This window comes from Mus caroli, unplaced genomic scaffold, assembly GCF_978045245.1.
Source record: "Mus caroli unplaced genomic scaffold, Mus_caroli_1 scaffold_11, whole genome shotgun sequence".
Classification (NCBI taxonomy): Eukaryota; Metazoa; Chordata; class Mammalia; order Rodentia; family Muridae; genus Mus; species Mus caroli.
Window position 1 is genome coordinate 102,053,745 of NW_028227266.1, and position 143,112 is coordinate 102,196,856.

General features: G+C 44.0%; 3 protein-coding genes, 1 long non-coding RNA gene and 1 pseudogene across 25 annotated transcripts in view; 3 read left to right on the plus strand and 2 right to left on the minus strand.

Annotated features, from left to right (window-relative positions):
- Positions 1 to 10,795: 10,795 nt before the first annotated feature.
- On the plus strand, positions 10,796 to 60,684 carry Topbp1 (DNA topoisomerase II binding protein 1). 2 transcript variants are annotated; one of them, XM_085827954.1, is made up of 28 exons: positions 10,796 to 10,990; positions 11,728 to 11,818; positions 14,486 to 14,620; positions 15,584 to 15,727; positions 17,236 to 17,417; positions 18,511 to 18,707; positions 20,774 to 20,950; positions 23,983 to 24,149; positions 26,167 to 26,330; positions 26,479 to 26,726; positions 29,281 to 29,639; positions 30,568 to 30,740; positions 31,822 to 32,033; positions 34,569 to 34,855; positions 38,949 to 39,119; positions 39,208 to 39,317; positions 41,401 to 41,524; positions 43,129 to 43,275; positions 43,381 to 43,483; positions 45,490 to 45,682; positions 50,777 to 50,997; positions 52,383 to 52,531; positions 52,761 to 52,872; positions 53,629 to 53,792; positions 54,580 to 54,717; positions 57,249 to 57,338; positions 57,486 to 57,647; positions 60,051 to 60,684. In XM_085827954.1, exons 2-28 carry the CDS (start codon positions 11,735 to 11,737, stop codon positions 60,183 to 60,185), a joined length of 4,548 nt encoding a protein of 1,515 aa, XP_085684080.1. In that variant the 5' UTR covers positions 10,796 to 10,990; positions 11,728 to 11,734; the 3' UTR covers positions 60,186 to 60,684. The 2 variants fall into 2 exon arrangements, with proteins under 2 accessions (XP_085684080.1, XP_085684079.1); XM_085827953.1 differs by lacking the exon at positions 20,774 to 20,950 and having other exon boundaries at positions 10,807 to 10,990.
- LOC110301697 (large ribosomal subunit protein uL10 pseudogene) lies at positions 40,130 to 41,379 on the plus strand (annotated as a pseudogene).
- Positions 60,685 to 63,415: 2,731 nt separating the features above from the next.
- Positions 63,416 to 76,193, minus strand: Cdv3 (CDV3 homolog). Of its 6 annotated transcripts, none has more exons than XM_085827958.1 (5): positions 75,474 to 76,193; positions 74,436 to 74,512; positions 70,248 to 70,390; positions 66,557 to 66,716; positions 63,416 to 66,298 (listed from the first exon to the last, which is right to left on the minus strand). In XM_085827958.1, the coding sequence occupies exons 1-5, from the start codon at positions 75,786 to 75,788 to the stop codon at positions 66,286 to 66,288; spliced, it is 708 nt and encodes a 235-aa protein (XP_085684084.1). In that variant the 5' UTR covers positions 75,789 to 76,193; the 3' UTR covers positions 63,416 to 66,285. The 6 variants fall into 6 exon arrangements, with proteins under 6 accessions (XP_085684084.1, XP_085684082.1, XP_085684081.1 ...); XM_085827956.1 differs by having other exon boundaries at positions 63,416 to 65,593; positions 66,557 to 66,710; positions 75,474 to 76,191; XM_085827955.1 differs by having other exon boundaries at positions 63,416 to 65,593; positions 75,474 to 76,190.
- A 61,867-nt stretch (positions 76,194 to 138,060) lies between these two features.
- The window catches only part of Bfsp2 (beaded filament structural protein 2), a 57,790-nt gene continuing 52,738 nt past the window's right edge, over positions 138,061 to 143,112 (minus strand). Inside the window, exons 6-7 of the mRNA XM_021172981.2 lie at positions 139,704 to 139,924; positions 138,061 to 138,279 (exon numbers count right to left, since the gene is read on the minus strand). Of these exons, the coding sequence (XP_021028640.1) occupies positions 138,276 to 138,279; positions 139,704 to 139,924 (225 nt within the window). The 3' untranslated portion in view covers positions 138,061 to 138,275. The remainder of the gene's footprint in view (positions 138,280 to 139,703; positions 139,925 to 143,112) is intronic.
- The window catches only part of LOC110302175 (uncharacterized), a 12,194-nt gene continuing 8,802 nt past the window's right edge, over positions 139,721 to 143,112 (plus strand). For 13 of the 16 annotated variants that reach the window (XR_015044479.1, XR_015044489.1, XR_015044482.1 and 10 more), the window contains exons 1-3: positions 139,721 to 139,962; positions 140,288 to 140,523; positions 141,523 to 141,631. This is a non-coding gene — a long non-coding RNA (uncharacterized LOC110302175). Of the gene's footprint in view, positions 139,963 to 140,287; positions 140,524 to 140,816; positions 140,912 to 141,522; positions 141,632 to 143,112 lie in introns of all 16 variants that reach the window. The other 3 variants (XR_015044481.1, XR_015044487.1, XR_015044494.1) reach the window with 3 other exon arrangements.

Below are 143,112 nucleotides of genomic sequence, written 5' to 3' on the forward strand. Positions count from 1 at the left end.
AGTACCTATTCCGTCCTTACAGACAGTGCCGCTAGGAACAGAAATTTCATTTCATTTTATATACATTACTAGGATCTAAAACTAAATAAAAAAAAGCAGGGCCTGGTATGGAAGTACAGGCCTGAGACCCCAGCATTTGGGAAGTGGGGACAGTGGGATTAGGAGTTCGAGGTTTCAACTACGTGCCCTATTGGAGACTTCCCTAGGCTAGAGACCTTGTCTCGAAAACCAAGCACGTAGGGCTGGAGAGATGGCTCAGTGGTTAAGAGCATGTGCTGCTCTTCCAGAGGACAAGAGTTCAATTCCAGCACCCATGTTGGACGGCTCACAACTAATTACCTGTAACTCCAGCGACAGGGGGACCTGACACCCCTGGACTCCAGCTACAGGTCATCTGGCTTCTGTGGGGGCTCACATTCCTTTGTATACACAAAAAGCAAAAACAAAACTTAAAGAAAGAAATAGAAGACACAATCAGGAAAACGCCACAATTTTTGCACATTGAACTTGAACACAGTGTCTTTCTTGAGTTATTTTGTTAAATCTGTTTCTTTCCAGTGTTCTGTTTGCGTTCTTACATCTTTTGTTGAATAATGCCGGTTTTTTTTTCTTTCTTTCTGATTTTTAGCATTCCTCCTTATCCCAGGTTTGGCTTGCTATAAACAGTTAGTTTGGGAATAGTCTAGTGCATGCCTTTGAGTGCAAATAGACAGGCATTTCTGCAGCAGACTTTTCTAGGAGAACAACTGTTTGGTCCAGAAGTAGGTGGAGGCCTGGTTTCATAGATCCGGGAAACTCTTAGGACTAAGTCAAGAAGCTCTGAAAAGGGTTATTACAGAAAAAAATGTCTTCTGCTTTTAGGTGTTACTGGCAATACTAAGGTTCTCTCTTTCTACATGAGTTGCTTACATCATAAAAACATAACTGGGATTGGATTTTTTTGTACTTATCAAAATAATGACATGATTTTCCTGCCTTGTCTGTGGGGAACAGCAGCAGAACATGAGTTTTCTTCTTTTGTTGTTATTTGTTTGTTTTTTTAAAAATGTTTTGTTTTGTTGCTTTTTGAGACAGGTAGGGTCTTGCTATAAACTAGGCTGGCCTCAAATTTGTGATCCTCCTACCCCAGCTTCCTAAGGGCTGGACATATGGGGGTGTATAACCACATGGAGTTTGAACCCCCGGTCTCACATTTGCTTTTCACCCCTGAATGGCATCTCTAACCTGCTAACTGGATTCTAGATTTATTTCACGTTATGAATTATAAGTGCTTTGCTTACACGCATGCCTTCTGCTTGTGAAAGTGAGAGCAGGGTGTCGAATCCCCTGGAGCTGGGGTTGCTACTGGTTGTAAGTCACCACATGGGTACTAAGAACAGAGCTCTAACCCTTTGTGAGAGCACCAAGTGCTCTTAGTCATGGGGGGGTCTCTGCAGCTCCCTGCTAACTGACCTTGAAGTATTGCCACTGTTAGATTTCTGCAATAAACCCCATTTGGTCATTATATGCAAGATTACCCATGTACTGTTGAGTTGGTAATATTTTCTTTAGTGTTTCTTTCTGTATCTATTCTCTTGAGAAAAATAAATCTGGGGGCTGGAGAGATGTCTCAACATGTTCCAAGAACCACAGTTTGATTTCCAGAACCCGTATGAGGTAGCTCACAGCTGCCAACTCCAGAAGGATCTGATGCCCTCTTCTTGCCTCCACAGACACCTGCACTCGTGTGTGTGTGTGTGTGTGTGTGTCTGTGTATATATGTATATATACAAGTGTAGTGGCTATTCCTGGTTGTCAACTTGACTATATTTGGAATGAACTACAATCCAGAATTGGAAGGCTCACCAGTGACCCTTATCTGGAGGCTTGGCGATAGAAGTTTCTGATCTGGATCTTGGTATGGAGATCTTGAGGCATAGTGGCTATGGATTAAAGGTGGAACACACCTTTAATCTGGGCTACACTTTCTGCTGGAGACAATATAAGGACATTGGAAGAAGGGAGTCTTGCTCTTGCTCCTTCGCCTTCTTGCCGTGTGGGACTGAGTAACTGCTAGATCCTTGGACTTCCATTCACAGCTACTACTGAACCATCATTGGGAATTGGGCTGCAGACTGTAAGTCATCAATAAATTCCTTTACTATTTAGAGACTATCCATAAGTTCTGTGACTCTAGAGAACCCTGACTAATACATACAAGTATATATACATATATACATACATATATGTGGGGATATATGCATACATGATAAAAATAAATACATCCTTTTTAAAAAGAGAAAAATAAAGAAAATTTTAAAAGAGAGAAATAATCTTACAGTTTCTCTTTATTCTAATTTCCATATATCTTTTGCTTTAACATTACAATGATTTTTGAACTAAGAAATGTCACCTCTTACTTTCTGAAAAAGGCTATGTAAGAATAACACTCCTAGCCGGGCATGGTGGCGCATGCCTGTAATCCCAGCACTTGGGAGGCAGAGGCAGGCAGATTTCTGAGTTCGAGGCCAGCCTGGTCTACAGAGTGAGTTCCAGGACAGCCAAGGCTACACAGAGAAACCCTGTCTCAGGGAAAAAGAAAAAGAGAATAACATTCCTTTTTCCTTAAATGTGCAGAAGACATCAGCAATGACGTCCCCTGAGTTTAGAGCTTCCCTTGTGGGAAAGTTTTCAACAACACACTAACCATTGTCTCCTCCCTCCTCTCTCTGGTACTAGGGATTAAACACAGGGCTTCATACATTCTAGGCAAGAACTGCGTGAAAGAGTTCAGCCCTTCACTTTTACTTTAGACATGATCTCACTATGAAGCCCAAGCTGGCCTACGATTCATAATCCTCCTGCCTCTATCCCAGTAGCTAAACTTAGAGATGTGCACACCTAGGAAATTAAGATTTATTTATATTGCTGGGCAGTGGTGGCACACACACTCTAGGACTCAGGAGGCAGAGGCAGGCAGATCTCTGAGTTCGAGTCCAGCCTGGTCTGCAAAGTGAATGCCAGGACAGCCAGGGCTACATAGAGAAACTTTGTTTGAAAACAACAACAAAAAAAACCCCAAAGAACAAAAAACAACCCCCCCCTTTTTTTGGTTTTTCGAGACAGGGTTTCTCTGTGTAGCCCTGGCTGTCCTGGAACTCACTCTGTATACCAGGCTGGCCTCGAACTCAGAAATCTGTCTGCCTCTGCCTCCCAAGTGCTGGGATTAAAGGCGTGCACCACCACACCCAGCTACAAACCCATTTTTATATCTATAGAACTATCCATAATTTCTAATATTTCAAACCAGAGTATAGGTAAATATTGTCTTTTACTTATTTGTATGTGTATGAGTATTTTGGCTGCCTGTATGTCTATGTACCACATGTGTGCCTGTGGAGACCATTGCCCCTGGAACAGGAATTACTAATGGCTGTTAGGATCTGTTTATGGATGCTAGGAATCAAACCTCAGTCCTCTTAAAGAGCACCAGTGTTCTTAATTTCTAAGCCATCACTTCAGCCAAAGTATTGTGAGAAACTTATCTAGAGGCTGAGGAGATGGCTCAGGCAGTTAACTGCTCCTTGTGCAAGCACGAGGCCCTGAGTTCAGATTCCTGACATACTACTTAAAAATCCAGGCAAAGGGGCTGGAAAGGTGGCTCTGAGGTTATGAATACTGGCTACTCCTCCAGAGGACTGAAGTTTGACTCCCAGCAACCTCATGGAAAATTGGAAATGGAGATTTGAAAGCACACAATTTTCTTTAGCTGGGCCTAGTGGCACACACCTTTAATCCCAGCATTTTGGGAGGCAGATCTCAGAGTCCAAGGACAGCCTGGTTTACAGAATCTCAAGACAGCCAAAGCTCCATAGAGAAACACTATCTTGAAAAAACAAAGCAACAAAACAACCAGGCATAGTGGAGGCTGCGAATCCAGAGATGGGGAGGCAGAGATCCCTGGCCAAGCTGAACCAGTGAACCCCTGGTTCAGTGAGAGACACTGCCTCAAGAAAAGGTGGAGAGTTTCTGAGAAAGACAGCCAGCCTTGATCTCTGTCCTCCAAGAGTACATGCATCTCACACATCTCATATCACATGCATATACATACATAAATCACACACACACACACACACACACCATCTACATTTCAAAGTTACTGAAGCAAAGTCACTCATCACATTACCTTGTAACTGCTATTTGGTGTTCTGTACTGGGGATTGGATCCAGGGCCTTGCACCTCGTAGGCTCCAGATCTGCCACTGGGTTAGGTCTTTAGTCCTTCTCCCTTTAAAAAAAGCAAAAACAAACACAAACAAACAAACCAAAAAAAAACACTTTGTATTCTAACACAGGGTCTCATTAAATCTCTCAGGCTGGACTGGAACTTATGACCTTCAGCCCCTTGAGGTGGCACAAACTGCCACCAGATCTTGTAGATGACATTTTTTTTTTTTTTTTTTTTTTTTTGGTTTTTCGAGACAGGGTTTCTCTGTGTAGCCCTGGCTGTCCTGGCACTCACTTTGTAGACCAGGCTGGCCTCGAACTCAGAAATCCGCCTGCCTCTGCCTCCCCAGTGCTGGGATTAAAGGCATGCGCCACCACGCCCGGCTTTTTTTTTTTTTTTTTTTTTTTTTTGTAGATGACATTTTAAATGTATGACGGATCCTTCCTATAATACCTTTTTCCATTGTTGACACTTGTAACTGTTGATTATTGTTGCCAAGGTTTTAGCTATTTTATTAATTTAAGAAAACACACAAACTTGGGTTGGAGAGATGGCTCAGTGGTTAAGAGTATTGACTGCTCCTGCAGAGGACCCAGGTCTGGTCCCTAGCATTCATTATCGAACAGCTCACAACTGCCTGTAACTCCAGGGCCTGTAACTCTAGGAAACCCAATGCTGTCTTCTGTCCTCCACAAGCATTTGCCAGCACTCTCACAGCATACACAGACTCGAACAGGCACGGACATACAAAAATCTTTAAAACAACATCCCCTACATACAAACTTTTGGCTTTGTTGATTTTTCTGTATTGTACACTCATTTTATTTCATTGATTTCTGCTTTCTTGACTATCTATGGATTTTATCCTTTCTCTAGTGGTTTTTGGTTTTGGTTTTTTTTGTTTTTGTTTTTTTTTTTTGAGACAGGGTCTTTGCTATGCCCTCAACCTCATCTGGAATTTCCTGATTGCCTGATTTAACTGCCGCGAAGAAGAAATATTCAATATTTTGGGGGGGGGGTAATTTTCGAGACAGGGTTTCTCTGTGTAGCCCTGGCAATCCTGGAACACACTCTGTAGACCAGGCTGGTCTTAAACTCAGAAATCGGTCTGCCCCTGCCTCTCAAGTGCTGGGATTAAAGGCATGTGCCACCACTGCCCACTAGAAATATTCAATATTCTAATCCTGGATTGGATCATGGTGTCTGATTATGATGCCTGCTGTAATATTCAAACATTTATAAAACAGATGAATAAATGCACATAAATGCACCAAGACTATGCAGGGCAGTCTCTTCTGCAGGCCTGTAAGCAAAGCCCACAGGGTCCAGGAGCAACCGTTTCTCCTAGAGTTAATGATCTATCTAAAGCTAACACATTCTAAATCCATAAGGACCAAAGTACCTGCTGACCTGAGTGGAGTATGCTCTGAAAATGTCTCATGTCCAAGGACAAACTCCTATAGCAAAGAAAGGACATCCAAAATGCTAGAGTCATCTTGTGGGTTCAGGCAAACAGACACAAACAGAGAAAAGATTAGAAAGATAGGACATGGTGGCTCCTGTCTGCAGTTGCAGCACTTGGGAGACCAGAGAACTAGGGGTTCAGAGGCAGCCTTAGCTACATAGTAAGTTTGAGGCTAGCGTGGGCTACATGAGACTCAAACAAAACAAACAAAGAAACAAACACACGCCAAATCAAACCAAACCAAAATTCAGAAGATTAAAAGAAGAAACAGTTTTCAGGACTTTGAGCCAAGAGTGATTTTTGGAAAACTGCAGATTTGGGCTACTCTTTACTAGACACTACACTAAGTGTTTTTGTAGCATTAATTTATGATGAGCTTATAAGTAGTATTTTACGTTTTTTTTTTTTTTTTTTTTTTTGCATTCAAGAAAAAAGGAAAGCAGAGAAGTTAAGAAATATGTCAAAGGTCCAATGAATATGTCAAAGTAAGCACCTGATACCACAGTTCATGGTTTTTGCACATGTTTTGTGCTCGTTGGTTGGTTTTAAAACAGGGTTTCTCTGTGTGGCCTTGGCTGTCCTGGAACTCACTCTGTAGACCAGGCTGGCCTCAAACTCAGAGATCAACCTACCTGCCTCCCAAGTGCTGGGATTAAAGGCGTGCACCATTACTAGATCTTTCTCTCTCTCTCTCTCTTCCTTCCTTTTTCTTCCTTCCTTCCTTCCTTTCTTTCTCTCTCTCTCTCTCTTTCTTTCTTTCTTTCTTTCTTTCAAGACTTATTTATTACATATAAGTAACACTGTAGCTGTCTTCAGACACACCAGAAGTGGGTATGAGATCTCATTTCGGATGGTTGTGAGCCACCATGTGGTTTCTGGGATTTGAACTCAGGACCTTCAGAAGAGCAATCAGTGCTCTTAACCTCTGAGCCTCCTCGCCAGCCCCCACAAGATATTTCTAATGCTTAATTTGATTAGCAAAGGCTCAACAAACGGGGAAATGAGACAGGAAGAGGAAAGGCATCCAAACAATGTGTTAACAAGTCAGTAACCACTGTCAAGACTGAGGCTTGATTCCACTGGGGAAATTCTACGAGCCAGAATAAGTAATCCTATTCAAGGGGCACAAAAATAAAGGCTTTATACACCTTCCTGTCAGTTCTTTTTCATCGGTCATATATCCACTAGAGACACCTGCTTTGTTATGTAGGCAGAACAGCAGACTCCTCATGCTCAGAAAATACCTGCATGCAAAGAAATACTTGCTAGTTGGTAACATTGTCCTGAGGTCTGTATGAGGGATGTGGTGGTTTGAGTCAGAAATACCCCCAAAGTCTTGGGCATTTGAACAATTTGTCGCCAGTTGATGGGGTGCAGGTGCTGGCTAGTTTTAGGTCAAGTTGAGACAAATCAGAGTTAATTGGGAACAAAGAACCTCAATTGAGATAATGCCTTCACCAGATTGGCCTGTGGTCCATGTTCTTGATTGATGATTGATATGGGAGGGCCCAATTCAATGGGGGATCCCTTGGGAAGGTGGTCCAGGGTGCTACAAGAGAACAGACTGTGTGAATCATAAGGACTAAGCAGTAAGTGGGACCTTTCCGTGGCTCCTGCATCAGTTCCTGCCTCCAGGTTCCTGCCTTGAATTCTTGCCCTGACTTCCATGAATGGGTTACAAGCTGTAGAGTTAAATAAATGTCTCTTCTTCAAGGTGCTTTTGGTCATGGTGTTTAACCACAAAAGTAGAAATCCTAAAACATCGGTGCTGTTTTGGGGAGATTTAGGTGGTGCTCTGTTGATGGTCAGATCAACGGAGTCTTTTCCTGAGGCTCTGATGTACGGAGAATGAACCTGCTTGGCAGACCCGGTAATGGCCCTGGGCCAGGGCTTTTGGGTGGGGATCTGTAGCTTCTGTTCCTGAGAACCCAACTCTTCCCAGCGTGTGGGGCTATGGTTATCAGTCCAAGGCCACTGTGTACCCGGTCTGTAATGTTCTTGAGATACCCCGTGTTCCCCTTGTGCAACACTGTTTGATTACCTTCCTGTTGACTTCGTCCTTTCGTAGGACAGTTTCTGCTGACTTAGCCCCATTTCTTCTCTCAAAATGGTGTCTGAGATGCTGTAGTTGCTTGTCCTAAGACATAGCTCGCATGAGACCTCCTGACCCCAGATTTTCTCTCTATCTTCTTATCTAATGTCCATCTCCCGCTTAGGACCATGTTACTGAAGAATGACTCTCCGACCCAAGTCAGTGCAGTTGCGCTTGGATAAAGCAGATCACTGGGGTTGGAGTTTAAGACTCAAATGAAACGACTTGCCTACTTGCAGTTTGCTCTGCCTTGTGTTTGTAGTTCAAGAGCTGAGGTAGCTGCCAGCTGCTATGCTGTTCCTACCATTGTGTACTCTGACCCTTTGGAGCCATTGTAAGTCTCCTTCAAGTAACAAGACAGTCATACACGAAAGAAGCATGGACCAGTCGTGATGACTCATTGCTACAATCCAAGCATTTGCTAGGCTGAGATAGGAGGAACAGCACGGGCTGTAGGCCAGTCTGGGCTACATAATGAGTTCCAACCCAGCCTGGCCATAGAGTGAAACGGAATCACAGAAAAACAAGAGAGAGGGAGAGAGAAAGGGAGAGAGAGAGGGAGAGAGAGAGAGAGAGAGAGAGAGAGAGAGAGAGAGAGAGAGAGAGAGAGAGAACGTTGTTGGTGGTAAGGATAAAGGTAGAATATTAAGGGTCTTCTCCATGGTCTCTGCCAGAATCCCGAAACAACAGACATTGAAGCCATTGTTTCTGGGATGGGGATATACCTCACTTGATGGCGCCTACTCAGCCCAGAAGAGTCCTATACTCCTCCATCTTTCTTACATACGTAGGCTCTCATGGCCATGACTCAAAAGCCTCTTAGGTTTCTCTTCTTTTTAGGACCTAGATGCAATTGGCTTTTCTAACAATGTAACCCCATACATTTTTTGGCAAGGAAGCCACTTTTTTCTGAGAGTGTCTCCTTACACAATCTACTTAAACACAGCTGGGAACAATCTACATGTGATGTTGGCATTCTACTTTAGAGCCCTCTCCCTGGAAGTTAGCTCACACTGTCGGTAGGCTGTACTTTCCAGCTAGCTGAAGCTATCAGCTTTCATAGCTGCTAGGCCACTTCAAGTTAGCTCTGTAGCAATAGAGGCTGTTTGCTAAGCTCTCTTGTATTTATACATATTCACTTGAAATGCTGGGAATTTAAACATAAAACCCTTTAAGTAAAACAAACCAGCCCTTTTCAACTAAAAAAAAGAAAAAAAAAAAAAACCATCAAGGTGGGTGACACCTGAGGAAAACAGATGGGGCTGGCACCTGACTGTCATATACTTGAGCACACATGTGTACCTGCACACATGTGAACATACATAACACACGCCTCAATAAAATGTATGTTGTGGTGGGGCTGCAGAGGTGCCTCAGTGGTGAAGAGAATTTGCTACTCTTCCAGAGGACCCAAGTTTTGTTTCCATGTTAGACAGCTCCCAACTGCCTGTAACTTCAGCTCTGGAGATCTGATGCCACCTCCTGGCTTCTATGGGCACTACATTCATAATACACATAAACACACATAACCAAAGTAAAAATATACTGTGTTAAATGCATAAACATATACCATGGTCATTTATCAGATCGCCTATAGACTGTTCTGAAGGGCATTTTCTTGATTAGTGATTGATGTGGGAGGGCCCAGACCATTGTGGGTGGTGCCACCCCAGGGGAGGTGATAGTAGGTGATCTAAGAAAGCAGGCTTGAGCAAGCAGTGGGTGTAAGCCTGGTTGTCTTTGGCCTCTGCTTCAGTTCTTGCCCTGACTCTCCTCAGTCCTTGGTGACCTATCAAGTATCCTACAGATATGATGACAGCTTCAGGACAGAAGTGCATTTTAGACATCAACTGTGGCTTCTTTTTCACAGCTCTAATAATTTCTTCGAGGCATGGCAGGGTCTCATGTATCCCAGGATACCTCCTGCTTAGTTAGGACGCAACCAGTGTAATATGGTGCTGGAGATGGAACCCAGGGACTTTTATGCTAGGCAAGTGCTCTACCAACTGAGCTACATCCTCAGGCCCTTACCTCCAATACTAAGTATTTCCCTCCTTTTCCCTAGTGGGCATTTACCTCTGAGCCTGTGTTATCGCTATCCATCTTTGTGAATGAAAAAAGTTAATGATACCTTTAAAGCAGGACCATTATAATCACTACAGTGACCAGCAACCCTAAATATATTGTACTTAAAAGAACAGTTTGTGTTGGGCGTGTTGGCATACCTTGAATCTCAGCATTCCGGGAGGCAAAGGCAAGATCTCTTGAGTTCAAGGCCAACCTGGTCTACACAGTGAGTTCCAGGAAAGCCAAGGCTATGTAGAAACTCTGTCTCAAAGTAAAATAAAATAAAATAGAGGTGGGGTGGCTAATAATTCAGCATTTTATCAATAATTTACCCTTAGCAACTTTTTTTTTTTTTTTTTGGTTTTTTTCGAGACAGGGTTTCTCTGTGTAGCCTAGGCTGTCCTGGAACTCATTTTGTAGACCAGGCTGGTCTTGAACTCAGAAATCCGCCTGCCTCTGTCTCTGCCTCCCAAGTGCTGGGATTAAAGGCGTGCTCTACCACTGCCCGGCTTAGAAATACATATTTTAAAAGTCTGAATGTGAATATAACCTAATCAATAATCTAGCGTGCCTTTCATCACCCAGTCTTCTTTCCGTTACTGTTTTTGGCTTTGGTAAGGAGTGATTGATTGTTCGCCCACTTTGGGGAGTCAGACCTTGACTTAATCTTAACATCCTCCCACCCACAAGCCGCTATTAGCTTCATGGACTGCCCAGCACCGTGGGCAGAACTCGCCCCTGGACCTCCCCGCCCCACTTCTGCACATTCTGGACTTAAGGCTGATCGGTCCGGCCGCCCGCAACCCCCCGCCATAAACGATGAGCTGCGCCGCGGCCGAAACTGTTGCCGCAAACCCAATCCACAGACGCCAGAGCATCTCGGGAAAGCGTGTCCAAGGACCGCCCTCTTCCGACCGCTGCGCTTCCCAGAGCGGGCCCCGATGACGCCACTTCCTCCGGAAGAGGTGTGGCGTCCGCTCGGTTGGCGCGAAAGTCGGTTCCCGGTCTTGGCCCTTCCGGGTTCTGCAGCGTTAGCTTCGGGTTGGGGGCGCCGCCGAGGGCGGGGGCTGCGCGCCGGGCTGGCGCCCGACCCCAGCCGCCGTCCTGCCGGCCGCGCGCCCCCCGACTTGGTGCCCGTGGGCCCTCGGGCTCCACCTAGGTGAGCGAGCTTCGGCTCCTCCCGGCCGGCGTGGCCGCCCGGCGCCTCTTGCGGCCTTCGCGCCTCTCCTAACCGGCGGGTGGGCCTCAGATCCCCGGGGAGCCGCGGCCTGGACTCTTCTTTCCCTGGGAGCTGGGCCCGTCGCATAGGCCTTTCGGACGAGCGTGCACGACCTTGCACGGTGGCTGCTTGCGTTCAGAGTTCGTTAACTTAGGAGCAAATCTTGCGGGCTGTGGGTACCCGTAGCCGCAGCGGCGCCCTGCGTCGTCTTTAAGCCCCGTGCAAGAGAACAGTGACTGAGGACCAAACCAAGGGACTCAGGGGATTCAATCAGGAACGTTCATTTTGTTCTCACGTTTGCAAGGATCCGTGTCCTTTTCTTTTCTTTTTTTTTTTTTTTTTCTTCTTCGACTTTGCCCACCTTCTGGGGCCCTTTGTAAACATCTTGAATGAATTGATGAACCGAGCCAGATAGCTATGTCTTAGGCACTCTTGTCTGCATAAGAAAATAGCTGATTTGCAGGCCGGGCGGTAGTGGCACACCCTTTTTTGCCAGCTTGAGTGAGGCAGAGGCCGAGGATCTCTTGAGTGCCAGGCAGACCTAGTCTACAGAGCGAATTCCAGGACCGCCAGGGCTTGTCTCAAAACTATATATATATATCCCTACAAAAATAGTTGACTTGAACATTTAATTCCCCGATTGACTTTTGTTCTTATTGACTGCCTTATTCTCACAGTTCAGCTATGTCCAGAATTGACCAAGAGCCGTTTCTTGTGAAGTTTTTAAAGTCTTCGGACAATTCAGAATGTTTTTTTAAAGCTCTTGAGGTAAGAATTAATGGATATGTCTTATTTGATACTTGAGCTCATTTTCATGTTTTAAATGTTTTTGCTTTGTTGGATTTTATGTCTTAGAAGTAGGTAATTTTAATGGAATTTTGCTGAAGCATGTGCTTAATACAGATAAATCACTGCTATATAATTTTTAGTTCATGCAAGTTAACCATTATGTTTTTTGGGAGGATTGAAATCTATTGTGACAATTGGATGTTGACCTACAGTTTGTGTCCATCGTCCCGTACCCCCCCCCCCCCCCCCCCCGTGTCCCGTCCCGTGCGTCGTCGTGTCCCCCCCCCCCCCCTCCCGGTCTGTGTCTGTTTGTGTGTGTGTCTGAGCCATCTTCCCAGTCCTCTGACTTGGAGTTCCTGAGTTGTTTTGTCTACTAACCCCATTGATCCTTTAAGCACTGGAAAACTGAGTCACAATGCAATAGTTTTGGTTCATTGCTTGCTCTGTCTCTCTCATACACACACACACACATTCATGAATGAATGAATGATGGGAGTAGTTTTGAGCTTTGCCATTCACAAACCCTAGTAATGTCCATTTAGCTTGGGAATCTATTAGAAATGCAGAGCCTTGGGGCCCCAGCCCACATTTGACAATTAGTATTCTAATTCTAATCCCAGTGCGTATTCAGGTTTGAGAAGTTAGCTGGTTTTTTTTTTTTTAAAGTTCTCTCATAGCCGGGAGTGGTGGCACACTCCTTTAATCCCAGCACTTGGGAGGCAGAGACAGGCGGATTTCTGAGTTCGAGGCCAGCCTGGTCTACAGAGTGAGTTCCAGGACAGCCAGAGCTACACAGAGAAACCCTGTCTAGAAAAACCAAAAAAAAAACAAAAAACAAAAAAAACCACTCACTTAGCAACCATCAATTGAGTGTCCATCATCTGACAGGTTTTCCTCTAGTATAATACTTGGGGTACACCAATGATCAGAACAAGCAAATATCTCTCCTCTTTCAGCATACATAGAACAGGAAATCGGTATTAATCAGGTGATAAGCAAGAAACTACATAGTATGGGCACAGTGAAAGAGTTGAGACTGAGTCTCACAATGTAGCCCAGACTGATCTGAAACTCTGTCCTTCTGCCTCAGTTTCCTGCATGCTGAGATTACAGGCGTGTGCCCCCACACCTAGTACCTATATAATGTGTTATAAGGGGTCTAGTACTGTGGGAAAATGAAAAAGAAAAAGCCAAAATAATTTAAGGTTTTCCAGAGGATGTTTGTTGGAGGAGAAAGACATGGAAGGGTTACAGCTTAAAACTGAATTTTTTTTAAAAAAAACTATTTCTCTTAAGATTATAGACTAGGGCCTTGTATAAGGTACTAGGTATCCGGATAGGCTTATAAACAAAATACATCATGGAATGTTCATTTGTGTTAGTGTGTGGGGATGGTATGCATGGGTGTTTATGTGGGTGCTCTTGTGCACATGCATTCGGAATAGTATCTGCATACTATGTACATGTGTAGATGTCACAGGACAACTTGAAGCAGTTGGTTCTCCTTTTACCCTGAGGTTCTCAGGCTGAATGGCAGGCACCTTTACCTAATGAGCCATCTAACAGACCCAACACATTCCTTCTCACAGGGAAGAAATAAAACTATGTACATTTACAAAAGAACCATTTTTTTTTCCTTCATAAAATGTAGTCAAGTGGTAGAGGGAGTGTAGTTAGAAAGCAGGATGACCATGGGAATATTGTTTAGAGGTAGTTGTATAGTGTGCATAAAAACATGGTTTTAGTTCCCAGTGCTGCAAAACAAACCGACCATAGTATCTAGAAAGGTATCTCTAGGAGGTGGCATTGAAGCAGATGTTATTGGAGTGAAGAATTGCTTCGAATGAACACTTAAGAAAAGAGTATCCCCCGTAGTAGGACCAGAAGCAGAACCGCTTAGTGAGGTCATTAGTTTCTTCCAGGTATAGGGTTTGGAGATGACTGGAATTAGCCAGGGAGGTGGATGTAAAAGATGAGACTTGAGAGATGAGTGAGGGCTAAATTTTATGATTTTGCAGTCTTGTTGTATGGTGGTGATGCATCGTTAATCCCAGCACTTGGGAGGCCATCCTGGACTATGGAGTTGAGTTCCAGGACAACCAAGGCTACACAAAGAAACCCTGTATGGGGGCGGGGGGGGGGGGTGGCGATTGGGACTGATCCATGTGCCCTTTCTTTTTGTCCAGTGGTTCATTTCTGCTATATTCTTCAGTTTCTCTCCATCTTATTTTTTGAGATAAATTTCTCACTGTTGTAGAGCCCACTGATTTGCTAGACTGGTTGGCCAGGGATCTGGTGGGCTCCCGTCTCTGGCACCCACCCCACCGCCCAGTGTTGGGATTATGAGTCCATGCCTCCACACTAGGCTTTTTACATGGGGCCAAACTCAGATGCCCATGCTTACACTACAGGCATGTTACCCACTGAACCCTCGGCGCAGCTCCTGGGTGGTTTCTTTAAAAGGATTGCTAACTTTGTGAAGAATAGAGAGGAGACCAGTTCAGAGGCTTCTGCATGGGTCTAGGTGAGAAGCAGTGCTTTATTTAATAAGGAAAGGGCTGGCTTTGAAATTAGCTCTTAGCACTTAGTAGGACTTAAATTTAGGGTACTAATTTCTACTACATTCTTACTTGCTTTTCCTTTCAGTCAATAAAGGAATTACAATCAGAAGATTATCTTCAGATTATTACAGATGAGGAAGCATTGAAGATAAAAGAGAATGACAAATCGCTTTATATCTGTGACCGTTTCAGTGGCACTGTTTTTGATCACCTTAAACAGGTTTGCTGTTTCTAGAATACTTATTTGCTCTTTCACCCCCTCTTTTAATCTGTGTGTACCTGTGCTTGTGTGTGATGTGTCTGTCTGTCTGTATCTGTGTGTGTACGTGCAGGTGTGTGTAGGGTCTCATTCTTCATGAAAACTATCATGAGTGCTACGAGTACCTTGGGATTCTTTGGGCTTGGGGTTCTTAGATATCTGAACTGCTTTATTGGCTGTTGCTTTTTTGAAAAGCATACTTGAATGTTTCTCAGTTGTTATAGCATAAGATTATTGCATTAAGATTGTATTTCTTGGGAAAGATGCCCTAGTGGTTCAGGGCATGTACTTCAAGGGATCTGAATTTGATTCACAGCACACATGTCAGGTGGCTCACGACTGCTTATAATGCCAGTTCCAGAGGGTTCCAGTACCTCCAACTCCAGGTTTATCTGTACAAAATGTGTGTATACCTACATAAGGATACATACATATATACATTCATATAATTAAAATAATAAAAAGTAAATCTTCAAAATACAGTTATTATTTTATGTTGTAAGAGTTTTTACCTGCATGCATGTTGGTGTACCATGTGCATACTTGATAACCTTGGAGGTCAGAAGAGGTCATTGGGTCCCTTAGAATTGAAGTTACAGGTTGTAAGCTACTGACTAAGGTACTGGGAAACAAACCTAGGTCCTTTGTAAGGGCAATAAGTGCTCTTAACTTTTTAAAATTAATAATAATAATAATAAGACGAGACGAAAGTTTGTTTTAAGTGATTGAATTTTGGAGGCAGTTATGAAAGCTCTGTGGTTTTGCTTTGGAGAGTGCATGTTTATTTAATGCTTGCTTGAGAAATTATGTGATAGTCTCTTTCTTCTAACATTTCATGGTTTTCTGCAGTAGCTGTTAGCTTCTGTGAGTAACTAATAAATGTCCCAAGTTTAATTTCGTGATTTTGTCCCAAACTTTTTACAGCTTGGCTGCAGGATTGTTGGTCCTCAAGTGGTCACGTTTTGTATGCGCCACCAGCAATGTGTCCCAAGAGCTGAGCATCCAGTCTACAACATGATAATGGCTGACATAACTGTGTCCTGTACAAGCCTGGATAAAGACAAACGGGTAAGCCCTGAAAGCAGCAGGGCTGCCCCACTGACTTACCCCAGGGCTCAGCAGCCAGCAGACCTCACATATGCGGTTCACGGCTGCACACCAACTTGTGCATGGCTCCCAGGGGTGTTTTTTTTTTTTTTTAAAGATTATTACATCATTTCCTCATTCCTTTTCTTCCCTCCAAATCCTCTCATACACCATTCCTTGCTTTTTTTTCAAGTTTTCAAATTTATAATCTTTTTTCATTGTTATATGCATAAATATATGCATGTAATCTTAGATAAATACAACCCGTTTAGTCTGCATAATGTTACTTATATGTATTGGTGTGCCTTTCCCTAGGGAAAGTGGAATATGATTGTAGAGACACTGGTTAAGTACTTTGTTTTGATTTAAAAGAAAAGTTACTTTTTTTCTACAGTCAGTGAGATTTGTTTTGAATCATTTAATTTTTGCAGAACAGAAAATCTTTAAAGAAAGGATTCTAATCTGGGTGTTGTAGTGCATGCCTTTAATCCCCAACTCTTGGAAGGTAGAGAAAGGCAGATTAGTGAATTCCAGATCAAATAGGGCTACATATTAGTAAGACCTGTCTCAAAGAAAAAAAAAAAAAGAAAAGGAAAGAAAAGAAAAAAGAAAAGCAGAGTGGCTGGCACCTTTAATCCCGGCACTGGAGAGACAGAGGCAAGTGTATCCAAGTCCAAGGGTGGCAAGTTCTAAGGCCAGGATAGCTAAGGCTACACAGAGATGCCCTGTCTCGGGGGAAAAAGTAATCAAGCAACATAGTTTTGAATTATGGAATTTAAAAGAATAAATAAGGTCCCTTATTAATGATAACAATTCTACCTGAAAGTGTTTCTGTAGGTGACTGTCGCTGGGGGTGCTTAAACTTAAGAAGGCTATGATGCCATTAGCAATATTAATCCACAGGACCACATTGGTATAAATGTGGTTGATTAGAAAGTATTGTTAAAAAGTATGTGACTGTTCAAGAAAACAGTTATTTTCAGGTTTTTTGTTTTTTTGTTTTTAGGGGGAAGGCTGTGGATTGAGCCCAGAGCCTTGTGCATGGTAGGCAAGCATTCTACTACTGAGCTACATCACCAGCCTACAAATAGTGATTTTTAAATTTAAAATTGATACACATCTTTCCAAAAGTAATTATTTTTTTTAGTAGTAAAAAAACATTTGTATGCTCAGTCTAGCAACAGTAAATGATACTTATGGGGGCTGGAGAGATGGCTCAGCAGTTAAGAGCACTTGTTGCTCTTAGAGAGGACCTGGGTTTGGTTCCCAGTACCTGCTAGATAGCTCACAACCATTTGAACCTTCAGTTTCAGGGGATCTATCTGATGCCCTCTTGTGATCTCCAAGGCATGCAAATAATGTATAGACATATACTCAGGCGAAAGAAACACTCATACACATACATTTTTTTAAAAAAATTATGTGATTTTTTAAAAATAGAAGAATTGTTGTTTTCTCCAGCATTAACATATTTTCTTTTGGGTCTATAGGAAGAAGTTCATAAATACGTACAAATGATGGGTGGACGAGTATACAGAGACCTTAATGTATCAGTCACTCACCTTATTGCAGGAGAAGTTGGGAGCAAGAAGTACTTAGTTGCTGCTAACCTGAAGAAGCCGATTTTGCTCCCTTCTTGGATACAAACCCTTTGGGAGAAGTCACAAGAAAAGTAAGGCACATTCATCGGCTTTGTGTGTTTGAAAAAATGATGCATTTGAATAGTTTAGACAGTGTTTGGTTTTCCTGGGGAAGCTTTATGATATCTCTGGACTTGTTACTGAGAAACAAAACAGGGTCTTTGTTCATTTCTGCAGTGACAGTAGGGGAGATGGGCCATAGATTCAGCAGTGCCTAGAGGGCAAATGCTTTGATAATGAGGTTCTTTTCTGCATCAAATACATCTAAAATAATTCAGTTTGGCTTTTGTGTTGCACTGTGTAATACTGTGCCCCAGTATTAAGATGGAGAATAAAGTACCTGCTTGGGCAGCTCTGTTCCCTCCCGGGCAGGGTGGAGGTGCAGAGAGGGGTGGAGGTAAGATTAATATGCATACATGCAGGGCATCTGCTGGGAGGTGGTCATTCCCTGTACATCGAGCCTGTTTCCTGCACTGGGCTGGACAGTAGATGTACGTAGAGATCAGAACAGGATAACAGTTTACCTATGGAGTTTGGAGGTACACTTCTGTTTTCCCTAAAATAGGGTTTATAGTAATAAATCCGGGTATCTGAATTATATCTGCATTCTGTGGCATTTTTCTGCACTTATTTCAACGTTATTCAGCATGTACTCGGTACATTTCCTAGTTAGTACCAGCCTGATGAAGTTTAGCACACCTACTTATTGTGGCAACAAAATGGCAGTACTATTGTTGGAGCTCTGCCACAAAGCATTCCTTTTACTTATCAAGAGTAATGGAAGAATGTGTCTGTTTTATACCAGACAACTTGTGTAAACGTTAGCTTTTTAAGTATAGATCCAGTCTTATAATTCTGCCAAATGCTCCCCGTTTATTAGCAAGGACTTAGGAGTTAATAGTGCTTTCTTTAAGATAGTCTTGGGACTGTTGCTGAAATACAAGTTTTTATTAGAGACTTGGGACTGAGCTAGATGAGCAGTTAGTGTAATCCTTAGTGTCAGTTTTCCTTTCTGAAAAATGTTTATAAATCCCAAAGAATAGCAACTGAGCAGACAAGGAGAGCAGTGTGAGCTAGCACGGTCCGAGTACTCGGGCTCAGTTGTCTCTTCTTTCTTTTCTCCAGAAAAATAACCAAGTACACTGATGTAAACATGGAAGACTTTAAGTGTCCTATTTTTCTTGGTTGCATTATCTGTGTGACTGGCTTAAATGGTATACACAGAAAGACAGTCCAGCAACTCACGGCTAAGCACGGCGGCCAGTACATGGGACAGTTGAAGATGAATGAGTGTACACACCTCATTGTGCAAGAACCAAAAGGTAAATGTGCCTTAGATATGGTTGAGCGTGCAAGTCCTGTTTAAGCACTAATTCTCTGTAGACCACCTTGGGTTCTGATATGCCATTGCCTTCGTTTATCTGGGGTTTTTTTTTTTTTTTTTTTCTTTTAAATTCTTGCGAAAATAGTTTGGGTTACAGTCTAGAAAAATTAAGGAACTGTCCTTGTGTTTGTCCAGGATATGGAATAAACAAAATATCAAAAGTTGCCCATGTTTCACTACCTGACTTAGACCTTGATAAAAAAAAACCAAAACTCTTCACAGCAAAACAAATATGTATAGCTGAGTGGTTCTCTTTCTCACGACTGACTTCAGAAGCTTAGTTAAGCTCATAGTGGATGAATTGGTTTATATTACTGCATTAGGATTGGGGGGCGGGTGGGTGGTATGGGTAGAGTATGGGTAGCACTTGGCAAGTGCTCTACCACATTTTCCAACTAGTCTATGAACTAGAATTAATTTCTTTTCTTTTTCTTTTTCTTTTCTCTTTCTTTCTTTTTTCTTTTTCCGAGACAGGGTTTCTCTGTGTAGCCCTGGCTGTCCTGTAACTCACTCTGTAGACCAGGAAACTCAGAAATCCGCCTGCCTCTGCCTCCCAAGTGCGCTGGGATTAAAGGCGTGCACCATCACCGCCCGGCATGAACTAGAATTTCTAACTTTGAGATATACTTCCAAATTATGAGATAAGTAAAAATATAAAAAGTTTTACTATTGAGAAACTTTAAAATTATTACTGTTTTTGATATTTTAGGAATTTTATTCTAGGGAATAGTTTTGCTAATACTCCTAAAATCAGGGTTAGGGTTTATACAAATATATAAGAAGAGTCTTGCTGGATTTGTAGTAACTCCTTTGTGTTTGTACTGTTTTACTAAGCTACCTTGGTAAGGAGCATTTGAGAGTGATTGTGAGTTACTTGATAATTACTTGATAATTGTCTTGATCAGGAGATTGGTGTAATGGTTATGATAGGACAGTTGCTGTGGCTTTTCTCAATCTAAAGGCAGTTTGTTTATCTATTAACTATTTTTTAAGGTATGAGGGATTGAGCCTAGGGCCTTGCTTATGCTAGGTAAGTGCTTTTCCACTGAGCGATGTCCCTAGTCTTGCTTTCTGTTGGAGACAGGCTCTTGTCAAGTTTGCCATGCTGCCGTGAGATGTATGATTTTCCTGTCTTACAGAATATAGACTCTACCAGGCCCTGCTCCATTGACTTTATGGAGTACTAAAAGTTCTCCATAGAGCCGGGTGTCAAAGGAGGAGGAGGAGGCAGGAAGATCAGGAAATCAGGGCTACACGTCTTTGTCTAGTCAAAGATGGTATTTATTACATTGCATACATTTATGGTATCTGCAGTTATATGTTCTTATTAAACAACATTAATAGCCGGGCGTGGTGGCACACGCCTTTAATCCCAGCACTTGGGAGGCAGAGGCAGGCGGATTTCTGAGTTTGAGGTCAGCCTGGTCTACAAAGTGAGTTCCAGGACAGCCAGGGCTTCATAGAGAAACCCTGTCTCGAAAAACCAAAACCAAAACCAAAACAAACCAAAAAAAACAACATTAATAATGTCGAGCATGATGGTGTCTTCAGTCCCAGTGCTTGGGAGGCATAGGCAGGCAGATCTGTGTGTGTACAAGTCCAACCTAGTCTACCCAGGCTAACTGAGCCTACAAAATGAGACCCTATTTCCAAAGCTGGTTGGCTGGAAACTTGACTCAGTGGTTAAGAGCACTGGCTACTCTTTCAGAGGACCCTAGCCTGATTCCCAGCACTCATATGGCAGCTCACAACTCTCTGTAGTTCCAGTTCCAGGGTGTCCAACGGCCTCTTCTAACCTCCTTAGGCATCAGACATGCAAGTAGTACACAGACGTGCAGACAAAACACCCAGACACATTAAATAAGAAATAAAAAATTCTTACAGGTAAATGTAATTACTGGTAAGCTTTAATCATTACTTTTGTTTGGAGTGACTTTTAAAAAAATAATTTACTATGAACTAACTATATAGTCTATATATTTCTGTATTTCGTAATGAACACAGGACAAAAATACGAATGTGCCAGGAGATGGAATGTGCACTGTGTGACCCTGCAATGGTTTCATGACAGTATTGAGAAAGGCTTTTGTCAGGATGAATCTATATACAAGGCTGAAACCAGAGTAGAAGCAAAGATGGTGCCTGATACTTCAACACCCACTGCTCAGAGCAATGCTGAAAGTAAGTCTCTTTGAGATTAAAATAAACAATTACTTGTTCACATGATAATTGATGGACTAGGGATATAGCTTAGTGGGAAAGCTTTTGTCTTGCAAGCCCAGGAACTCAGTCTTAAATACCAAGGAAAAAGTGAAGGAGTTGATTTGTTAACAGGACTATAGGAATATAGTAGGGACTTTATTTTCTCCCTATGCCTCTGGGTAAAATTAAATAAAACAGCCATGCGTAGACAGCTTTCCAGAACTTCTTTTGTATGCCTTTTGGAATGAGAGATTACTTTCTTTCACATCCTAATTCACACAAGAGGGGATTGAGAACACTAGTGTATGGGCTTAAGGGAAGAGTTGTTCGCCCCTCTCCACATTTGTTTGGTTGGTTAATTGGCTTTTCAAGACAGGGTTTCTTTGTATAGCCCTAGCTGTCCTGAAACTCCCTCTGTAGATTGCTGAGCCCGGCATGGCCCTGGTGGGGACAGTTCTTGCCCCTGGGACAAGACCCAGTGTGGGCCTCCTCAAGTGTTGATGGCTGTGGGTAGAAGGCTTGTTGTGTAGTAATGTACACATTTTCTGGACCCACCAGCAGCGGGGTATTCTTTCCTTCTGAAGAATGTCCTCCCTGTTAACTTTAATGATTCCATGATAATTAGAAATAGCAGAGTCCAGGAGAGAGTGTGGCTGTGTCTCGGACCTTCAGGACAGCCCTTAAGGATATGGGAAAGAACTCTAAATACGTGAGTTCGAAAATAAAAGGATACAATATGAATTATGAGGGGCTTCACGAATCTAAAGGAACAGAGATAGCTACACTATGAGCCTGCTTGTCAGAAAGATACAAAGGCAGGCAGATACAAATGAAGGCAGATTCCTGGGACACAGCAAGATTAGGTCCAAGTGTGGTTGAAATGATAATTTCCAGTCCCACCCAGCTAGTTTGGCATCTGTGTGTAAGAAAGTAGCAGATCTCTGAATTCTTTTACAATGTTAAAAGAAAATGTGTTTGTTGTCTCCTAATAATCAAAAAAATCACTGGATGCTGATTCATAGGATAATTAAAAAAAGGAACCTGGAATAAATAACTGAATTGAGGGGCTGGTGAGGTGGCTCAGTGGGTAAGAGCACCCGACTGCTCTTCTGAAGGTCCAGAGTTCAAATCCCAGCAACCACATGGTGGCTCACAACCATCCGTAACGAGATCTGGCGCCCTCTTCTGAAGTGTCTGAAGACAGCTACAGTGTACTTACATATAATAAATAAATCTTTAAAAAAAAAAATAACTGAATTGATATGTAAATAAAAAACTGGGCTTTTGGTCTACCTGATGTGAACTAGCAGAAAGCAGTAGCAGATCCTTTTTAGAATTTTCTCTAGTGAGAGCTGAGCTATCTAGAGATCTGGAGAACAAAAACATCTCTGCAAGAATTTTTCTTAATTTTCCAATTTGGTAGGAAGATAAAATAATTTTTTATAGCAGTTTTTCTGACGATGGTCAGAAAACCCATGAGCTCTCCAGATAGCTTTTAGAATTTTTACTAGCAGAGAGAACTGTCTCAACCAGAGTTTTTAGAATAGTGAGAAAAGGCTGTGCAGAGCAGAGCAGCGCACACACACACTCATACACACACACTCACACACTCAGACTGAGGGATCGAGCAGTCTGGAAAGCCATCTCAGCAGAACCTAGGCTGCCGGCTTGGACCCACGATTAGACTTTGAGTTGTTCTTTCCGCTGCTCTCAGACAGCCCTGCTCTCAGAACCCCTCTCTGCCACGGCTGGTCCCTGGCAGTAGATCATTGAGCTGGCCTAGATTGAGATTGTGTCCACTTTCTGAGCACTGGGATTAAAGGCGTGTCCACCATACCCAGCCTATATTTTCTGTATTGGTTTACTGTAATGATTATAAATTATTACATAAAAATTCGGCCTACATGAACTCCTGAGCTTGATTACTCTTTGATTACTACTGCTGCATTATAAAGCTGGGTGTGGTGGCACATACCTGGAATCCCAGCACTTGGGAGTTGGAGATGGAGGGATCAGAAGTTTAAAGTCTTCTTTGTCTACAAGGAGTTCAAAGCCAACCTGGATTTGGTGAGACTCTGCCTCAGAAAACAAAACAAAAGGCCAGGTACAATGGTGTATAAGCTCAGTGCCAGCACTGCGGGCCGAGGCAAGTTCGCCGTGATCCTGGTCTGGGTAGTGGAGTCCTATTCAGCCTTCCCAATGCTGTGACCCTTTAATAATTATTTTATGGTCGGGGTCACCATAATTCGAGGACTATAAAATAATTTTGTTGCTACTCTATAACTGTAATTTTGCTACTGTTATGAATTGTAATGTAAATATCTGCTTTCTGGAGGTCTTAGGTGACATCTGTGAAAGAGTTATTTGACCCCCAAAGGGCCTTGACTCACAGATTGAGAACCACTGGTATAGACCGTAGAGAGACTCTGCTTCAAGAACCTAACTAAACCAAATATCTCATTGTATAGCAGCTAAAACCTCTGATATGTAAAACAACAACCTGAAGCCCTAGAATCCGTGGAAAGGTGGAAGGAGAGAAACAATTACATAGTCTTGTTCTTTGAACTCCATAGGAGTTCTGAGACAGCCATGCCCCTACATCCACATGCCACTCTGATGTGTCAGCTAGGCTAGCATATTCAGTCAATACTGAGGTCTTATTTCAGAAGTTCCATTTAGCAAAATCCTCCTCCTTGGACCTTAAAGCCAGCTTTATGGGCTATAAGCCACTTTAAGGAAATATTAAATATAATTTCACCTTAAGAATGAAACTTTATAGCGCACGCCTTTAATCCCAGCACTCGGGAGGCAGAGGCAGGCGGATTTCTGAGTTTGAAGCCAGCCTGGTCTACAAAGTGAGTTCCAGGACAGCCAGGGCTATACAGAGAAACCCTGTCTCGAAAAACCAAAAAAAAAAAAAAAGAAACTTTTATTTTTTCAGTAAAAAAGTTTATTAGGAAGCATGTAATGACTCTTACCTCAGGAATTTTCATTTCCTTTCGCATTTTTAGGTCACACGCTCGCAGATGTCAGCCATATATCCAACATAAATGGCAGCTGTGTAAATGAAACAATGTTTGGTTCAACTACTAGCAAACTTGAATGTACACTTGAAAACCTAGAAAATCTGGACATCAGTATGTTTCAAGCTCCTGAAGACTTATTAGATGGCTGTCGGGTATGTCTTTATTATGTAACAAAGTCAGAAGGACAAATCATCTTGAGACCTGAGTTAGGGCTAGCTTGGGCTACACAGTGAGGTCCAGACATCCATACACCCTCAGCCTGACTCCAAAGACCCTTCACAGTTGGACTTGCTCCTTATGTGCGTAAACAAACCTTGCACTAAATTAGGAAGCTGACACTTGGCACACACATGCTGTGCCTGTGGGGCTGCCTGGGCTGTAGCTTCATCCCTTCTACTGCTGAGTTCTTAAGTCTGCTCTGAAATCTTACCGCTTACTTTACAGATGTTCATTCTTATCATTTGTTTACAATACATTAATGACGGTAATCATTTCCGTGTTACATTATGTTATTTAAAATATAACTTAATCCCCATGAATAAAGTGGTTATTATCTTGAAGATAATACTTAGATGATTAAAATCCTTTTAGGGCACTGTGGCTAATGTGCTTGTTGCTAAGCCTGACAGCCTGTGCTCAGTCCCTAGAACCCCGTGTGGTGGAGGGAATGAACCTAGTCCTGTCCTGTGACGTGTACTTGTGGCATGTCCACATGTGTATATGCACAAGACTTAAATATAAGTTTAAAATACAATAATGTGCTTTCTCAGAGTCCTAGACAGATAATACTGTGGTCTTAAAGTCTGCCTTCTTAATTGTGTACAAGCCCATCGGTTCAGTGCTCAGAAATAAAAAGAGAAAAAGATTAGATTTGTAAGATTATTTTCAGTGTGTGCATAGAAGCTCCGTGATGGGAGTGTCACGTATTTAGATCCACACACCCCACACAGTGCTAGTAGTGGAGTGAGAAGCTACACATTTTTCCTCAGAATAGGCAGTTAGGTTTTATTGTTAAGGCCAGGTATCTGTTATCTCTCCTAAGATTTATCAGCTTACTGGTGGGATAGAACGACACTTTGTGTAATCTTTTTTTCTTTGATCTTGGAACAGACTAGTTCTAGATGTAACTTTGAATTTTTTTTTTTTCTATGTAGGAAGTATTTGATTCCTAATTTTTGCTAGGATGTATTCTAGTAATGGTGATGGTTTGGGACATGTGGAAATAGATTGTCCTTTTTGAAATTTTTGAAAGACTTGAAAAAGTAATGTTAGTTAAATCGGCTTAGACACATCTACAACCCCTGTACACACGTTTCTTCAAAGCATTGGGCTCAGCTCCTGGATTTGTTGTTTTGGTTAATTCAAGTTGAAAAGAAATTTCACGAAAGATAACTATGTAGGAAGGAGTTGGCTGCGAGCCTTAAGGAGTTTGCTCAGGTCATATGGTCGGTCAGTACCAACTGAAAACATGCAAGCCTGGGTGCTCCTGAGTTTACAGTGAACTGCAGTGTTTCTCTGTAATTACTCATCTACAGGAAGTCACTCCTTTACAATTTAAGGAGCTATTTGTATGTTAGAAATAGCTCTGCCACCCACCAAGCCTGATGACCTGAGTTCCATTCCTGGGATCATAAGGTAGGAGAGAACTGAGTCCCTCATGTTTTCCTCTGGCCTTATGATATCTGGTATTATGACATCTGTGCATGTGCACACATATGTACATACACACACAGTGGAAATCTTTTAACAAGTTGTGCACCATCATTTAGAAGATGTTGAAGTTTGTCCTATAATTCATCTGCGGCCTCAACCCTCCTTCATGTTTTTACTGAGAGATGACAGTGCTGTGGTTAAAATACCAGTTTTAGGCTGAGGAGATGGGTGAGTGGGTCAGGCACTTGCTGTGAAAACATGGGGGCTGAAATTTGATTCCCAGCACCTATGTAAAAGTTGTGAGTGGTGGTGTCCAGCCCTGGGGGTGGAGGGGAGCTAGCTGCTAGTGTGTGTGTACACGTTAGATGTGGACTAGAGTGGACTCCATGTGGATTCCAGAATGTACATGAAGTGTCTTATTTACACACAGTGGATACAGTTTTCTTTTAAATTTGTTTCTGTTGAGGAAAAAAAAAACTTGAGTATGTTAATCCAAAGCAAATGTTTTCTTTGCAGATATATCTTTGTGGTTTTAGTGGCAGAAAGCTGGATAAGCTGAGAAGGCTTATTAACAGTGGAGGTGGAGTTCGATTTAATCAACTAAATGAAGATGTAACTCATGTAATTGTGGGAGATTACGATGACGACGTGAGGCAGTTCTGGAGCAAATCATCTCACAGGTCCTGTCAGTCTTCAGCTCAGAGCACTTGGTACTGGGATGGTTTGGGTTAGCTTTGCATGTCTGTGCGTGGAGCTGTGGGAGTGATGGCCAGTGGAGTGACGATCTTCTCACCTACTCGGGAGCCTAACTCAGTGCTCTTTTTGTAGGCCTCATGTAGTGGGAGCAAAGTGGTTGCTGGAGTGTTTTATTAAAGGATATATACTTCCTGAAGAGTCATATATCCACACTAACTACCAGCCAGCTGGAATTGCAGTTTCCGATCAGCCTGGAAACCAGACAGCTGTCTTAGAAAAGAGTGCCTCATTCTCCAAGAGTGCCCTTGTTCCTGCTAAGGGGCTTCAGCAGGCCGACGAGGATCTGCTTGCTCAGTATGTAAACGACGACTCCACGATGGGTAAGGAGTAGTTGGTTAGCTTTATAGTTAAGAAGCAATATATAAATGCATGATATCTGCCATATTTTTATGAACATTTTATTTTCAAAAACTTTTAGATTTGTAACTTTGTAACCAGGCAAGGCCATCAGGCTCCAAATGATTGAATCATGCTCTCAGTAGCTCTATGCTTGAATATGAACTATTTTTGTTTGGGGTGTGTGTTTGTGTATGTGTTGGTGTGTGTGTGTGTTGGTGCCAGAGGTCAGAGGTGAGACCCTCGTGGAGCTAGAGTTACAGGCATTTGTGTCTAATGTGGGTGCTAGGAATAGAACTCGGGTGCTTTATAAGAACTGTGCATCCTTTTAACCTCTGAGCTATCTCTCTAGCACCTCTGTGTGAATTGTAATGGTAGAAAACAAAGGCCCTCTGACTGGACTGTGGGAAGTCTTTCCTGCATGCAATACTGTCCTTAGTACTGCTGTCTCAGCATATAGTTTCAGCAGTGTAGTAAGGTAAATTACCAACAAAGAGTGTATTATTTGATACATCAAAAGATAGGGTTTTGTGGTGACTCTCACGTATTATCTATTTATGAAAATAGAGCATACCCCTGTGCCAAGAGCATCCCTGTGAAGTCCTCCCTGTTTTTTGCTTTTTGTTTGTGTCCTGTGTAAATGTGTTTATAGATGAGCCTTTGACCTTCGTGGCTAGGTTGTTTACTTGTTTACATTGTTTATTGCAATGCTGAGGCTGACCCAGGCGTAGGCTCTATCACTGAGCTGTTACTCTTTTTATTTTTAATTTTAAGGCTTAGTCTGGTCTTGGACTTCCTCCATAAGGCAGGTAGATTTTGAACTTGGAGTCTTCCTGCCTCAGCTTTCTGAGTAGTTGGTTTTTCAGGCCTCTTCCACTAGGGCTGGCTCTATCTACTTCAATTTACATAAAGAATATGTACTTTGTAGTTGTAAACACATAGTTTTCAGTTTTTTTTTTTAAGATTTTATTTATTTTATGTATATGAGTACTATAACTGTACAGATGGTTGTGAGCCTTCATGTGGTTGTAGGAATTGAATTTAGGACTTCTGTTCGCTCAGTTCAACCCTGCTTGCTCCAGCCCAAAGATTTATTTATTATTATTATGTGTAAGTACACTGTAGCTGACTTCAGATGCACCAGAAGAGGGCATCAGATCTCATTACGGATGATTCTGAGCCACCATATGGTTGCTGGGATTTGAACTCAGGATTTTTGGAAGAGCAGTTAGTGCTCTTACACACTGAGCCATCTCATCAGTCCCCAGTTTTCAGTTCTTTTTGTATGTGTGTGGGTTTTTTTTGTTTTTTTTTGTTTTTTTTTTTGGTTTTGTTGTTTTTCGAGACAGGGTTTCTCTGTGTAACCCTGGCTATCCTGGAACTCACTTTGTAGACCAGGCTGGCCTTGAACTCAGAAATCCGTTTACCTCTGCCTCCCAAGTGCTGGGATTAAAGGTGTGCGCCACCACTGCCCAGCCAGTTTTCAGTTCTTATTGAATTGTAATTGTTTAATTGTGGGAAACAAAATGTTTTATTATTTTTCTAATTCTATTCAGTGGTACACATTTGAGTTTCAGCACTTGCGAAGCAGAAAGAGGCAGAAGGAGCTTGAGGCCAACCTGGGCTACATAACAAGCTGCAGACCAGCCAGGACTAGAGAGACCCTGTCTCAAAAACAAAACAAAACATGTTTACTAGACGGTGATTTTTCAGGAAATTTGGTTTTCTACACTGGTTTCATACTTAGAATCGACATGACAGTTGTTCTCTGATTGAAGATGGTGATACTTAGCATTTGGGATAAACCTGAAGATGAGATGAATACAGAGTCTCCTTTCACTGTATATTTAAACCTAAGTTTTATAAGTATTAAAATTACCAGACTCTTACATTCATGTCTTTGCTAGAAAATCACTGTGTAGCTTTGGTTGATTTGGATATTGCTGTGTAAACCAATTTGGCCTTGAACTGACAGAGATCCACCTGCTTCTGTTTCCCAAATATTGGGATTAAACCTGTGCATCACCACACCCTGTGCAAATAAACTTTTTTTCTTTCTTTCTTTCTTTCTTTCTTTCTTTCTTCTTTCTTTCTATTATTCACTGTACATCCCAATATCCATCCCTTTCCTCCCAGTCCCCTCCATAGCCCCTATTCCCCATCCCCCCTCTCCTGTGAGATGGGAGACCCCCATCCTCCAATCACCCCATCATGGCGCATCAACTCTCTGCTGCACTTGGTGAATCTTCTCCCACTGAGGCCAGACAAGGCAGCCCAGCTAGGGGGATGGGATCCACAGACAGGCAACAGATTCAAGACAGCCCTGACTCCAGTTGTTAGGGAACCTGCATGAAAATCAAATTGCACATCTACTACATATGTTTGGGGAAGCCTAGGTCTAGCCCATGTTGGTGGATTTTTGGCTGGTGGTTAATAAACTTTGTTTTGTTTTGTTTTGTTTTGTTTTTTCAAGACGGCGGAAATAAACTCTTAAGTCTAGTAATTGTCAAATAGAAAACTTGCCTTTTTCTTTTCCAGTTGAAGCTAAGCTATCTGAAGCTTTAGAGCCTGAAGTCGGGCCTTGCCCTGGTTCTGCTCACCTTGAGCCCTGTGATGATTCCACTCACATTTCTGTGCAAGAGGAAAACAAGTCGTCTGTGAGCCATTGCAGCCTTGATGACTCTACAGCTCCTGAAGAAGGCTTATTCAGCCAGAAGAGTTTCCTTGTCTTGGGCTTTAGTGTTGAAAATAAATGTAATATTGTAGACATCATAAGAGAGCACGCTGGCAAGATTGTGTCCCTTCCCAGCAGAATTGTTGCTGACTATGCTGTGGTTCCACTGCTGGGATGTGAGGTAGAAGCGACAGTGGGAGAAGTTGTTACAAACACGTGGCTGGTAAGAAACTGTGGCAGTCGGCACCCTGTTTGAAGGAGTATTGGCTGCCAGAGTCTTGATGTTTACTTTTGAGGCTGTTCTGTTTATCTAAATTGGCATTTGGTTTGGGCAAAGGCAATTTTAAAATATAAGCCTGGGAGAGCAGCAGGATGGCCCAGTGGGTAGAGGCCCGAGCTGTGGGAGCCTGAGCCCTAGACCCTGGTGGGAGAGAGAACTCCCACAAGTCCTCTGACCTCCGTGCTGCAGACACTTTCTCTCCCTCCTTTTCCTTTTGCTGTGTGCCCCCTCACATGCACTGGCTATACTTCTCATGTAGTTTCAAACATTTGGAGATCTTTAGCTTGATGTAATCCTCTAACTAGCTTCAGGTGATGTGACACTTGTAGCTTGTACAGGTGCTGCACTTACGTGCACAAACCCACACTCGCTCACACATTGGAAATAGAGTATCTTTTAAAGAATCTAAAAGCCTGTATTTATTTCTTTTGGTTTTTCGAGATAGGGGGTTTCTCTGTGTAGCCCTGGTTGTCCTGGAACTTACCAGGCTGGCCTCGAACTCAGAAATTCGCCTGCCTCTGCCTCCCAAGTGCTGGGATTAAAGGCGTGTGCCACCACCGCCCTGCCCAAACCTGTATTTCTTGATCCTAACACTAACATGAAGAAGTTACTATCACAGGGCTATGGCACCAGTATTCTTTAAAGTAACTTCCAATTGCTGTAGTAATCCATCTTACTTATTTTGATATGCAAATGTGAAGGATTGGAATCTGTATTTTTCTTCAAATATCATTTGGAATATGTCAAGAATGAGCATACTCAAGTCTATGTAAAATTCCGTTTTCCTTAAACTAAAATTGCTACTGTTATAACTTGAGCTTCTCTTAACCACTTGTTTCTTATAGTAGCTTTATTGCTTTTGTTTTCAAAGGTTACGTGTATAGACAACCAGACATTAGTTGATCCCAAGTCGAATCCCCTCTTCACACCAGTCTCGGTAATGTCGGGAATGACTCCTTTAGAGGACTGTGTGATTTCCTTCAGTCAGTGTGTGGGGGCAGAAAGAGATTCCTTGGTATTCTTAGCAAATCACCTTGGAGCAAGGTATGTAATATTTTCAGTATATCTCCTGCCTGTGAGTGAGTGTGCGTGCACACACACACACACACAGTGTTAGGCAATAAGCGGAGGGCCTTGTACATGCTAAGCAAGGGCTCAACTATGGCATCCCTAACCGCATCATGTTTTGTTTGTTTTGACTTACTGGAAAGTGTATAATTACATTTGGCTAGGATTTTGTTTGTATATGTGGTTGATGGGTAAATAAATACTGGGGCATACACAGCTAGGTGGATATCTGGCAAATTTGTAAGGCTGTGGGCAGGCATTGTTTTTTTTTCCCATTGGCCTAGTCACCATGAAAGGCTGTTACTGAATTGTGCTTCTCTAAGCACTGTATATGCCCTTCAGTGCCTCCTCTTCCTTCTCTTCCCCCCTCTCCCTCCCCCCACCTTCTTTCTCTTATTTTAAATGTATATGTATTGCTTGTTTTTAGCGAGAAATACAAATCAAGCACTTTTTTTTTTTTTTGAGACAGGGTTTCTCTGTGTAGCCCTGGCTGTCCTGGAACTCACTTTGTAGACCAGGCTGGCCTCGAACTCAGAAATCCATCTGCTTCTGCCTCCCGAGTGCTGGGATTAAAGGCGTGTGCCACCACATCCGGGGCAAATGGAGCACTTTGCAAGGAATGCAAGAAACACTTTGGAAATAAAGGAATTAAAAGTTCCCTATAAAATTCTCCCTCATTGGTCACTACGTAGCAGCGTTTGAAAAAGAGTAGAAATCAGCTGTATCAATGCATTTCAATTAACCAACCTCATATTTAATGGGGATATTTAGGTTAAGAGCATAATGAGCATAATGCTTTTAAGCAACACTCTGAACATTCTGAGGGGTGGAGTCACAACAGGGCTTCTCTGTGTAACCCTGGCTGTTTTGGAACTCTCTGTAGACCAGTTTGGCCTTGATCCAACTCAGGTCAGCCGTTCTTGCCTCTAGAGTCCTGGGATTAAAGGCATGCACTGCCACCACCCAGAGTATGTTTCTGTGACATTAACCATGCTATTATTTTTTTTTAATGGGCTAATTTTGTGTTCATTTGCTTTATTTCCATGTAAAATTTTAGTGTTCAAGAATTCTTTGTTCGCAAAGCAAATGCAAAGAAAGGCATGCTCGCCAGCACACATCTTATAGTGAAGGAACCGACTGGTTCCAAATACGAAGCTGCAAAGAAATGGAGTTTGCCGGCAGTTAACATTTCATGGCTCTTAGAAACTGCGAGAATGGGGAAGAGAGCAGATGAAAACCATTTTCTGGTTGACAATGCACCTAAACAAGGTTAGAAGTCCTCGTTTTTTATGTATTTTACAACTTGATGGTTTCTGAAATACGAATGTTCCAGGACTTGCTTTGAAACATTTGTAAGACCCCAACCTCAGTCAGTGGTGCTTACTTCAGAACACCCCTGAGTGAAACACGGAAAGCAGATCAATGCAAAAGCGCATCAGGGTCAACCCTCAATTAGTCCCTCAAGGCGAGTGACGAGAAGGTGACCCCCAAATGGCTGTTAGAAGCAGTTTTTATACTTTTTAGTGGCACAGGTTACAGCAACAAGGTAACAGTTCATGCTTATGCCTAAGCATATTGACCTTAAAATCTATTGGCTAGCAAGCATGACACACATTTGAACTCTACCTAGGACTTTCCAGGGGGTCAGGTAGTTCTGCTGTTTTTCTGAGAATTTTTTTACTCCAGGATGTTCCTGTGGGTGAATGGGACTTGGCCTAGCCTTGACCCAGGTGAGAGGGGGGAAGCTGTAAGGAGGGTGTGAGACTGGAAAAGCCCTTAGCCTCACAGTCTTTTATTTCTCCTATTGTTTAGGATAGGCCCTGTGAGTCTTGGGTGTTTGTCCGTGGTGGCATCTCTCAGCACAGATGCTTAGTGTGAACTGTACCACTTGTTGTCAGTACAGCCTGCAGGGAAAGTGCACACACTGTGAGCCTCTAGCCCAGTTAGTGTTAATTCCTTTTATGGCTTGCACTAGCATGCTGGGTAGCTAATGTGCTCTTGCTGCTTATCTGGGTTTTTCGGACGTTCCCGTAAGCAAGATAACTTACGACTTGGCTACTGTCCTAGTTACTTTCTATTGCTGTGATAAGGAACCATGACCAAAAGCAGCTCGGGAAGGGCAGCATTTATTTTAGTTTCCAGCCTGTAGTCTGTCCTTCAGGTAAGTCTGGAGACTGATGCAGAGACCATGGAGGAGTGCTGCTAACTGGCTTGTTCCTTATGGCTTGCTCAGCTTGTTTTCCTATACCATCCAGGGACCAACTGCCCAGAGACACACTGCCCTCAGTGAACTGGGCCCTCCCAAATCAATCATCAATCAAGAAAACATGCACAGGCCAATCTGGTGGGCATAATCTCAGTTAAGGTTCCCTTTTCCCAAGCCTGTGGCTGGTTGACATAAAACCAGTCAGCACAGCTATTTTCCTTTGTCTTGAGTTTGAATGCCCCTTTCTCTGGGATAGATGGCTTCTTTGACTTAGCAGTTATGGCCTTGTCTCTTCACTTTTCTCCTTTTGGTAGGATTCTTGTTGCTTAGAGAGGCTGGCTTGCTTTCTTGTCTCAGCCAGACTATAAACTATAAAGGCAGGAACTGTGGAAGTCCTGTGAATTCTTTACTTTTATTGTCTGGCAGTGGGCGTGGCATGAAGTAGTCAAAAGTGTTTTTGTTTAATGTTGGATAACAGTGGAGAAGGCAGAGATGGGAGGATTCGAACAGCCTCTGAATGGCAGTGTTGCTGGGCAGACTGCAGAGCCCAGTCAGCATCCTGGGAGCACCCGAGAGCTGTTAGCTGCTACCAAGGCGGCCTAGACATGCTCCATTGCCACAGCAGTGAGCTGAGTAGTAGGACTAGCTCACTAGGCTTTCCAAAACTTTTGACTACACTTAATTCTAAGGACATGTTTTGGGAATTTTCTTCTTACTGTCTTGACTAGGTTAATACACTGTTTTGTTTTGTGAATGGGTCTATAATTATTTGTTTCACTTAATGTGTGTGTCTGATTCAATATATACATTCATGTACACATACATTCATGCACACATATGTACACATATGTGTATGTGTGAGTATATTTGTGTATGTGATGTATGAGTGTGCATGTCTGACCAGAGGTCAACATGGTGTGTTTTCTCTGTCATATTCCATCTTGTTTTTAGAGTCAGGGTCTCTCACTAAACCTGGAGCTCACTGATTAGGTGAGCTCCAGGGATCTGCCTGCCTACACCACTGCACCCAACTCTCCTTGGATGCTGGAGACCTGAATTTAGGTCTTCATTCTTGCATAGTAAGCACTTTACTCACTGGGCCATTTCTCCATTCATCACTGTATATTTTAATGTACCTTCTGGAGTCAGGGGCACATCTCTGAAGCCACACTTGAAGAACACTAGTGAGGATGAAGCAGGGGGGGTCACATACAGGTGTGTCCAGCCTATGTTCTATGGAATGCATTCATACAAAGATGGCTTTGACTATAGCCCAACACAAAATCATAAAATACCTGGGTTGTTTCTTGTTTTTGAACCATGATTGTGATCTCTTTGTAGATGACAGTGTTCTGTTGCAGTGTCAGTCATCAAGTTCCACGTATCTGCAAGGGACTATGAGACCTGTCTCAAAACAAGTTTATCTGGTTTGTTTCTTGGAAAGTAGGAATATAACTTTATGGTTTAAAGTGTACTGAGACAATATGTAAAATCTAACAAAATACTAAATTGTCACTTTGCCTCATATGAGAGAAAAGGCCCATATTAGTGGCTCATTTGTTTGTTTTTTGTTTTTTTTTTTCATTTTCAATTTGTAGAACAAGTATTAGAAACTAAGATACCAAATGGAGTGAGTTCAAATCCAGATTTGCCAGCACATCCTGACGCACACTTGGAAATTCACAGAAAAAAGGCGGTTACACCTTTGGACATGAATCGCTTTCAGAGTAGAGCCTTCCGTGCTGTCATTTCACAGCACAGCAGGCAGGACCCCACCTCTCCACCAGTACAGCAGCCACTTACGAAGGAGCCCTCCTTACACCTGGACACACCATCAAAGTTTCTGTCCAAGGACAAGCTTTTCAAGCCATCCTTTGATGTGACGGTAAGGTTTGAAGGAAATGTTACTAGTACTAATGGTTTTACGGTTTATAAAGGTAGAGCCCCAAATTGTGCATTGCTACTAAAGTTTGTAATAGAAAGTCATCCAGAGATGTTGATAAATGGGTGCTCAGAGCTGAGATAACAGCTGTGGCTATATAATATGAAGTTAGTTAGGACTCTGGGTTTCAGGTTCTATATTGCTCATGAACACAGTTCTAGGCAGATGACTTAACCTCTGAATATCACTCTGAAATGAAATAGTCTAATGTAATGGTTTTGTAAGCTTTAAAATAGCAAATGTGTTGCTACCTTTTCTGGGTGACTTAGTGTGCCTTGGACTGAAAGCCCTAGTGTCGCCTTACCTTTTCAGTCACTCCTCCTAAGGAGACGAGTGGTGTTTCTCTGTGTGATCTGAGCAGTGGGGCCAACACCTTATGAAATTTATTCATGAATCAGAAACTATTCAAATAGTCTTCTTTCAGATCCTCAAGATTTTTCCCCCCACCTTTTTTTGGGGAAGGCTTTTGGCTTTCCAAGTAGCTGTTGAAGTAAGTCATTGCCTGAGATTTCTGTATCCTTGAGCCAACTTATTTTTGATAGTTTGCTTATAGAATGTTAAGAAACGACATTTTAGCTGCACCTAGTAGTGTTTCCTATAATCCCAGTAACTCGGAGGCCAAGGTGGAGGATTATAAATTCAAGACTTGTCTAGGTTACACAGTGAGTTCAAGGCCTGCCTCAAACAAAAAGTGCTTTTGTTTTTGTTTTGCCTAGAGTTTTTTATTTGTTTTGTTTTTCTGAGATAGCTTTTCTCTGTGTAGCCCTGGCTGTCCTGGAACTTGCTCTATAGAACACACTGGCCTTAAACTCAGATCTGCCTGCCTCTACCTCCCTAGTGCTGGTATTAAAGGCTTGTGTCAGCACTGCCCAGCAATTCTTTGCTTTTTTTTTTTTTAAAAAAAAAGGGAGTTGTGGAGGTAGGTCTCTAATAGAATAGTGGCCTTGTAGACATGAGAAGACTATGGGTTCCATCCATAAGAAATTCAGGTGCATTTTAGGCATTTTTAATACTGTGTTTAGGGGCAGATTATTCCGAAAATAAATATTGATATCTAGTACCGTTTTATTCTAGGCTGATGTATATCCCTAATCTGAAAATCAAAATGGCTCCTTTAGTATTCCACAATGGTCCTGCAGTTTTACATCCCTTCCTCTGATTAGTGCTCTGCCCCGTGAGCCTTCAGCAGAGGAAAAGCACTGTCTTAGTCTAAGCTATGACTTCTGGAGTCAGGATGACCCTGCTTCATGCTGCCTTCTGACACTTGGGAACTCTCTTAAGCGTCCTGGGATCATGTTAAGTCACGGAGTGAGTCCCAACAACTTGTACAGTTCTCAGACCCCTTAAGTAGTAAACAAAGGAAAGGGATGCACTGCTAAATGAAGCTGTGCAACCCAGCATTTGGGCAGCCACTGTCCGAGCTCAGATAGTACTCATTCTGTGTGCCCTTCCCCAGGCTCGCTATCTCTGTTTCTCCTCCCCACCACCTGTCAAGAGTTGTGCTGTGCTTGGTTTTGGCAATTACAGACGCAGTGTTAGAAAGTCTCTCGCATCTGTTTTGTTGGATTTGTTTAGCCTCTATTGTGGAGATTTGCCCGTGTTCTATATAACTGTAGTTAATCACTTATCATAAGGTGGTATTTTTCTATCTGAGGTGGAGTGTTTGATATATCCAGTATACTTATATGAAAACTGTAACTTCTGATTCCCAATATGTGCTTATTTACCCATCCTATATATTAAGTGATGTTTGCAAGTTTCTTGTGTTGATAATTCTTGTTTCGGTTTTTGGTTTTGGTTTTTGATTTTTCTGTGTAGCCCTCACACTGTAGACCAGGCTGGTCTTGAACTCTCGGATCTACCTGTCTCTACCTTCCAAGTTCTGGGGTTAAAGGCCTGTTCCACCATGCTCAGCAGTGTTGGTAATTCTTCTTCTGAAATCTCACATGGTTTTGTTTTTTTGTAAGTAGTCGCTTTGTTAGTTGGCACACTGATATGTGTGACTTGTATTAATTAGAATATAAAATGCAGCTTTTGATTTTATAAAAGATCCTGTCTTGTTTAATGCTTTCTGCCTTGAGGGCTGTCTGCTGTGGTTCTAGGATTTCAGTGTGGTGTCTTATCTTTATCTCAGTTCTGTCATATATATAGTAACTTATCCTTGCTTCATATACCTTTATATTATGTTTGCTGGTGTTCTTTTTTCCTTGTTTTCCTTTTTGTATGTAGTATAGAATCCCTGCTCCACTTTTGAGACAAGGTCTCGTATATGATGCAGACTAACCTTGAATTCTGAGATCTACCTGCCTCTGCCTGTTGACGACTGGAGTTAAAGGCATGGACCTCTATGCCTCTTCTCTCTTCTCTTCTCTTCTCTTCTCTTCTCTTCTCTTCTCTTCTCTTCTCTTCTCTTCTCTTCTCTTCTCTTCTCTTCTCTTCTTCCTCTCCTCTCCTCTCCCCTCCCCTCCCCTCCCCTCCCCTCCTCTTCCTTCCTTCCTTCCTTCCTTTTTTTTTTTTTTTTAAGGTTTTAAAACAGTTTTACTGTATAGATAGCCCTGATTGGCTTGGTATATAGAGCCGGGTATTCATCACTGTTTGTTGTGTATGATGCTGGAGAATATGCCTAGGGCTTTGTGCATGTAGTACTCCCAGCCGAGCTGTATCCCAGTACAAACCATAACCATGTGTTGATCATTTGCCATTGTGGTTACTAGCTAGTAAATTCCCTACTCTTTGCTTAGTCTCAGCAAAGAGTAATTGAGGCTTGTCTCTTCTCTCCTTTCTGCCTCTCTGAATCTTGGGAGAGGTAGCATTAAAGGTGTATGGAATTGTCAAAGCCTAGAGTTGACATGACAGGTAGTGCATCCTCTCCATATTGACTGTCCACTTCTCCTGCAAGCATATTTTACTTGGTTTGGATATTATAAAATTTATGCACCTGCATTCTTGAACATATTCATTCGTATTATTTCTGGTCTTTCCTTCTTGAGGTGTGTCACTTCTTGTTAATCCACATCAACAGTAGAAGGATCTGTTCTCAAGAACTCTGTTTCTCAAGAGTACTTGTCTCTTTGATCATGCATTCCTTGGTATCATCATGAGGCTGGATGAAAGAAAAGAATGGCTTCCTCCATTGTAGTCTGCAGAAACCCCAGATGAGAGGCATCTATCTGTCTGATGTAGAACTTTCACCATCCATTGTCATGAAGTGATATTAGAACTTTCCTCTGAGGTGCCCAGGAACACTTAAGCCTGTCTCTAAAGGTGTCAGATGCTTGCCCACTTTCAGCCTTAAGTGTAGTCCTGGTTAGCTCTGAGCTCTGTGGACTGGTTGGGAAGAAGCCAGACCCTGTGTGGAGCTCTCTGTGTCCAGTTCTCAGCCTCAGGCCCTTTGAGCCTATATATCTTGTACATTTTGTTGGTTCTTGCCTCATTCTGACTTTTTACCTAATCTTAAAATTAATTTCTTATACCCATCCATTCTTTCTGGTTTCCTTCTGTGTTCACTTTAGTTTGGGGTCTTTTATGTAATTGCAATTACAATTCTTAAGTGTGGTATGTATGCACTGCTGAAAAGGTAAGTATGCCTAATGGTTTTTGTTTATCTGTTTTAAAAAATCTATTTTTTTTTTATGTGCATGGTTCTTTTGCCTACATATGTCTATGCATCACCTGCATGCTTGGTGAACATGAAAACCAGAGGGTGTCAGATCCCATGGAACTGGTGGTACATATAGTTGTGAACCACCACGTGAGAGCAAGGGATTGATTCCCTGGATCCTCTAGAAGAGCTCTCATAGTACTCTTAACTGCTCAGCCATCTCTCCAGCTCCTTACTTAATGCTTGGTGAAGAATATGAAATTCTTTTAGTTGTAGTATAAAAATAAAAATTATAGTTCATGCTTTTTATTTCAGAGAAAAAGAGGTCAAAGGTGTAATCTCTTTTTTCCTTTCTTCCCTACTTCGTCTCTTTCCTCTTATTCCCCCCCCCGCTTTCTCTCCTCATTTTTTCCTTTTTCCTGTTCTTAAACACAGGATGCACTTGCAGCCCTGGAAACCCCAAATGCTGCCAGTCAGAAGCGGAAACTAAGCTCACCACTCTCTGAAGTCATCGTCAGAAACCTGACAGTTGCTTTGGCAAATAGTTCCCGAAACACTGACAGTCATTCTGCCAGCCCTCAGCTGAAGGGTGCCCATTTGGAGGAGGTAGACATGGTTTTCTTATTAAATGGAAGGTGTCCCTAATGCATGTCAAAGAACTGTGGCTGGTCTGTTTCTTTATTCTCATGTGCAGGAAGAGACTCGGAAACCACTTGACAGCGTTGTGGTGTGTGTGAGTAAGAAGCTCAGTAAGAAGCAGAGTGAGCTCAATGGGGTTGCAGCATCACTGGGAGCAGAGTACAGGTAGGGACAGCTCTGCGTTGGCGGCGCCAGCCATAGCTCAGATGGAACCAAAAGCCTGTATTCATTTATAAGGAAGACTTGGCTTTGCCTGCTTGTGTGCATTATCTAATAAAACCTCTCCGATTAATTAGAACTTTCCTCTGAGGTACCCAGGAACACTTAAGCCTGTCTATAAAGATGTCAGATGCTTGCCCACTTTTAGCCTCCAGTGCAGTCCTGGTTAGTTCCCTTCATGGGTTTATAGTCAGCACATCTGGGACTGACTGCATTTATTATCAATCTTAGTGATTTCCTGTGAGTAGTACTGGCCACTGTAACAAACCTTCCTAGATTCCCCTGACTTTCACACTCTATTAAAAACATTTTAGTTTGCTCTAATTTTTTTTTATTTGTGTGTGTGTGTGTGTGTGTGTGTGTATCTTGGCATGGTGGTACACTCCATTAATTCCAGCGCTTAGGAGACAGAGGCAGGAGGATCTCTGAGGGTCTACATAGTTCCAGGATAGGCAGGGCTACAGAGTGAGAGACCCTGTCTCTAATGTTTTCTTAAGAGACGTGGTCTCATGCTGTGGTAGCTTTCTTGCCTAGCATACTCAGAGGCCTGAGCTCAGTTCTCAACATAGATAGTTTTGTGATAGGGACTAACTAGAGTGAATAAAAAGGGTGGTGGCCAGTGACTGGACGGTGGACTTGAATGCCTTAAGTTTTATTAACTTGAAAATACTTTTTATTGTAATTAGAAAATGATATACATTATAAGACAAAATGGAAGGATTCTTAAAAATATAAAGAAGCTCTTGCCAGGTGTCCTCGTTGGAGTGACATCGTCTTTAAACCCCGCGTGGCAATCCCTGACGCACCTCCGTGATGCCCAGGGAAGACAGGGCAACCTGGAAGTCCAACTACTTCCTTAAAATCATCCAACTTTTGGATGATTACCCAAAATGCTTCATTGTGGGAGCAGACAACGTGGGCTCCAAGCAGATGCAGCAGATCCGCATGTCCCTCCGAGGGAAGGCCGTGGTGCTGATGGGCAAGAACACCATGATGCGCAAGGCCATCAGGGGCCACCTGGAGAACAACCCAGCTCTGGAGAAACTGTTGCCTCACATCCGGGGGAACGTGGGCTTCGTGTTCACCAAGGAGAACCTCACTGAGATTCGGGATATGCTGTTGGCCAATAAGGTGCCAGCTGCTGCTCGTGCTGGTACCATCGCCCTGTGTGAGGTCACTGCCAGCTCAGAACACTGGTCTGGGGCCCGAGAAGACCTCCTTCTTCCAGGCTTTGGGCATCACCACAAAAATCTCCAGAGGCACCATTGAAATTCTGAGTGATGTGCAGCTGATAAAGACTGGAGACAAGGTGGGAGCCAGCAAGGCCACACTGCTGAACATGCTGAACATCTCCCCCTTCTCCTTCGGGCTGATCATCCAGCAGGTGTTTGACAATGGCAGCATTTATAACCCGGAAGTGCTCGACATCACAGAGCAGGCCCTGCACGCTTGCTTCCTGGAGGGTGTCCGCAGTGTGGCCAGTGTGTGTCTGCAGATCGGGTACCCGACTGTTGCCTCGGTGCCACACTCCATCATCAGTGGGTACAAGCGCGTCCTGGCATTGTCTGTGGAGACTGAGTACACCTTCCCACTTCCTGGCTGATCCATCTGCGTTTGCGGCTGCTGCCCCTGAGGCTGCCGCCACCACTGCTACCCCTGCGGCTGCTGCAGCCCCTGCCAGAGCTGAAGCAAAGGAAGAGTCGGAGGAATCAGATGAGGATATGGGATTGGGTCTCTTCGACTAATCCCGTCAGAGCAACCAAGTCAGCCGGCTTAATTTGAGAAAGATGGAAATAAAGGCTTACTTCTCTTAATATATATATATATATATATAGAAGTATTCTTCTGGCATCTTACACTGTATAAATGCTGTGTAAATGGAGTCGCTGGCATTTGTCAGGATACAAAATCTGCCATTTACTACTCTTGTCTCTCCTCTAGTTCTTTGAGCTCTGTGTGTCAGAACACTCTGTTCAGAGTAGACTGCTGTCTCCCTTAGTTATTCCTCTGGCATATTTGGTTGTTTCAGGTGGAGTTTCGATGAGACCGTTACTCATTTCATTTACCAGGGTCGGGCAAATGACAGTAATCGAGAATATAAATCTGCAAAGGAAAGAGGGGTGCACGTCGTGTCCGAGCATTGGTTATTAGAGGTAAGCAATGCTTTCCCTCTCTTCCTTGTTGGTTGAAAATACACAAATATTTCAGAGCACAAACCAATTTCATTGAATGCAAATAAATTTGCTAATCTTGGCTAGTTGTGTGGTGGCATATCGTGCCAGTACCTGCCCATTTCATGGCTGGGACATGGAAGTGGTGAAAGGGTTGGGATTGGACTGCTGTCCAGGGCACGCCCCGAGGGCCTGTTGGATGCCATGGGAAGTGTGCTTATAACATAAGGCTTTGGGATGCTCAAATAGGTCATGCTTGGGGCATTGTATCGTTTTAGCATTAGAACTTAAATTGTTTTAAGATTAATTGGTTGATTGATTATTTTTGTATTTTTATGCACATGAGTGCTCTATCTACTTGTACACTCGAGTGCCCAGAAGAGGGCATCAGATCCCATTATAGATGGTTGTGAGACACCACGTGATAGATGGGGAATTGAACTCAGGACCTCTGGAAGAACATACAGTGCTCTTAACCACTGAGACATCTCTCCAGCCCTAGAACTTAAAATTTTTATTACTTGAATATTTATCAAATTTTAAATGAATACTTATATCCTGATTCCTTTCCCTGATTGACTATAGATAAAAAGTAGCTAAGGGGCTGGAGAGATGGCTCAGAGGTTAAGAGCACTGACTGCTCTCCCAAAGGTCCTGAGTTCAAATCCCAGCAACCACATGGTGGCTCACAACCATCTGTAATGAGATCTGATGCCCTCTTCTAGTGTGTCTGAAGACAGCTACAGTGTACTTACATATAATAAATAAGTCTGAGAGGGAGAGGGAGGGAGAGATTGAGAAAGAGAGAAGCTGAAATAAAGGGTGTGGAAGGTAAAGGCTCTCACCACCAAGCTTGACTACTTGAATTTATTTCCTGGGACCCATACAGTGGAAGGAGATAACTCCCACAAGGTGTGTGTCCCCTGAGTTCCACACTCCATGAGTGCATCATCCCAACCTGCCCCCCCATATAAATAGATAGAAATTAATTTAAATCATATAAAAACAAAAGATGTTTTTGAGGGTAGTTGATAGCATCCTCATACACTATAGCCATGCTTTCCTTGGTGCTCTCTGGAATGGCTGATACCTTGCTAAATGCAGAGGCAGGATTAGAGTTTATACTTTAATAGACAGTAGATTGTAAAAGTGGGGACAACTTGTTCCACTTTGTTTAATTTACTGTGTGTGCACAGGTGTGCTCAGAGGGCCTTTTACTCTTTTTACAGTTTTAATATGGTTTCAGTGATTAAACTCATGTCACCAACTTAATAGGGCAAGGACATTTACTGGCTAAGTCATTTCCTGGGTCCCAATTGGTTATCTACATGCTAGAGTTTTCCCCTGTAAACTTCTTTCTTTTTCTTTCTTTTTTTTTTTTTTATTTATTATATGTAAGTACACTGTAGCTGTCCTCAGACACTCCAGAAGAGGGCATCAGATTTCGTTACAGATGGCTGTGAGCCACCATGTGGTTGCTGGGATTTGAACTCGAGACCTTCAGAAGAGCAGTCGGCACTCTTAACCACTGAGCCATCTCACCAGCCCCTGTAAACTTCTTTCTAAAGTGTACACTTGTGTTTCAGTGTGCTCAAGAGTATAAGCATCTTCCTGAATCTCTTTATCCACACACTTACAATCCCAAAATGAGCTTGGACATCAACACGGTGCAAGATGGGCGGCTCTGTAACAGCCGGGCACCCTTGGCAGTTTCTGCATCTAAGGATGATGGGGTAGGTGGTGTGGACAGTGAGCCCCTCCCAAGCTGCATGTAGACGTCTGTGAAACTTTATGCAGTGAACTTCGTTTAAGAAGTTGTCATTTTTCTCTTTGAATAGACAGATCATCTGTCTGTAGAAGGAAATGAGACAAACACTATGGGCACAAATGACAAAGAGTCACCTCTGTTGAATGGGAGTGGAAGAGATGACTGTAAAGGAGGTAAGACACTTGTCACTTTTTACCCCTTACTCTCACGCCATGGCCTCCCAAGACAGGGTTTCTCTGAGTGGTTCTGGAACTGACTCTGTAGACCAGGCTGGCCTCAAACCCAGAGATCTGCCTTCCTTCCCAGTGCTGGGATTAAAGGCCTGTGCCACCACACTCAAGTGCACTTTTTACTTTTGACAACGTTTAGAACTGGGATGGCCTTCTAGCTTTGCAGCCAAACACTGACTTCTCTCCACAAACCCCTAGAGAGGTCTCTTTTTCCTGTCTGAGTCAGCTGCTCATTCTACTGCAGCTTCCAGTCAGTGAGGCGCTGTGCTCACTGGAGGGGCACTTGGGATTTCTCTGTGCAGTCACAGCTTGACTGCTCAGCAGAAGAGGCGCAGCCTTTTCACCTAACGACTTTCATGCATGCCTTTGTCACTTGCCTTAGTCACTGCTAGCTTTACTTTAGAGCTAGAGAGAGGAGTGTGACTCTTCTTTTCACTTGAACACTAAGCCACTGTAGGATGTTAATTGAGCTAATTTTAGAACTTTGTTTCTTGGGGATTGCGGAAGTCCTAGGAAGGAAAGAGATGAGGAACAACCAGTCAGCACATACAGCTTTTATCTGTAGCTTTTGTGTAGATATGATATGGTTCACACAGAATCATTTGGAAGAGTTGGACAATTTAATACATGGTTGCTACAGCTCTCCATTTGCTAAAAAAGAAAAAAAAAGAGCAATGTTTTAGTGTAGCTGGAACTGAGAAATATATAGTAAAGGGTACATTTTTAGCTCAAACAGCCTTAGAAAATGAAAGCCCAAGCTTGATTGGTTTGGACTCTGATGAAGACCTGGCTACATCCTATCATGTCTCGAGTATTTATCAGAAAGGGAAAGTGCAAGTGGGTGAGTGGCACCACATGAAAGACTGCAAGCAAGTTAGACCAGGCTCACTGTTGTCATAGCAACCCATAACAAAACTAGCCTGAGTCTCCCCTGAAAACTGCATTGCTTCTGGGGTGGTGTTGCAAATGACCCAGCCGCCTTAGACTAGATCTCACCTCTTAAGGAGTCTCCTTACTATACCACACCACACACAGGAGGGTATGCACTCAAGCCACAGAAGAGTGTCTGGGAAGTAGGGGCTGCTCCAGTCCTGGGTTTTATTTGCTGGTGTAGTGTGTGGCTTGTGCCCTGCTTTATTTTGCTGTTTCCTATTCAGTGGCATGAACAGGTTATTTTGAATTTCTTGCTACTACAGATAGTGCTGCGCTGATTACCTTACTTAGATGGGTGTGTTCTCTTTTGACAGGTTACTCTCTGGCTTCTCCTTATTCAGCCTGCCTACTAGAACTTGCTTTCTGACTTAACTGTTCCATTCTGTTTATTTCAAAAATGCCTACTTGGTATCTACTTCAGTGTCTATAATGGGAAGGAAATACAAAGACAAAGACGTTGTGGTGTGTTCTTTCAAGGATTAGTGAAAGCTCGGCTAGTGCTTTACAGCTGCAATCCCAGGCTTGCTGCTGAGGCAGGAGGGCATTCAAGGCCAGCATGAGCTATGTGGCAAGATCCAAAGCAAATGAACAGACAGCTATACATACAAATGACTGTGGATCTCTGTAGTATGCATCCATGAGAAAGGGTCAGACATGAGCAGGGAGCTCCTCAAAGGAGCAAGTTTTCCTCCAAGGGAGTCTTCATCACTTCAGAAACAGTCCTCATGACTGCCTTTGTGTTTTGTGACATTTTAGCCTTGTATTTCTGTATAAATATTCAGTAAATGGCAATTCTCTGTTCAACTAGATCTAGACAAAATAGTGTAAGATATGATTGACGAGAGAAGTTAGTAACTGTGGTAATGCATGCCTGTAATCCCAGAACTCGAGAGACTGAGGCAGGGATTACAATGGGAGGTCAGCCTGGGCACACACTCAGCTCTCTTCACACCAGCACGGGGGGTGGGGGTGGGGGGGGCATCATTCTTGATTGATAGCGATCACTCTGTTTCTAGCTCTGACCCAGGCCTTGGAGATGAGAGAGACCTTCCAGAAGCAGCTGCAAGAGATCATGTCAGCCACCTGCATTGTGAAGACGCCTGCCCAGAAGACTTGCACGTCAAGAAGCAGTTGTAACAGTGCTGCTTCAACTCCTGACAGCACTCGGTCTGTTCGGAGTGGACGAAGCCGAGTCCTGGAGGCACTCAGGTTTGTGTGTTGTGTTGTTTGCATAAAAGCCCCTGGTAACTTAGGTTGGTGGGTTAGGCTCTTTTTGTTGTTTTTGCTTTTTGAGATAGGGTTTCTTTGTGTAGTCCTGGCTGTCCTGGAATTCTGGAATTTGCTCTGCATACCAGGCTGGCCTTGAACTCAAAGATCTGCCTCCCAAGTACTAGCAATAAAAGGTTTGTGCCACAAAGTGAGTTCCAGGACAGCCAGAGCTACACAGAGAAACCCTGTCTCGAAAAAACAAAACAAAACAAAACAAAAGTTTGTGCCACCACACAGGACTTTAATTTTCTTTTCTTTTTTTTTATTGTACTTTAAATAGAGCGGAAGTTAGAATATTCAGACCAGTGAAGGGGTTTGTGTTGGCGCTCTATTTAACTCAGACAGTTTGCATTATATCCCACTGTCATCTGGGGTTTTGTGTGTTGCTGCTGAGTTATTTGTCTTGCTCAAGCAGTTGTGAGTTCTTACTTTGAAGTATGTGATTTTAGGTGCACTTTTCCACTTGAAGTAGAATCCGGGAGCAGTCAGTCCTCTCTGTTCCTTAATGTTAGCACTAGACAGTGAGCACGCATAGTACTTCGACTTTAAACAACTTTTTTATTATCTTGTGTTTGAGTGTGATATGTGGGTGTAAAGACATGCATGCCATAGCACCCATGTCGAGGTCAGAGGACAGCCTGTGGATGTCACTCCAGCCACCCTTTCCTCGCTTTTTATTTCTTACTTGAATTGTGTGTACATGTTTCCTCTGTGTTCTAGGAAAGGTGACCACAGTTCTTAATGCAGTATAACTTAAGCTCATAGAAATTACTGTATTTTTCTGGTCTTATCCCAGGCTGGCCTGCAATACTGTGGAACTAGTGTTAGCCCTAAACTCCCAATTCTCCTGCTTCAACCTCCTGACTGCTGGAATTACATGTGTACCGCCTCTCACCCTCTCTCTGTATTGCTGTGTAGCCAAGGTAGGCTTTAAACTTGGTGTTTTTCTACCTCAGTTTACCAAGTGTTGGATTACTGGACCCACCAATAGCATTTTTCTACCAGAAGAAAAATCTCTGAGTTGTAGGGTGAGTTTTGAGTCCATGCTGGCTTCATTTATATCATACTCTGTGTTTTCCTTGAGTGTCTTAGTCAGGGTTTCTATTCCTGCACAAACATCATGACCAAGAAGCAAGTTGGGGAGGAAAGGGTTTATTCGGCTTACACTTCCATGCTGCTGTTCATCACCAAAGGAAGTCAGGACTGGAACTCAGACAGGTCAGGGAGCAGGAGCTGATGCAGAGGCCATGGAGGGATGTTCTTTACTGGCTTGCCCCCCTGGCTTGCTCAGCCTACTCTCTTATAGAACCCAAGACTACCAGCCCAGGGATGGTCCCACCCACAAGGGGCCTTTCCCCCTTGATCACTAATTGAGAAAATGCCTTACAGTTGGATCTCATGGAGGCATTTCCTCAACTGAAGCTCCTTTCTCTGTGATAACTCCAGCTGTGTCAAGTTGACACAAAAATAGCCAGTACAATTGACCCCTTGTCAACTTGACACACAAACACATCACTAGTAAGCCTCAACCCTTACATTCTTATTCATCCCCAAGATCTAAATAACTTTAAAAGTCCCACAGTCTTTACATATTCTTAAAATTTGAATCTCTTTAAAATATCCATCTCTTTTAAAATCCAAAGTCTTTTTACAATTAAAAGTGTAACTGTGGGCTCCACTAAAACAGTTTCTTCCTTCAAGAGGGAAAATATCAGGGCACAGTCACAATCAAAGCAAAAATCAATCTCCAACCGTCCAACGTCTGGGATCCAACTCACGATCTTCTGGGCTCCTCCAAGGGCTTGGGTCACTTCTCCAGCCATGCCCTTTGTAGCACACACGTTGTCCTCTGGGCTCCAGATGCCTGTACTCCACTGCTGCTGCTGCTCTTGGTGGTCATCTCGTGGTACTGGCATCTCCAAAACACTGCGTGACCCCTTCAGTCCTCAAAACCAGTACCACCTGGGTGACCCTTACACATTACCAAGTCCCACTGCAGAAGGAGTACAACCTTGCCCATCTCTGGAACACAGCCTCTTTGTGCTTTCAGAAAACACTTCCCAGAAGATGTCACCTCAAGATGCTGGTCTCTTCTTAATCACCGCTAATTTCTTAGCTCCAGCTAACCAGCATCAATAGTCCCAGTAATGCAAAGTTTTTGCTTTAGTAGTTCTGGTATCTTGTTAATCACAGCTGATTCTTCAGCCCCAGCTAACCAGAACTACAAAATCTTCACAATAAAAACAGCAATGGCCCTGAAAAGAGTCTTTAATTTTCCCTCTGAAATTTCACAAACCAGACCTCCATCTTCTGCACTGTTCTCAACATTATCTTCCAAGCTCCTACACAACATCTGACAGAGCTCTTAACAACGAATGGATCTTCAAGCCCAAAGTTCCAAAGTCCTTCCACAGTCCTCCCCAAAACATGGTCAGGTTGTCACAGGAATACCCCACTCCTGGTACCAATTTGTCTTAGTCAGGGTTTCTATTCCTGCACAAACATCATGACCAAGAAGCAAGTTGGGGAGGAAAGGGTTTATTCGGCTTACACTTCCATGCTGCTGTTCATCACCAAAGGAAGTCAGGACTGGAACTCAGACAGGTCAGGGAGCAGGAGCTGATGCAGAGGCCATGGAGGGATGTTCTTTACTGGCTTGCCCCCCTGGCTTGCTCAGCCTACTCTCTTATAGAACCCAAGACTACCAGCCCAGGGATGGTCCCACCCACAAGGGGCCTTTCCCCCTTGATCACTAATTGAGAAAATGCCTTACAGTTGGATCTCATGGAGGCATTTCCTCAACTGAAGCTCCTTTCTCTGTGATAACTCCAGCTGTGTCAAGTTGACACAAAAATAGCCAGTACACTTGAGGTAACTTTGAATTCGGAGAAAAGTAGCTTTTCCCCACAGTGCAGGTCGTGTTTTAGATTATAGAACCTTACTCCGTGCCAGGTCGTTTGAGACTAAAGGCTCTCCTGGTTCGTTGGCTTGTTTCTTTTTAAGACAAGGTCTCACTATGTAGCTCGAGCTGGTCTGGAGCTCAGAGATCACCTGCCTGCCTCTGCCTCTGCCTCCATCCACTTTGGGATGTAGTCCTTACTGTCCTGAAACTCAATATGTGGACCAGACTGGCCTCAAATTTACAGAGACCCGCCTCCTATTGGCTACCGAGTCACTTACTAACTGCATGTAGCTTGGTGATGGCTCAGGCCTGTGATCAAGGCCCCAGGGAGATAGCCAAGTGGTAAAGGTGCTTCTTGCCAAGCGTGATGACTTGAATTCCATCCCTGGAACTCACACGGTGGAAGAAGAGAGCTAACTTCTGTAAGCTGTCCTTTGGCCTCCACATAAGGTGTATACATACACACAAAGTAAATAAATAAATGTAATGGAAACATTTTTAAGGGACTAGAGAGATAGCAGTTAATGAGTGCTTGCTACTCTTGTAGAGGCCACAACTAACTGCTTGTGACTACAGGTCGAGGGGATCTAACAACTCCTTTTGGCCTCCCTGGGCACCCACATCTGTACATATAAACAAATAAAATACTTGAAAGTATTTTAATGAATTCATAATTCTGTAATTCAGTAAATGTCTACCATAGACTGCAAATTTTGGTCACCAAGTGTACTGGCTAGTTTCGTGTCAACTTGTCACAGCTGGAGTTATCTCAGAGAAAGGAGCTTCAGTTGAGGAAATGCCTCCATGAGATCCAACTGTAAGGCATTTTTTCAATTAGTGATCAAGGGGGAAAGGCCCCTTGTGGGTGGGACCATCTCTGGGCTGGTAGTCTTGGTTCTATAAGAGAGCAGGCTGAGCAAGCCAGGGGAAGCAAACCAGTAAGTAACATCCCTCCATGGCCTCTGCATCAGCTCCTGCTTCCTGACCTGCTTGAGTTCCAGTCCTGACTTTCTTTGGTGATGAACAGCAGTGTGGAAATGTAAGCAGAATAAACCCTTTCCTCTCCAACTTGCTTCTTGGTCATGATGTTTGTGCAGGACTAGAAACCCTAAGACACCAAGGGCTGAAAGACCCATTAGTTATAGCTTCAGCAATGTCATGTTAAAAATACACTTTAAAGCTGGGTATAGTGGCACCCACGAGGCAGAAGCAATGGATCTGTGAGTTCAAGACCAACCTGGTTTTCAATGTGAATTTCAGGACAGCCAGACCTACATAGTGAGACTCTATCTCAATGAGATATAATCTAATTATTAAGACAGTTAGGGTGGTGTATACCTACAATCCTAGCACATGGAAGCTGCTAAGGGGAGCTCAGGGTCGTCCTTCACTACAGAGACGTGGCTTTAAAAGAAAACATAAATGCAATTATTAACCCACTGACTACAGTTCTCTAATCATCACCATGGTTCCCTAATTTTTAGAATTTAAAAAATATATCATTATTTTTGAAATACAGATATAGACATTCACTTAAATTTTCTAGTAGAAATATTTTAAAGGTAATTAACTGGGTGTATTGGTGCATGCTATGCTGTGTAGGTTTTTGTAAACTTGGGTCATTTAAGAAGAAGAAACCTCATTTGAGAAATGTCTCTCACTCTGGCATGTAGGTAAATCTGTAGAATATCTTGGCTAATGAGTGATGTAGGAGGGTCTGGCTCACTGTGAGCGGGACCTCCTTTGAGCAAGCCGTACAAGTCAGTAAGCAGTTCTCTTCTACAGTCTCTTCAGTTCCTGCCCTGACTTCTCTCAGTGATGGGCTACAGCTGTAAGCTGTAATAAATCTTTTCCTCGACAAGCTGCTTTTGATCATGATATCTTATCACAGCAGGGGAAAGCAAACCAGGATGATTGCCTATAATCTTAGCACCTGGGAGGCAGAAACAGGAGAAGCACCTCATTTAAAGCCATACTCTCAATAATGAGACCATATGTCCAAAAAAAAGGAGAAGAAAGGATGTCTTCTATTGATTTATTCAACAAATACTATGTGTCTTTACTGCTTACCAGTTTTACGCACTTGGATTCAATAGTGGCTGTTATTTAACATTGTCTCTTTTATTCCTTAGGCAGTCTCGACAGGTAGTACCTGATGTGAACACAGAGCCCTCCCAAAATGAGCAGATCATTTGGGATGACCCAACAGCAAGGGAAGAGAGAGCAAGGCTCGCCAGCAACTTACAGTGGCCCAGCTACCCAACACAGTATTCTGAGCTTCAGGTTGAGATTAAAAAACTGGATGATTCTCCTTCTCGAAAGCCTGTATACCATTCAGAAATTGCTGAGCAGGGTAATAAGAAAACCATTGATTTGTACTTAAGAATGCTGACCTCTTAAAGACACCATGGTTCTCTGTATTACATATGCAAATCAAAATGTATTTTCTAGTACTGTTTCAATCAAATGAGAAATGTTTTTTGATTTTTAAATATAGAAATTTAGCTATAAATTTCTGAAGAAGAACTTGTCATTTTTGAAGCTTCTAGCCTCCATACACTCTAATCTGGGGCCAGAATATTATCAGCCTCTGAGCCTTACTGCTGACTTAAGTTCACCCTTTCTAATTCTTCTGAGCTCTAGCTGGATGGCTCAGCTTAGCTGGTCTGGTGTAAACTCCTCTCCTAAGAGACTGATTCAATCTGGCTTCTCTAAGCTTCTCCTGAACTGCTCTGCTTGGCCTCAGACTATCTTTGGCAACATGTTCTAATCTTCTTGCTTCTTATTCTCTGGCTTGTTCTGTTTTCACCTGTGTTTAGCTGTTCTCTCTGCAACCTGTCTTTCTATAATAATGTCTGGTAAAACGGCCTTTCTTCTCACTGTGCTTCTCACTATAGCTTCCCTTTCCTCTCCTTGTGATTGGGTATATCCTATTCTGTCAGATCTTTCTCTTGATTCATCACTTTGTCTGCCACTCAATTAGACATTGCTTACAAACATGGGTGCTTTTCTCTACAACTAACTTTAGCTTCATTGCTGAGAATTAAGAGCAAGTCTGTATTCCAGCCAGAGGGATTAAAGGTGTGTGCTAAAACTGAACCACACCGAAAGTAAAAACAGGTTTTTTCAGTAAAGATCACAATCTTGGGGTTCACGGTGTGATCAAATATCCTGCAATATTTAGGATTAGCCTTTTTTTTTTCTTTCTTTCTACCCTCTTCTGTTTGTGAGGTAGTGTCTGATGTTGTTTGGCTCATGAACTTTTCCTGAGTTCCTTTTTTTTCCTCCCTTCACCTTAAGGATATCTTCCTGTGCTGGATACACAGATCTGATCTTCTCTCCAAGAATTGCTTTCATTTTAAAGTTTGGTTATGTTATACTCGTGAAAAGATGTTTTAGAAAGGAAGGATTCACAAAACTCAATTAACACCTGCCCTTTCAGAGCTGTTTAGTTGGATGTACTTATAAGCTGGGAAACCAACCACTCTCTTCTATGTATATTGCTTGCTTTTGAGGCAGGGTTGTACCCAATGCAGGGCTCAAGCCTGAGATTCTCCTGTCTCAGCCTCCCAAGTTACTGGGGTTACAAATAGATGCCACCATGTCTGAGCCTTTGTATACTTTTGATTGCAGAATTCATGGCTCATTTTATTTTGGCCAAGACAGGTGAGAACATTTCCCAGAATTTGTTCCATGTGTACACTCTTACACAGTATTTCTTTCTCCCCTTACCCTTAGCCTCGTGTGTTACTCAAGCCCCAGGGCACCCAGGCTCTGAAGAAGCAGAGCCTCCAACAGCAGAAAGGCGTCTGATCCCGGAGCTGCAAGCCCCCTCTGTAGCTTCCCCACTGGCTAAGCCGCCTGTGGCCCCACAACCTGCAGACAAGGTTTGTTAACCTTTGGTGTGATGATGGCGGGCGGCTTTGTGTATTTTATGCTGGAGTAGGAATTGTTTGCTGCAGCAGGCTCATCACTACTGAAAAGTGCATTTCTTTGAATTACAATTTGTATACTTGGTCCCTTAGAAGACTAGATAAAATGTCACTTTAAAGTAGCTATATCTGATAATAGTTTTAATGTTAATATTTTTTCTAAAATAAAAATACTGTGTTCTAGATTGAAACACTGGAGGAGACGCACAGAAAAGTTAAAAAACAGTATGTGTTCCAGATGTCGTCTCTGAATTCTCAAGAGCGGATTGACTACTGTCGCCTGATTAAAGACTTAGGTGCCAATATTTGACTTTTTATTTTTTTCAATTTTCTTCCAATATTTTACTTTAAAACATCGTTATTACAACTTATTTAGAACACAAATACAAACGTATTTCTATCATGTGTAAAGGGGAGGGCAGTTGGGAAAAGAACATGAGTAAGTTTTGGGTTTTATTGTTTTTTGTTTTTTTAAGACTGAGTTTCTCTGTGTAGCCCTGGCTGTCCTGGAACTCACTTTGTAGACCAGGCTGGCCTCGAACTCAGAAATTCACCTGCCTCTGCCTCCCAAGTGCTGGGATTAAAGACATGTGCCACCACTGTCTGGCTATGGGCAAGTTATTTAAGCCTACACATTGAGTCTGTTCTGCCTCACAGACTCAGGTACACAGATAGGCAAAATACCCATACATATAAATAATAATATATATATATTTTTTTAAGTCAAGGATGGGACTGGGGGTTGTGTGGCTCAATGTGAGTACTTTTTTGGGGGGGGGGGCATATATGAAGCCCTGAATTTCAAGTGTATACATGGGTCAGGATTGGAAGTTTTATTTTTATAAAACCCCAATCTACATTTCAACTCACTAGGTCTTGGAATGCTGAAGGCAGGGATGGAGGGCGATAAACTGAAGTGAATGTTAAAGTATCTGTAGATCTTAAGATTTTTATTTAGGTTGATCATTTTATATAAATAATTTTTATGCACAGTTAACATTTTTCTAGAAAGAAAGTTAAGAACTAGTAGATGCTGTTTCTCTCCATACAAGGTGGGTCGGTGATCGAGAAGCAGAGCTCTGACCCCAGCTGCACACACATGGTTGTGGGCTACCCACTGCGCAATGAGAAGTACTTAGCTTCTATGGCAGCTGGTAAATGGGTGCTTCATCGTTCCTACCTAGACGCTTGCAAGACAGCTGGGCACTTTGTGCAGGTGTGTATTCATATTCCTGTGAAGGTTTGTTCTCTTGTTAATGGCTTAGGAGATCCTTGGTCATCCCCTTACCATGTATTTAGTTTAAATGACCACATGTGGCCAGTCAGATTACAGCTGTTGTGTGAGGATCTTTGAAACAGAACAAAGTCTGCAAGGTCAGGTTGCTTTATTCACATCCCTTTTTATTAAATATTTTGGTTGGCATACCAAAAATGAGTTTTTAATTGTGGCCTGTTCACTTTTTGTTACCTAATTTATCGGTGCTTTTTTATTGAAATGATATTCTCTTAATGAGAAGATTTCAAGATAGCCCATTATAAGTCTTTTTCCCTTGCTGTTAGCTCATCCATATTAAGCAGTTGTAACAAGCTGGGCATCACAGTAATATCTACTGTTTGGTTTCTGAAGCTGCCAATCTGAGCTCCCTGGGACTTGTCTTAGTTCATCCCTCCTCAGGCTGTGCTCTCAGGAAGCCAAATACTAGGGTATTTTACTAAGTTAGGTATGTTACTAAGTTGCCAAAATACAGCTGTCTGGCCAAAAGGTTTGTTTTGGGGAAATAAGTTTCTGGTTTTAATTAAAGCCAGGTGTACTGGTTCTTCACATAAAACTGAATAAACGGAATGAGTTCACAAAATAGTGTTCTCTATCATTTGTGTCTCTGTAAGGACTGAACATTCAGCTTTGATCTTAATAGACGACAAGCTTCTGGGGGCCGGATACCCATGCTTAGTTAGCACAGTGCTGTGAACAGAACCCACAAGTTCACGGCCTGGTTTTCTAGGAAGAAGACTACGAGTGGGGAAGTAGCTCCATACTTGATGCTCTTCCTGACGTCACTGAGCACCAGCAGAAGCTTGCACTTGCGGCAATGAGATGGAGGAAAAGAATCCAGCAAAGTCAAAAATCAGGCATTGTTGAGGTACTATTGTGACTTGTTTTAAAGAGCATATGCTTGACCAAGTAGTTCTGATTGTCTTTTATTCCATAATTGATATATTTAGTTGCACATTCTGTGTTGAACTAAAATTTCTGTTGTAGCCGTGCAAGGAGACAGAAGCAGGAGAATGTTTGAATTCTAGGATATCTGAAGCTATGTAGACAACAAACAGAAAGTATTGTGCTATACAGTAAGATAGGGTCTTCTAAAGATAACTTGTCTTTTCAGGGTATAGCATCAGGAGTCCTAAGCCGGGTCTGCAAATTCTCTAAGGGGTCTACATACTTTTGAGTAAGGACATTATGTCCTTTCTTTCCTAATTGCTGATTGCAAGCTAACGTTTCCTTTAATTATATATCTGTACTGATTTGTCTGATCTACCTTGTATTCTAATGCTAAATTAATTCTAAGGTTCCTCAAGGTGTGAGCAGATCCTCACATATTCAAGGGATGCCATATGAAACTTCTCCCCAGTTAAACTAACTGGTCAATACAAAACTAAAGCCTGTGATTGGGCAGGAGGAGGGAGAAAGGTGGGGCTGGAGATTCGAGAGGGGGCTTACTGTAAGTAGAGGGAGAGAGAGAAGATGGAGGAGAAGAAAGCCACCATGGACTAGAACCTCATGGCCAGTAGAAACAGCAAGTAACAAGGGGTCTTATAGCTGGGGGATAATTTTGTAAAGCTCTAGATCTGTCCAATCTAGGCTTATAAAAAATATCTGGATTATGTGGGCTTATTAGGATTTTAAATTCTACCTACAGAAATAAAGGCAAATCACAACATATACTTGTTATTTTTACTGATTAAAAAACCAGATTTTATTTTTTAGCTAGCTTGCAAGGTCCTGTTTTGTTAGACTTTTCATGCCACCCCATCCTTTGTTCCCTCCCTGAGCTGTCCTCCCTGGCTTGCTGGCTCCTTTCCTCTACTCCACATAGTCCTGCTTCTGCTTTCATGTCTTATATTCATTTATTTAAATTTAAAAATTTTGATTCCGCATATAGGAGAAAACTTACTATACTTGTCCCTCGTGATCTGGCTGTTCACTTCAGTGATGATCTCCCGGTCTCTCCATTTCCTTGTGGATAACATAACCCCATACTTCACAGCTGAATAATATTCCATTATGTGTGCCTATGTATTTATTATATGATAGCATTCCCTTAAGCAGTAAATACAGGTTTCTCTTTCTTCCATCTTTGTCAACACTTGTTGTTATTTCTGATGACAGCCATTTTGCCTACTTCAGTTTTGATTTTTATCTTTCTGATGTCTAAAACGCTTGATTACTGTGTTCATTATTGTAGTTATCAGACCTGTCCTTTGTGCTTTTGGTTAATGTGTTAGTATAACATCTATCTTCCACGTCAAAACTTAGCTTTTGACACTTGATCATTTTTAAAACATGGGTCTTTTTATTTTGAAATTTTAAAATAGTACCTATGTATATGGGGTTATCCATCAAGTTGTTATTCTAAAGAAAATAAGAATCCATAGGTTTGGCTAAACTGTCAGAGGAGCTCATGGTTCACAGAAAGGCTAAGCATTCCTCACTTAAAGTGCTCTCATGATCCATTGAGTTCTCTGCATTCTCCAAAGCTTGGTTAGCCTGGTGTCCCTTTCTTTCAGAATAATTTTACTGTTATTTCTTACTTAAATATTTAATTTTTCAAAATCACACGTCGTAAGAGATACACGGAAGCTCCCCTCCCCCTCTTCCCCCAGTCAGGCTTTCCACTCCTTTCCTTGACAGCTGCTGGGCGCTCAGATCAGTGACCACACTGGCTTCTCGCTATGCTTGTGCATGGCTACATGATGACAGTAGTTATAAAGTCATTATAAAGGTTAGAGGATTATTGGCCCAAGCAGATGGTTTAGCAAGTAGAAAGCCACTTGCTGCTAACCCTAGCCGACTGAGTTTGATCCCCACGGTTTTGAAAGGTGAAAGCAGAGAACTGACTCATGCAGTTGTCCCCATGCTTCCGTGGGCATGTTCTGCATAAGCCTCCTACCCCTTTTCCCAAATAAATGATGGGGGCGGGAGAGGGTTACTTACTGACATTAAGTCCACTAGGGTACTCCTGTAATCCTAGCACTTGGGAGGCAGGAGAAGAGCAAGAGGTCAGAGCTAGCCTATGAAACTTTGTCCTTTTTCTTTTTCTTTTCTTTCTTTTTCTTTTCTTTCTTTTTTTTTTTTTTTTAATAATAATGGGTTGAAGAAATGGCCCAGGGGTAAAGGCACCTGCTGCTTTTCCAGAGAACTCAGATTTAATTTCTATCATCAACATCTGTAAATTTACTTCCAGAGGATCCAATACCCTCTTTTGACTTCCGTAGGCCCTGCATGCAAGTGATACTTAGTATTAGTATATGTAAATATATGCAAAAAACCTACCGAGATGTTTATATGAGACAAGAAATTACTTATTGACACTAAACAATTCATGCATTATCTCTGCATTTTGAATGTTTAATATGTTAAAATTACATGTACTTATTTATTTTTAAACAGGGAGCATTTAGTGGCTGGAAAGCTATTTTACGTGTTGATCGGCCCCGAGAAGCCGGGTTCAAGCGCCTTCTTCAGGCAGGGGGAGCAAAGGTTTGTCCTGAATTAATTTACTGCTATTCTAGGGGCAGGTTTGCACAAACTTGTCCAGCAAGGTTTCTGTGATGTCTCCCTTCCCTTTGAGGGGAGGAGCATCTGCTTTGGAGCATGAGGGGATTAACTCTTCCTGTTTTTCATTAGGTGTTACCTGGTCATCCAGAACCTTTACTTAAAGATGCTACACATCTCTTTTGTGACTTCAATAAACTGAAACCTGATGACTGCAGAGTTTTCATCGCAGAGGCTACTGCCCAGAACATGGTCTGCTTGAAAACAGAATATATCGCTGATTATCTCATGCTGGTTTGTCACATTCTACTCTTCCGTTTATCGTTATCATTTTTATATTGTGTATATGTGGGGTGGGGAGTTGGCACCATGTAGGTTCAAACTTAGGTTGCCAGGCTGGTAGCAAGTGCCTTTACTTGCTGAGTCATTTTGCTGGCCCCATACTTCCTTATTTCTAGAGATATGTGTATATTTGTAGATGAACATCCATACATTTACTCTTGGCTTGCTGCTAATAGAATTGATAGTCTGCCATTCTTTAGTCTTTCAGTTTAGTTCCATTTCTATATAGGATGCCTGTAAACTTTTTTTAGCATGAAATTTAAGTATGACAGGTTTATGAAAATCTGGGTAGCTATAGATGTTTTACAAGTTCTTTAAAATATTGGGCTATAAAGAAAGCAGGGGGCTAGAGAGATGGCTCAGAGACAAGAGAACTGGTTGCCATTGAAATCAGACTCAGTTTCTACCTAACAGTAACAGACCTACCGTGTGTGTGTGTGTGTGTGTGTGTGTGTGTGTGTATAGAGGTGTCTGGAGTTCAGAAAACAAAAGAGTTCTATTCCCTGGAGCTGGAGTTATAGGAGGCTGTCCTGTCCAGTGTGGGTGTGAGAATCAAACTTAGATCTCTGCAAGATCTCTTAAGCGCTCTTAACTGCTAAGCCATCTCTCCGGCCCTAAATGAATGAAATTTTAAACTGTATACTTGCTTCCTAGGTCAAGTAACATTTTAATCTAATCAAGTAACATTGATTTACTACATATCAGTTTCTCATTTTTTTTATGCATTTCAGAGTTTGGGGGAAATCAGAACTGTGTCTCCTCAAATACTTATCATGTGTATCATTAACTAGAATCCAGTATTTGTTTACTTTCCTCTTAGAAGAGCTGTTGCAGCACAGTGAAATTGTAGATAACAGTTCCATCATGTGAGTCAGCCCCCCCTGGTAGATGATGGCCTGCCTTCCAAAACCCTTTGCTATCAAGAGCATGACCTCATTTCAACAAGCATCCTTGGGGCCCTTCTCAATGACCTCTACCCCAGATAAGCTTGTTTGATTATTTGTCCCCAGAATATATTAATCTTTCCTTAGTTTGAGAGCTTCTTATATCTGGCCTTAGAGAACACTTAGCATACTGTCCATGTGTCTAGGTCATGGTGCATGTTAGCTAGCTCATCCCTTATTATAGAATGTTCTGTCTGAAGAGAACATTAATTTAGAGCCCCTGGGTGACTCCCCTTCACTGTGAAGTAGTATAACTGCTGGGCTAAGTATACATTTAGTTTATGTGGTCTGGATAGCTTTAAACTTGCAGGCCTTCCTACTTCTGTCTCCTAGTACTAGAATTGCATGGTATTCACTATCAGACTCTTCTAGAAGAGATTTGGTGTCACTTTATAGTCACTTGACTTTTAGCATCTGGTATGGCTACAGTGGAGGTAGTAGCATCATGCTTTAAAAGAATCAGTCTTTACCTCTCTTACTCTGTCTGCCTCTCTTTGCCTCCCATCCTTGCCCTGCTAATTGCCACATGATACATGATACAACAGCGTGGATCACTGCTGTTTATGAGCTTTTTTTCACTTGGTACTCCAGATTGGCCTTAGGCCTTAAACTGTTTTTTTGTTTGTTTTCAATTCTGATGGAAAATAGGTTATAGACTATAGATCCTGGCATTTATCTGTTTGCATTAACAAATAACAGAAGCAGCTGAACTGTCAGTTCACATTTTAGTCTTATTAAATAAAGGCTAAGTGTGTGTCTCATATATATATGAGGCCAAAGATTTGGCCAAGCTCCACAAACTATTTCTGGCTTCCAGACCTTTGCTCTGGGATTCCCAACCTTTTTTTTCTGTGGAAATAGCTTTCCTACCTTGTTCTTCAAGCCATTTCTATTAGAATTTTAGCCAGCCTGTGGCACACATGAAAAAGCCCACAAAACTAAATTGATCTATTTAGGTTTCTTGGGTCTGACCTGCCCTGTAACAGTTACTTGGTTTGTTAATTCTCCAGCGTCTTTAATTAGAATTTATCAGACTTAAGTTCAATTCCCAGAACCCAAAAAAGGCAAACATGGTGACTCAGGCCTTTAATCGCAGCATTTGGGAGTTAAAGGTAGGAGGATCACTAAAAGTCTGAAGCATCCTGGGCTACAAAAGGCCAGCTTGTCTTTTTTTTTTTGTCTTTTATGAAAATAGAAAAATGGCTACAAAGGTAGCCATTGCAAGGATTTGGTGTCAGGTAGAAACACTTGAATGTCCTTGCTACCTGCTAGTTATACGATGATAGTTAAGTCCATTGCACATTTGTAAATGGGTATAAAAACACTTTTTGACCCACTGGCAAGCTTTGAGGGGAAAAAGAAACCTGGAGACATGCACTACAAATTTGAAGTTTTCCTCTTCCCATTCTAGGAATCCCCTCCTTGTGCAGATAATTACCGTGTATCCGAAGCTGCTTTATTCCATAATAAGAAAGGTGGGCCTGGATTACCACAGAAGAGGAAAACTCCTGCAGAGAATGTAGTCAAACGGCCTCGAGTACACTGATGTACTTAACCACCCAACAACGAATGTTTTTGAGTTTAGTGTGCTTGCTGGAAATTTTTCAGCTACAACCTGAACATTGCTGTGATGCATTTGTGTAGCAGTTTAAAGGCATACATCTGAAGGACTTTGCTTCAGATTCTAATGATCCTGTAAACTGGATGCCTTTAACCTAAATTGGAATCACTGGATATTGACTATTCCTAATGAGGCTGAAATAGTTTTAACAAGATTTGTTTCAAAAATGTCGTAGTTCATAAAAGCAGAAGTTATACATTATGGTTATTTCATGTTTTCCTGATTTTTATATATGTATTCTTGCCATTTAACCTCTTTTTAACAGCCTGAGCAGAGAGTTTAACAATGAAGCTAGGGCTCTAAACTTTAAAACCATGTATATATGTAAATGTGTGTATGTATAAACTTCTATCATTTGCCAAACTTGGGCACCAAAACTTTGAGATAAAGAATAAAAAATAGCAACTTAAACTGTATTGTTTTGTTCATTTACATCTGTTGATATGCCAAACTTAAAAGCTGTCTCAAAACGCACACACACAGGCACGCACCTCACCTGCAATCCCAGCACTCAGGTGTTGAAGTAGGGTCACTGAGTCCAGCCTAGCCTGGGTTGGAATGAGACTGCTCTATTAAGCAAAGGACTAAAGAGGCATCAATTGGAGACAATGGTGGTATATACTATACAGAGAAACCTTGTCGGGGTGGGGGTGGGTTGGTGGAAAAGGCAGCAACAGTGATTAAGAGCTATCAACACCCTTAGAAGGTGTCTCACAAATTGCATATAAAACTCCAGAAGCATCCGGGCTCACTCCATAGATGCCAGCACTCATGTGCAGACAAGTATCTTTTTAAAAGGTGACAGAAATTTGTGCTTCAAATAACTTGTTGCACTAGCCCAGGTTACCCAAATGTCTTAGAATAAGGGAGATGAATAGCTTGGCTCTGGATAAAGAGCATGAAGAACTGGTTAGGTCCTAAAACACACACAAATCCAGGTGTAGGGCCTCAGAATCTAAACTGGGATTCACTGGCTAGCAGAACAGCTTCAGTGACTCTCTCAAAAAGGCAGAGGGGCTCAGAGGACCGAAGCACTGGCTGCTCAGAGCACTGGAGTCCCAGGAGACCCAATGCCTTCTGGCTTCTATAGGTACCAAGCGGTACCCAAATATTCAGGCAAAACACCCATGTTAGAAATAAATGTAGAGGGCCAGGGAAATGGCTCAGGCTCAGTAAACCTGACAGCCAAGTCTCATTCTCCAGAACCCACTATAGAAGTAACTCAAGTTGTCTTCAGCATCCTCACGTTTCAAAGACACCTGGATCTGCTGTTAGTCTCTGGCTTTCATATGCTCACATAAGGATACACCACCACAAACTGTGTATTTTTAAAAAACAAACAAAAGCTGGGGATGTACTTTAGTTGCAGTGTAGGAAGTAGGTTCAGTCCCAGCAAGGCATAAAACCAGGCATGGAAGGAGGTAATATAATAGGGTCAGAATGGGGTCATCAGCTACACCAGGTTGAGGCCAGCCTGGGCCACGTGAGATCTTGTCAAGACTACAATAAAAGATGAGACAAAGCACTTTACAAACCACATAAGGTACTGATGCCTAGATATATAAAGAACTCAGTAATAGCCCAAAATAAACGCCAACAAGGAATGACTCCTTTAAAAAATTAAGTACAGGAAATGTAGGAGGTGTCAAAGCAACTAAGTTCACGCTTCCTACATTTGCTGGGAAGGATACAGTCACTTTAAAATGGCTCCAGTCCTGACATTATCATGTGACTGATTTATCTTTAGGTACACACCAAAGATAGGCAAAAGCATGCTGACACTAACACTTGGCGACTCAGCAATACTGAGGCAGAGTGGAAACGAACCAAATGTCCACTTAGGAACCCATACAGCTGGTTTACTTAGCAAGTTGTACTAATAGTACAACATGGATGGCCTCAAAAGCATGTTAGTGAAATGCCAATCACAAAATACCACCTACTGTTCATGTGAATGCTCAGAAGAGGAAAACCCATAGGCAGGGGGACGGGGGCAATATGTGAGGCAGAATGACAAATGTCGGAATGAAGAGCTACAATGGGTATGTGCTCTTGAGAAAACCAAGAATTTTGTCAATTGAGTTGTTTTATAACCCCAGGTAGCTTTGCAACAAGCTATGTAGATTAGGTTTGCCACAAAATATCTTCCTGCCCCTACAAGACATGTGTTGAGATTTATAGATACAAGTTATTCAATATATACAAGATCAAAATCTCAGCCAGCCTTAGCTACAAAGCAAGCTTAAGAGTAGCCTGACCTCATGTGAGACCCTCTCTCTAAAGAGCCTGTGGAAGCTTAGACTGAGATATTGAGTTCAAAGCCCATCTTAAATTAACTACACAGTAAGACACTTAAAGTTGTATGTAGCCTGAGAGTAGAGTACTATGCCCTTGAACATTTGTGGCCCTAAGGGAGAGTAAGTTTTGTATTTTTTTTTTATATAAGCAGTTAAGGAAAAAAAAACACCCTCAGAACTTGATGGCTCAGTTAAGAGCATTTGATGCCTTGAAGTTCATGCCTCAGACACTCTAGGGGCCAAGGCATTTGTTTCTGGTCTCTTTAAGCACCTGTACACAGTAGCACATGTTCACATACATACATGAATATTTAAAGCCAAAGTACAAAGAGTAAACAGTAAATATTAGATCCCATTACCAAAAATGGCTTAAAATATACCTTTACTGACCTAAGACTATAAACCAAATCCTAAAACTGGAAAATGCTGTTCCTTTTAGACGTGTAAAGGCTAGAGACAGCACTGGCTGCTCTGGACCTAGATCTGATTCCCAGTGTCCACACACAGTGGCTAACCTTGTTAACTCCAGTTCCAGTTAACTTCTTTGGCCTCCAGCACTTCTGACATGTACAAAGGCAAAACACTCATTCACATTTGAAAGAGGGGGGCAAAAAAACAAAACCCTAAAATCAATTAATATTTTGTATAAGGAGCCCAGAGGTGGCCCAAAATACGGTTTAACACTTTTTCATAAGGAGTGTCTCTGAATTGCAGCCATTTTCACTCATGCCATTTAATATCTACAGAATGTGGCAAACATTACTAAATGCAGTCTTGGAGAGCAGGGTCATCTCCACAAATGGACTGTACACTGTTCTCCAGAATTTAGGCTAAGGGGTTTCAACAGAAAACATCACATTCCACCATCCATAGGTTTACTGTTTATTCAATGTTAAATGTTACAGAGTTCTTACACTGTCGGAACCATGCCTGAGAACCCAAAGAAAGAAATGGTGCAATGGACAGCCTCATCCACCCAGACAGTGTATTAAAACTTGATTCATACGCAGTTTGATAATTTCACAATCTTAAAAAATAACAAGACTTGGAATTTACATCTGCTGCAGTTCTTCAGCGTTCCAGTACAGTATGCCATTAAACAAACCTCATCATGTTTCTGTTCACGTCTTAAACCATAACCCCAAACAGAATTTGTGTTTGTGTGTCACGCTGGAGTAAAGCATACTTTAAGGGAAGTTTGTGGCTCAAGGTGTGAGATTTCTTGTTAACGTTTCTGGTGCCCTAATGAACTAAGAAGCTCAAGCCTCTAGTCACCCCACCTCCTCCTGGCTGGTTCAGATCATGCCAACATTATTGCTCTGAAGTGGCATACAGTCTGGTCAGGTGACACTGGCCTCCACCTCCTGCTTCCTACACTGCTGCCCTAAATCCACTAAACATGCTCTCAAGCTGGGAAAAAATCCATTTCCTGTTCCACTCCTGTCAATAGTGAGCAAGTCTGAACTGTGTTTGGCAAAGGGATTCATTTACAGAGAAACCCAGGCACTAGTATTGTATCACATAGTCATATGCCAACATAGAGTATGTGTACTGAACCATCTGTAGTGACAAAGTAGGTAACTGACAGGCTATTTCAGAAATTTAGCAGTAACCTAAGAGCCAAGTACTACTAGATAGTTAAATTGAAATTACTAACAACAGAAATGCTACATTACTGGCTATTCCCCTGCCTCTCCAAGTGATTACCAAACATACTCCCAAGGTGAATGTCAAGAGCTGGCTAAACAATGAATAGCCCATAACCTTCACATTTGGGGCACACACAGGATTTATCAGACACCATGCCAGATTCATGCGCAACTTGGTGTTTTGCTCCTGTTGCTTTGAACTGTTAAAAGCCAGGTCAGTGAAACCCTCTCCTCCAGCAGTGAGCAGACGCCACACTCCATCCACAGCAGTTCAATTAGACCTGATTAGGAGGCTTGAGCAGCACCTGGAGAGCAGCGGATCCGCTGTCCTTTATATGCATCAAAGGCTGTCTGGTTCCACCTAAGGATTGGCAAATTCTCAGGGCACTTCACAATTCCAATGCTTCTTTCAGACTATTTCTCCACACACTATGCCCTTAAAGAACTTACTCCGAGTCAAAGCAAGGCCTTAACGTGGAACCGAACAAGCACTATCTGAATGAAAAATTATTCAAAGAAACAAGACTACCCCCCACCCACTCCCCATTTGGTGGACCCGAGTTTGGTTGAATTAAATCCAGTTACCGCATACAACTACAAACTTAAATTATAAATCATAAGCCCCACACAGATGATCCAAACCCATCATTTCTGACAGCGGCTTGTTCCAGGGAGTCTAACACAGCCACAGCCTACAGCGTTTGCCTTAGGATGGGCACAGAACAGGTTAATTAAGGTCACTTAACTCTTCGTCTTTTACAGCGGATCAGAACCCAGATGGCTGACTTCTGAAGGCTCTCTGACAGGAATCCAGTAGAGTTGGTTTCAAGGTTCACACAGACACTAGTAGCTGTAACCTTATGTAGAAGATGTGATCCACATGAAATCCACAACTAAGGGCAGCAAATCTGAGGTAGTCAACCTTGCGAAGGCTCAGTATCTGAACATAAAGATGTTTGAATGACCACTGGCTGCAGGTTTGGTTTTATACGCAGAGCAACTATGGAAACACTGTTGAATCTAATTCACAAATATTTAAGACAATGAAACACCCCTAAATCCAACACACATCAAGATCAGTCGTGACTCTTGAACTTCCATAGTGCAACAGGGACAGTCACTGGACTTGAGGTCTTCAGTCAGTCACTGTAGATCCAGAAATCAAAACGATGAATGGCTGTTCTTGGTGGTTAGCTGTGGTCTAGTTGCCTTGGAAGGCTTAGCAAAGACCATTCCTTAGCTGTACTGTGTGTGGCTGTACTTCTGATTCTCAAGCACAGCATACTGGTTGTCTAGCTGAAGTTTAAGGGCCTGGTTTTTTGAAACCTCCTCCCTATCTCTATTTTTGTGTCTTACTACTTCAAAGCTCTTCTCCATTTCTTTATCCCTAAGGGAAAAGAAATGTAATCAGTAAATATTTCCTCTTCACTAGGGAAATTTGAAAGTACTCTTCCTCGAATTAAAAAAAAAAAAAAAAAAAAAAAGACCCTAAGTATAATCCTGGAGAGACAGGAAGAGAATACAAAAATCCTTATCAAACCATTTTAAGGCTTCAATTGAACAGAAAACACGTAATACTGTACTGAAGCTCCAAGGTCCCATCTTCTGAATATTCTGGGACCAACTTGAAAACAACCAGAAAGAAGCTGTATAATGACATTCCTTCTAAGACTCACTTCTAAGTTTTCGCAGTTAGTAGATAATATGTCTTTATGCATAAGGGCAACAATTTCCTCATTCAAGTAATGTTCTCATCATTCAACAATTTCTCCTCCCTTTTGCTTTGGGGGAGTGGTCTGATTAGATCAGGTACAGAAAGATGTGTGTGGCAAGTCACTGCTCTCCCAGAGTCCCCCACATGTGAGGACAGAACGGAGAAGCAAGTCCAAGTAGAGGTCTAAATTCAAGCCAGCTGTGCTCTCAACGAGGTGAAAAGGCTGGGATTTACTTTAAAACCACCCAAAAAATTTTTCCATCTGATGCCATTTACATTTCTTCCCACTTTATTTACTTTTGAAAATTCATGTCCCTAATAAGATGTAGATGTGCCATATGTGGTCATTTAACTTCAGGTAGTATTCATTTTAAGTACCTGCTGAATGAAATAAGATTATTTATAGTATTAGATTTATAAATGCCAACATCTTTCATCTTCTCACATTTACTGTGAATGCAATGATAAATGCTTCTACAATTCTAGTTTCCATATTTAAAAGGAACAGAAGCCAGTAATAATGTACTTAAATTTAAAGGACTCTTCCCCACCTTCTCCTTCCCTCCTGCGTACCAAAGCCTCACCAGGTGCCCAGCTGCCTGTCAGAAAGCCTAGCTCATAGCCTCACATACTTACTTCCGGCTCTCTACATGCTTGGCAGTGGACTGCAGGGATGGGAACTGCGTGTCACTGTATATTTCCGGTGGTCCTTGTGGCGTTTTCCTTGTTGTGGTTAGCCTTGCCCCAGGAGGCCTGTATACACCACTGGGCATTGCTGTCTCCGGGGTTTCTGTAACTAATAAACCATTCAAATGTTTGACTTTCTTGTAACATTTTCCTACACCCCTGATCCTATAACAACTGTAAGAAAGGCCACCCTGATTTAGAATGGATTTGGACTACACAATAAAAGCAAAGTTCTGTGAGAAAATGTCTCCAAGTAGAACCTTGCTCATCTCTTAATCTCTTCTGAAATTCAACACTGCAGTCGCTGGTGTTTTTATCAAAAGGTGACATCTACTTTCTCTATTTGAAAGGTGGGCCAAACAAGGTATTTTATATAAATTATTTAATAAAATGCACATGCAGTATTTTAAATTCCTAAAAATAATAAAGGTCTTTATTTCATAAGACGATTGGATGTTAATGTTAAGTTTCTCTATTTGCTTGTAACACAGGAAAAAACACCTTGACTTTAAATTTACTGTGACTGAATTTGAGGGCCACAATGTTTCAGGTTTTTCCTGTCTCCTACCTTCCCAACTGACCCTTGATATGTATTCAAGAAGTGTTGTTTCCCACTTTACGAAAAATTTCAAAGTTTCAGGCTGGGGAGGCTCAATGGGACAGCACTGTAATCATCTACTAGCTGAAATAAAATGTTCTTATAGTTTAAAGGATTGCTTTCTATAGGCTTTGTTATGCCAGAGGGAAAACATACAAGCTTTTACTGAGTATCTAAGCTAAGCTGCACTTGAGATACACACATTAAAAACTGCCTTGAGGCGGGCATGGTGGCGCGCCCCTTTAATTCCAGCACTTGGGAGGCAGAGGCAGGCAGATTTCTAGGTTCAAGGCCAGCCTGGTCTACAAAGTGAGTTCCAGGACAGCCAGGGCTACACAGAGAAACCCTGTCTCAAAACAAACAAACAAAAACAAAAAACAACCTGCCTCAGTGAGTAAGAGCACCTGACTGCTTCTGAAGGTCTCAAGTTCAAATCCCAGCAACCACATGGTGGCTCACAACCATCCGTAATGAAATCTGACTTCCTCTTCTGCAGTATCTGAAGACAGCTACAGTGTACTTACGTATAATAAAAATAAATAAATCTTTAACAAAACAAAACAAAACAACCTGCCTTGAACAGTGGAACATGCTTGCAACATGAGAGGCTGAGACAGGAGGATCTTGAGTTCAAAGCCAGCCTGGGCAACTCAGACCCATCTTCAAAGAAACCAGACCAAACACCAAGTAACTACTGACCCTTACATTTCAGCCACATGTGGCTTTTTAAAAAAAATTCGTTATTTGTGTTTGTGGGTGATATGACTTGTGAGGCTTGCCTGCTCCCTTATGCACTCATTCATTCATATATTTTTTTAAAGATTTATTTACTTATTATATGTAAGTACACTGTAGCTGTCTTCAGACACTCCAGAAGAGGGTGTCAGATCTCATTATGGATGGTTGTGAGCCACCATGTGGTTTCTGGGATTTGAATTCGAGACCTTTGGAAGAGCAGTTAGTGCTCTTAACCACTGAGCCATCTCACCAGCCCCATCTCTGTAGCCCTGGCTGCCCCAACTCAAACACCATCTGTCTGTATCCTGAGTGCTGGGATCAAAGCAACACATGTAGCTATTTTAGATGAGTAAAATGAAATCTAGGTTTCAATTCCCCAGTCACATTAGCCTCCATGTCGTAGTACTCAACAGCTACACGTGACTAGCCATCCCTCTCTCACTTGAGCTCATCCAGCACCCTGAAAATGCTAATGGGCAGTATATTCTAGAAGAGACAAAAAAGGGGAGAAGGGGTGCCATACCAAAAATAACAGGAGTACAAAGGAGCTACACTTCAGTGCACACACATCGTGTAGATACACAGATGCCCCTGGTGGCCAGAAGGGAAAGGTGGATTCCTTGAAACTGGTGTCATAGTTATTTGTGGCCCTCTGATAAGAATTACTAAGATACAATTCTGGTGCTGGTAGAGTGTAGGTTAGTACTCTTAACTGCTGAGCCCCAAAGAGGTTACATATTAAAAAGGGGCTTGGGAAGGGTTTTATTAACAGGGTAAAATTAAGCAGATATGAAAAGACCCTCTTTATACAAACCTGGTGGCAAGATCCAGCTCCACAAACTCACCACACAAATAATAAAAAGAAAGCAAACACTTAAAACTAAATATTAGCGAACAAGCTGAATCCGGCCCAACAACTGAGCACAGCTATCCTCACTGCTGTTAATTCCACATTACTGTCTATGCCACAGCAGCACAACAGAGACCACAGTCATCTACCACCTGGCTTTTCAGGCACCTGATACAAAGAGGAAAGAGAAAGAAATACTCCCAAAGCTAAGAACTAAGGGTCTGCTGGAGCTGTGTGTCTGGTGCATTCTAGGAGTAGCTTGAAAGAACATCACGTTCAGGAGAAAAAAAAAAAAAGCAGCATTGCCATGGTGATCACACTAGTCACTTCAGCACTTGCCATAAGCATTAGAACTTAAACTCATGTGCACCAAAAGCCCAGGCATGGCGGCTGCACATGCCTGTAAACAGCACAGGGTGGATGGGTGGTGACAGAGAAAAGAACATCCTAGGAGTGCGCTAGCTAGCCAGCCAGTACAGCCATTCAATCATCTCTAGACTCAGTGATAAACTTGTCTCCAGCATTTATTTAGAGTGCTCATAAACACACACACACACATTCAGGGCTAGCCTGAGCAGAGTGCGGATGAACATTACCTAAAATATACTCAGGGCATTCTCACAAAGTAAGAACTTTACATAGAAAAACATTTTTTAACCTAGAAAATTGCCAGGAAAGCTCACACCTGTAATCTCAGGTTTTGGGAAGTGGGGTAGCATAAGGTCATCTGTATTACAGAGGACTCAAGGTCAGCCTGAGCTATATAAAATAAATAAAACTAAGAATTTTGAGCTGAAAATGCAGCTCTGTGGTACAGCACATTTAGCATGTGCAGAGTTTTTAGAGTTCAATTTCTAGCACAGCAAAAACCAGACAAACACTCTGAGCTAGCAAGCTGGCTCAATGGCTACAGTCTGCCAAGCATGTGTACAGGATGGTCAGATCCATGTAAGCCTAGGCAGCCACGGCAAGGCACCTCATTAGAGAGGCACAAACAGGATCCTAAAAGCAAACTGGCTAGCCAGGATAGCTAGAACTGGTTTGAGTTCCCGGTTCCTTGAGAAACCCTACTCTCAAAAAATAAAAATGGACAGAGACAGGCACCAAGCTGTGGCCCATCCACAAGCACTGTACAAACATGCAAACACACATCCAACAACACACATAAACCCCTAAAAGTTCTTTAGTTCTAAAGAAATTTTACTCACTCCCTTCTGCTGAGAATGTAAGCTTCAAGACCTAAGTGTAGCGCCAAGAATGTGATTTAGTGGTAGGATAATAGCAGGAGGTGAACTACTTGGCTTTATTCCCTAGCACCAAAAACAAAAGCAAAACTTTGACAGCCTACGGGACAAAAAAAGTATGTCACTCAATTTCTACATTCCTTCCACCAAAGCAGCATTCACTTGGATCCACTTGGATCCCCATCCCCAGGAGGGAAAGCAGAAGATTACCTGTTACTGGAGCAGGAGGCGCTTGTACCGGAGCGGTTTTATTCCAGGGACCTGAAGATTTTTCTGCTCCACTGCCACCTCCACCTTCTTCCCAATTATCTCCTGGATCTTCTCTCTTCTCATTATCATCATCTTCCTTTTCACTATTGAAAAACAAGCACACTGAACTTCCCAAGAACTGGAACTAGATGTATGCACCACCATATGAAATTTCTACAAAAAAATACATTTCTTTTTAAAATATGGTCCAATTATATGTACAGTCCTGACTGGCATGGAATCAGCTACATAGGCAAAGCTGACCGACACCTCAGAGACCAGCCTGTCTCTGCCTCCCTCTGCTGGGACTAACTAAACTTTCTAGGGGCAAACTTTTGGGAATCAGTTCTCTTTCCACCATGTGGATTCTAGGGAATAAACCCAGGTCATCAACTTTTAACAACAATACCCAGTAAGCCATCTTGCTGGCCCCCATAAAAGATATTTCTATTAAAGCAAGACGTGTCCTAGCTTTAAGCCAAATTTCTTCTGGCTTAGTGTTGATGTTTTTTCCCCTCCATTGGTGAGTGGAGTCTAACTTGGATTCTCATGTATGCAACAAAAGCATGCTAAACTGAGCCATACCTAGAATCCAAGACAAGGTCTCACTCAGGTAGCCCAGGCTGGCCTTAAACTCACTATATACTCAAGTAAGTTGACGATCCTGACTGATCTTCCTGTCTCTATCTCCCAAATGCTGAAATTAAAGGTGTAAACCACCGTACCCATCTTTATTAAGGCCCTTTCTTTAAAGACACTGCCCACCAGCTGGAAGTAACTCCAGCATTTAAAGACGTATGATGTCAAGAAAGAGGAACAACCTAATTTCCAATCTGTATTTAAGACTAAGACTGCCTCTCAGGGTTCAATAACAGAGCACTTCACCTTCAGCTGATCCCTGTAACTCAAAAAGACAAGCAAACAGAGAGGTAACCACCGTTTGGAGGCTGACTGGTGACCTCAGCATGCAAGCTGAGGCAAGAGAATGATGACGTCACTGATACGTTCTCCAAAAACTAAAGGTCACAACTAGATGGTCCTTGCCACCAAGCCTAACTACCTGAGTTTAATCCCCAGGATCCACAAGGTGGAAGAGAACTCCTGTTGGTTTTATTCTGATATGCATGACACAGCATGCTCACACAAAATAAACTGCAATTTTTAAAAGACAAAGGAAAAAGAGAAAGCCAAATTTCAGTTTTCCCTTTTAACATCCAACCTGTCCAGCCATATAAAATGATGCTGGTCACTAACAAATAATATGCATGCCATTTAAGTCATCATCTAATACATTATACTTATCATAAACATCAAACATCCAGAGAGAATCCTAAAGATCTGTAATTTTAATGAGAACTTGATAGCTAAAACAATGTTAGGAACTGATTGTTCAAGTCCAGGTTCTGCCATCTCTGTCATTTAATGGTCAGGCTTTCAAGATGACACTGGCTGGCTTTTAGATAAAGGTGACACACCAATATGAAGAGCAAATTTTATACACTCAGTACATATATCACCTTCGTAACAGGAAGTAAAAAATTCTAGCTTTCATTTGAAAAAGAGATGGGAACATGTTATTTTCTAATGGATCGTAAAAATCTGATCAGATAGCATAACACCATTTTCTAACAGTAGCTTATTAGCTGGTATGAAGTTTATAAATACCCAGGCTAATTGTGGTTTCCAATCTTCACAATTTTTTCAAGTTCTTTTTGCCTTTTTAAAAAGTTAAAGCCACGTCACTACTATGATAATTGCTTCAGGGATGAATAGGTAACCATCTGGGTGTAACTGACCAATGGTGATAATATCCCAACAACCTAATGCAGCCAACAAAGGTGAAAATAGATTCCCAGCTACATGGCATTTACACCTGCACACACAGAAGCAGTTGCTTTCAGTTATTCAGTCACTCTTTGAATCTACTCACTCACCAACACACTAAATCACAACTGTTCATCTGTATATATGGTAAGAACACTTGCTGTAAAAGTAAAAAGAGCAGAGTTCAAATCCCCGGCCCCCACATGAAAGCCAGGCATGTTAACACTGCCGTGCAGAGACAAGTAGACCCTAACAGTTTACTAACAACTTCCTGACTCTAAAAAAGTTAAAGAATTTTATATCGTGTTAGAAAACCAGTTCAATTTAAATGTTCTCCATAATTTAACAAAATCAAATTTTATACTGAAAAAACTTGAAGGCCACCCCTCTACCTTTAGAAAGTGTTACTTTTAGCCACTAAAACTTCAAGTCAACATGTCCAAAAATTACCACTCAAGGGCCTAATTTAACTGCAGAGCAGGGACCACATCCATTCTACCAACCACTCCAGATAAAAGAAAGGAACCTGTAAACTCCCTCTCCAGATTTATAGATCAAACTTGGAGACAAACAAAACAAGAACATTTTCTACTTTTTCTTTTAAATTTTGAGATAGGGTCTCACTAACTTGCTCAGAGTAACCTTAAACTCACTCTAACCCATGCATGCCTGATTTTTCTTATTCTCCCTACCTCAGCTTCTCAACAGCTTACAGTTAAGGCTTTCACCACCAAGTCCCGTGGGAGTTTTCTAAAATTACTCATAAGCTTATATACTGCTCTTGTAGAGGATACAAATTCAGTCCCTAGAACACAGTTCCCAACTACCTGTAACTCCAGTTTCAAGGGAACTGATGCTCTCTCTTCTGGCCTCGACAGGCACCTGCATGCACATGTACATATATATCCCAAACATACATATGTAATTAGATCTTTAAAAAAGGAAAAACAAAGCAAAACAAAACACTAAAGCCACACCAAAAGAGATATCTTCTAAGTTCCCTGCTATAAAAAACAATGTTTAATTTGGTAAATTCACAAGTGAGAACACCTAGGGACATGAATGCCTGGGTGGTACAGACACTAAGCACACATTAAAATATACTACCTGGCTTTTCAATAAGTTACCTCAGATCATAAATACTATATAATCTAGATTTTAAAAGATTAATTTTGAGTTAAGAAAGTTATTTCCTCAACAACTGTACCATATGGTCACTGGAATTCTCTACAAATTGCAAGCTTCAAACCAAAGACAATTTCCAATCATTTTGCTTGTGTAAGATGAATAAAGGATTTTGATTAAGGCAATAGAGCCCTACTCACTTTTGAACTTCAAAAATCTTACCTTAAATACTTACCCTTTCTACTAAAAAAAAAAATCTTTCCAAACATGTTACTTTTAAAACCAGTTCTAAAATGAACTACCACAGATTGAACATGACAATGTAGGTTCTCTTAATCAACCAATCCAACTGTGAAAATGACTGTTTTCCTGAACTTTGAAAACTAGTCACCTCAGACCCTGAAATGGCAGGTAGCACAGGCCTGCAATTCCAGCAGCTCAAGTTCAGGCCGGAATACACAGCTAAGAACTGTGCAAACCGAGTGCTAGGATTTAAGCTACTTTGGGGGATTGGTTCAGGAGAGCCTCTCTATTAACAACAGAACGTTCAATTTTTTGACTGGGGTAGTGGGTATTCAAGGTGGCTTCACGGTCAATGCAAATTGGTGTATGTTGGAAGTATCCTACACTGCAATTACCAGAGAAAACTAGAAAACAATTTTACTAAGTAAATAAAAGAAAAAACTAAGTTCCAGCACAGCTTGGTGGTGCGTTTAGGTGGAGACACTTTAGAATTAAGAGTTCAAGGTGACAGACAGCTCAGAGCTCTTCCACAGATCAGGGCCCAGCTCACAGAACCCACACTAACAGCTGTAATTCCAATTCCAGAAGACGGTACAGACATGTATTACACAGGCAACTCGCTTCAAAAAAATATATATTTTTTTTTGAAAAAAAAAAAAAAAAAGTCCCTTCTTCCCCTGAGCCACACAGTAAGTTCTCAGGGCAGTGAGTGAACTATAGGAGCCCGACTAGGGGTAGGGAAGACCACCCAAGTTCAAACACGAAGTGTTAAAATTGTTTAAATGACAAAAATCCATTTTAGTCAAGTCAAAAATCCACACAGCTGCAAATAGGGAAATCACAGGATTTTAGAATTGGCAACTAATTTAATGACACAGAGGGCCTTTTAAAAAAAAAAAAAAGTAAACGTGCACTACTTAACAAGGTTACCTAATCCCACGTGTAATCACATCCTACCTTATTTGCATTGCCTGAACTCTTAATCCGCTGTAATCAACCTCTCTTTGCTCAAATTCTTTCCACTCATTTTCATCCTATGGAAGAAACAGCATCTGATTAGTTTTTGGTAAGCCCATTTCAGACTAAAAGGCATCAAGGGCCAACGGGATTCCCCAAACTGGTAAAGGTACCCGCGAAACATCGGATTAATTAATTAATTAGAAGTCTTGGTAAACAGATTCCAGACTAGGAAAAATTCCATCAGTGGTCGCCAGGATTCTTGAGCCGGTCTAAGAATCGGCGGCAGTCAACACAGAGAACCAGAGTCTGACTCTCCGGGCCCACGTGGTGGTGGGAAGAGAGAAATTTACCCCGGCCTCTAACCTCTCCGCACACGTACACAGGAGTGCGCGCACACAAATAGGCAAATAAATGTGATCTTTAAAAAAAAAAAAAACTGCAGTGACACAGACCTTTAATCCCAGTACTCCAGAGGCAGAGGCCGGAGGCTCTTTGTGAACTGGAGGCCAACCAGGGCTACACCGTGAGACCTTGTCTCAAAATTTGGGGCTAGTGGCCGGACTGTAAAGTTTAGCCCGTTCCTGCAAGATCCGGAGACGAGCCTAGTTCCCAAACGCCCTCTCTGCCGCCGCTTTTACTTAAACCCAAGCCCAGGACGAGCGGAGCGGCGGCGACCGAAATTCCACAACACAATTCCCAGCCCTGCGTGGCCGCGGCTGGGAGAGCAAGCCACGCTAGCCCGGGCGGCACAGAGGAGCCTCGGGACACCGTAAGAACATGAAATCCGGCCGCAGCGAGGCTCAAGCGGGACGACGAGGACTCGGGCACACGTCACCCGGGGACCGGCCCAACCCCCGTGGCCCAGAGGGCGCGGCGCACGGAGGGCGGCGGACGGGGGCGGCCAGACGAACCCCGGGGGCCGCGGATCGCGAGCCCGCCCGCCCGCCCGCCCGACGTGCGAAGCCCGAGTCACGTGGCCTCCAGGGCGGGCGGGGGCGGGCACATGCGGCCGGCCGCCGGCCTCCCGACCCTCACCTTCGTTATGGCCTTGCCGGCGGGGCCCGCGCTCCCGCCGTCTCCGGACCTCGAGCTCCCGCCGTCTCCGGACCTAGCACCAGAGCCCGAACTCCCGCCGTCGCCCGACCTGGCGCCGGAGCCCAAGCTCCCGCCGTCGCCCGACCTGGCACCGGAGCCCAAGCTCCCGCCATCGCCCGGCCTGGAGCCCGCCGCCGCGCTGCTCCCGCCCGCGCCGCTCGCCGCGTTGGCCGCCCGACTGCTCCGTTCCTTCTTCTTCTTCTTGTCCCTCTTGGCGAAGAAGTTGTCCAGGCTCCGCTCCTCGGTCTCGGCCATGGCCGCGGTCCGGATGGGTGGGGCCGGCGGAGGGCGCGGCGCTCGCGGCTCCGAGCTCTGGGTCAAGGCCGGCTGTGCGCTCAGGCTGCCGGGTGCGGCGTCGCCTCAGCCCCGCGGGGTCGCCGAGGCGCGGGCGGCAGGGCGGCCGGCTCCCCCCGTGCTCTGGTGGTACGCTCCTCGCCGGGAACCGCGAGCGTGGAGCAGGGTCGCGCCCGCCCCGCTGCCTGAGGGACAAGGAAGGCGCGCACCGGCGAGCGCTCCGCTAACGACGGCGCGTGCGGGAGGAAGACGCGCGGGCCTGAGGAAGGGAGAGGGGACGGGGAGGGGAGGGAGGGGAGGAGGGAGGGCGGGCCACCAGCAGAGAGAGGCAGCGCCGCGCCTGCGCGCTCGGTTCCGCCCGCCGCTGTGGGCGCGCCGAGGGGGGCGGGCGGCGGGATGAGAAGGGGGCGGTCCTTCCGGGAGAGCCAATCAGATGCCGAGACGGAGCGCTTAGGTGACAATCCGTTCCTTCTACGGGGCGGTGCCCTGTATGGGGGCGGGGAGAAAGCGGGTGTAGGCAAAGAGAGTGACGTCCCTAGTGACTCCTGCCTCCGATTGGCCAGGGATTTTGCCTTGAGGGTGGGCATTTAGAGGGTTGGTGACTTGGCTGAAGAAGACCAGCCGGAGGGGGCGGGTGTGCCTTGGTTGCGCGCATGCGCAGGGTACACGTGCGTCTGCTCGCCAGGACTGTGGCCTGGTAGGCGTTTGAACTTTCAGGAAAAGGAAAGAGACCATGTTAAGCCAGCTATGTTCAAGCTTGGTCCTCCTGCCCTCCTTTTCTGTACTCGCACCCTCTCTAGTCGGGCACCTATTACTTTTCTTCTGAATGGAATGGCTTTTGATGAGGAGCGCTGGATTAGTATTCGTGGTTCCATTTACCGAAGGATCTTATAAGCCAGTACATGAATGGAAGGGAACTGATTTTGAACTCCATCCTGGACTAGCTGTGTCTACCAGGGCCAGGTTAAATAAATCTGACCCTCTAACGCTAGCTCTCGTGAGATGGAGAACGGCTGGGAATGTGATTTTGGTGGTAGCGTGTAACAGGCGCATGTCAGCGCTGAGTCTGTCCACAGAATCACAAAAAGAAAACATACACAAAACCCCTCCTTTTCCTGGGTCTTCACCTTATTGGCACATACTAAGTGAATACTTTACCTCTGAAACATCTGCAGCCCGCAGCCCAGAAAGCTTTTTGTTTGCTTGGGGGAGATTGCTTTGTTTTGGGACCGGGTCTCACATAGCCCAGGCTGCTTTGAACACCGTACATAGAAAAGATAATGTGTTTCTGACCTTCCAGCCTCCAGCGTCCCAAGTGCTGAGAATTCAGGCCTGCACTTTTGTGCCTATGTTAGCGATACTAGGGGTTTCCATTCTTGCTAGTGAGGCTCTCTACCAATAAAGAATGAATGACCCAATACAGATGTTGGAGTTTCCTTGTTTTTAGTTACACAATTGCACCTAGAGTTGCTCCTGCTCTGACTTGAGTTTGAGTGATTGCTACAGATTAACTTTGGCTCCTATGCTGGATCTTAGGACAGAGAAAGGGATAAAAAATATCCTTGTCTCCACCTGACTTGACTTTGGGGCCTTGGAGAATCAAATGTGTGTTTCTCTATGAGACGTGTGGTCTGGGTATGCATTAAACTTCTGCTTCCTCTAAAGGGTAGAGGAGAAAGCTGTGACAACCACTGAGGAAATGACTAAGTCCTATGTCTGTAGGCTTGGGGGAAAGATAGGACCCAGCTGGTAAATGGAGGGATGTCTTTCCACACCTCTTCCCTCCTGTCTTTCCTTACAAGTCCTTCCCTGGTCGTGGCTATTGAAGACCTACATTCTGAATATATCGATAGATAAATGAAGGCTCTATGGCTGAAGCCAACAATAAGCAGACCTTTCTTTTGTTTTGTTTTGTCTTTTGAGACAGGTTTCACTATGTAGCCCTGGCTGCCTTGGAACTGGCTCTGAAGACGGAGATGACCTCAAACTCAGAGATTCACCTGCCTGTGCCTCCTAAGTGCTGGAATTGAAGGTGTGTGCCACCACACCTGGCTAATAAGCAGACATATTTGTTCTCTTCCCCCAGCCCAGGATGGTTCCTAGGTGACTTCCTTTTGTGACACCACATATCTTCCTGTGGTATTGTCCAAGTTCAGCACTGCCCAGTGCCACCAGCTTTGCTTAACATCTCTTAGCAAACTTTCTTTTTACCTTCCTTGTCTTCTTTCTTCCTCTTTCCTTCTTTTTCTGCCCTTTCCTGCTCCCCACCCCCTCATTTTAAGACAGTGTCCAAAGTATCCTAAATTAACCTTGAACACAGAGCCAAGGATGGTCTTGAATCTCCACTTCCAATTCTCTCTCTCTTTCTCTCTCTCTCTCTCTCTCATTTTGTTTCTGTTTCCTTTCATTTGTTTTTAGGATAGAGTCACCCTGTGTAGCCCTGTCTGGCCTTGAACTCACAGAGATCTTCTTGCCTTTGCCTCCCTCTGCTGAGGTTAAATCCCACCACTGTCCACAAAGTTGTTTCCTATATCCTGCAACTATATTATCAGTTGAACACCCCACCCATTTTCTCCTTTCCAAAAATATGTATTTATCTTTATTTTATGTGCACGCGTCAGTACATGGATGTGACTGTACATTTGAACCCCTAAGCCTGGATTTATTGTGAGCCACTTGATATGGGAACGGGGAGCTGAACACAAGCCTCTGGCCGAGCGGTAAGTACTTCTCATCACCGAGCCCTCTCTCCAGCTGGCTCTCTCTCTTCCTTAAACAAGGTCTTCCTGTGTAGCCCAGGAGGGCCGAGCGATAGATAACACTCCTGTCTCTGTCTCCAAAAGTGTTGAGGTTATAGGCCTACACTGCCAACTGTGGTTTGCTGTTGTTTCTCATTGCTGGTGGCCTAGGTGAATGCAGGCGTGATACACATGCACCTGTGTGTTCATGATCTCCTTGGAGGCCAGTGGACAACCTTAGACGTCCAGGCCTCAAGTGCCGTCTACATTTTCTGTTTGTTTGTTTGTTTGTGTATATATGCATGTGATCCCAAATGACATGGTGTATATGTCGAGGTCAGAGGGCAATTTGCAGGCATGGCAGTAAGCACCTGTAGCCACACAACCATTTTGCCACCCCACCTTTTTTTTTTTTTTTTTGATGGACATAGTTTCTCACTGGGGTGCATTTGGAGTGCACTAATTCAGCTAGGCTGGCTGGTCAGTGATCACTAGGGATCCCCCTGTCTCTGCCTCCCCAGAACTAGGGTTACTAGGACCCCTGTAACCCAACAGGAGGAGGGTAGCCAGGGAGACTTAACAAGAGCAGCTCAAGGGAATAGCTGCCATTGGTTTCAGGGCATTAGAGTCAAAGAGCAAGGGATCCGTTTCATGCTGCAGAGACTAACTACAGGTGACCCAGCCGCAAAGACACTACGCTCTGTCGATCCAACCTCAATTTCTCCCCCACAATGGCGTTTGGGACGTATGCCATCCATCACACTGCAGACCACAGGAGGGACTGCTGTGGCATCAACCCTTGGCTGCTGCTCCTTCTCTGCATTTGCTTGCACCATTGATCCCTTCAAGCCGGTCATGGATTATTGATGCAGGTCCATTTATTTGTATCTAGATCTTGTCTTCCATATTATTAAAGAGTTGAAGGCAGGCATTACTCAACTCTGAATAAAGCATAGTGTCTCAAGTAAGTGCTTCATAAAGGAAGAGAGCCGGGTAGGGAGATGGCTCACTTAATAAGCAGCTTGCCTGGAAAGCATGAAGGGCTAGGTTCAGTCTGCAGAACCCACATAAAAACTGTATCCCGTGCAGTACCCCGAATCCTGCCATGGCCGCCCCCCTCATCCTTATCCTCCAAAGCATTTTTAGCTCTTGCAGGACTCTTCACATCAGTGTTCCAGTGTGTGCAGACTGTCTCCATTCTTCAAGCCAAGCAAATCTCTTGTCCTTGATGCTGGGAGAGAGGAGGTGACCAATTGAGGCCATTCTAGGATATTTCAGGAAGTCTGGGAGAGGTTTTAGTTGTCTCTTTTGAGACAGGGTCTCTGGTATGTGTATAAAGTGAGGACACGATCACTCCAGTGTACAGTTGAAGAGAAAGTCTTTATTGTAGACATGAGAGTACAGCAAAAGGCATCTGGAAGAGTCCAGAGCAGAGGGAGTAGACTGAACATGACCATGAGAGAAGGTGTGTGCTGTGTACTGTGTGCTGTGTGTGTGTGTGTGTGTGTCTCTGTGTGTGACACACACACACACACACACACAGAGAGAGAGAGAGAGGAGACAGGATACTAGTAGCATGGACTCTGGATCAGATATTTGCTGAGAGACCCAGAAGGCCAACATGGGCTTTGATATGCTAATAGGTACCACAGTTAGCCATTTGTCTTGAGTTTCTTTTGAACCTGACAATACATAACCCAAGCTGGCCCAGAATTTGCTCTATAAACCAGGCTAGCCATGACCCTGCCTCCCGAGTGCCTGGATTTAAAGGCACGTACCACCACAACAGGCTTCTTCAAAGACTAATACTGCCCAAACATGGCACTTCTCTCTGGGTCCTCAGAATGCCCAGTTTGATGGAGGTCAGTTCTCCCCATTCAGCAAGGGCTGCTGAGCTCTGATATTCTATCCAGAGCTAGCAGAAGGCAGCTGGGCAGCCCCATTGTTACTGGGTTCTTTTCTGCTGAGCTATTTGTTCCAAGTTCCATTCTGCTCCCGAGGCTGGAAATTCCACCAGTGCTCAGCTCCCAAGAATGCAGCACACACTGGCCAGACAGCTCAGCAGGAAGCGGGTGGCCAGGTCTTGGACCCTTTCTTTGTGCGATTCGATGCCTTGCTGATAGTCCCCTGACTTCTTATTTCTTCAGTCACTCTCATTCAATGATCTAAAACATTTTAGCGATGTTTACTATACTACCAGGCCCTATGTTAGGAGTTAATGATAGGAAAAGTATAGGTTAGTGGTTGCTGCCTGTGACCTGGACTGTTTGCCACTGGACCCTACCCACCCTCGGAGGTTGGAGGTGAGGTGTCGCAGAATCGATGACACAGACTCGGGAAGCAGGTGAGAAACACCACAACAAGCTGTTCCTATTGCAAGCTCCTTTAAAATCCTCCACCAGCACACCAAGAAAGTATCTCTTCTAAACAGCAGTTCCTCATTGGCTGACATTTTCTGCGTCACCAATCCTTGGTCTCTCAGGCAGTCCTCAATTAGGTCCTCCTGCAGGTGATGCCTTTGCAGCTGTGCAGCCTCCCTAGCATTCCTGCAGAGGCAGCCCCACCATTCCTCCTACACGTGGTAAAGCCCTTGCCTACCCTAACGTGTGGGAGGCACTGGGTTTGATCTGGAACTTGAATTCCTGATTCTTCTATGTGTGGTGATTTTTTTTTTTTTGTCAACATGACACAAGCTGGGGTCATCTGGGAGGAAAGGACCTCAATTGACAATGTGCCTCTATCACTGTGGCCTGTAGGCATGTCTGTGGGCATTTGCTAGATTAGTGGAGGACCCAGACCTTTGTAGGCAATGCCACTCTGGGCAGGAGGTCTTACGTTGTATTTAAAAACAAAAACAAAAAACAACCCAAGCTTAAAGTGCCCATGGAGTAAGCCAATAAGCAGCCTTCCTTTGTAGGTCTGCTTCTTCCTGCTTCTGCCCCTGCTTGAGTTCCTGCCCTTCCTTCCCTCAGTGATGGATTATGACTGGGACATAAACCCTTTCTTCCTCGAGTCGCTTTTGCTCATAGTGTTTATCACAGCAGTTAACAGCAAAGTAGGCGACCATGCCTCCACCTTCCTCGGGTTGGAATTCCACTTGGGCGCCACCACACCTGGTTTCCTTTTGCTTGCTTGGTTTGGTTTGATTTGGTTTTGCTCTCTCCAGGCTGGCCTCAAAGTCCTGGGCTTGCATGATCTTACTAGCTTAGTATCCTAAATAGCTAGGTCTATCTTTGACTTGATAAAACTTCTTTTTTTAATTATGTGTGATTGTGCTGACTAGTGTTGTGCCAACTTGACACAAGGTAGGCTCATCAGAAAGGAGGGAGCCTCCATTGAGAAAATGCCTCCATAACATTGAGCGGCAGGCAAGCCTGGAGGGCATCTTCTTAAGTGATTGATAGGCAGGGCCCAGTCTACTGTAGGTGGTGCTGCCTTGGGCTGGCTGTCCTGGGTTCTGTTAAGAAAGCAAGCTGAGAAGGCCAGAAAGCAGTAGTCTTTCATGGCCTCTGCATCAGCTCCTGCCTCCACCAGGTTCCTTCCCTGTTTAAGTTCCTGTCCTGACTTCCTTTGGTGATCGACAGTACTGTGGAAGTGTAAGCCAAATAAACCCTTTCCTCACAAAGTTGCTTTGGTCCTGGTGTTTCATCACAGCAACAGTAACCTGAACTATGACTCTCTGTGTGTATGTGTGTGTGTGTTTCTGTGTCTGTGTGTGTCTGTGTCTGTGTCTGTGTGTGTGTGTCTGTGTGTGTGTCTGTGTGTGTGTCTGTGTGTGTGTGTGTCTGTGTGTGTGTGTGTCTGTGTATGTGTGTGTGTCTGTGTGTGTGTCTGTGGTGTGTGTGTGTCTGTGTGTGTGTCTGTGTGTGTGTGTCTGTGTGTGTGTGTGTGTCTGTGTATGTGTGTGTGTGTGTGTCTGTGTGTGTGTCTGTGGTGTGTGTGTGTGTGTGTGTGTCTGTGTGTGTGTGTGTGTGTGTCTGTGTGTGCATGTGTCTGTGTGTGTGTGTGTCTGTGTGTGTGTCTGTGTGTGTGTCTGTGTCTGTGTGTGTGTGTATCTGTGTGTGTCTGTGTGTGTGTGTGTCTGTGTGTGTGTCTGTTTGTGTGTGTGTGTCTGTGGTGTGTGTGTGTGTCTGTGTCTGTGTCTGTGTGTGTCTGTGTGTGTGTGTCTGTGTGTGTGTGTCTGTGTGTGTGTGTCTGTGGTGTGTGTGTGTGTGTGTGTCTGTGTCTGTGTGTGTGTATCAGTACCTGGGAAGCTATAGAGGAAGGTGCTGGGTCTTCGGGAGCTAGAGGTCCAGGCAGTTGTGAGTCACCTTGTGGGAGCTGGGAACCAAACTGGTCGTCTGCGAGAAGAACAAGCACTTAACCTGAGTCATCTCTACAGCCCAGTTTCCATGATTTTTGGGGTTTTTGGAGGTATGGTCTCGCTATGTAGGCCAGGCTGGCCTTGAGCTTGTGAGCCTCCTGCTATTGCTTCCTGATAAATGGGATTTTTAGAGTTGTGCTGCTGTGCCCAAGTAGCTCAATCCATTTATTGTATAAAGGACACAAGTTGAAGGGTGGGATGATACTGGAGACTAGAAAAGGAAAGAAAAAGATAGGACAAAGGCTACAGGACCCGAAGCATCTCCCACCACTGTCCAGAAAACAGCAGTGTGAATTGGTGCTCTCTCGGACCAGCCTGCTGTGAGGCAGAGATGAGTCACCGGACCCCACCCTGGCTTGGATGAAGTGGCCTCAAAGTGTCTGCCTTGCTTAACTCGGGATACACTCAGTATCCAACCCACTGATAACTGCTTTGCCTCCCTGGATTGCTAACATTGAAAGGGCGCCCCAGCTGCAAGTTACTGAAGGCTGAACCTCGGCCTAACACATCACTATGCAATTGTATACTTCTGGCTCACTGTGCCCTGGATGACTAGGGACAGATGAAAACTCCCAGCCTGCAACGATAAACTCGCTGAGCTACCAGTCAGACAACAGGCACAGTGCAAGTCCTCCTGACTCATTCACTTTGATCCCGGAGCGCAAAGGATGGAATTCCATTGTCAAGGTGGGATTATTCTGTCCCTGACCCCAACTCTGACCCTGGTCCTACCTCTTGACCCAACAAGGTGTGGCATTTTCTGCTTCTGACTCACAGCTTCCCCAATCCTGGTTACCAGGTCAGGTCAGTAGGTCAAAGGCATTGTCTCCCCCCCCCCCCAAGAAGATCGGGGGTGGGGAGGGAGGGAGAGAGGGGGTGGGTTCAGGAATGGAAGGACACAGAGCAGAGCAATCTTCCTGTGCCCAGGCAAGTCATTTACTGTCTCTGACCATTTCAGTTCAGCAGTTTGAGGACTTGGTCAGGTACACACACACACACACACACACACACACACACACACACAGAGAGAGAGAGAGAACATGATAAAACATGTCAAATAGCTGTTTTCAATTAAAATAATTTATGAACCACCTTTTTGTTTTAACCAAGCCAGGGTCTCACTACAGAGGACTGCTTGGTCTGGAGATCAGGCTGGGATTGAGCTCAGAGATGTCCCTGCCCCTGCCCCTGCCACCCTTTGCTGGAATTAAAGATGTTCACCCCTTTTAGTTTTTCCTTTTTGTTTTTAACTTTTTTTTTTTTTGATTTTTTTTGAGACAGGGTTTCTCTGTAGAGCCCTGGCTGTCCTGGAACTCACTCTGTAGACCAGGCTGGCCTCGAACTCAGAAATCTGTCTGCCTCTGCCTCCCAAGTGCTGGGAGTAAAGGTGTGCAGCACCACCACACCCGGCTAACTTGTTATTTTTTTAAAAAAGTATGTAGCTTGAATTTTCCTTGAACTTCTTTCCAGTCCTCCTGCCTCCACCTCCTGAGTGCTGGGGTCACAGGTTCGCGCCACGGCACCTGCTTTTGAGGGGTGCTGTGTCTTTAGCTCTCCTCTTACTTCCAAGGCAGAACAGCGCAGATCCCGGCCTCCTCTCCCTATATCAGCGTAGGATATGCAACCCAGTCCAATCCCCAGGCATCCGCAATTCCAGCCTCCCCTCCCGGGAGTAGATGATATGAATGAAGCCTGGGAGCCTCTATCCTTACATCTTTAACCTTCATTGTGTGTGTATAAGTGTTTTGCCTGCATGGGTGCCACATGTGTGCCTGTTCCCCTCGGAGGTCATAATGAGATGTTAGATCTCCTGGAACTGGAATTACAAATGGTTGTGTGCCTCCATGTGGGTGGCAGGAAGCGAACCCGAGTGTTCTGCGAGAGCAGCAGCAGCACCACTGAGCCATCTCTCCGGCCTGTCTCCCCTGTATCTCATTTAGGGTTATGCTTTGCCTTTTGGGTGTTTGCTGGACCCCGACCACTCTTCTCATATATATTCCTCCATGAGACTCACAGGGACACAGTTAAAGAGTCACTGTGAGCAGAAGCATCATGATATTGAGGTTAGCCTGGGCTACGTAGTGAGTTGGAGGCCAACTGCAGGGGTCAGTTCTCTCTTTTCACTACATGAACCCCAAGGATCGAGCTCAGGTTACCAGCCTTGGCACCAAGTGCTTTTACCCACTGGCCCATCTTACCCACTGGCCCTCTTTAAACATTAAGGGACAGAGTCTCACTATGTAGAGCAGGCTGGTTGTCAAACCCTCTGTGTAGCCAAGGCTGACTCCAAACTTAAGCACTTCCTACCAATCCTAGATGTCACCAGAAATTTTCCACCACTACCACTGCTAATAATGTTCCAAAACCAGGCTATTCTCCTAGACAGCAGTGTTGTACATATGGACAGTGCACACCATTGCACCTGTGTGTCCAGAAAAACGTACAAAGGTCCCGCGGCGGCTCCAGGACACACTGTATCCATCTTTGGATCTTCACATACGTCTTTCTTCCTTCTAAGAATATCATGCCCTGCTCCTACCCACCGGTGGAAGGATACCATTCCACTTACTTATTCATTTATATTTTTGAGACAGGGTCTATTTAGCCCTGGCTGTCTTGGAATTCTCTATATAGACCAGGCTGGCCTCAAACTCACAGACAACTGCCTGTATTTGCCTCCATCTACTGAGATTGCAGGCATGCCTCCCAGTTCACTGCCCTGCTGTGGCTTTAAAACGGTTCCATTCTCTGTCTCTCCCTTTCTCCTCTTTGCTAAGGCATTGAAAAATTCTCTATCATAAACAGCTTTGGGAGAAGATTGTTATAATGAACAGTTTTGGGGGGCCATAGCCAAGCTGGAACGTGGACTTCTGTTCAAAATGTAATAAGACTCTCAGGCTGGCCCTAGTGGAGTATTGAATCAGGTGTTCAAGTGTGAGCCCTGGGAAGAGCAGGACCCTGTCCCCTGTCCCCTGTCCCCTCCTCTACCTCAGACGGGAGGTTAGGCTCTGAAGCTTTAGCTGCCTTCCCTTCCCAAGTGTCTGTACCCTGGTCCCCATCTGTTCTATCCATATTTGATGTAAGGAAGAACAGGATTACAGCACAGCCACTGTCTGACATCAAAGTAGGCTTACTTTGTCTGCCATAAAATATGTTAATCATTGAAATGACAAGTTTTGCCAGAGAGAATGTGTTCGAGTGGCTACCAGGCAGATGGGAGCACGAGGCCCTACCTCAGCTCTGCCTTCAAGGCATAGATGTGACAGTGTTTGCAGGATGAACAAGGTGATCGGAGGTAATTGGAATGATGGGTGATCTGGGCAAGAGTAGCCATACTTCTTGCTTATGTGTAAGACTCATGCTCAAACAGGCAACAACATTAAGAGGGAGTTGTGGTGGCAACCATTCTTAATTTCAGTACACAGCAGTCTGAGGCAAGATAATGGAAGTCAAGACCAGCCCAACTCTATAGTAATAGTCTCTCAACAACAACAACAACAATAACAACAACAGGAGCCAGGGTAGGTGGCAGATGCCTGTAATCCTAGCATTTAGAGGGGAGGGGCAGAAAAATCAGGAGATCAAGTCACGTGCCATCTGCAGAGTGAGCTTGAGGCCACTCTGGGCTATGTGAGACTCTATTTCAACAAAGCAAAACAAATAATGAGGAAAAAGAAGGGGATACAGAGATGGCTCAGTGGCTACAAGTGTTTGTTAACCTTTAAGAAGCCTGAAGTTCAGTTCCCAGAAGCCATTATCTGTAACTCAAGCTGTAGGGGATCTGACACACTCCAGTGGTAGGGGATCCGATGCTCTCTTCTGGTTTCTTCGGGCACTAGCACACAAGTGACAGACACAGAAATGCACACATAGCCGGGCGTTGGTGGCGCACGCCTTTAGTCCCAGAACTCGGGAGGCAGAGGCAGGCGGATTTCTGAGTTCGAGGCCAGCCTGGGCTACAGAGTGAGTTCCAGGACAGCCAGGGCTACACAGAGAAACCCTGTCTCAAAAAACCAAAAAAAAAAAAAAAAGAAATGCACACATACCCCAAAACAAATGATAGAACAACAAGAGAAGGACCTGATGGGCCAAATGTCTTTAATGTCAAAAGTTGTCCATCCACAGAGCTTCTGTCTGGAGTAAAACTGTTAGGGACATCTTATACTTCCTAAAGTCCATGGTGAAATGTTGGCAATGTGTAAAACTGGATGTGTCATTTCAAATGCCAAGCCTCAGTGTGGTGGTGCAAGCTCTTAAGATGTGGAGCAAGAGGATAAGGAATTTAAGGTCAACCTGAGCTACATAGCCCATGAAAAGCCAGCTTTACCTACATATGACTATTTGGCATAGAGGAGGGAGAAGAAAAAAAGGCCTGGAGACATTAGGGGACTTTGTGGGTGGTTGCTCACTCTGCCCACATGTTGGGGGGCAATGGGAACTGAGCCCCTAGCCTGGTCTACTGAGCTGGAAAATCCAGCCTCACACACATCCCTTACACCCGCACACGTCCCTGTACCACCTGTCTTGTCTACATTCCACTTAGTATGACATCATATGTGGTTTTCCATGTTGCTACAAAGTCTTTGAAGACTTCCCTTTACACTTAAAGGCCCCACACTAGTCCAACTAACATCTTCACACCATTCCACTGGTGTGAGTATTTCTGTTCCTCCACCCCCTTTTTCGAATTAGAAGGGATTCTGCAGGTAACAAGTTATATCAGGTTGGCTCAGAGGGAGGGAGGCCATCTGCATTTGGCATCTCCTTTCTGTTCCTTGCTCACCTCCAGGCCTCTACCTGGAGGCCCTCAAAGAGCCTGGTTACTCGTCAGGGAAGAAGGGAGCTATTGTGTCAGAGGGTGGAGAGGGTGAGTGGGAGAAAACCAACAAAGCCCTTGGGATTCACATGCCATTCAGGCTGAGGTAATCACCTTTAAGCAGTTTAGCCACATCTCATCAATCTTAAATAGCTTTGACAGCCAGACAAACTAAGACCATCCCAGGATGCTTACCAGTTTTGAGAGATTATAAATCCTCGATCACAAAGAGACCAGGTGAAGGATTCGTAAATCCTGTCAAGAATTTTAGCCTTCAAAGCCGTGTGTAGTGTTACATGCCTGTAATTCCAGCAGTCAAGGGAGTGGAGACAAGAGAATCAGCCATTCAGGGTATGGTTATCTACATAGCAGCTCCTAGCTAGGCCAGGCTACAGGAGACCTATCTCAAGAAGCAGAAATAAAATAATAATAATAATAATAATAATAATAATAAACCTTTATCCAAGGGTTATAGGTAGCTGTTGAATTTATGACTTTGATTTTTTTTTTAAGGCAAGGTCTCAGTAGTGCAAGGTTGTCTGGAACTCATGGCTATCCTCCTGCCTCAGCCTCCAAGGTATTTGGGATTGAAGGTATGTGGTACTGCATCCAGCTCCCACTTAACGGCTTTAAGAATGAGGAATTGTGGGCTGTTCAGATTGTTTGGAATCTGGTCAGATTCTGGTCCGAAGGCACTTGGAGCAAGGGAAGGGAGGTTGGTGGAGGGAAGGTTGCCTGCATGACACTGGAGTCTACCCAGGATTCCTGAGCAGGTAGAATGTAAGCAGGAATCTGGCTCCGAATGATGGGAGATTCCATGGACCTGGCGAGTTAGGGGTGATCTCAGGCAAAGTTCCAGCACAGCCGTGATTTGGGGAAGGCAAGTCAACGGCTATGCACTCATTGCTTGGGGCTCTTGTGGGCCGACAACTTGATCATACAGACCTGGGACCAATTGGTAAATCCCTTACTGGTCTGGCCAGCCCAGGAAACTGGGTGTTCTGGGAAGCCACAGCAGGATCTGCAGGAGAAAGGGGACAGTAGAGAGATTCCAACATCTGTGAAGATGACTGAACCGGAAGACTACTAGACTCCCCCCAGTAGAGGGTTCTAGACCACCCATCCTTCCCACTGCTTGAATTATAAGCCTACTTAGAATTCAGCTTAAAGAGTCAGATAGATTTATTTATATTTATTTATCTGTGTTTGGTGGTGCTACAGCTCAAACCTTCCTCAGACTCCTCCTAATTCCTCCTAGCCAGGACTGCCTCTACATCCCTCCCCCTCCCCTAAATTGCATACCCTTTTCTTTTTGCTAATAAGTCATCTACCTACTTTATGATGCCGGTATACTTCTGGACTAGGGATCATCCACTGGAGCACGGTTGAACTATCAGGAGCTGTACCCTTAAAGAAAACTGACTCTTCTCCTGGAAGCCATCAACTGTCCACAGCTCCTCAGGGTCAGACTCATAAGCCCCCTCCCCTCCAAGCTTTGGTCTTGTGCAGATAGGAGTTGGCTGTGTAGATTGTTGGTCTTGAGATGGGCTCCTGGCTGAATTCATAGTCTTCGTTTATTTTTGTTTATTTTTTTTTAACCCTGTAGCCGAAGTGGCTGGAACTCACTATGATCCTAGTTGGGCCTCAGACTCACACTTATCCTACTGCCTCAGCTTCTGGATGGCTGAGTGTTCATATCTGTAGGCAAGAACACCACAGTTAGCTCTTAATGATTTTAAATACAAAGGTTATTAGCAAACCATGGAAGGAAGAATATGGTCTGTTTTCATTTTTGTTTTTGTTTTTGTTTTTCGAGACAGGGTTTCTCTGTATAACCCTGGAACCCACTTTGTAGACCAGGCTGGCCTCGAACTCAGAAATCTGCCTGCCTCTGCCTCCCGAGTGCTAGATGTACCCCACCACCGCCCGGCTTGACTATGGTCCTTTTGTCTTCGTTTCTTCGGCTTTTTCGTTTCTGTGATCCTTCATTTACAAGGCATGATAGGGACTGCAGGATTGCACCGTTAGGATCGGGGATGGAGGTTCGGGGGGAGCCACCCTGCTGAGTGATTGGTTAGGTCACCTCTGCTCTCTCTCATTTCCCGTATCCACAAAGTGTAGGCAGAAACGTTCACCTTGCACGGTACTGTGAAGATTTGATATGGAAATGCTCATCTCCCAGTGGTGGAGAAATAGAGAAGGAAGGTGCTGGAGCAAAGGAGATTTAAAGCTTTACTGCAAACCCCGGGAATGCACAGCCTAGAGGTAGGGCACTGGCCTAGAATATATCTTTGGCCCTAGATGTAGTCACTGGCGCGAGAATTAGTTTTTTTTTTTTGGGGGGGGGGAGGATTAATCCTCCCACAGTTTGAGAGAGTTACGGTCAACATGGCAGGGAGGGCGTGGCTGAGTGCAGGTCAGCAGGATTGTGTGGCTGGAATTCCTTATGTCCTGCCAGACCAGGCGGCATCCTCATTCTCTTCCTTACCAGCACCCTCCGATGGGATGAAGCGACACTCTCAAGGCTCCCCTTCAGCATGCGCTCAGCGTGTGTCCTTGATTCCACTACTTAGAATAATAACTACTAGGCCAGCCAGACGCCTCGGCATGTAGAGGTGCTAGTGTACGGACCTGATGACTTGAGTTCAATACCGAAGTCCCACAAGAACCCAGGAGATAAGTGACTCCCAAGAGCTGTCCTCTGACCTCCACAGCACACTCATGCCTGCACACATACACACACACACACACACACACACACACACACACACACACATGTGCGCGCACACACAAAACTAAAGTGAAAGATAACAGCTTCTGTGAATTCAGAAATTGCTCTGTGCCATGATATTTCAACTGTCTTTATAAATTCCTGCAATAATGCAACATGGATTAGTCGGAGGTGGGGGCATGTAATTGTTATCTCACTTTACTAATGGGGCTCAGAGGTTAAATAGCTTGTTCCAGGGATCCTAGAAAAGAGGCCAGATCTGACATGGAGCTATATTATCTAGCTATGTGATCTTGATAGTCCCAAACCATCTCACTTCCGTATCTTAAGCCTTGCAGTGGAAGAGGAATCTCTGTGAAGTTTATGAAAAACATATATGAAATAATTATGCCAATGCCTGACATTTCATGGATAGTAACTTTTAAAAAAATAAATGGTCAATGTCTTTGTTACTGTTCTATTGCTATTACTGTGAAGAGACACCATGACCAAGACAACGTATAAGAAAAAGCATTTAATTGGGGCCTCGCTTACAGTTTTAGGTTAGTCCATGGCTGCAATCATAGCAGAAAGCACAGAGGCAGGCAGGCAGGCAGGCAGGGAGGCAGGCAGGGAGGCAGGCAGGCAGGCAGGCAGGCAGGCAGGCAGGCAGGGAGGCAGGCAGGGAGGCAGGCATGGTGCTACAATAGTAGCTGAGAGCGCCTTTGATCTGCAAGTTGCAGGCAGAAAGAGAGGAAGGCTGGGCCTGGTGTGGGCCATCTCCCAAAATACACTTTTTCCAACACTGACACACGTTTTACTCTTTCCCAAACAGTTCCACTAACTGGGTGAGGATCTGGCCCATTCAGACCACCAAAGTCAGTATTATTGAAATTGGGTACCCTTCAAAGATGTTGAAAACCTAACCACCCGATGCCTATAAATGTGGCTCCAGTTGAAAACAGAGTCTTTGCTGCTGAAGAAGTAAAATTGAGGAGTCCAGGGTGGAAATGTCTATGCAAGTAGACGTGCTCACAAGAGCATTGTTTGCGGGTGCAGAAAGGAAGGCGTTGGGGATGATGCCCCAACAAGCCTCAGGGAAACTAAAAGCTGTTGGCCAAATTTGCAGAAGCCCAGGGGAAGCCCTGGCATGACTGCCCGCCCTTCCTGGCTGCACAGGAGCCAACCATGCTGACACCATCTTGTTGAAAGTGCAGCCTCAAGAGCTATCAGAAAAGGCCGCCCTGTTATTTCAAGCCACCCAAATGGCAGCGCGGCTTTTGTTTGTGAGAGAGTGTCTAGCCATATGTGTCCGGGAACTCCCTTTGTAGCCAGGTCACCTGCCTCATGCTGGCTGGGACCGGCTTGGTTCTGCCTCCCCAGGGAAGGAATTACACTATATCATCTTTGTGTCCAGCTTTCCCACATGTTAACTGCATCTTTTCATCCCTTACATTTCCAACAGATTTTATTTTGCTTTTGGTTTTGTTTGAGATAAGGTCTCCTGTAGCCCGGGATGACTTCAAACTAGCCAGGAACTAAGGATGACCTTGAACTCCCAGCCTCTACCGCCTGAATGCTGTGGTTATGTGGACCACCATAGCTTGATGTAAAGGTGTTTTTTCTTAGCCGGGCGTGGGCGGATTTCTGAGTTCGAGGCCAGCCTGGTCTACAAAGTGAGTGCCAGGACAGCCAGGGCTACACAGAGAAACCCTGTCTTGAAAAACCAAAAAAAAAAAAAAAAAAAAAAAAAAGGTGTTTTTTTCTTAATGAATGGATTAAGAGAAAATAAAACATGGCTGCCATGATGGCTCAGTAGAGGAAAAGCTTCAAAAACACAAGGACCTGAGTTCAAATCTCAGCACCCACTTGGCTGCTGCATATGCCTATAAGCTAGCAGTGTGGGGTGAGCCCTGGGGTCCCATTGGCTAGCAAGCTTTGCTGAAATGGCAGACTTCAGGTTCAGTGAGAGACTTTGTCACACACACACACACACACACACACACACACACACCAGGCCTCCAAACTCACTGCATATACACAGAGAAACTTACCAGCATACATGTAATTAAAAATAAATCTAAAAATATAAGATGACGAGTGATGATAGAGGAAGCTACCCTTGAACCCGTGCACTCACATATACATCTGTACATCCCCAAAATTCTGAAGAGGGGCAGGATTCTGGAGAGACGGCTCAGCTGAGAAATTGACTGTTGCATTGCTGTGAGGACCTAAGTTTGATTCCCCAGCACCAGCCTAAAAACCCAGGCATGGTTCAGTCATAGCGCTGGAGAGGCAGAGACAAGAGGCTGCTGAGGCTCATTGCAGCTCAGCTCAGCCTAAGGAGTGAGGCCCAGGGAGGGGGGTCTTTTCCTTCCCTCCCCTCCCCTCCCCTCCCCTCCCTTCCCCTTTTCTTCCTTCCTCCCTTCCTTCCTTCCTTCCTCCCTTCCCTCCTTCCTTCCTTCCTTCCTTCCTTCCTTCCTTCCTTCCTTCCTTCCTCCCTTCCTTCTTTCTTTTCTGTTTTTTTTTTTCCCTTTTGGAGTGGTAATGTCACAACTTTATTTATGGTGCCTGTGCTGTCTCAAAAATACCTTCTCCCCCTCCTCAGGCAATGGATAGAAAGGAGGCAGCAAAAATGGAAGACATCCCTCCCTTACGGATCCTATATCCAGGCCCACCTAGCAGAGGCCAGTGGGACTCTTGGCACATTCCTGGATCCCTGGGGAGGGGGAGACCTTTTCTTTAAGCACTCTCTCTCTCTCTCTCTCTCTCACAGGAGCTTGGGGGTGGGGGAGAATACAATGTTAAGCTATTTTACTTAGAGCCAGGACAAACAAGTCAAGATTATGGCTATGCACAAAACAGTGAAGATTCAAAATGGGTGCTCTCAAGAAGCCTAGAAATCACCATCTCTGCTATTTGGAATTTAGGCTCCAGCCATTGTTTTGGGGTGGATGTGAATTACATTCTAATCTACTATGAGAGTTTCAGGTGTGCACATCAGCCCCCCTTGAGGGTTCCCTGAGGAGAGCTGAACCGAAGCCTGGCTCTTTAGACAGGATCCCTCTTACAGGACGGATGGACGTGATGACCTGGTACCACAGTCAGCTTTGCAGCGTCCTCCCTGCCGTCTGTGCTCCCCCTGGGTTACCTCTGACTCCCCTCATGCTACACTGGTCAGGGAGAACGGTCTAATTTTAAGCATGTCTTTTGGGTGCTGAGTGAATATGTCACACTATGATGGTGAAGTTTCAGATACCGGGGATTACTACTGGAAGATTTTGAGAGACTCTCATAAACCCTCACAAAACATCTGCCTGACTTGTAGGCATCGTGTTATTGTGAGCCTTATTCGGTACACAGAGTCCCTTCTGCTATACTCAAGAGATCCTTACTAGCTGTTTAAGCAATCCAGGTAGGCATCTCAGGCCTTGAGGGAAATTAGGTGCATGGAGCCGGGAGAGGGTCTCTTGGGCCTCGTGACCCTTGGGGATAATGGTGGAAACTTAGAAAACAATTACAGTGGAGCAAGCTTCTCTAGCTGCAGCTAGGGAGGCCCGCCCAGCTCTGCCCTTCCAGGAACAGAGAAACCAAGCTTTCTCCCTCCAGTTGGAAAGGAATGCTTTAAACAGATGACTATCTTAGCTGCTCCAGACAGAGTGAGAACAACCCACTGTGACCTCTCTATTATCTGATGGGAGACCAATCTATCTACATAAGATGTCTATTAATAATTATGTAACAAATTAGCCCCAAATTTAGTGCCATTAAAAAAACAACAACAACAACAACAACAGATAGTCACTGTCTCCTAGTTTCTGACAGTCAGCTTAGGTGAGTGGTCCAGCTTGGGGGTCTCCTATGGGACTAGAGTCAGTAGGGACTCAATCAATCCAAGTCTCGGCTGGGCTGGAGAACTCACTTCCGAGATGGCTTCCGGTGGGGCTGTTGGCTGGAGGCCTCTTCCACCCAGGCTTGTCTGGATGCTTCTGTTCCATACCACAGGGGTAAGGTGACCAACCATCTGTGTTGATCCAGGACTGGGGCTTTCTCAGGATGTGAGAGTTTCTATGATAAAAGCAGGATGGTCCTAATAAGATCAAGGCTAGTTGGTCACCCTCTATGGGCTTCTCCATGAGACTGTTCACAGCATGAATGGTCTGTAACTGTGACTAAGACTGACAATATTTCATAGTCTAATCTTGGAAGGAGCAGACTATGCATCTAAATGCACTTTTCTGGTATGTTCTATTGGCCACACAGACTGGCTTTGATAAGAAATGCAAAGGTTGGACTGGAGAGATGGCTCAGCAGTTAAGAGCACTGACTGCTCTTCTGAAAGGTCCTGAGTTCAATTCCCAGCAATCACATGGTGGCTCACAACCATCTGTAATGGGATCTGAGGCACTCTTCTAGTGTGTGTCTGAAGACAGCTACAGTGTACTTGTATAAACAATAATAAATAATATTTTTTTAAAAAGAAATGCAAAGGTCTAGAAAAAGGGTATGACTATCAAGAGGTTGGGTTCATAAGGACCATTTTGGAGGCTGGCCTCCATATTACTCTAGAATTAGATTCCTCTGTATGTGTGTGTGTGTGTGTGTGCTTGTTTGTATAGTTCTCATGTATCATGCATGATGAGGTAGGCTGGCTTCAAACTTATGATGGCTTTGAACTCCTGTGTGTGTGTGTGTGTGTGTGTGTGTGCTTGTTTGTATAGTTCTCATGTATCATGCATGATGAGGTAGGCTGGCTTCAAACTTATGATGGCTTTGAACTCCTGAGTCACCCTCCTCCACCTCCCTCATGCTGAGATTACAGGTGGGTGTCACCAGACCTGTCTGGAACTATATTTGGAACATCTGTATTTGCACATCATTTCTCTGTGTTAAGAGGTCTCAGTGTGGTGACCCTTCTGTTCCAGAATAGGTTGTTTAAAGCTGCAGGCATCTGAGGCTCAATGAGAGTGGGATCCAAAACTCCCTCGGTAGGCTGGCAGCTGGTGCTGTGGTCACAGGAGAGAGCCATCTATCTCCACCTGCAGCCTTTCCATACAGAACAGCTGTGTTCTGGTAGCTCTCTCTGAAGATGCAGAAACTGCCTGGCTTCCTGGGATCAGATAGCCTTCAATACATCGCCGTGCATCCTACTCCCAAAGCTGACTGACACAGGGCAGGGGAAGTTAACACTGCTTTTGGCAATGAGATGGGTGTGTATACTGGAAGAGTTATATGAGTCTACCCACTCTCTAAAGCTCAGACTTTGGGGTCTCTCCTGAGAAATGCACAAAATCCTCAAGACAATGGGTGATCCTTACAAAATCAGTGTTTATTACTATAGTTCATTCCTGTTTATGGAGCACTGTGAAAAGGAGACTATATATCTATATCTCCTCTCTCTCTCTCATTGATTTCCCCTATGAATCACATGTGGAAGGTGTTCTTTTCATTCGGTGTATGGGGAAACTGCCTTTCCAGGAGATTAACTTGTCCAAGGCCAGAATGCTAAAGCTGAGTCCAGCTCCAAATCAGTGTTTTGAAGCAGCACTCCCTATTTTTAATTTTAATTAGTCAACTTTTCACTTAATTAATTATAAAGAATTTCCTTTTGTAAATGGAATTATAGGGTGAATATATGAGGTTAGAGTATTCGAGTTTAGGAATGAGAGAGGAGTGTGAATTTAATATTGTTTTGTTTGTTTTGTCTTTGTGTGTGTGTGTGTGTGTGTGTGTGTGTGTGTGTGTGTGTGAGGAGATGGAGACAGAGTTTCTCTGTGAGGCTTTGGCTGGTTTCTATCTGCCTGCCTCTGCCTCCTAGTGCTGGCATTACAGGTATGTGCCATCATTGCTGATGTGTGTGTGTGTGTGTGTGTGTGTGTGGTGTGTGTGTGTGTGTGTGTGAGAGAGAGAGAGAGAGAGAGAGAGAGAGAGAGAGAGAGAGAAGGAGGGAGAGATAGAAGAAGTTGGGTGGGTCTGAAGGTTGGAAGTGTAAGGGACCCCTCAGAGTCCCTACAGAACACACTCAGATACCCAACACTCAGCACAAAGGTAATTTATTACCCCTAGGGACAAGAGGTGGGGAGGGTGGGAGGGGTTGGGGAGGAGGGGCACTTCCCCTGGGTTAGACAAAGACAGACAGCAAGTAGTATTTTTGGGTTTTTGTTGTTGTTGTTGTTGTTTTCTGCTTTTTGTTTTGTTTTTAACAGGAGTGAATTTTTAAGGAGACAAAAGGGAGTCTGTGCTAAGGTGAATTGGTCAGGTCAGTGTATCCAGCCAAACAATGCATTTAGATTGCTGGACCTTGGTGTCCTGTCTCAGGAAGGAGTCAGTGGCCATATAAGAGACTAGACCTTGGGGGCTAGCCTTCAAAATATAATCTAACAGTTTAGCAAGGGTGAGAGAAAGGGAAATGGCAAAGACTGCTGGGGTCACGTTTGCAATGCTCAGGTCTGTTAGCCCTTCAAGGAGGATCTAAGAGGGGTTACGGAGAAGGGAAATACGACAAAAACATAGTGTAGGATTTTTTTTTTTTTTTAATTAACAAATGGGGACTGGAGTGGCTCAGTGGTAAGGAGCATTTATTGTTCTTGCGGAGGACCTGGGTTTGATTCCTAGTATTCACACAGTTCTTCACAACAATCTTTGCTTTAGATCCAGAAGATCCAAAAATCTCTTTTGGTCTCCACGGGCACCAGGCATACATGTGGTACACATATATTTTTAAAGCAAAATACCCATAAAATAAAATAAAATAATTTTAAATAATTAGTGGATTTCGAGACAAGGTCTTGCTATGTAACACAGGCTGGCCTGGAGTTCAAATGTATAGCTCAGGCTACACTCAACCTTCCCTCTGGAAGGCTGAGATTACAGACACAGGCACCTCGTTCAGCCCCTCTTTAGGACTCTTACTGTGAGAATTCTACCTTTCCAGTCCCAGCCACTGCACTGTGGGTGGTCCACACACACAGGAGGCCAGGGGTAGACATGCCTCTGCACTGTCCACATCTGAGCTGACAACCATCAGCAATTAGCAGCCATCTGAAGAGCCACACTGGAGGTCTCAGTCTAGCTCAAGTCCCCAGGTGCTGCAGCCCCTACTGACATCTCAGCCTGCGCAGCCGAGCTGCCAGCAAAAAGAACAATAAAATGGCAGACAAGGTTTCGGCAGGAATTTTTATACACAATTACAACAGGGTAGTTGTACTTCCTTGGGTGAACCCCAGCAGATCCTGAAAAGGGGGTTCCTGCCCTGGGAAGTGTTTGAAGTAGGGAACCTTTCAACGTACGGGCGAGGCCAGTGCACATAAGAGGCTGCTGGGTCAACCTCTGACATTTCTCCTTGTTTCCTGACCCAGCTGAGAAGACTGCATTGAGTCACAAGACTGGGAGGAGAAAGCGTGTGTGAACGAATTAACAGAAATCCGGGCAAGAGTCCCAAAGTAAAATAATGTTGATTCTCAGCACAAAGGAGGCTTTGCTGCTTGGTGGTTGAAGTCACAGAAACAGTCATTGCCTGTTTGTGACAGATTTACTATTTTTGAATTTTTCTAATTTCAGGAAAAAAAATGACCATAATAAGCGCCATTTAAACACTGGGAGCCCTTGGAGATGTCTAAACAGTGTGTACAGTTCCTGAGGGGGCATAAGGGGTTGCTTGTCCTTGCAGATTAGTCTACACACAGTTTTGTAGACAGGGGGTGGTGCCAAGATGACCTTGAGTTAGCCTTAGTTGGCATGGGATCCCGACTCCTTCAGAGTATAAAGTGGGCAGAGGGGGGCTCCAGTGTCCCGGGAAGAGAGTGGCTCTGTGGCCTGCACCAGTCACATCCATATGCTCTCTACCCCCCCCCCCACCTCTCAGTCTTTCCCAGTTGAGTGTCTCTCAAATTTTAGGGCATCCATGCCATCTGGGAAGGATGTAAAAGATGTAAATTGCGGAGTTCTCCCTGAGAAGAGTCCAGTTCCCCATGTGTGCGGTCAGTTTTCCACTGTTTCCTTTGGATGGCAACCGGCAATTCTGTGAACCAGGTTGATTTCACAGTTTCTTTGCTCGTGGTTTGTTTTCTGCTTCGTCCTATTTTGTCCACTGGCATACAAATCCTCAAATGTGTCCCCTCCCCCCTTCCTCACTCTCTCAAGTGCTGGGATTATGGCCTTGACTCACCCGGCCCAGTTTATAGAACTCTGCAGCTGAGATTGGAGTCTGGCTGTGCTGACACAATCCGAGATCCCTGTGCTCAGGAGGTTGAGACAGCTACATAGTGAAACCCAGTCCCAAACACAAAGGGAAGTGCAGAGCAGATGAGAAGACCCTGATCCCACCTTGGAGCAGATGGGATCTTTGTAGATCAACAAAGTCAACTGGAACAAGAGTTTATTTTATTTTGTCCCAGGGCACTTCTCAAAAATTCTGTCACCTCCAGGAGAGCAGGGTTTTTGTTTGTTTTGTTTTTTATGTTTCACGATAGTGGATTTCTGAGAAAGATCTCATTAGAAGAAAAGGATTGCAGGGCTATGACTTAGTGCTTGCCTGACAGCTTAAAACTGGTGCCCAATCTCCAGGACCATGGAAAAGAAAATAATAGAAAAGTAAAACAAAATAAAAACAAGTCCAGGGTAGTGGCACCCCCCACTCCTCCCCCCAACCCCCCCCCCCCTTCGTTTTTTCTTTTGAGGCAGGTTCTCTAGCCAGGTGACATCAGACTCACTATGTAGCAGAGGCTGACCTTGAACTTCCGATCCTTCTGCCTCAGCTTTCCACATGCTAGGATTATAGACTTGCACCAGCACACCTGGCTTTATATGGTTCTAGAGATGGAACCCAGGGTCCCTGGGCGTGGTAAGCAGGCACTCTGCCAGCTAAGCTACCCACACACACACCCAGATCAGGGATACTCTACCGCTTCGGGGACAGCACAGGATGATTGGCAAGAGTCAAAGCCAGCCTGGACTACACAGCAAGACCCTGCTTTAAAAACAAACAAGGAGCCTTGTATTTGTTCCCTTGTGTCTGGGGTGGGAAGGGAGAGAGTGAATCTCATCAGGAGGTTAGGGCAAGGTGTGCAGGATGTTCAATTGTGCTCAAAAGTCAAGGTTACATGGGCAACACAGTGAGACCTGCTCTCTAAAGAGACATTAGTCACTAAACTTTTCAAAGTTAGAGACTCTATTAAAAACAAACAAACTTCTAAAACAGCAAGATGTAGAGAGACTGGAGCCCTCCAAGCCCAAAGCTGGAGACATCACATATCCACCATCAGTTGATAAGGACAAAGATGTGGGTCTATACCTATAGTAAGATATATGTCTAAATGTCTGTCTACATATATGCATTTGCTGTTAAGGTATATCTAAGGTTGGTCTTGAACCTTAACAAGGTTCAAGGTATATCTAAGGTTGGTCTTCCTGCCTCATCATCTTCAGCATTTTATAACCATATTATATTATGGTTATATGATAGTAGGATATTAAGTACTATAACAATGAGATATTATATATTCAGACATACAAACGAAAGAAATACTAATTCCGGCTATGGTATAAAATAATTTCAACGATGTTGTTCCAAGGCAAAGGAGTCAGATTCAAAAGGCCACACATTGCGATCCGATCGGTAGAGACACCCAGTACAGGCACAGCTGACTAAGACAGAGGCCATCTGGTTGTTGTCTTGAGTGGGGTGCAAAATGAGGAGTGACTCCTTAATAAATATGTAACATCTAGGGCTAATGAGATGCTCTGGGTCTAAAGTGTGGTGAAAGTCACCCCACATTGTGAATGTACTAAGTGTTGATTGATGATGGTACATTTCTATGGCATCTTACCACACTTAAAAAAGTTCCCAATCAACGGATCCACTAAAGCAACCATTCTTCCTTCTGATGAAGAGTTGGAGATCCCCTAGCCTGTCAGAGGTCAGGCAGGACCACTTACTGGAACCTACCACAGCAGCAGCCTGCTTCTCTTTTTCAATCTCACTCTGATCCCAATATCCAAAGGTGGAGCAAGTTTCCTACCTCTGTATGGATTGCACATCAGGCCTCCTTACCTCGCAGGCAAAGGTCTGCTTTGTCCTCTCACAGGGGACCTGGCCGGTCCTTCTTCTGTTGGCTCCAGAACCTGCTCCTTTCAAGTGTGTGGAATGAAAGGCAAATGGCCTTCCAGCTCCAGATGGCGCTCCAGTGGCAGCTGCGACTGCCAAAGATGGTTGATAGGGGCTGTACTAGTCAGTTACCTTATGTTACCGACATTCCTTGGTTTCCCAGACTGCAATGGGGCAGACAGCCTGGAGGAGCAGATGATGGACTCAGGGCTGTCTAGGATTAATTGGTGTGCAGTTGGCTATTCTCTGACTTTCAGACAGGAACCTGCTTCAGAGTTGCTGGTTAATAAAGGCTTTGTTGGTAGATTGAGTATGGTGGTGCAAGCCATACATTCTAGTACTTGTGAGGGTGAGGATTAGAAGTTCAAAGTCAGGGCTGGAGAGATTAAGGCACTTGCTGTTCTTTCAGAGGACAAGGGTTTGATTCCCAGCACATACGTGGTGGTTCACAATCATCTGTAATTCCAGTTCCAGTGGACCCAAGGCCTTCTTCCAGTACCAGACACATGAGTAGTGCATATACATACATGCAGACAAATCTTATAGGCATAAAAGTAAAATAAATAAATTAAATTAAAAAAAGCTCAAGGCCAGAGTATATTTGTAGAGTGAGTTCAAAGCCAGGCTGGGCAATGTACTGAGGCCCTGGATGGAAATGATGGAGTGGGGAGATGGTTGAGTCAGAAAGTGTTTTCTGATAAGAATGAGGACCTACATCTGACCATCAGCAGCTACACTCAAGGATGGGCATGGGGACGTGCACTTGTAATCTCAGCACTGGGAAGACCGAGACACATCAGCACACACATCAGCCAGTCAAGCCTCCATTTCAAAATTCCAGGTAGATGTCCACTGAGGAATGATTGCTGAGGTTAACTTCTGGCCTCTACGTGCATATGGACGTATGTCACCAATACACACACACACACACACACACACACACACACACAGAGAGAGAGAGAGAGAGAGAGAGAAAGTGGAGAGGGCTGAGAATATAGTTCATTGGGAGAGTTATTGTCTAGGATGTGTAGCTATAGGTTCAATCTTTAGTATGGCATATAGTATGCAGGGAAGGTTATATGAGAACTGAGACCCATTGTGTATGGTTACTCTCTTCTCTTCTCTTCTCTTCTCTTCTCTTCTCTTCTCTTCTCTTCTCTTCTCTTTATTTCCTTTCTTTCCTTTCTTTCTTTCCTTTCTTTCTTTCCTTCCTTCCTTCCTTCCTTCCTTCCTTCCTTCCTTCCTTCCTTCTACCCTTGGCTAGCCTCAAACTCAATACAAAGCAGAGAATTGTCCTTGATTTTCTTGCCTCAAACCCAAGAAGGGATTGCTCATCGCTGCACTGAGCCTGGTTACTCTCTGGGACAGAATCATTCAGCATCCTGGGATGGAAGCAGGCAAGAGAAAGGAAGGGCTCATTTGCTCCTAGCCCCTCCCCTGGTCTCAAGACTTTGCTCAGGTTTTCTCTTTCTTCCTGCTCCGATCTTTTCCTTAAATCTCTTAGTTATAGCCTCAAAACTCATCATGGGTTTAAAAAAAAAAAAAAGCACATTATCATACTAACTGGCAATTGCAAGACCCAGGAAATTTACTCTCTGGAAATTTACTGAGCTGGAAGCTGGGAGTCCTGGCTGAAAAGAGAAAGGCTGAAAAGACCAACCAGCATGGGGCTAGCTGAGGATGGGAATGGGGGTGAGGCACAGCAGGGATGGATGGGGTCTTCGAGGCTGACTGGCACTTCCTAAGTCACCACTTGGGACAGAAGGGGAATCCACCCTCAGGGTGAACATTACGGCTGACCTTAGATGGGCATTGCTTGGTGCTCTTGTCTGTTTGAGACAGAGTCTCATGAAGTCCAAGACAGCTTCAAATAGAGGATGTAGCCAGAGATGACCCTGAACTCCTGATCCTGCCGCCTCTGAATCCCACGTGCCAGGATTACAGTCCTGTGCATCACAGCCCTGCCTGACCTTGGGAGGTTATGTGTGGTTTTGTCACTATGTGGAGAGATACCTGATTTTCCTTGCCAGCTGAGAAAGGTCTCCCGGGACAAAGGCATTTAAAAAACACTGCAGTCTGTCTCTCATCAGAGATTATGAAACGGACAGCTCTACTCAATGCTCCAAAAGGTCTTGCAGGAAAGCAGCTTGCTTTGGCGTTAGGTAACCAACCCAATGTTTCCCAAACTCGTTTGACCTCAGACTTCCTCTGCTCCTTCTTTCCACTCACACATAGACTGGGCAAGCCAAGGTCTTAATTAGTCTTTGAGAGGCAAGAAATCTACCACTAAGCTACCAATGCCCTTTAATTTTTCTGGCACAGGAGATTTATAAGCATTAACAAATATTTTACCATGGAACGACACCCTCAGTCCGGTTATTTTAAGATGTCACTTTAAATTTATGTGTATGTGTGTGAATCTGTGTGAGTGCATGCCATGTGTGTGTAGGTACCTCAGATGCCAGGGTAAGCCACTAGAGCCCCTGGAATTGGAGTTAGCTTATTAGCATATTAGTGCTGGGAACCGAACTCTGGTCCTCTGAGAGAGCAGTAAGAGTTCTTAACCACAGAATCAACTCTAAGTGCCTAGGCTGGCCTTGAACTCACTCTGTAGCCCAGGTAAGCATTGAGCTCGCAGCTTCCCTTCAGTAGCTTCTGGAGTTACTAGGGTTTCTGGTCTATATCCACAGCAGAGTGAAAGCCAAGTTTTCAGGGATTTGCTTGGAATCTGGGTATGGTGTTGGCAGGTGCCTTGAATCTCAGCAAAAGGAGGCAGAGCCAGGTGGATCTTTGTGAGTTGGAGACCAAGCTGATCTACGTGTTGAGCGCCAGGGCAGCAGCCAGGAGCCAAGGTTACATAGTGAGACCCTGTCTCAAAGAGAGAGAGAAAGAGAGAAAGCAAGAGAGAGAGAGAGAGAGAGAGAGAGAGAGAGAGAGAGAGAGAGAGAGAGAGAGAGAGAGAGAGAGAGAGAGAGAGAGAAAGAAAGAGAGAAAGAGAGAAAGCAAGAGAGAGAGAGAGAGAGAGAAGGAAGGAAATCACTTGGGTTCAGTGTGGTAGTGCTCAGCTAAAATTGCATCACTTGGGTGTATGAGGTAGAAAAACGGACAGTTTGAGGCTAGCCTCCACTACATAATACAATTCTGTCTCAAAAAACCTAAAAACTGGGAAAGCTCCAAACACAGCTGGGAATGAGGGTGCACACCTGTCACCCTGTACTTGAGAGAAGGAAGTGGGAAGACGAGGCAGTCAAGTCCAGCTTTGGCTACTGTGATGGCGAGAATACCGCCAAGGTAATGAAATCTCAAATCACCTGGGAGACAGGCACTGGACGTGCCTGTGAGGAATTATCGTAAATAGGTTAACTAAGCTGAGGCGATGCAGCGTGCCCCCTGTGTACCTGGACTATCCAGGAAGGAGACGATATGCTGCGCACAAACCCTCGTTGCTCTTTGCGTCTTGTGACCAGCTAGCTGCCTCAAGCTCCCTCTGCTACTGTCGGTACCTCACCGTCAAGGACTGTAACCCCAAGCTATAGCCAAAATAAATTCTTTTTCCTCTAAGTTACCTTTACCAGCGTATTTTATCACAGCAAGAGGAAGAACAGCTAAGATGCCTACACAGTGAGTTTGAAGCTAAGCTGAGCTACATTAGACTCCGTGTAAAGAAAAAACAAACCAAACCCAATTCCCTTGGGGTGTGACACCCAGTGCTTAGGTAGCTGGGCCAGCAGTGTAGTGAGCAGTGAGGGTTCTCGGCAGTCTAAGCTGTGTGGGGTTCTGTTGATGATCGTTTGGGAGGCACAATCATTTATCACGGCTGCTTGGGACCTTCGAAGAGTTCTTGTGGCCCCCCTCTCAACCCCATTATCCCCGTTTTACAAAGCTGAACTACCCAGGTCAGTGTGTGGCAGAGCTAAGATTCAGGCAGTGAGCTGACTGATATTCTGTGTTATACCATCTACCTAATATACTGCATCTATCTTATCTTATCTATCTATCTATCTTATCTATCTATCTATATTATTTTATGGAGTGATGGTGGAGGAGCTGTGTGTGTGTTGTCCAAGTGGCTCTGTATGTGTGTGGAGTGGCTCTGTATGTGTGTGGTGTGGGTGTGTGTTGTCCATGTGGGCAAGTGTATTGGGACCTGGAGGGCAGTCAGCTCTGAGGGGTGGTTCTCCGCCTCCATCTTTAGGTGGGTTCCGGGGTTACTCAAGTTTATCAGGGTTGCTTAACAAGTGTTTTACCTGTTGAAGCCATTTGCCAACCAATAACTTAGCATTTCAGGGCTCAGGGCTCAGAGAAAGCATTCCTTTTCTGTTCTTTTTCTGCTCTTAGGGAATCCCAGCAAATCCCACTAAGGCTGCTGCTTCATCAGACTAAGGCTGATGTGGAAACTGAGCAGGCAGCTGAAGTTGTTTGGTGCCTCGGAGGGAGAGGAGGGTGTGGTGGTTTGAAAGAGAACTGGCTTCCAAAGGCTCACTCATTTGAATGCTTGATCACTGGGGAGTGGAACTATTTGAAAGGTTTACAAAGACTAGGAGGTGTGGCCTTGTTGGAGAAAGTGTGTCAGAGGGGATTGGGGATGGAGGATGGGGATAGGGGTAGGAGGGGTGGGAGGAGGGGTGGAGGATGGGGGTTGTGGGTTGTGGGTTGTGGGGTGGGATCAAAGCCCTTGCCAGGCCTAGCCTTGTTATCTCTGGGCCTTCAGATCAGGATGTAGCTATCATCTACTGCTATAGTGCCATGCCTGCTGCCATGATGTATGGGACTGAATCTCTCAAACTGTAAGCCAACTCCAATTAAAGTCTTATATAAGAGTTACCTTGGGGCTGGTGAGATGACTCAGCGGTTAAGAGCACCGACTGCTCTTCCAAAGGTCCTGAGTTCAAATCCCAGCAACCACATGGTGGCTCATAACCATCTGTAACGAAATCTGATGCCCTCTTCTGGAGTGTCTGAAGACAGCTACGGTGTATTTACATATAATAAATAAATAAATATTTAACAACAACAACAACAAAATTACCTTGTTTCTGGTGTCTCATCACAGCAATAGAACAGTGACTCAGACAAGGGTGACTGGAAAGAATAGCGTGCATCCTAGATGACAGGAACCTGAGGAAACAAATCTTGTTGCTATCAGAGTCACCCTCCTTGGCTATGTGTCCAGCCTGGGCTACATAACTTCCCTCAGCAAAGCAAAGCAGCAACAGCAGAAGGAATATATTTGGCCTTTGCTTTTACACCTCTGCTGCCACCATGAATTGGACATCCTTCCGGTCCACGGGTGCCCAGAGAGACAATGACAGATGAGTGGAGAAGACTCGTCCCACCCAGCTGTTCCAGATAAGCCTAGGCCAGAGCAGGTCCTCCTGCCAAGGACAGGGAATTCAGTGAGGAACAGCCCTAATCTGACTCCACAGGTTAATTAACCAGTAAGGGATTACTGCTTAAGACACTGAGTTTGGGATGGTGTGTTCTGTGACGGTGGCTAGCCAATACATTCCCTAAGCATCTTCTTATTTCTCCATAGCATCCTTGTTTTCTGGGGTTGTTTTTCATTTTGACCTCTCAGCCCACTTAAAATATATGTTATTATTGGGATTGGAGTTAGTACTTAAGAGCAGTTACTGCTCTTGAAGAGTTTCAGAGTTCAGTTCCAAGTACCCACAGTGGGTGGCTCTATACTCTTCTAATCCCAGTTCCAGAGGGTCGGACACTTTCTTATTCCCTCCACTGATACCATCAAGAATGTACACATAAATACACATACGCACACACACACACACACACACACACACACACAACTAAGTAAATCTTTAAAAATTATTCAGGGGCTCATTGGTTAAGAGCTCTATCTGAAGCCAGGCATGGTGGCGCATGCCTTTAATCCCAGCACTTGGGAGGCAGAGACAGGTGGATTTCTAAGTTCGAGACTAGCCTGGTCTACAGAGTAGTTCCAGGATAGCCAGGGCTACACAGAGAAACCCTGTCTCGAAAAAAAACCAAAACCAAACCAAACCAAAACAAACAAACAAACAAACAAAAACCCAAACCAACCAACCAACCAACCAACCAAAAACCTCTATCTGCTCTTACAGAGGACCCAAGTTTGCTCTTAGCACCCAGAACATGTGACTCACAAACCCTCTGTAACTGCAGCTTCAGGATGTGTGACACTCTTCTGGGCTCTGTAGGCAATGCAGAAGACAACACTAAGTCTAAAACCAAGGGGGGAAATTAAATATTCTGTCATGAAAAACGATTGTTCTCAAGTTTGTATTTTGTTGGTGTTTGTTTAAACCTTTATTTTAAAAGATTTATTTCTAAGCTATCTTTGTATGTGTGTCTCTGTGTTTGAGTTTGTGCACCTATGATTGTGTGTGACCCACTGTGGCATCCAGAAGAGGATGTCGGATCCCCTAGAGGAGTAGTCACAGGTATCTGGGAGCCCCCTAACGTGAGGGCTGGGAACTGGACTCCAGTCCTCTGCAAAAGCAATGCAATCTCTTAGTGCCCAAGCTGCTTTCCAGCTGCTCTGCTCATTTTATCTCAGCCTTTGACCTTTTTTTCCTCAGTGCTGGGAATCAAACCCAAGCCCTCAAGCATGCTGAACACACACTTCATCACTGAGCTGCAGTCTCGACTCTCTTAAGTATGAGATTTTTTTTAAAAAAAGTGTCTGTGTATGAGTAGTTCACCTGCATGTATGTCTGTGTACAGCTTGCCTGCCTGATACCTTCAGAGTTCAGTGGAAGGCATTGAACCCTTGGAAAGGAACGGACAGATGACTATAAGCTGCAGTGTGGGTGGTGGGAATTTAACCTGGGGTCTCTAGAAGGGTATCCAGTGTCCTTAACTCCTGAGACAACGCTCCAGCCCCAGTATATACCTCTTTCTTCTTTCTTTCTCCTTCCCTCCTTCCTTCTTCCCTTCCTTCCTTCCTTCCTTTCTTCCTTCCTTCCTTCCTTCCTTCCTTCCTTCCTCCCCTCCCTTTTCTTTTTTGAGAACAGGTTTCACTAAGTACCCCACACTGGCCTCCAATTCTCTCTCCTTCTGTTCCTGCCTCTAGAGTTCTGGGACTTTAGTTCCATGACATCATACTTGGCACTATAATTGAAAAGATTTTTGTATAGTGTCAAAGATCCTACCCACGGTCTTGCTATTGCTGATCGGAGTTTGACCCTGAATGTTGTGCCCCCCAGACTCCCCTATCTGCTACCCCCAAACCCTCACCCCCATCTCTGACTTTCTACTTCTATAGCAAGCATCACAAGTGATTTTTGTCTCCTGATTTTATTTAACAGTAAGTGGGAAGCACACCTTCCATTCGGCTGCATCCTTTATTTTGCTCATCAGCTTTTCCTGGCTCCCACTGTGTCGTAGGTGTGCTGTCTCAGGGCTGATGGTATCTTTATTTCTGTGGCTATCTAGAAAACGTAACCTTCTTGGGCGCGTTTCTTTTCTCCTGAAAGGGTCTTCCATCTCCTGGATTTGACACCAGGCTCTGATACTCGTTGGTTATCGTTATGGCCTGAATCCGAAAAGGCCACCACAGCTTTATCTTTTAAATGCTCCTGTTGATATATTCCACCCGACCGATGGTGATATTGCAGAAGGTCTGGTAGACTTTTAGGATGTGGACCTAGCTGGAGGATTTAGGCCACCCGGGATGGGCCTTTGAGGGTTACCAGCAGCTCCGAGTTCCTGCCTTGCTCTCTGGTCTACTGTGATGTGAATGGTGGCTGCCCTGTGATGTGAATGGCGGCTGCCCGGCGCTGTGTTACTATGAGCTAAACTAAGCTCCTCTATCCTGCCCTTCCTGCCACCGTGAACTGAAACCATCTGAAACTGTGATCCAAAAGCAGCGTTTCCTCTCTTGTTTCTGCAGGTGTCCTGGTTACAGTGACACAGAAATAACCCAGTTGGGACTCCTCTCCTCGGCTTTTGCTTTCTCATCTGTAAGATTGAACAATCACCTCATCTCCCCTCCCCCCAGTCCTTTCCCCTTCTCTCTTTCTGTCTTTAATCTTCTAGCTCTTATTTTTCTTCATTTTATATTAACCTCAACTATGTGCACTTTCTCAGAGACCTTAAAAATTCCTTGGCTGCCGGGCATGGTGGTGTATGCCTTTAATCCCAGCACCTGGGAGGCAGAGGCAGGCAGATTTCTGAGTTCGAGGCCAGCCTGGTCTACAAAGTGAGTTTCAGGATAGCCAGGGCTATACAGAGAAACCCTGTCTCGACACCCCCCCCAAATTCCTTGGCTAAGCCTGATGGCACACATCTTTATTCCAAACTTTTGGGATGCAGAGGCAGGGAGGTCCCCGTGAGTTTAAGGCCAGCCTAGTCTACAAAGCACATTCTAGTGCATAGATACATAGAGAGACCCTTTCTCAAAAGCAAACACGAACAGAACAAAACAAAAGCACTTAACTGTGAGTACTCTTTAAAGTAGCTTCAGATGTACTGATTTTTTTATTTTTATTTTTAAATAACCAGCAGAGAAAACAGCTGCTAGTTAAACCTGCGACAACCATGGTGCTCTGTGTTCTGCATCTAGAATAGGACAGTTTCCAAGGTGACCAAGACTAGCGTGTGAGGCTAGGTGAAGCCCTGAAGTTATGAGCTGCCAAACTCATAAACCACACAGGCGTCCTCTGAGCCACGCGATCCACACGAGGCGCCAAGTAATTTAACAGCCAAGTGTTCCAAGAGCGTTTAACGATCAGCATGTCTATAAATAGAATCCTGGGCCGATGCGGAGCAATGTTAATGTATGGGTTTAGTCCTGGAATGACTAAACCCTAAGTCGTTTTGACCTCAGAGAGCCATCAAAAATCTGCTGCCGCGAACAAATTCTGCAGTTGCCTACAGCAGATGTTTCGCTCCTGTTGAATGTGTCCTTGTGTGTATAATTTCCTAACGTGATAATGATGCACTGTTTGGCAGTTTGCAATTTACGAAGCGGCGTCACACACATGGTCTGTTGGATTCTTGAAAGGCAGGCACAATCACTGAGATTTGAGAGGAGACAAACGACTTGTTTCTGAACATACATACTGGGGATGTGGGGGTGGGGGGGTGGGGATGGGGAGGCCAGTGGGATAGGGTGATGGTGGTAGCTCCTGAATTGACCCTTCCAAGGTAACTACCCAATTTTTGTTTTGTATTTTTTTGAGCCAGAGTCACCCAGCCTCTGATTACCTGATTTAAAGATTGGGGGTGGGGGGTGGGGGCATCAGTGTTTCCAGTGTTCTCACGAGTCCTTGGGGTCCAGCACTCTGACTTTCAATTACTTGGCACTAAAAGTGATTTGGTACAGAGGCCAGAGAAATGGCTCCATGGTTAAGAGCCCTTGTTAGGGCCAAATGCTCTGGCAAAAGCCTTTAATCCCAGCATTTGGGAAGTAGAGGCAGGTGAATGGATCTCTGTGAGTTCAAGGCTGGCCTGGTCTACATAGGAAATTCTAGGGTGGCCAGAACCATTGCTGAAAAACCCTGTCCTGAAAAAAAAGAAAAAAAGAAAAAAGAAAAGAAAGAAATTACTTCATGGTCTTGCAGAGGATATGGGTTGGATTTCAGAACCCACAGGGTAGCTTACTACCCTCCCCAACACCAGCTCCAGGGGATCCAGCACCTTCTCCTGGCCTCCTGGGTTGTCAGGCACAAAGGCAGCACACTTACAGGCAAGACTCTCATATACCTATACACATAAAAAAGATTCGCTATAATTTTTTCAAATTTTCATTATTTTTAATTTGTGTGCCAGAATGCAAGAGCACACACACACACACACATGCTGCTTTGAGGCAGAGGTGTTGGATTCAGTTGAGCTGGGTGTAATATTTAGTCATTTAAATGTACTTACTATTTATGCCAATAAAGACATAGGAGGCAGGAACCGAGGTAAAAACCTGCTAGTTCAGGAGGTAACTTTATTTTCAGAACTATATACAAAGTATCTATTTACAAGCCTGCTTCTTCAACTAAACTGCTAGCTCTTTAGAAATCTCTTTCTTCTTCTTCTTCTCCTTCTCCCTCTTCTTTCGGTTTTTTGAGACAAGGTTTCTCTGTATAGCCCTGGATATCCTGAAACTCACTTTGTAGACCAGGCTGGCCTCGAACTCAGAAATCCGCCTGCCTCTGCCTCCTGAGTGCTGGGATTAAAGTCATTCTGCGGAGCCAGCCTCTCTCTCTAGTGAGCTCCTCCCCAACCCAAGAGGGCCCCTCAGCTCTCTTTCCTAGATACTGTTTTACCTCTGTCCTGCCAACTGCTTCTGTGGTTTCTGCAGGTCCAAAGAGAAAAACCCTATCTCTAAAGCTCCTTCCATGAAGGCTTTTCCAAGCAAAAAGAGAGAGCTCTACCCAAGGTCCAATTCCTATCCAAGAAGTCTCCTACTCCCTGGCCAGGCTAAACCATGTCCCTGTCATGGTGGGAGCCTCAAAGCCACGTCAGTGGGGGCCCAGCCATTTCATCTTACAATGGGGCATCTCAAGGCTATCTAGTTGACTTTTGTCTCCAGTCCTAGTGCAAGGACCTCTCCTTAAAATAGGCAGATCTAAGGCTGAGCATGGTGGTGCACACCTTTAATCCCAGCTCTCGGGAGGCAGAGGCAGGTGGATTTCTGAGTTCGAGGCCAGCCTGGTCTACAGAGTGAGTTCCAGGACAGCCAGAGCTACACAGAGAAACCCTGTCTCGAAAAACAAAAACAAAACAAACAAACAAACAAACAAACAAACAAAAAAAGGCAGAACTTTCCATTCTTTTTTGTTTGTTTGTTTTGTTTTGTTTTTTTTTGTTTTTTCAAGACAGGGTTTCTCTGTGTAGCTCTGGCTGTCCTGGAACTCACCCTGTAGACCAGGCTAGCCTCGAACTTTCCATTCTTAAGCATTCCTATCTAAGGAGGGTTTTAGAGGCACACCCTAACTTCATCTCTACAAGACACACCTAATTGCACCTGACAAATGCAGTATCTTTCTAAGCTTGTATGTTTTGCTAAAAATTAGGTTTTCTATTTACACTAATCAAATATCATGTAACAGCTGGGGTCATTGTAGGCCATGTGAAATGTGTACTAGGAATTGAACTCTCATCTCTGCAAAAGTGGTGCATCCTCTTCACCATCTCTTCATTTGGAGTTGGATAGTTTTAAAGGGGCGGGGAAATTAGGTTACAACCTGTCTCTCCCCAGATCAAATTTTAAAAATCACCTTTTCTGATTGGGTTAGCATTGGCCTTTCTGCTCAGGTGGGAATCTGTCCTAGGACTTAGACGCCCAGGAACCACATAGCTCTGTGATGGGCCAATGTCCCAATGTAAGGGCATCCTGAGACATGGGAGCCCAGGAACCGCACAGCTCTGAGAGGAAGCTTCCTCAGGCTTTGCAGCTCCCAGGGGAGGGGATTCCCAGCTGAGCTCAGGAGCTCTGGAGCCACGGCTCCCATGCCTTCTCTTTACTTCTTCCCTTTTCTTCACTGCTTTCTGTCTTCTTCTGACGAGTCACACCAGGAAGCAAAAATCATGAGAGAGATTTATTGCAGAGTCCAGGGAGAAGAGAGACTAATCCAGGAGTGGCTGTCTATGATCCCAGGAAGGAGCAGATGGCAGCAGGGAACTGGACAAAGCACCGTGCTTATATAGAGATTATTGGGGGGTGGAGATTTCCAGGGTAAGGATTGGTGGCATTTTAAGTCCTGAGCTTAGGGGAGCTCAGGGATTGGTGGATTTTCTGTTCAGGGACTGGTAGATTTTTGTGCTCAGGGATTGGTGGATATCTGTGAGAAGTTCAGGGATTGGTGGATTTTCCCAGACTTTTCACCTAAAATTAGCATAATCTGAAGAGGGTCCTGTTGAGGGGCTGGAGATGACCTTTGTGACACTTAACGAAAGTTAGGGAGGTCTGGGGGAGGGGCCTGGCTACTGGAGCTCCTGGCTGGCCACTTTCCTGCCTTGAGGGTTTGCAAAGTATACAAAGTATATAGAGTTTACAAAGGGAATCCATGGCAGGGAAAACCTTTCCTGCCACTTGAGTGGCATGAATATCTAATAGTTAATGTGATAAATGCTTTCAATGACTAGTCATGTCTAATTTTTATTTTAGATAATACATTAACCAGTAACATGATTTATTACCATGACTGAATGCTATTGGCCATACTGAATAATATATGTGCTTGTACTGACTGACAGTGCAGGAGGCACAGGTATGAGATGTTATTACAATATGACTTTGTGACAGTTGTGACATCACTAAAGGTTCTAATTTCACTCTGCTGCTATGACAAATACCATGACCAGAAACATTATAAGGGAGAAAAAGGATATATTTTAGATGTCACTAAGGGAAGAAAGGCCAGGAACTCAATCAGAATCTATGTAACGTTACTTTCTGGATGTCCTATAGGCTGAAGCTTAGCTGGCTTTCTCCTACATCCCAGGCCATGGAATTGCCGCTAAGATTAAACACCTCGACCAGGCTGGGTTGTGAAATCACATGCATTTAATCCCAGCACTTAGGAGGCAGAGGCAAGTGGATCTCTGTGAGTTCAAGGCCAGCCTGGTCTGCAGGGTGAGTTCCTAGACAGTCATAACTATACTATACAGGGAAACTGTGTCTCAAAACACAAAACCAAAACTGAGCCAAACCAAACAAACAAACAAAACACCATGACCAAGGCAATTTACAGAAGTACGGATTTATTTGGGCTTGTAGTTTCAGAGGGAGGCGTCCATCAGCAGGGAGGCACAGCAGTGAGCTGCAGGCAACAAGAGCTCACGGCTCAATCAAGCAGAGGAGAATGAAACCCCACAGGAGCCTTTAACTCCCAAAGCCCACCTCCAGTGACACACTTCCTCCAACAAGGCCACACCTCTTAACCCTCCCTAAACAGCACCACCCACTAGGGCCCAAGTATTCAAATATCTGAGCCCGTGGGGGCCATTCTCACTCAAATCACTATAGTTGTAAAATGTGCCCACAGCCTCGGTGTCTGAATAGTAACCCTTGGTCTCCAGCTGGAGGATTGGTTTTGGGGGGCTCTTAGAACCTTCATGAGGCCTGGCTTGGCAGAATGAGGGTGCTGGGGGAGGGCCTTTGAGGGTCCCTTCTGGTTCCAGCTTGAGGTCTCTGCTTTCTGATTCACTGAGATGTGAGACGCTCCTGCCTCAGGCTCCCCCTGCCTCAGGCTCCCCCTCTCCCTTCCCCTCCCCCTCTCCCTCTCCCTCTCTCTCCCTCTCTTCCTCTCACCCCCCCCCTTTTTTTCTGAGACAGGGTTTCTCTGTATAGCCCTGGCTGTCTTGGAACTCACTTTGTAGACCAAACAGGCCTCAAACTCAGAAATCCTCCTGCCTCTACCTCCCGAGTGCTGGGATAAAGGTGTGCACCACCACGCCTTGCTCAAAATAAGTCTCTTAAATAAGAGTCTCGGTCATGTATTTTATTATGGCAACAAGAGTATCACACCGGTCATCTGGGTGTCTCTCAATTTAGTCAAGTTGGCACTAGAGTAAACCACGACACAAAACTACCCAAGTCTGAAAAGGTCAAGTCACCAAAGACAAAAGTGACTGCCAGGCCCCTTGCAGAAGGACTAAGTATCTCTGGGACAGAAGACCTGAAGGCAACCATGAAAAGAGGAAGGATTTATCTTGCTCACAGTTTTAGGAGGTTGAGTGACTGCCTGGTTTTATGTGCTTGGACAACGTGATGGCTTTATGTTGCCCGTCAAATTGGCACAGTTGAGAAGAGTGAACCTCAACTGAGAAAGTGCCTCCGTTAGATTAGCCTGTGGGCACTTTCTTGATTTTTGATTGATGTGGGAGTGCCCAGCCCACTGTGGGTGTCGCCATCCCTACGCAGGTGACTACAGATAGCTAACTGTGAGCCTGTGAGTAAGCTAGTAACAGCATACCTCCTCAGCTTCTGCTTCAGTTCCTGCCCTTACTTCCCTGTTAACGATGGGCTTAATGAGAAATATTACTTGGTATTTTGCGGAGTACAAGCTTTCTCAAGCTGAGGGCCACAATATATTGAGGGCTAATAAAATTCTTATACTGAGCCTCCAACAGAAGTTTAACCAATGAAGCAGATCCAAAAAATGCAATTATAGGTATGGTGTGAATAAATACTATTGTATGAAGGAAGCCCTTGATTCACCTCTATTTGTGCTGTATGTAAATGCACATAATTACTATACTGTTGGAACAATTATTGATTTATTGAACAGGAAGTATAAATCAAGTAAACCCTTACCTTCCCAAGTTTCTTTTGCTCATTGTGTCTATCACAACAATAGGAAGCAAGGTAGGACAGGCAGTAAATAGTGGCAGTAGTGTGTGGCGAGGGAGGTCCTTTGTCTCAGGAAGTATAGAGAACAGAAGAGACTGGGGACCAGGTACAACTTTCAAAGGAACACATCCTTTGTGACCTATTTCTTCCAACTAGGTTCTTGCACATGTTTTCGTACTCTTTTGAAACAGTGCCAGCAGCTGGGGACCTAGAGGGCTTAATTCTGTAAGGAACATTTCATAGTCAGACCTTAATAACGTGGAGAAGGCAGTTCTCAGGCAGGGGTTGAGCAGAGTCCCACTAACATTCCAGAGAGTGATCTACAGTGTACGATAATAGTGTGAAAGTCAATGAATGGTTTTCATTTAAAAATTGTCCAAGCCATCTGGCTGCATATGCGGTCAAGAGAAGCAAATACCACAGGTCTAGGTGGAATGCCTAAATCAGCAAGAGTAAACAAGCACAGAGCACGGGATAGAGAGGTGTGCCCCAGAAGTGCTGTGGTCAAGGGTTACATAAAAGAGTCTTAGATTTCTGTTGCTGGAAAAGATAATTAAATTTAGGGAACCAGGCAAGGGCCCCAGAAAGGAGTTTGAACATAGTAATAGGAAAAAAAAGATAATAGAAAGTACTATTTTCCCAGGTTGGAGACTATCCCTCAAAGCAAACAGAAGAGAGTCTATAATCCCCATCTGTGGGGACCTCTATTGTCACCGACAATCTCCTGATTTTGCTGCAGGAGGCTGTTTTAATTGGATGGAAATAAGGTTTGGAGGGGTGCCTTACCAGTTAAGAGCACTGGTAATTCTTCCAGAGAACCTGGATTAACTTCCCAACACCCACACAGTAGCTCATGGTTATCTGTGACTCCAGTTCCCAGGGCACATGGTATGCACATATGCATGCAGGTAAAACACCCATTCATGTTAAAGTCAAACAAACAAACAAACAAACAAACAAACAAATTCTTTAAAAAAGAGAAAAAGAACGAATCAGAGCCCTTTCCCTTTCTGCTCAAGAAATTCCTAGTAGCTTTTTATTTTTTATTTTTTTTTAAAGATTTATTTATTATATGTAAATACACTGTAGCTGTCTTCAGACACATCAGAAGAGGGCATCAGATCTCATTACAGATGGTTGTGAGCCACCATGTGGTTGCTGGGACTTGAACTAAGGACCTTTGGAAGAGCAGTCAGTGCTTTTAACCACTGAGCCATCCCTCCAGCCCCCCTAGTAGCTTTTTAGCTGCTGGATTATTTACTATGAAAGTCAGAAATGGCAATAATTAGGAAAGCCTTGTTGCTACTACCATGGCACAAAAAAAAAGAGAAAAATTTTATAAAATATGCCTAATACAAACCAAACTATCATTCTATTTATCATTCTAAAGATATAGCATTTATTTATTTGTTTTTGTTTTTGTGTTTGTCATTCTGTATTTGTGCCAGAGCACGTGTGTCGAGGTCAGGAGACAAGCTTCAAGTGTCTGGTCTTACCTTCCATCGTGTGGGTGCCGGGAGTTCAGACTTAGGTCACCAGACACGTCATGGCAGCAGTGAGTCTGTCCACTGAGCTGTCCATCCAGCACCCCACACTGAGTCTTTGAGATAGAGTTCATGAGGTCTAAGCTGGCCTTTAACTCATTAGAGAGCTGAGTACGGCCTTCAACTCCCGATCCTCCTGCCTCCACCCCTGAGTGTTGAAACGAGGCTTGTACCCACACATAGTTTATGCGACACTGAGGATGAAGCCCAAAGCTTTGTGCATTCTGGGAAACCACTCTACCAACCGAATGATATATAGGTCTAGCCTGTAAATCTTATTAAGCATGTTTTCATGCCCCATCTTAAGGACCACTAATAAAGGATGAGAATTCTGGCCCGACTCAAGGCGAAACAGAAGAAAGTCAAAGCTCTCCCCAGATTCTTTCCAGGAAGCAGACACTTTAACATTTTAAACCGAACACTGTCCTCATCTTTCTAAAACAACATGTTTCCATCCCACGTTATTTCAGTTGTGAGGCAGATGAAACTGATACTTAGTTATAAATATTTATATTGGTCCGTGCCTCTGCATTACCCTTGCACCCAAGAGCTGAGAAATACTAATTGGTATTACTGAAGAGTACACGCTTTCTCAAACTGAGGGCTGCAATATATTGAGAATTAATAAAGTTTCTATAATTGAGCCTCCAACAGAAGTTTAACCAATGAAACAGGAAGACTAAAGAGAAAAGAGATCACATTTCTGCTCAGAATATAAAGAAAGCCCACGTTCATTGAGGTGTTAAAGAGAAGGTTGGTGTGGGGGCTTGAGAGACGGCGCAGTGGTTGAGAGCATTAGATACTCTCAACCTGTGGAGAACCCAGGTTCTAATCTCAGTACCAACAACAGCTATTATAACCATCTGTAACTCCAGTTCCAGAGGACCCAGTGTCCTCTTCTGGTCTGCTTCGACACCAGGCATGCATGTGGCTCACAGACATATATACAGGCAAGACATTTACACATAAAATAAGATGAATAAATATAATAACAAATTTGAAAAGCTAAGGTTTGGGGTTGGAGAGGTAACATATTGGCACAGCATTTGCCAGGCATGGGCAAGGCCTTGGGTTCCATTTGCAGCACACACAAACGTTTGTAACCAAATACAACAGAGTTGTGCAATCCCTTCAGGACTGATTATTTGCAGAGAGCTATTAGAAAAAGTTTAGCAGTTTCCTTGTACATAGTCAATAAGGTTTTCAGAATCATGCAATGGGTCTTCTTATATGTTACCATGGAGACAATGACTGGTTCTATTGGGTACATCCTTTTAGATAGTGATATATATATATATAAATATATATGTGTGTGTGTGTGTGTATAATATGTATAATATGTATATATAAAATATATGCACATTTTTATTTCCTCAATATAATCATATATGAATTTTATTTTTTCTAATCTAAAAAATGTAGTTATATTATTTGTAATTAAAATTGAATTTATAAATACAAAATTATTATTGCAAGAAACCCCCTAAATTCCCATTTGTAAAGCTGAAGTCTATAAATTTAATCATAACAATTCTATCCTCGGGCTACAGAAAAATAGATTAGTATCAACACACCAAGTTTAACTTGAAACCTTGAAGGGAATTCAAGCAGACCCCAAATAATATGGCAAAAAAATGTCAGGAAAGCTCACTTGCACTTTATTATAGAATGAGATATCTGGGCATATTTCAGTTTTACATTTTCTTTATTTATGAAGTGTGTGTGTGTGTGTGTGTAGATCAGAGAACAATTTTTGAGAGTTGATTCTTGCCTTTCATCTTGTTGAAGCACAGTCTCTCTTGGTTTTGTTTTTCATTATTAATTTTTATACACAGTATATAAGTATATAAGTATATAAGTATATATAAGTATATATATAAGTATATAAGCATATTCCTTTCCTTCCCCCAAACCTCCCGGATCCTTCCCACCTCCCCAACTGCATGTCTTCTCTCACAAAACCAAAACCAAACCAAAACCAAAACCAAAACCAAAACCAAAACCAAAACCAAAACCAAAACCAAAACCAAAACCAAAACCAAAACCAAACCAAACAATAAAACAACAACAGTAAAAAAATAACAAAAAGCCCCTCCCCCAAAGCATGTAATCTGTTTTGTACTGGTCACCTACTGTGGGCGAAGGGGTGGGGGATGGGAGGGTGGGGCTGGAGTGCCCTGGAATGCATGGATGCATGGTTATACCCGGTGATACTGCACTAGAGATGACTGATATTTTCCCCTTTCTCAGTAGGTGTCAATTGCAAATAATATTTTGGTTGGGGGCAGGACATTGTGCCCACCTCCCCTTCTCAGGGATGGACTTTGGTTTGAACCCATGCAGGTCCTGGGTGTGCCATCCCTGTTTTGTTGTGTCTGGAGGACACTGCTTCCTTGGAGGCATCTTCCACCTCTGGCTCTTACAATCTTTCTGCCTCCACATACATTCCTCGCAGATCCCTGTGGCATGAGGGGAGGAGTTTGATGGAGACATCTTATTAAAGACTGAGCACTCCAAAGTCTCTCACTCTCTTCACATTGTCCAGTTGTGGGTCTCCATGTTAATTCCCATTGACTGCAATAAGACGCTTCTCTATGGGAGTTGAGTACAGCACTGACCTATGAATACAGCAGAATGTCACCAGGAGTCATTCTGTTGCTATGTCCCTCTAGGAGACTAATAGGAGTAAAGCAGGCAGTGGTGTTAACTGCCAAGCCATCTCCTCCAGCTCTACCTCTCTTGGTTTTGAAATTCCATGTCTACTCCAGGCTAGCTGTCCTGTGAGCTTCCAGCAGATTCTCCTATCTCTGCCTCCTATCTCAGCAAAGAAGTGCTGGGATTACAGATGTAGTGTCTGCATCTGGCTCTTTGCATGGGTTCTCCATTCAGGTCATCAGGCTTGTGAGGCAAGTGCTCATATCTGCTGAGCCACCTCCCTGACCCCTCATTTCCTAGTTTAATCACTAGTAAAACAGTAAGAAATGATTTACTGTCCAGGTATGGTGGTGCACAATTTTAATCTCAGCACTCGGGAGGCAGAGGCAGGTAGATCTCTGGGAGTTTGAGTCCAACCTGGTCTACAAAGCAAGTTCTAGGACAGCCAAGGCTGTTACACAGGGAAACCCTGTCTCAAAAACAAAAACAAAGACAAACAAAAATCCTCTTAACCAACTAGCCAACCAACCAAAAAACAGACAAAAAACCAAAACCAAAACAACAACAAAACCCCAAAGCAAAAACAAAACCAACCAAAAGGAAATGTTGTAGCAATGAAATGTATTCCAACAGACCCAAATGCACATATGTGCTTGTGTACACACACACACACACACACACACACACACACACACACACACGAGCAAAGGCATTTTCTGTGTTACCAGAGCCCCAAACACTGTCTTACAGTAGTAATTACTAAAGTCCACAATAAATGAATAATTAGAATGAAAAATGCATACAAAGTTGGCAATAGAGAAGAAATTAGCATTCTCAAACGGGAGCATATTCTTCATCAGTGTTTTGTATTATGAGAACACATAGAATATTAATTTAATATAATAAGATACTTGACATAATAAGTTAAGACAAGACAATGATTGAAAGGGCCATCGCAGAGATAAAGAAATGAACCCTGTTAGTTATGCCACAAATCATATAGTCAGACACTGAAGGCACTTGGCTGGGAGCCAGGTTTTAGTAGAGTGTCTTGAGATAATTACAGTTGTGCAAAGAAAAGAGAGAATAATAATGAATTAGAGACATGAAGGATAGTGAAGACAATTCCTTGATGGCCTTGAAGTAGAGACTTGAAAAGATGGTATAAAAAAAATACTCAGAGATATCATACACAAAAGTTGCCCTGAAATGAAAGAATCAGGCAGAAGGGGCATACACATATTTCAAGATTAATAGTGAACTCAAAGATGCTGGTGCTGCAGCTGTCTCCACATCAGGCGGTGTGTAGCTCTCTCTCCCTCTCTCCCCTCTCCCCTCTCTCCCTTTCCCTGACCCTCCCCCTCCTTCCCTCTCCCTTTCTCTCACCCCCCACTCTCACCTCTCTGGCTCGCACAGTCTTTCTGCCCTCTCTCCTGTAATGTTCTTTGAGCCTTACTTGGGTGGATATAGAGGCCCCTCTTTGGATTGATCTCTCAACAGCAGCTCCTCCCTTATTCTCAGCACTTTGACTGGTTATGAGTCTCTGCATAACCGCTGTCTACTGAAGAAAGAAGTGTCTCTGGCTGGCCAAGGAACACTAATCCATGGATATAAATATAGTTAGAAGGCAGTTGATAACATGTCCATTTAATAAAACAATAGTAATAGGTTTCTCCCTAGGTCCATGGGCTTTTGACCAGATTTAAGGTACCAGTCTTGAATTCTGTGGAACAGATCTTAAGTCCAATCACAAGGCAATTGGTTACCTCCATTAATGTTGTGGTGTGATTTCACCAGTGGGCCAGTGGCTATGTTTTGTCTGTCAGGTCAGCATTCAGACCCCCCCCTCCCTCCTCTCCTCCCTCCTTCTTTCCTTCCTTTCTTTTTTCCTTAGGCACAGTCCACTGACAGAGGCTGGAGTTATCAACCTTAGACAATCTGTGGAATGTTTTCAGCATATGAAGAAATCTAAGGATTATTAGGTTGCAGTTATGGAAAATGGGACCCCAGGATAGATGGTTACTATGGCAACTCGTATTAGAACATCAAGTCATCTGTTTTTGTGTTGCGAGGTAGAGTTATTGCTGTTAGCGGTGAATGGGTAGGGAAACCTCTTGGAAAAATTATTACCAACTCTTACTTTGCTAAGCAAGAAACTGAGCTATTATAAGATCACCCTTGAATGTCTACCACAAAATGCTGGTTTCTATAAAAAGCTTGCATACACAGTCACTGAAGAAAATTACATGTGTTGGGGGTTCCAACAAGAAAATCCCTTTAAGACAGGGAGTTGTCAAAGGAGCTGCTGCTACCAGGATTCATTCCTTCTAGAGCTGAGACAATGGTGTTGTTGGAACTCAGCGACCTCCTTAAGTATTGAACCGGGGAAAAAAAGGGGAAAAAAACACCCAACACTGAAATACTATAAGCACAATGATAATAGGACAGTCTATTTCGTGGTGGGACATCCTGTAAGTTTAGATTTCAGATAGACACCATTAAAGGGATTATATTAGCCAAAGACTTAAAAACCAATTTTTTATTTGTGGGGTTGGAGAGATGGCTCAGTGGTTAGGAGCACTGGCTGCTCTTGTAGAAGACCTGGCTTCTTTTCCCATCACCCACATGGTGACTCACGAACATTTGTAACTCCAGATCCCAAGGGATTTGAGGCCTTCTTCTCACCTCCATGGACACTGGGCAAAAACACATGTACACAGAAAGGAAAGAATAAGATACATCAAAAAAACAAACAACAGATTCACTCATTATTTTATTGTGTATGAATGTTTTTCCTGAATGTATGTGCAACATATGTGTGTACCTGGTGCCTGCTGAGGTCAGAAGAGAACTGATGTTGCAGATGTTGGTAGAACTGTACCAGGGGAGGCAGAGGGCTCTCTGCAAGAGTAGTATGGATGTTCTCCTGACTGCTGAGCCCTCTATCCAGCCATTCTCTCTCCCTCCCTTTTTTCCTCTCCCTTCCCTTACCTCTCGTGGTGTGTGTGTGTGTGTGTTTATGAAAACGAATGGACAATTTATTGAAGATGATTCTCATCCCTCTGAGGGCTCTGAGGATTGTCCTGAGGTTGCCTGGCCTGGGCTGCAAGCCCCTGTACCCCCTGAGCTGTTTTCTCAAGCATAAGGCAGTAATAGGGGATATCTGTGCGGCTTATTTTAAAAAGTACATTGTATGTATCCAAGCAAATATACACTTGTCCCATGTGTCCTAGGCTAGCCTTGACTTTTCTAAGTAGCCAATTACTTTGAACTTCTGCTTTCACATGCCAAGTGCTGGAATTACATATACCATCGTGCCCAATTTATGTCGTGCTGGGGATTGAACCCAAGGCTTTGTGGATGCTAGGTAAGTATTCTACCAACTGAATCACATCTCTCTTCCCTAGGCAGCCTTTTAAATAAGGGGAAGAGGTAAAAAATAACTTCTAAAACGTTTAAAAACAAAATAGAACAATTTAAAAGTTTTACTGAAGTGTGTATAGTTCTAGATAGAGTACCACTTGTCTTATATTTTTAATAAAATTATTAATTTGTTAAAATACCCATAAGTAAATATATAGGGGCATCTGTGATGTGATTATTTATTTAATTTTTATTTTATTTATTTTTAATTTATATGCATGAAATTTTTATTTTATTTTATATGTATGAATGTTTACCTACATATATGTTTGTGTATCACAGCAGGTGGCTGTAGAGGCCAGAAGAGGGCTTTAGAGCCTCTGGAACTGGAGTTGTAGATGTTTGTGAGCTGCTGTGTGTGTGCTGGGATTTGAACTTGGGTCTTCTGGTAAAGCAATCCAGTGCTATTGATGTCTCAGCCATCTCCTTGGCCCCCAAGGTGCTTTTAGACAGTGCACTTAGGGCTCTTAGTACACAAGCTTTACCCCACTATTTCTTATCACAGGGATCTAAGCCTTTCTTCTGAGTCACAGTTTTATGAAACATGGAATATTATAAAATATGTAGAATGGAAACATTCCTTCTTAGTGGCTGCAATGGTTCAGGTTCCAGTTCCAGTTTTGGTTCTGGTTCTCTTTTGTTTTCTGGGGGGGGTTTTGTTGTTTTTTTTTGGTGGGGGAGTTGGTTTTTTGTTTTTTGTTTGTTTGTTTGGTTGGTTGGTTTTATGAGACAGGGTTTCTCTGTGTAGCCCTGACTGTCCTGGAACTCACTCTGTAGATCTGGCTGGCCTCGAACTCAGAAATCTGCCTGCCTCTGCCTCCCGAGTGCTGGGATTAAAGGTGTGCGTCACCTTTAATTCTACTTTTGGTTTTGATTCTGGTTCTGGTCCCTGTCATGTTTTGACTTTGCTTATTTTATTGATTTTCTTTTCCTTTCTTTGTCTTTTATTTTTATTTTGTTTTTGAAACAGTTTGAAATAGCATCTTACACTGGGTGTGGTAGCAAATATCCTTAATCCTGGCATTTGGGAGGCAGAGGCAAATGAACTCTGTGTGTTTAAAGTCAGTCTGGTCTACCTCGTGAGTTCCGGGACAGCCAGGGATATGTAAAGATACCCTGTCTCAACCACACCCTGTCCCCCTACCCAGACAGAGGAAGCAAAAGATTGAACATGGTCAGCAGACTGGACCTGACCACAACACAGTAAAACAGAGAGGGGGGGGGGGAAGGGGGAGGGGGAGAGGGAGAGGGAGAGAGAGAACAGAGGGAGCAGAGGGATGGGAAGGAAGGAGATAGAAAGCAGAGGAGATAGAGAGAGGAGAAATAGAAACAGAATGGGGAGGGGGACGAAAGAGGAAGACAAAAAGAGGAGGGGGGGGAACAGAGAGACAGCGTGAGAGAGGCAGAGTCTGAGAGAGCTAGCATAGCTGATATAACAGGGTTATAAAGAGAATGCATGCCTGAGGGCAGGGAGCTCCTGGGCTGCAGGTAGTTTCTGGTAGGGGAGAAGGTGGGAAGGGCTGGGATGCTAGCATGGATTTTGAGCTGTGTAAAGCGCCTCCAGGCGCTTGTGATACCGAGGGAGCCTGGAGGCCAGCATGCACTTGGTAGGCTAGGGGGATGAAGTTTTCTTTAGACTTGACTTTTGACTGATCTTTTATTGTAATTTTTTTCTTTTTTTCTTTTTTTTCTTTTTTTTTTTTTGAGTCAAGGTCTTACTATGTAGACTGGGCTGGCTTTAAACTCTTGGCTATCCTCCTGCCTGTTTCTGAAGTTATCGGGTTATAGGCATATGCTTCATACCTGGCAATTAAGTTTTCTAGTATAGATGTCATTGATATTCTACAAAATTGAAATGTTTACTTAAAAGGATTACATGATAATCCAAGCTAGCAACAACATTTATTTATTTAGTTAGTTAGTTTTGGGTCAGGATCTCATGATCATTGCTTTCTTTTAAATCCTCGGTTCAGAAGTATATTTTCCAAGGTAAAAAGAAACATCAAAGTTTAATACTTTAATTTTATTTTTCTCCTTAGGTTAAATAAAACTTTGGTTTAAAAGGAGTATGCACAACCAGCCCGCACCTGGTCATAAGTAGAGATTTCTATTTTTCAAAAAAATTATTATTTTTGGTGTGTGTATTCTCTTTTCTTCCTTCTTCCTCCCCTCTCTCCCTCCCTCCCCATTCCTTCCTTCCTTCCTGGGCATTGACTCTAGGGCTCTATCATTCAGCTACACCCCAGCTCAGATATTCGTTTCCATCATTCCTTCTTATCCACTCATGGGCATAGACAGAGGCAGAGAAAACAATCACTGAATGTGCTCCCAGGTTATTTCTGCATGGTGAGGTTTATTTATTCATTTATTCTGCATGTGTGAGTGTGCTCACCTGTGCATGCACCTGTGGAGGCCAGAGATTGACACTGAATACCTTGCGATATTACTCTTTCTTTACCTTAGCCATCTCCCAAGGAGTTTTCTCCCTTGGGGACGGGTGCTATGTCTACCTACCTCCTCAAAAGGTTCTAATGACAAACCAAAGTTCGCCCTGGGTGACCAATGATTTTATTGGGCTTACTTAGGGATCTTGAGTAAGGAGTTACTGGCAGGAGCATAGACTCTGTTCAGAGGACAGTTCTTTCTGCATGAACCACAGGGGCTCCTACAGAATCTAGAGTCTGCTGAGGCAGTAGGCTGGCTGGGCAGTCAGCCTCTGGAATCTGCCCATCTCCTCCTTCCCCACACCCGAGTTACAGATGTGTGCCACTGTGCTGGACTTTCATGTGGGTGTTGGGATCCAAACGGAGACCTTCTCTCTTGTGCTTTGCACAGCAAGCCGTCTCCTCGGCCCCTTAGTGGTGAGCCCCTAAGTGACTGATTCTTTCTTATTAATTTGCCAAGATAACAAGATTTTTATCATGAGTAGAGCTTTTAAAACTCTTTTTTTTTTTATTTTGAAAGAAGTTCAGACTTTCGGAAAGATTCCAAGAATAGGCCAATCATGCTGCATTTATATGGATTTTCTCAAATATAAATATTTTTTTTACCACATTTGCATTCTTGAACCTTGTGCTTTGTATTCTCTTTCCCCCTGAGCCATTAAGAAGCAGATCTGCACGCAATGCTCTTTCTATCCACCAGCACCTCAGGGGCAGGGGCGGTTTCTAAAAGCAGAGAAGCAGGTGTAGAATACATCACCCGAGCTGTTAACAGTGTCCCCAGAGGAGTGGAGCACTGGGAACCACCTCTAGGCTTGTGTAGCTGACAGGAAAATTCATTTCCAGAAAAAACACAAAGATGGAGCTCTTCTAGGGCCACTTGACACCATAATGACCCTGGGTGAGATCCCTGGTCATCCAGTGGTGGGGCTTCAGGGAATAACTCTCTCTTCTCTCTTCTGGCTTTTGCTGATCCACATCCACCCATTGACAGAGTGGAAAAAGGGACAGTCTTTCTCATAGGAGAATGTTCCTCCCTCTGACAAACGTTGTAGAAACTGGAAAATCAACAGGTGTTAACTGTAATAAAATTTAAAAAATCAGTTCAGCCAAGGATCACCGATGTGCTAAGACTAGACTAATCAATCACCGATTTGCTAAGACTAGACTAGTGGGGGCAAAGATCGGAGGTGTGGGGCTGGGCTCGGGATACAGCTCAGCCAGCAAAGGACTTGCTGCCCAAGGATGAGGGCCAGCGTTAGACCTGTGTGAAAACCAAACCAAACCAAAAACGAAACAAGCAAAACACAACAGCAACAACAACAACAATAACAAAACAACAAAACAAAAACCCCCAAACAATAACAATAAAAACCAGGCATGGTGGCATGAATTTGTAACCTTAGTGCTGGGGAGATAGAGACAGGTAGATCCTTTGAACTTAGAACTTAGTCAAATAAGTCAATGAAGGACCATACTTCAAAAAACAAGGTGGATAGCTCCCAAGGAACAATACTGAAAATTGCCTTCTGTTCTACACACACGCGCACACTCACACACACACACACTCACACACACACAGAGTAACACACACACACACAGGAACACATACATTCACATCCATACACAAGAACATGCTTTCTTATGCAAACACAAACATATTCACGTTTAACACGTGACAAGAACATTTTTTTCTTACACACACGCATCACACACATAGTTTAAGGAGTAATAATGTTTACACAGATTCTTATTAAGTCCCAAGGGGAATCAGTAACTGGAGTAGAAACCCTGGGCACACACGCCCCTAAGTAAATAATGAAAGTGTACATAAGCCCAGTGGGATGGACTGGCACCAGTGTCTCCAGATCCATTTTACGGTATTCCAAAACAAAAGTGCACAGCTGAATCTAATCCAAAGCAGCGTCGGAGCAATCCGAGCAGAGGTACACTCTGTAAAACAGCGTGGACTGATGGAGGTGATCAAGTTGTTTCAAATATACATTTAAGTCCTGATTTAGGACTTGACTTAGAATTAGGGCCATTGCAAATATAATTAGCTAAGGTGAGCTCCTGAGTGGGCTGGGCTCTCATCCAATGTGAGTATGTTCTTTCTTTTTTTCTCAAGAATTCAATTAAATATTTATTGAACAGATATATCATAAATGAGCTGAGGGGCATTTTAATTTGAAGATTCAATAGACAACTTCAAATATTTGGCAGGCGGTCACATAAAGAATGAAAAGATTTAATCAGCAACTCTACTACAAAAATCAAAGCTTAAACCACAGGGTAAAGAGGGGCTGCAGATAGGCTGCAGGAGAGGTGGATAAAGCGCTCCATACGGCTTAGCATTGTCCTTTCCCACACAACACATTTCATGATCAATTCCTCCCTTCTTGAGACAGCCCGGGGGGCCACTTCTCTCTGGATAATGGGCAGGTGGAACGCATTGTAAGAACATTGTTAAATTCACAGTGACTGTTAAGGATGTGTTTTCTATATTATAAACACAAATTTATACTAAAAACATACTTTCTGATATGCACTTTCCTATAAGCAAAGACACTGGGGACCCAACTATTTGACTCCTTAATTAGCAGCTATTGAATTCTCTCTCTCTGCCAGGCCTGTCTTAATCAAAAGGATTATCAGTCTAAACAGACAGCAGACTACCCGATGCTAGCCCCAACTCTTCTGAACGCTCCGTAGAAGCCTTGACACACTTATGCAAAATATCGCAGCTAATTGCCCTGGCTACTGAAGGAACAGTGGCAGCCAGGGCTGTTAGAAATAGTCTATATGGCAAATTTTTACAAGCCTCTATAAACCATTTCCACCTTGGCCAGAGTGGGAGCATTACCCCTGGTAAAGACACCTCAGGGATTGGTGCTAAAGGGTGTGGCTGTGATTGATTCAAATCATAATCTTTAATGACTATGATCTGTGATGAGGAGGTCCTGGTGGCTCATGTTGGCTTTGGGTGTTTCAAACTAGTCATCTCAGAGACCCTTACTTGCATGGTGACTTCAAGTCCCAAGCTTCCCCCTCCTGAGAATATGTTTGTGTCAAAGTCTTAAGAACAGGGTAGCTTGCACTCCTTTTTAAATATTACATTTATTTATTTACTTTGTGTGTGGTGATGGGCCATGAAACAATGTGCTCATGGAACTCAGAGGACAACTTGTAGGAGTCACTTTTCTCCTTTTACCACATAGATCTCAGGGGGTTGTTAGTCTTGGCAGCAAGCTCCATTTTTCAGCTGAGCCATCTCATGGGCCCTTAATACAAAACAAAACAAAATGAAACAAAAAAATCAACAACAACTAGTGTCCAATATTATATAAGCTTTGGGCTGGTCCCCTGGCTGGGAACTCATAATAATGTGGAAGCACTTTTCTTGTTGTTGGAGACAGAGCCTCATATATTCCAGGTTAGCCAGGAACTCAATATATAACCTAAGCTTGCTGTTGGGGTTTGAATAAAAATGGTCCCCATAGGCCAATACGGAGTGGTACTATTGGCCTTCTTGGGGCAGGTATGTCCTTGTTGGAGGAAGTACATCACTAAAGGGTTGGCTTTGAGGTTTCAGAAGCTCAAGCCAGGTCTAGTCTCTCTCTGTCTTCCTGCTGCCTTCAGATCCAGATGTGGAACTCCCAGCTAATCTCCAGCACCATGTCTGCCTGCATGCAGCCATGACAGTGATGACTGAACCTCTGAATTGACAGCCAGCTCCAATGACATGTTTTCCTTTATAAGAGTTGCTGTGGTGGTCATGGTGTCTCTTCATAGCAACAGAAGCCCTAAGTAAGACCCTGACCTTTAACTCCTGACTCTCTTGCTCCGACCTCTCAACTACTGAGATTACAGTCATGGGCCACAATGCTCAGTTACTTTCAGGCGATTTTAAATTCTCTGTTCACTTGTTGCAGGTTTTTTCTTCTTCCTCTTCCTCCTCCTTTCCTCCTCCTCTATGCTGTTTTCTTTCGGATTGCATAAATGGCACCTCAGGTCTATGTGAGGACCAGCTTTACATCTGTGTGGGTTAGGTTTTGTGTTTTGTCAGTTTGACACAGGCTATAGACATCTGAGAAGAAGGAACATCAGGTGAGAAAATGTCCTACTGGATTGTGGGGCATTTTCTTGATAGATGATTGACAAAACAGGGCCCAGCCCACTGTGGGTGGCTATCTTTGGGCAGGTGGTCCTGGACTGTCTAAGAAAGCAAACTGAGCAAGCCATGAGGAGTAAACCAGTAACAAGTGGTCTACTGTGGTCACTGCATCAGTTCCTGCCTCTGGGTTCCTGTTCTGTCATCCAATCATGATGAACTACAAGTTTAACCCTTTCCCCACCATGATGCCTTTGGTCATGATATTTTTTTTTTTTTTTTTTTGGTTTTTCGAGACAGGGTTTCTCTGTGTAGCCCTGGCTGTCCTGGAACTCACTTTGTAGACCAGGCTGGCCTCGAACTCAGAAATCCGCCTGCCTCTGCCTCCCAAGTGCTGGGATTAAAGGCGTGCGCCACCACCGCCCCATGGTATTTTTTTTTAAAAAGATTTATTTATTTATTTTATGTATATGAGTACACTGTAGCTGTACAGATGGTTGTGAGCCTTCATGTGGTTGTTGGGAATTCAATTTTTTAAGGACCTCTGCTCACTCTGGTCGATCTGCTTGCTCAGGTCAACTCTGCTCGCTCAGCCCTGCTCACTCTGGCCCAAAGATTGATTTATTATTATACAGAAGTATACTATAGCTGTCTTCAGATGCATCAGAAGAGGGCATCAGGTCTCATTACGGGTGATTGTGAGCCACCATGTGGTTGCTGGGAGTTGAACTCAGGATCTTAGGAAGAGCAGTCAGTGCTCTTACCCACTGAGCCATCTCTCCAGCCCCTGGTCATGGTATTTATCACAGCAATAGCGACCTTAACTAGGGTCTGAATTATCAGGTATATAGCAAAACGGAGTCCTGAAGCTCATCTTGCTGGTCCTCAGGGTATACGTTTTCTCTTTCACCATTATACATCTCATTTACACCCACACAAAGGCTTTTAGTGTCTCAGTACAATGGCGTGTCCAACCTGTGGCCCATAGGATGTAGGAGCCCCAGGATAGCTGTGAATGAGGTCCAACCCACAACCAAAAGCTTACTTAGAACACTGAGACTTTTTTTGTGTTTGTATTTTGTATGTGTGTGTGTGTGTGTTACTCAGTTGTGAGGATCCCCCCCCCCCAAGCATGGACTCTGCAGATGACAATGTCATGGTCCAATGTCATAAAGTTGGGCATGCATGGTAGGGTTTAGTAGACTTCTATCTGTGCCCAAGCCTGCTCAGTCAGTCAGGTTCTCCAGCACAGGAGTGAGGACAAAAGAGAGAGAGAGAGAGAGAGAGAGAGAGAGAGAGAGAGAGAGAGAGCATTGTAGCATGACCCTAGCCAGTTCTGAGGCTGTGAGAGGTTTATTTTTTCCCAATCCACCTTTATACCATTTTAATTACATGCAAGTGATAAGGGCAAGCAGTACAATGAATACAAATAGTCAAGGAACAAGCAAGACAATATGCAAAGTCCCGTGATCTGTCCTGTTATCACTCCTGTGGTCGCTGTTTCAAGGGGTTATCAGGATGACCAAAATATCTGCGCCTACTTCCTTGTCCAAGCCCAAAGTCAGACTCTTTCCTGAAGCCTACTTCTTTTGTTCCACCCGAAAATTAAGATTACTGCCTGAATTTACTTCCCTGTTCTAGCCTAAAATTAGATTCCTACCTGAGCTTACTTCCTTGTCATGGCCTAATGTTAGATTCCTGCTAAGTGGCCCCCAGAGCTCTCCACATATCTGGAAATTTTTATTTCATGTAGCTCTGGCTTTAGAGTCAAGGGTAGAATTGGTTACTGGAACAATTGATGCTTGTTAGCTGGAGCTAAGAAATTAGCAGTGATTAAGAGACCAGCATCTCTGAGGTGAAATCTTCTGGGAAGTGTTATCTGAGAGCACAAAGAAGCTGTGTTCCAGAGATAGCCATAGTTGTACTTCGTGATGCAGCTGGACTTGATGATGTCTAAGAATCGCCAGGTGGTACTGGTTTTGAAGGCATGAAGGGGTTGTGAGAGCAGCTGAGACTTGGTACTGTGAGAGGCCAGGAAAGCCCATTGGTGAAAGTGCAGCCTTAGTTGCAGTTGATAGCCCAGGATTGAAGGGGTCATGCAAAGAAGTTGAGGCTTGGCACCATGAAGGGAGCCGATGAGAGGCTATTGGTAAAACCTAGCTACAGTGGAAAACCCCAGCATATTGGAGATGCCAGTACCAGTACTGTGGGACAGTCATCAAAAACAGCAGCAGTGGAGTAGAGTCAACCAGGACCTAGAGTGCTACAGAGGGCAGAGCTGGAGAAGTGACACTGAAAGAAAATAAAACTTGAGACCTGTGATTCGTGTAATTCATGTCAAATAGCCCAAAGAGTTGTTTGTGAGCTTTGTAACCTGGGGCTGAGAACATAGCAGAACAGGCCAGGACATACCCAGGCAGGCCCTTCGTTACATGTCCAGACTGGCCCGGCGCCTCCCTATCTCCTGCCCTTCTGACGTTCTGTTGATGTTCAAATGAACCAATCATGTGAAACGAGCCAATTCCTCCCCCCAGCCCCACCCCTTTTCTACAAAAACCCCTAGCTTCCAAGCCTCGTGGTCGACACCTCTGTCTCCTGCGTGAGATACATGTCGGCCCGGAGCTCCGTCATTAAACTACCTCATTCTTTTACATCAAGATGGTCGTCCGTTCGAGTGGGGGTTTCCCCACTAGGTTCTTTCAACACCAGCCCTGTGTAGGAGCCCAGAAGATGATGTGTGGATACAGGATATTGTAACAAGAAGCTGTAAAGTTGAAGTTGCTTTGGACATTCCAAGATGTTAGAGATGTCAGAGCCATGGAATACTTGCCAAGAAAAGCTGCTAACAGGGAGTGGAACCAGCCCAAGAGAACAAAGTGTGTTGCTGCTGAATGCCAGATCTACCAACAGCAGTCACAGGATGAAAGGAGTTGGAGATCTGAAGAGGGCTTTGACACTGGACACGGAGGAGACTTGGAGTTTGTCTAGCTGGTTTCTGGTCCAGTATTTCCTCACGATGACATTTTGGAACAGTAATGAATGTTCTGTGCCATGATATGTTGGAAGTACATGATCTGCTTTTCAATTTTGATCTTATAGGGATTACAGTTAAGAGATTACGTGAATCTCAGAAGAGACTTTGAACTTCGGACTTTTAAAAACTATTGAGATTGTGATTGATTATGGGGCTTTTGAAGTTGGGCTTTTGAATGTATTTTGCATTGTGGTATGGCTAGGTATGGCCCCCATAGACTCATGTGTTTGAACAAGCCGATGGGGACCAGGGAGTAGAATGTGGTGGTTTGAATATGTTAGGCCCATGGAATGTGGCACTATCAGGAGGTGAGGCTTTGTTGGAGTAGGTGTGGCCTTTTGGAGGAAGTTGTATCACTGGGGGGCGGGCTTTGAAGCTCCGCCTACTTGGAGGGTTATGGCTTTGAAATGAACATTTCTTTGTTTCAAAGTCAAATAAACTCTGTTAAGACAGGTGAAGCAGTTATGGAATTTTTTTAAGGTTTATTTTTATTATTTTAAACTATGTGAAGGTGTGTATATTCGAATGTGGATATGTACATGTGAGATCAGGTGCCCCAGTAGACCAGAGGCACCCGATCTCCTGAAGCTTGAAGTTACAAACGGTTGTAAGCTGTCTGGCAAGGATGCTGCAAACTGAACTTGAGTCCTCTGGAAGAACAGCCAGTATTCTTAACTGCTGGACCGTCTCTCTAGCCACCATTTATATCAGTATAGAGGCGAAGATAGAAAAGAAGATAAGTTTGGGATTCTGAGTTGAGCTTTGAAATATTCCTGAAACAACTTGAATATATACATTTTTTTCCAAGTAAAAGTTTCATGGGATCTAAATACATAAATATACACAGATCAACTAATTCTAGGGAGGACTCAGTACCTAAATTGAGATAGGCTGTAAGAATAATATGTAAGCGAGATTGGAAGACTTGGTACCAAAGAAATAATGCCAAATACTCCATTAATAATTAAAATATTGATTACACCATGAATGATAAGAGTTAATAATATATGGAGATCATTAAAATGTGACTAGACTTAATTTCACCTGCTTATCCCACTCCCCAGCCTTAGAGGATTTACAGTCATCTGTGTTCCTTACATTCCGTTTCTGTAGGACCAGGCTGGATTATGTGCAGGTGGGTGTGAGTTCTGCACATACATGTTGTTGGTACCTAACACAGGTTGATATGCACCAGGAATGTGTAAATCTTTATGGAGGAAGATGATTCAATCCAGTAGGGAGGGACTGCTATGGTGCATGATGGTTGTTCTGGTGGCTTCTAGCCTTAGTTCCCCAAACTCTGTAAATCCCAGGACAACTCAGTGCCCCAGGTGCTTATCTTGCCTACCCTGGCTCACCAGAAGCTAAATGACAGGGAGTACCACTCACTGTGAGATTAGGATTTCCTGCACCCTTTGTTTTGTTTCTTTTCAAAACACCAAAGCGTCACTAAGTGTTGTAAGTTCAAAACCTCTTTCTTCATCATCTTGTCAAGTTTATGAAATAGACTTTTCAGCTTCACATTTGTTTTTCTTGTTTGGGGTATCAGTGAGAACTTTAGCTGTAGCAATACACATATATGCACTGACACATGCAAGCAAACATGCATATACACCATATACTGTTCATATACCATAGCACACATACAGGCACACACACACACACACCATACATATACACCACACCACACATATGCATACACCACATGCTATACCCACATACCATACATACACACCATACACATACACACACACACCATACAAACATACACGCACCACACACACATAACACACATACACACATACCATACATACACACAGATCACATATGCATACCATATACATACACACATTACACACAAACACAACCACCACACACATACACACCCACCACACAAACATACATGAACCATATACATAGCTTAGGCGCGCACACATACATACATACATACACACACATACACCTATGACTTGACAAAGCTAGTCCAGAGCTTGCTACCTGTGCACCTTACAAAACTGGTTCTCCTAATATGCAACATGGCTTTTGTGTTGGATGAAGAATTAATGCAAAAAGCCTGACTCCCCACAGTGTGAGTTACCTTCCGCTCCTAGGAAGAGAAGAAAAGAATGTTTCCTCTGGAGCATGACAGGGAAAATTGCATTTTCTGTTGACTGCACAGATCTGTCTATGCTGGGATCCTGCTTAGCCTTTTGTTCAAAATAACCAGCCTACATGATCTAATTAAGCCAGTCCCTCCGGCTTCAAAAATAGCTTGCTTTATTGCTCACTCCCTCAGCAAGTTGATCCCTGCATATGCTTATCTGATGGCAAACACAGAGTCCAGTGGCCCCTTCCCTAATCCCTGTCTTGGGATGTCAGAGTTAGACATCCTAGCCAACCTTTCATGTGTCACTTGAGGTAAGGTAACCTTGTGGGGAGCACGAAGCATGGATTACTTCTGTCTCGGAGTCTGGGGGGCTGTCAGATAAATTGTGCCCATGGAGGGCAGACGCATGTTCCCCCATGGAGGTTGAGACCCTTTGGGAGGGTCTAAGAACCCTTTTCATAGGAGTTCCCTGAGTCTACCTGAAAACAGACATTACATTACAATGCAGTAGCAAAACTAAAGCTATGAAGTAAAAACAAATACTTTCATGGGGGTCACCAGAACGTGCGGAACTGTATTAAGGGTCGAAGCATTAGGAAGGGCGAGCACCACTGAGTTAGAGCCATCTGACATGGAATCGAACTAGGGTCATCTGGATGCTCTTAACAGCTGAGTTGTCTTTCTAGCCTCCAGACTCAGATAAATTTATTTATTTTTTTGGTAGAACACTATCTTGTATTCTGGAACCACTCCACCCTCACAAAAAAGACCGTTTCTGTGCAAACTGGGTGTGGTGATACATGCTTATAATTCCACTACTTAGCAGGTGGAGAGAGGCACGAGTTCAAGATCATCCTCAGCTACCTAGCAAGCTCGAGGATCCCACCTCAAAACCAGAACCAAATCAAACCAATAGTAGCAACAACAACAAAAGGAATAGCAGTGTGGTGGCACAGAGCCTTTAACCCCAGCACTCTGAAGGCAGAGGCGAGCGGCTCTCTGAAAGCTCTAGGCCACCACAGTCTACATAGTGAGTTCTAGACTAGCCACGGGTACAGAGAAAGATCCTGTTTGTAGAAAAGGAAAAGAAAATCGTATATAATATGTTGGGCATACTTAAACTAAAAAAAATAAAAAATAAGAAAATGTTGGTTATCTGACAAATTAAACCGGGCATCTTACATTTCTGTTTGCCAGTGGCAACCGCTGATAAGATTCTGTATTTGCCCAATTCCTATCTTGCCCAGAGGGGCAATCTATTGAGCCAGCAAGCTGGCTCATTGGGAAAGGCACTTGTCACCAAGTCTGATGACCTGAGTTTGATCCCCTGGGATTAACATGGTGGAAGGAGAGAACCAACTCCCAAAAGTTGTCCTCTGACTCCACCAGCACCCCGACAAGCTCCTCCCAACAAACACATGGATGTAATTAAGTAAAAGCTGGCGAGGTGACCCAAGGGCTTATTGAAGAATGTGTGTAGGGCAGTTAAACAAAAGGCAGTGAACTGAGTGGCACTTACTGAATCCTGTAGTGGAGAAGCAACTGAAATCAGATTTATCTTCATGCCTTTGGGGACAAAATGAATTCAGGGAAGGGGCCATGCAAACTGTACAGTGCCACTTTGCTTTGTTTAGTCCTTGCCCCACCAAGATTGTCAACCCATGAGAACAGAAATGATCTTCCTTATATGGGTATTCCCCCTCCCCCCAATCTGTCAAAACATTTGAGCATCAATCCGTGCTTAAAAGAATTACCAATATCCTTGAAGTACAATTTAAGGACATTGTTATCAAAGGATGTGGGGGTCTCAATGCTAATGGGTGTTATTATGGTATGTGTGTGTGTGCGCACACACACTCTCAAGCACACACCTGGAAACCCAAAATCCATGGAGTTGAGTTGTACGGTGTGGAAAGAGCTTCACTGCGCTTAGGAGGAATCCAGCCAAAGCCCTTTAGCCATCTACTCCAGAACAAATGCTTGTCACCACCGGCAGCAGCCTCCCCCACCACCTGTCAGGGAACCACTGCCAACGGGTAATTGTACCATGATGTTGTGAGAGGAAGTCTGATTTTCAAAAGGCGCTGGTAGAATCCAGGGGCCAGCAGGGCCTTTTCATACCTGCTAACGAAGCCTCATTAGAAGCGGCAGGAGTCTGTGCTGGGAACTGGATGCAGCAGTCAGTCATGATCTTCCCCTGCCAAAAGGTGATTAACTTTCTGACTCACAGCACCTGCTCTGGAGATTTGCAGGGCAGAAGAGTCTAAAACACGCAGCCCCACGCGGCGTGCTTCTGGGAGAAACCCTTGAGAGGGCGCACATCTATCTCCTTGCCTTCCAGTGGCTTCCAGATTCTGCAAAAACAAAACAAACAAACAAACAAAAAAAACCTGCATGGGGTCCTCTTCACCTTCCAGGCCCTGGGCTGTGTAGAGGTTGGAAACTGAGATCTTGGCTTGGAAATAATAATTAATGATAATAAGAAAGGCAAGAAGGTTACCTACAGGACTTGCAGCATCCAATGTAGCCGGGACAGCTGCACTGTCTTCCTGATGGCTTTTGCACCCAGGTGGTTCAATTAGGAGCAGTTCGCGGCGAGCAAGCTAGCGGGGGAGTGGAGGCTTGGCTGAAATGGAGCGTAAGTGGTGTCTTTTCTATTTCTGGACTTGAGACACTGAATTATGTAAAGATACAGTGTAGAGTCTAAGTAACTGGCCTTCTGGGAGACTCGTGGGTTCTCTTTCTTTGGTCCTGCAGGCCAGCAAGGAAAGACAGAATCCTAACCAGGACACACCTTGCTTCTTTTAAAAGGCTGTTGGCTTGTTTTGTTTTTTGAGACAGGACTCCTTTGTGTAACAGCCTTGACTGTTCTGAAACTCTTTTTGTACGTCAGCCTGGCCTCGAACTCACAGAGATCCACCTGCCTCTGCCTCCTGAGTGCTGAGATCAAAGGTGTGCACCCTCACATTCTCGGCTGTTTGCTTTTAAATAAAGGTAAACACTGCTTATTGGTCTTTTTGGGACTTTACATCCATACGAAGGTCTTCAAATGTTCCCACACAGGGATGTATCCCTCTGTTGAGGGTGAGTAGCTCACAGTGACAAAGGGACAACGAAGGAGCTTATCTTGGTCTAATTCTGTGTAGCAGGCAGGTAACAGAAACAGACGTGTTGGTTTTTGTGGTGCGGTGGTGTGTGGTTTTAGAAGCACTGAGAGCCTGTGGTCCCACACAGGTGGTGGTTTCAGTTTTAATCTGAGGGCAGGAGGGTCTTGCCTGTGTGGGAAGCAGACGCATGAATATATTTGGCTGGCCCGAGCCTTGAGAGGGCTGGCGGCGGGGGTGGGGGGGGGGTGGGGGGGGCTGGCATGCGGATCCCGAAAAAGAAATTTTGAGGCTATAAATGGGTGAACTACCACAACGTAATTAGTCCCCCATGGGTTGAAAATGATGGAGAGGTGTTATGCTATGGGCAAATGAGAGGTGTGTGTGTGTGTGTGTGTGTGTGAGAGAGAGAGAGAAAGAGAGAGAGAGAGAGAGAGAGATTTACCTGTCAAGTGCAGAACTTTTGAATGAACAGCCTTTGTGTGTTGATAAAACCAGAACAGTTGGCCTTGAGGCAATGGTGAGACTGATGGACTTATTCAACAGGCTTAACATGCCATCTAGAAGCATCCAAGAATGGCTCCCAGTACGGGAGGGCGTAGTGTAGCGAATACACTTAGCATGCACGAGGCCCTGGGTCCTATCCTTTGAACCAACAAAACAAACACATGCACATACTCATGAAACACCAACCCAAATCCCCAAAGAGGCCCTGGGTTCTGCCGATAGAAGGAAGGGTTTCTGCACCAACAGCAAGTTAGCCACAACAAATGGCAGACTGGGAGCCACACGCAAAGTATTTATTCAGAGAGGCCTCGGTTGTTCAAGCTACAGACTACAGAAATGGGAGCAGAAGAATTCTCTCCACCCCCAGGAAGCTCCGTCTGAGTCAGCTAGGGAATCCAGCAACCACTGAGGTTCTTCGGACATCGTCACCGGTGGGCTGCCGAGGAAGGCAGAGTTTTCTTTGTGAAAAGAGGAAGTCGTTTTTGGTTTTCCCATTAGCTGAAAAGAAACACACCAGAGTCAGAAGCGGCAGAAACAGAACCTCAGGAAAGATACCACAGGAGGAGTGTGGGAAAGGAAGCCTTGTTATGAGAAAGAATTTGGTCTTTGGAGTAAGACAGTGCAAAAGTTCGAACCCCTGTTTTGTGGTTTGATGGATTTTGGACAAATGACTTCCAGAGCTCTGGGACGTGAAGTCCTGTCAGTAACTGGGGATGTGTGGTGATCTGGTGGGCACAGGAGGGAATGAGGGCGGCCAGGGTTAGGGCTGGACATCTGCAGAGCAGCCACTCGGAGGGTCCTTACGTTCTTGAACTACATCCCACCCCTTTACTCCTCCATGTTTATTTAAAACAACTTTATATATTCACTCATATGCGTGCAGGAATCTGAAGGATTTAGTTTTGTTAAGAACATCTTTCACATTCCACAGAAAGCAACTGGACAAAAAGACAGTTGGGGGAGAGAGATGACGGTTTTTCCATTTGAAAGGAGGGGCTGGAGGGTTTGCAGGTGGTTCTGTGGTTGTTCATCCCAGCAAAGGGGTGCTGTGCTCTTTGAAAGAGGGACAGGAAGCCTGGGCTCTAGTCCCAGAGTTGCTTCAACCTCTGTGTGTGACCGTGGACAACCCCCACCCTCCACATGGGCCTTCCCATTCTCTCTTGAGTTGTGAGAGGTTGGACAGTGTGAGCCCTAAGTAGTCTTTTGTACTTTATTTTTATTTATTAGTATTTGTGCATGCATATATGTGTGTGAATGCACACATGTAAATGCTCACACACATATACACATGTGCCACAGTGCATAATAGAAATCAGAGGGTGATTTTGTGAAGTCAGTCTTTCACAAAAGGAACAGTGAGCAACTCCACTGTCATTCATAACACCTTGCTTGTCTTCCCTGTAGACTCCAAATTAAACATAGTTTTCTCAGCAGCCCTGCCGGTATGTCACTCAGCTAGGAGAAAGTCGACAGGAAGCCTCTTCAAAATGTTTGAGAGACACTGGCTGCTCTTCTGAGGACCTAGATTCAACTCCAGCACCCACGTGGTAGCGTACAACTAACTCCTGCCCCTTCTTCCTATCTCCACGTGTATGACACAGGTGATTCACAGACTTACATGTAGGCAGAACACCTACCCATAAAATAAAAATAAATAAAAATCTCAACTAAAAAAAAAAAAAAAGAGGTTTAAGAGTCGTTTAAGAAAAAGGCTGTTTGTTTCTCCCTGTTCCGGTCTTGAGTGCACTGTGATAGCAGGGGTCATCATGAGCAGGTTTATGCAGTCCTGAGAGTTAAACCCTAGTTAAACTGTGAATCCTAGGCAAGTGTTCTCTCTACCGATTCAGCCCCACCCCACCCCATGCCCCATTTGCATCCTCCCTGCAGATAAGGAGGAACCAAAGCACATCACATGTCCATACTTGCTCTCCTCTCTGTCCAGCAGGGCGTGGTAGGATGCCACATCCTTCTGTAGCTGGCTCTTGCACGCCAGCAGGTGTGCCCGCTCCTGCTGCTGCTGTTCTGTCTCTGAGCGGATCTCTGCCAGCTCTGCCTCCAGCCTGCCCACTACCGCACCCAGGTTCTGCAGTTCCATGTCATGCCAGTGCTGGGCGTCATGCAAGCTGTTTTCCAGGCCTCGTTTCTACAAAAGAGTGAAGGTTATCGGCTTGGGCGGTCCAGGTAGGAAATGTGTGACCGACCTGTTCTGCCCATTTTTCTGATGTTGTCAACCCCGTAGAACGATAGAGATCAGTCTCGGTGGCCCTGGGGGAGAGCCAGAAGGCCCCAGTCTGCTTCACGGACCTTTTGCAATGGGCAGGAGGGAATGGCCAGGGGGGAGCTGCGTCTGTCTGTTACCTTTCAGTGTTTTTCTGTGCTGTTTAATAATACATCTTTGTTAGGTCCCATCCTGTTGCTCCTTGGTGAGTTTCAACCGCCTTACCGGGAGCTAGAGACCCTCCAGCAGGGATTCAGGGTCTGTGTGGCTGATGGCTACCTCCCTTAGGTTGCTAGCTTTCGGATCATGACTCCTGCATTGGTACCTCTGGCGCAGATGTCTACGTTGGCTATGGGTGCTTCGGCTGGGAAGCTGGGAGAAGATGCACCCCAGACTTCCCTTTCGGTCATCCCGGCCATGGATGGATTGAGTCCTGGCTTTTACACCTCCTGTGAAGCTTTCACACCCACGCTGCCTTTTCTCCCCCAACACTGTGGCCAGGGATTGGATGTTTATCACCCAAGGTCAGCTCAGCGGCTTCTTTGTGCAACACCCTGCTTTTAGTTTCTGCCTTCCTACATTCTCCACACAGCTCCTACAGTGCCTTAGCTAAAATACACATCTGGGTTTCTATCTCCTCTGCTTAGTTATCACCCCAGTGGCTCCCAGGGGGCCCTAGAATGATTGCCATGGCTGGCTCTGACTTTCCATCTCATCTCCTACTCTATATTAGTGTCAACATTTCTGGTCTTTTGAAGTTTATGGGTTCTTTGTTTCTTTTTCCTCTTCCTCCTCTTCCCCTTCTTTTTTGAGACAGGGTCTCACTGTATAGCTCTGGCCACTTACTCTGTAGACCAGACTGGCTTCAAACTCACAGAGCTCCCTCTGCCTGCCAAGCTGCTGGGATGAAAGGTTCGTGCCACTATATAAAGCTGCATATCGTTTCTTATACCTGCACTGTCCCTCTCTGCCTCTCCAGTATTCCAACTCTATTCCTTCCTAGTCACCCCCGAGCTCAGGTTCAGGGGTCACTTTCTCTAGGAAGCCTTCCTCGATGCCCCTCAGTTGGGTTAGGAGCTCCCCTGTTTCTGTGGCTCTCCAAGCATGTGCATGTCCTTAAACTTACCACAGGGATGTGCCTTTCTTACAAAATGGTGGGACTTAGCAGAGAACTGGTCTCTGTACCCTCAGTGCCAGGAAAGGGCCTGTGCGGGCCTGGTGTTTGGTACATATGTGTCGCCTGGATGAAGGCACCTGCTCTGTGGTTATGTTTATTGCCCTGCTGCTCTCTCTTCCCGTCAGACTAAGGACCTGTCTCTTCTCATCTTTCTATGTCCTGTGCCCTGAAAGTTAGCACAGGCTAGTCAGAAACTAAGCATCAGTGTGCCCATATTTAATAGCTCCAGTTAGAGTGACCTTATATTTTAGTACCTGGCTTTGAAGAGACTTTTTTTTCTTAATTTTTTTCTTATTTGTTTTATGTGTATGTGTATACTAAGTGTATGTCTGTCACACGTGTGCAGAAGCCCACAGAAGTCAGAAGAGGCATCGGAACCCCTAGAACTGAAGTCACAGACGTTGTGAGCTGCTGTGTGGGTGCTAGAAACAGAATCTGGGTCCTCTGTAAGAGCAGTAAGTACACTTAACTGCTAATTCATCTCTTCAGCCAAAATTGTATTATTATTTTTATATTTATTTATTTATTTATTTTGTTTTTTCGAGACAGGGTTTCTCCGTACAGCTCTGGCCGTCCTGGAACTCACTTTGTAGACCAGGCTGGCCTCAAACTCAGAAATCTGCCTGCCTCTGCCTCCTGAGAGCTGGGATTAAAGGTGTGCGCCACCATGCCCAGCATATTATTTTTAATTTTGTGAATTCATGTGTGTCTGAATGAGGGTGTGAACACATGAGTGTGGGTGCCTATGGAGGTCAGATGAGCCCATGGAGCCAGAGGCATAGGTGGGTGTGAGTCACCTGACATGGGTTTTAGGAACTGAATGTGGGCCTTCTGCAAGGCTAGCACATGCTCTTAAATGCTGAGCCATCTCTGCAGCCTCAGTACCTACCCTACCATTTTTTTGTTTTTTAAAGATAGAGTCTCACACTATAAGCTTTGGCTGTCTTGGAACACACTATGTAGACCAGGCTGGTCTTGAACTCAGCCTCTGCCTCCCGAGTGCTGGGATTAAGGGCATGTGATATACTGGCTATGTAACACATAAAAACAAAATTTTTTTTCTAAGTTGGATTCAATCAAATCTTGATGAATTAAATTCCTGTACCCCATCCTCCAGGGCATGTTTTTAAAAATAGACTTCTAACTGCTATAGCAGAAATAGATTCTTGTTGGTGGTGCTGTTAGGCAAAGTTATCATATTAGCTAAATCTTGTAAGTGTTCATGAGTGTGGGGTCTGTATGCCAGTATGTGTGTGTGTGTGTACGCATGTACGCGCGCATGTGTGTACATCAGAGGACAACCTCAGACATTATTCCTTAGTGTTTATTTCTTTTTGAGGCAGGGTCTTTCTCTGGCTTATCCTTCTCAGTGCTGGGCACACCACCATGCCCAGCTTTCCTGCCCCCCCCCCCAATATGCAGGTTCAGGAATTCAGGACAAGCTCTCCCCTGCCTCAGCTCTCTCCCCAGCCCGTGGGTGTTCTTAACTCCACGGGACAAGTGAACTCTGAATTAGATAGCCGGTCTAGTGCCTTTTAGGAAGCAGTGTGAGATACTATGAACTAAGCATAGAGCAGCCTCTGGCCTTAGTTGTTGTTTAGCTTGTGAGATCTGAGAGCCCTTTACAGCAGTGGGAATGCAGAAATGGCCTAGACTTGGAGAATCATTTGTTCTCATAGCCTTGGGTTCTCTTTCTCTCTCTCTCTCTCTCTCTCTCATTTTATGTAGGAAATAGATTTTTGTTTTGAACAGACTTCTAAACCTATGTCCTCTTTGTGAGTTGTTGTTGACACTGGATCTGTAATGGCTGTGGTTTAGAGAAACACATCACTGGAACATGCTTGGGCTGTCCGTCTATAGTTTTTGTCCCATGTTTTAGGGAAGTTCCCTATGTGGCCTGGGGGGTCTTCTTGATGATTTGGGGTATTGTCAAGGG

Bases quoted from the DNA above. Each gene is read 5' to 3' on its own strand.
- Cdv3 (XM_085827955.1), bottom strand. From the start codon at position 75,788: ATGGCCGAGACCGAGGAGCGGAGCCTGGACAACTTCTTCGCCAAGAGG. The intron at 74,513-75,473 runs GTGAGGGTCGGG...TTTCTTCCATAG, and splicing joins CCGGCAAGGCCATAACGAAG to GATGAAAATGAGTGGAAAGA. The intron at 66,717-70,247 runs GTAATCTTCTGC...ATGGTTTATTAG, and splicing joins GCCTCCTGCTCCAGTAACAG to TTACAGAAACCCCGGAGACA.
- Topbp1 (XM_085827954.1), top strand. From the start codon at position 11,735: ATGTCCAGAATTGACCAAGAGCCGTTTCTTGTGAAGTTTTTAAAGTCT. The intron at 41,525-43,128 runs GTAAGCAATGCT...CTTGTGTTTCAG, and splicing joins CCGAGCATTGGTTATTAGAG to TGTGCTCAAGAGTATAAGCA. The intron at 57,339-57,485 runs GTTTGTCCTGAA...GTTTTTCATTAG, and splicing joins TTCAGGCAGGGGGAGCAAAG to GTGTTACCTGGTCATCCAGA.